Genomic DNA, 137120 nt, shown 5'->3' on the forward strand with positions numbered 1-137120 from the left:
TCTTTCCCTGCACCTTCACAACCCAAGGAGAGATGCGAAAAGATGCTAATTTGTTTGCAAAATTGATTAGGCTCTTACAAGCAATAATTTCAAAAGCTTCATCTGAGTATTTGTGTAGCTAAAGCAGCAATCATGAAAAAGGATAAAGCTTAGAACTGAGCTCACTTTTTATTTATTATAAACCCAACAGGATGCAGTGTGAAAGGGGGAGATGATTAAAAAAAATCATGGGATAGTCACATTCAAATTCAACAAAAATATAGGCTTAAAGACTTTAATCACTTTAAATGAAAACATGAAATTGTTTATTTCCATATTGGAAAATAGAGTACATTTCTTAACTGGATTATATTCATTCATTTCATTCAAAATAGATTAATGAAGTAGAGACATTTGACAGATAATGTAGAATGTTAAATAAAACTAGTGGAAATTACAGAAATTTCCCATGTTAACGCTCATTAAATCCCTACAACAAACACCAACTTCCCCTTTCTTCCCTCCAACAAATTTTTTAATTGCCTAGAAGGAGCTTTTCTAACACTGCTGTTGATAATAATGTAATTGCTAATTTTATTATGGGCAAGGTGGGCTTTACTAATTATTAGATAATTAGGTTCTTTCTCCTTATAATTTTGTTCTGTACTTTTTATGAGAATTAATGTTTTGTCTTCTGAGTTGTGCTTTTCTGAATCACCACTACCTGTTGGATACTAGAAGAAAAAAAAGTGGCATATTTATGTATCACTTTGGTTACAAGATGAAGAAGGAGAGTAGATTTAGTGCTACCCTGTATTATCCTGCTGGAGACTCCCCCAGAGTAAAGTAAGTAACTCAAAGTATCCCCCCGAAGAGATGTTAGAAAACCAGATTATTTTAATGCAGTATGTGTAAGAGGAATAGAAAAATGAGATATCAATGCTACATTCCTTGAAAAGAAAGGCAATACTTACTGTTGCTCAAACTAATCGTTCTACTTAGAGGGATTTTTCTCTCTTTTGTCATCTAGGTAACTCCTATTTATTCTTAAAAATCTCAGCTGAAAGCCCAGAATAAACCCTCACATATATGGTCAATTGATTTTTGAGGAGTGCTAAGATCCTTGAAAGAGGAAAGGACAATCTGTTCAACAAATGGCACTGGGAAAACTGGCCAAAGACTGAAGTTGGACCCTTACCTTACATTATATATGAAAATTAAAGTGAATCAAAGAACTAAACTTAAGAGCTAAAACTATAAAACTCTTAGAAGAAAACATTGGGGAAAATCTTTGTGACTTTGGATTTGGCAACGATTTCATAGACATGACACCAAAAGCCAGGCACACACACACAAAGATAAACTGGACTTCATCAAAATTAAGAACTTTTGTATATCAAGGGATAATATCAAGAAACCAAAATGATAATGTAAAGAATGGAAGAAAATATTTGTAAATTAAATATCTGGTATGCATTTAATATCCAGAATATATAAAGGACTCCTAAAACTCAACAACAAAAAAACCCAATAGCCCAATTCAAAAATGGGCAAAGGACTTGAATAGACATTTATCCAAGGAAGATATACCAATGTCCAATAAGCACATGAAAAGGTACTCAACATCATTCATCATTAGGGAAATGCAAATCAAAATCACGAGATACCACTTAATATTTACTATGATGGCTATAATTTTAAAAATGGAAAATATGTGTTGGTGAGGATGTGGAGAAATTGGACTTCTTGTGTACTGCTGGTGGGAATGTAAAATGAAGCAGCAGCTATGGAAAACAGTTTGGCGGTTTTCTAAAAAGTTACTCGTAGAACTACCACACGACCCAGCAATTTCACTCCTATGTATATACACAAAAGGATTGAAATCAGGAACTAGAACAGATGTTCATAGCAGCATTATTCACAATAGCCAAAAGGTAGGAACAATCCAAGTGAACAGATGAACAGATAAACAAAAGGTAGTATATACATATGATGAAATATTATTCAACCAGAAAAGGAAATGACACTGTGACATATGCTACCCGGATGGACCTTGAAAATATTATGCTTAGGGAAATAAGCCAGATATAGAAGGACAAATATTATACAATTCCAGTTTTATGAGGTATCTAGAAGTGGCAAATCCACAGAGACAGAAAATAGAATAGAGGCTGGCAGGGGGCTGGGAGGGAGGGAGGAAGAATTATTGCTTAATAGGTACAGAGTTTTGTTGGGGAAGATGAAAAATTTTGGATATAGATAGTGCTGATGGTTACACAGCATGGTGAATGTATTTAATGCCACTGAATTGTGGTTAAAATGATAAATGTGAAGTTATGTATATTTTATAACAATAAAAGAATCTCAGCTCACAGATGGCTGTTTCAGGGAAAACTTCTGAAATCCTATTATACTCACAGAAGACTATGCTTTTTCTTTCATCACTTTTATCCTACTTTGTAAATATGTATTTATTTGTGTAGTTTTTGAGGAATGTCTTTCTCTTCTCCAGGACCGTGTGATGCATAATGATTTCCATGTCAGGTTTGCTAACTTATCTCCCAGCAGTGTCTAGCCCATTGAACTAATTTGGTATAAGAGTTTTTATTGAATTAATTTTTCCAGTATTAAGGAAGGAAACTAAAATACAGTCTTGAGTACCACATGCATCGCAATTATCTAAACCTTTCCTAGCCATGACATTTATAGAGCTGACTAATTTTAATAGGTCATTTAAAAATATAATTTAGCAAATGTGGCATGACTATGCCACACACAAATGCAGAGAGAGAAAGAAGTCTAATTATTCTATTGTTACATCACATAATTATCCATGATCAAATTATAGATTGTAGAAGGGATAATTATTCCTAATGGTCTCCAAGAGCTATCATTTTCTTTAATCGGAATTTGGTAGGGATTAAGTGATTCGGAAGGGACAGGGCAACACATTCTGATTTTAGGTGATTCACCTAAAGACTGATAATCGTGGTAAGTAAACAAAGTTTCCTCTGAGAATCTACATGTCTTGTAACAGGCTTCAAATAAATTAACAGAGTGGGAAATATGATGAACTTATATGCCTAATAATTCGCAATAAATTTTCTTGCAATTATTAATAGTTCAAGGGATGAACAACAAAAAAGTGAGGTTTGCTCCTGTTTTTACTTTTCTTTTCTCATTTGACTAGAAAGTTTAAGATTTTAGAATAGCTTCTTTGGTGAATGATTTAGATTCTGAATACCTGGCAGAATATTGACAAAATTTATTCTGTAAGCATATTTAAAAACCAATTCTCCTAGTCAAATGCTTTTTCTTTTTTTAGTAGTAATGATAATGGTGGTGAGGCTGGTAGATTCAGTGCTACTTACAATGGGAAATTTCTCTAGTTCACGTTATCTATATTCAAGTTATTTTACTATGTGCCTATTCCTTCCTAATCTGCTTTGTTATTAATAAGTGTATTCTCCAGTTGTGTCGCTTAGTCTATTTTTCCAAATAGAAACAAGTTCATGTCTTTGTAAATAAATGATTAAGACTGTTTTTGTTGGGACTCTGATAAGTTTGTGTATGCTTCTGATGTGTGTCTTTCTCTGTGATCTAGGGTTTTTCCATCTGTTAAATGCCATTGAATAGTTTCCAAAAAAGGCTGCTAAGAAACTGGTTGGCAGAGAACAACATTCAAGCAGTAGAAGTTAGTATAACATGACAGAGAATGTTTGGGGTTTTTTTCCTCTTAGCAGCTGGTTTGGAAATTCTCCTTGGGGAAAGCTATTTTGTTGTGCCATGTTTGGAGGAAAAGTATTGGTAAGCTCTTTGGGGCAAGAGCAATTGCAACACGCGTGCTCAAATACAGCAGGTTGCTCCCAAGCTGCCCCCTATATCCAGGGCTTAAATCAGGTGGGCTGTCACTGCTGTCACTTTTTTTTTTTTTTTTTGGCTATTATCTGCACATGTAAATTTGAGTATAGAGACATGGGCAGGGCTGAATTGCTTTACATAATAAAGGGGTGAGTGTTTAGGGGTTTGTATTTAATTATTTTTTACAGAGCAATTAGATGGAAATTTCAGGATACGAAAGGAAAAAAAAAAAGAGCTGTCAAAGGAAATCACGCTTTCTTCTCAATAAAATGTACTGGTCAAAGGTGCAGCTGTCAGCAACACTACTTCCTGTCTCTGGCTTCATCAGTGAGGATGGGGTGGGTAATGCCAACAGAGGTGTTGGTGGTAGCCTCACAGCTGGATCTCTGCAGCCTCCTATTCTACCAAAAGGAGGGTATATCATGGTCATAAATGTTACCCTACCTCGGGCAGGACCCTTATGTTTGTTTCCCAGGAGTCTTATGGGAAAATCCATTAAGGATTTAAAAAAAAAATTTTTTGGACACACCATGGGCACGTGGGATCTTAGTTCCCTGACCAGGGATTGAACCAGCAACCCCTGCATTGGAAACACGGAGTCTTAACCACTGGACCGCCAGGGAAGTCCCAACGATTATTTTTATCTTATTTAAAATGTTAAAGGATAACTTTCTTTCTAATCTACTAATGAAGCAAAATTGTAAGCAAACCAGATCCCTGAAGAAACTATTGGCGGATAAGGGCATGTATCTTTAAGAAAAGGATGCAAAGACCCTGCGTTACCGTTCTTTAGATCATGGTCATAGGCTGTTAGTACCTGTGTTCCTTTTTTTAAAATGTAAAAATCACCATATAGCTTTGCCTGGCGGGCCACTTGAAGATTTTCATGTGCGCTCTGAGATAGAAGGAGGAGGATCTGGGGAAATAAAAAAGACACGGTAATGCTGAAGGGAGAGAATTCAGGGGGGAGGAGTCGGGTGATGAGTTCCGCCTCAACATTTGCAACTAGGTGTAACCTGTGTCACCTCCTGGTCAAGAAGCTTAATAGGCAGATGTACTTCATCTATGATCTCTTTTCTTTTTACTGACTTGATATAAATGAGTAGAAGGATCTTGGCAATCACATTTTTAAAGGCAGATGAGAAAAATAACAACTCCATGGTCTCTGAAATATTCCTTCGGAGGTGATTGCCATCAACCAGGAATACCCATTTAGGACTTTAATGAGCAAGAAATAAACTTCCACCATGGTTGCGCCATTATGAAATTTAGAGTTTGCTTGTTACAGCCATGAATGTTACCCTAACTGATATCCTCTGGTGGTTTATGAAATCAGAGATTGTTCATGCAGATTCAACAGTCCAAGGATCAGAGAAGGCAGCTATCTGACTTTTAGCAGATAGAACAGTGGTTTGAGTGGGACATATTTGAAAACTAACATGTGAGCCACTGTTCCAGAGTTCTTCCCATTTTGTGTATGTCGCAGGGAAGGGAGGAAAAGAGAGCACTGAATAACCCAAAACATGGCTACCTCGGTCCTTGCTTCTATAGCTGGTCATGAAGTCTAAATGAACAGTCACTGCACCCTTCTTATACGCACCCCACCCTGCACCAAATTCCATTTTCCCTTTACCCTCCACCAGTATCTTAGCAAGACAGAGTTCTCTTTTGGTTGGATGAATCACACCTTCATTCCCAGAGGATCTGAGCCTGTGGGGTCCTGGCTTCGCTGGGATGCTGCCGTTTTCATTATCTAGGGACACTGGACAGAAGAACACTATACGGCATCCCAGGGGATGCTCTGGGTTCTAGACATCGTCCTGCTCGACACCGTTATGCAACCGCTCCCAGACTTCCCTTTGGTCATAGGGATCATTCACTCAAGTTAACATAGGGACAACTTTATGAATATACGTCAAAAACATGTACCCATTATTGCTAAACTTTTCCCCACATGCTTCTCATCTTTTTTATGTGTTTGGTTTTTTTGGGGGGGGGGGCCTACTTTTTTGCACCTTTTCTCCTGAAATTTTCATTTAAGTAATAGTTTTTTACTTCCAGTGACTCTCTCGTTGATTTTTTCATTTTATCCTTTTGTTAATCAGTGAATACAATATATCCTCAAACTTTTCTGAAAAGAAAAAAGAGACTTAGAATTCAGTTAAGGTCCCTGTCTTTGCCCTTGATGGAAGAAATTTTCACATATTAAGGTATGCGGAAGTCATTCTGGCTTATACATAATTTGGCTTGAACATCATGCTAACTAAAACAGCCTGTCTTATGGCCTGTCCAACATACATTGTACATCTGCTTTAACCATTAAAAGAAAGAGTGTCGCTCATCCAGTTATACAAAGCATTAAGTTTCAATTCACTGCAGTCACCCACAACAGTGTGCCTTGAGGGGACTTCAGGCTGGGAAAAACAGAATGAAGCATTCTATGCTTTGGATTTACAGGCTCTGGCTCCTACAAAGTTAAGATGCATATCTAAGGAAGAATCTCAGTGACCTCAGATTCTTGCATCTTCCCATACAAAGAAAAACACTAACATCATTAACTTGAGATCTTTGTGATCATCAGTAATCTTTCACAGAGATGTATGCTTGACTTACGGGTATTTCCCAGCCGAAAGAATTCATGTATATACTGGCTCTTCTCCTACCTCTTTGGAACCGTCCCCTCAAAGCTACTGAGAGGCTGTTTCCCAGACTATAGTCCTCAGTTTAGACTGAATAAAACTCTCTTCTATTCTTATTATAGATTGTTTATTGATTATTTGTGTCAACAGCCTGAACTCTCTCTGTTTCCTCTGGAGTCAATATTCCGTTTTATTTGGTCTTTTCCTTTATGTTACTACATAAGGAAGAGTAATTAATAATACCTGTTATAACAATCCCCCAATTCTTCGTGCTTTAACCCTGCAGAAGTTGTGGGTTCTTTGTTTGTTTTGTTTAGTTTTCTCTTCACCTAAAGGCCAGTGTGTATCCTTCTGGTCAGGTGGCTCACCTGTACAGCTATTCTATGAGGGGTCACCCTGACATCCAGGACATGGCTAACCAAAGCTTCTCACTGCTGTCACAACAGGTGAGGTGGAAGATCACATGTGGGAGGTTTGGTGTTTGGGGCCAAGCCTGGAAATGGCATATGTTTCTACTCACACTCCAATATTCAGAACTAGTTGTCTGGCTGCATCTAGATGCAAGGGGTCTGGGAAATGCAATTTTCCTGGACTCCCAAGAGGTTAATAAACTGGTTTGATAAATCTGTAGCATTGTCTTTGCCACAGCTGTTTTTCTTGAAAAACCAAATGTCTACTGATACTCAGTCGTCCAATCATGTTCATGAAATAAACATAAATTACCTGTAACTGACTACATTTCCTCTGATAGTGCGGCCTCTCCCCTGCATGAGGAGACTGCACACCCTCTGTGCGGGTGTGGTGTGTGGACTGCCAGGCTTTGAGGTAAGCAAGCTGGCAACCTCTTCTAGAAGCCATTGCCCCTCTTAGGTTGACAGTTTAATTCCTCTGAAAGGTATTTTTCCAGCTTCACGTTATAGACATTTTCCTTAAACACATTCATACGTGCGGAGGTCAGAAAGGAGGCTCTGACTCAGCAGCCGTTGAACATATAGTTCTTAAACCAATCTTCTTGCATTAAGTTCTTTCTCACGCTCTGACTACATCCCTGTGGACTTGAGGAACTCTGTCCACAGCTGCAGTGGCCCTGCCTCAGCTGATGCTTTCTCCTTTACCCGTTCTGAGCTGTGTCTCTCCTCACTCTCATTTATATATCAATTTGGCCGTAACCATCTTTCACCTTTCAGAAACTCATAAAATCTTGCTTTGCTAGTATTTTCCTTCCAGTGTTCAGCAATCATATTAATTTCTTCACTTTTATGCTCTTTACCAAAACTTATATTTCAATAGTTTGTTGCCTTTTTTTTTTGGACCGAAGGGAGATAAATGATTTTCTTCAAACTATCATCTTGAACTAAAAGCTCTATGTTTTTCACTTAGCAATAAATGATTTTTCCATGCTTATATAACTATTTTCTGTATCATTAAATAGTCTCCTAAAACAAGTTATGATATGTGAAAAATATTCCATTTTATAGAATACTTCTATACAGGGTTATAGTATACAGGGATACTTCCTGTGAATTGTATCCCTCCCCTTTGAAGTCCCAAATAACTTTCTCTGGTTGAATATTTAACTTATTTCAGTATTATTTTTGACAATTATAAACGACCCTGCAATTGACATTCTTGTACCTGGGATGTTAAATGTCTGATGATTTTCTTAGATCAAATTCCTTGACGTGGACTCACTGACCCAAAGATCTTTTGCTTTTTGATGGCTTTATGTATGTACACCAAATTGCTCCACTGAAATACCATACTGTCTCATAAGCCCATCAGCAGTAGGTATTATCACTGAAAAAAATATTTGCCAATTTATTTTTACCGCTAGCACTTACTAACTGGGTACCTTCATATCCTCAACTGTAAGATATGGTCTAGGTATTAGAGTCTTGTAAAGATTAAACATATACTTCATACATGCCTATCATAATCTAAATATGCAGTAAATTTTGTTTAAAAAATAATGAATTATTAAGAAAATAAAAGAATCAGCTGTCTGCCTCTCAAAATCATTATGAGGATTAAATGAGATAATATATGGAAAAATACACAGAAGTCACTGAGGGGGAGTGGATAATGTGACCCCCAAATATGCCACTTTGCCATGTGGATTGTTTTGAGCTGATGACAATCAAGGCCTAACAGACCCAGGAAGAGGTGTTTTGGTTTGTTTGTTTGACACCCCCCTTTGATGCCTAAAAGAATTTAGATAGAGGGCCTCTACCAGGAAGAGAGCTAATACCAGAGATAACTTTTTATATCAGAAAGACTTAGCTGCAGGGCATGGCAGACATCTGCTCTTCCCATCTTCCTGTGAATTGTATCCCTCCCCTTTGAAGTCCCAAAACCCCTACCCACTTCACCTTTGCTCAGGATGGTATATAAACCTCAGTTGCCTTACTGTCTTAGAGCCTCTTATCTTTGGGGTTCCTGTATGTATGAAATTTATTTTTCTTTCTCCTGTTAATCTGTCTAATGCCAGTTTAATTGCTGGACCAGCCAAAGAACCGAGAATAGAAGAAGGGAAAAGATTTCCTCCCCTACACGGTATACATGGAGTATTTATATGTTAAGTATTATTGTTCTCTCTCCTTCTAATCCAGGCCTCTTGAATGCAAGAGTAATCTAAATCCCCAGGCCCTAGCTAGGACACAGGGAAAACAAGCACACCACGTGGACAGCCTTGGGCGGGTGGTCTGATTGACCCATCACTGAAGATGATCAAGGAGACCAACAGAGGATTGGCCTTGGGGAATTTATTTCCCCTGGCCCAAGCATTCAGATTTCCTTTTAATTACAGACTTATTGGAACATCCGTGTGTGAGCAATTTATCCACAAGACTGTCATCATCTGCTCCCTGTACACCACCCCTGTGGCTAAGTGATTTTCTGCTCAGCCCCATTTCCACTGAGTCTTTATATGAATACAACCCAGGTACAGAGAGGACACATTTCTGGTTCACTCAAGAGCTCTGGGGGTTTTGATAACAACTTGGCAGGAAGGAAGGGACAGAGCTTTGAAAAAAATAAAGAAGAAAGACCTAGCTTAATAAACATTGTGGGTATTTAAAGGGATAACCGTGAATATGGAAAGGTGACTATTACAATTATTAGAAAGTTAGGTCCAGAAATTATAGGACAAAGAGAACCTGGGTTGAACAAGTGAAACGATTGTCCAGAGGTGCCTCTGCCTTGACTTTTTCTATAGATTTAGGATCTTTGGGATGAAATGCTGGTTACACAGAATATTTTATATTAGGAGCCTTGTTTTCTTCTTCCTCTTTTCTTCTCCCTCTGTTCTTCCTGTCCTGGAGTACACCCTCATCTGTTAAAAGCAGCCATTGTTTTACATCAACATTCAGCTCTATAATACATTTGATTATGAATAATTGTCACTAGACCCACTCAAGCAGTCCTTGTGTCCTGCTTTGTGTCCTACATCTGTGCCCTGAAATCAACTCTGAGCACGGGCCATGTGTTGTCTTATGAAGTCAGTGAGCGAGGCAAGTGTCTAAAACAAGGATGTCCTGTCTGAGTTTATATCAATCAGGTTATGCATTCTTCTGCTGGTAAGAGATGTTAAATAATCATGGCTTTAAAAAAAACCCAGTTTTTTAAAATTTGCATAAAAGGAGCCCAGAGTGAGGCAGTCTAGAGCTGGTAAAAAGGCTTTGAGGTGATTTGGGGCAAGATAGAATTTTCTCTTTCACATAAAAGCATGACTGTAAGTAGTTCAGGGCAGTTGTAGAAGCTGTATGGTGATCTAGGACCCAGAATGACTTTCTGCTTTGTACTTCCTAGAGTACTAATAGCCCAAGATTGAGTGAAAGACATCCCACTGAGGTACCAAGAAGCAGAATAGAGGAAGGGGGAAAGAATGGACATATTGACTTCCTTTCAGGACTTTTAGTGAAAGCTGCACACAACACTGGACCTTACGTAACATGGCCAGAGCTAAGTCACTTGACTACGCCTCGCTATGAGCAAATCTGGAAAAAAAATTTTGTATTCCAAATTTTTATGTACTCAACTAAACTTAATTGTGGTTTATGAGAGTAGAAGAAGTAGAGAACAGATATTAGGGGACAATTAGCAGTTTTTTCCATAATAGAATATTTTACTTTGTAGAGAACATGGAAAAATAAAGGAGATAATAAGGTCAACTACTTTAAGGAAAACAGAATTTTAACTCCAGGGAAATCAATAAAAGTTATATGAGAGAGTAATTGTAATTATACCTGTATGACTTTGCAGTAAACAATTATTTATGAAGTCATAATAATATAAACACCACTTTAATTTTCAACTTTCAGAGTCAACTTATAGACACAGCACAACATACTTGATCATGCTCCAAAGTGAAATATAAGTGATATCAACTTCGACAATGTAGAAGTAAAATTATAGATGATAAATTTAGTGCATGGAAGGAGGTCAGAGAAACAAAGGAGGGCTTCCCTGGTGGTGCAGTGGTTGAGAATCTGCCTGCCAATGCAGGGGACATGGGTTCGAGCCCTGGTCTGGGAAGATCCCACATGCCGCAGAGCAACTAGGCCCGTGAGCCACAATTACTGAGCCTGCACGTCTGGAGCCTGTGCTCCGCAACAGGAGAGGCCGTGATAGTGAGAGGCCCGCGCACCGCGATGAAGAGTGGCCCCCACTTGCCACAGTTAGAGAAAGCCCTTGCACAGAAACGAAGACCCAACACAGCCATAAATAAATAAATAAATAAAATAAAAATAAATAAAAATTAAAAAAAAAAGAAACAAAGGAAAGATTTAGGACACCAATATCATCATATTATAAAGTTAGCAATGCATTTTTAAAGGATAAAAGAATAAAGGTGAAAGGATGTGTGAATATTGTTTAGAGGTACAAAAGTAATTAATAGAGACTTTATATAAATAGTGATATAATTATGTAGGAGTATTGGGCTTAATTAGGAGAGGGAGTAAGTGACCTAAGTACTCATCTATTAAGACTCTACCTCATAGCCAAGGGGGAGGGGGTTGGGGAGGGATGGAGTGGGAGATTGGGGTTAGCAGACGTAAACTTTTATGTATAGAATGGATAAGCAACAAGGTCCTACTGTGTATCACAGAGAACTATATTCAATATCCTATGATAAACCATAATGGAAAAGAATATTAAAGAAAGAATATATATATATATATATATATATATATATATATATATATATATATATATACATATATATGTATAACGGAATTACTTTGCTGTACAGAAGAAATTAACACAACGTTGTAAATCAACAATACTTCAATAACAAAAAATTGATAAAAAAGACTCTACCAAAACACACTGATTAGCTTCCTCTTCCCAGTGGAGGGTATCCCATGTTTAATATGACTGCAGGGTTTTAGGGGAGTTTCTGTGGACTTGGGGGATAGCTAGGAGGATGTCGCTGTGACATGAGTAGATAATATCAAGGTGCACGCTGGCGGAATAGATGAATGCACACAGAAATGAATTTGTGGTCGTTAATGCAGGAGGATTCCTATTGCTCAAGTAGATTAACCCACTCAGGTTAACCCACTGTGATATAATAAACCACTTGAGCCACCTGTACTCACCAAGTGACCATCCAGTGATCATTTGCCTTCTTTTATTTTATTTTTATTTTTAACATCTTTATTGGAGTATAATTGCTTTACAGTGGTGTGTTAGTTTCTGCTTTATAACAAAGTGAATCAGCTATACATATACATATATCCCCATATCTCTTCTCTCTTGCCTCTCCCTCCCATCCTCCCTATCCCACCCCTCTGGGTGGACACAAAGCACCGAGCTGATCTCCCTGTGCTATGCGGCTGCTTCTCACTAGCTATCTACTTTACATTTGGTAGTGTATATATGTCAGTGCTACTCTCTCACTTCGTCCCAGCCCACCCCTCCCCTTCCCCCTGTCCTCAAGTCCATTCTCTACGTCTGCGTCTTTATTCCTGTCCTGCCCCTAGGTTCTTCAGAGCCATTTTTTCTTTTCTTTTTTTTAGATTCCATATATATGTGTTAGCATACGGTATTTGTTTTCCTCCTTCTGATTTACTTCACTCTGTATGACGGACTCTAGGTCCATCCACCTCACTACAGATAACTCAATTTCGTTCCTTTTTATGGCTGAGTAATATTCCATTGTATATAGGTGCCACATCTTCTTTATCCATTCATCTGTGGATGGACACTTAGGTTGCTTCCATGTCCTGGCTATTGTCAATAGAGCTGCAATGAACATTGTGGTACATGACTCTTTTTGAATTATGGTTTTCACAGGGTATATGCCCAGTAGTGGGATTGCTGGGTTGTATGGTAGTTCTATTTTTAGTTTTTTAAGGAACCTCCATACTGTTCTCCATACTGGCTGTATCAATTTACATTCCCACCAACAGTGCAAGAGGGTTCCAGTTTCTCCATCACCTCTCCAGCATTTATTGTTTGTAGATTTTTTGATGATGGCCATTCTGACCGGTGTGAGGTGATACCTCATTGTAGTTTTCATTTGCATTTCTCTAATGATTAGTGATGTTGAGCATCCTTTCATGTGTTTGTTGGCAATCTGTATATCTTCTTTGGAGAAATGTCTATTTAGGTCTTCTGCCCATTTTTGGATTGGGTTGTTTGTTTTTTTGATATTGCGCTGCATGAGCTGCTTGTAACTTTTGGAGATTAATCTTTTGTCAGTTGCTTCATTTGCAAATGTTTTCTCCCATTCTGAGGGTTGTCTTTTCGTCATTTGCCTTCTTATATGCCTTCTCCCAAAGAAAAGGGTGTGTGGGCTTAATAGTATCTCCTCAGAATCTGTGACAATTACATTTTTCATTACTGAATTTTAAATATATAAATTGGCATTCCAATTTATAGAGCAACCTTTTCTTCGAACCAAACAGACTGAGAAGATGATCCACCTTTTCTACGATGGTACAAGTGTATGAGCCTGGGAAGCTGAGGACTGCAGCTTGGGCCGTGATGGCTTGACTAAGGTGTGTGGCACCACAGAGAAAACTTTCGGTGGTCAGCACAGCAAATTACCTGAAGATGTCCCTACCTCATTACTTGCCTTCCTCCATCTACATAATGTTTTTTTAAGGGGGTTAAACCTTAGTCTCATAAAATTGCGGAAATCTGGGCTTCGTTGAAGTTGTCTTCTGCCATTGACCAACTGGTCCCTCTGCCTGTGCTTCTTGAACATTTTGTGATTCCCCTCATGCTTCTTTGTATCCAATGCTTCTTTCCAAAGAGGAGTGTTGTTTTTTCATCACTCTAACCCGCTCCTGTTCCAACTATCCCTCATATTAGGTTCTCAAGTCCTATTTTCTTATTCCGTGAGCACGTAGGTTCAAATCCTGGCTCTAACACTACCAAGCTATGAGTGTCAAGTGAGGAAAATTATTTAGCAACTTTAGAACTCATTATTTTCATTCATAAGTGTAATGGGTTGACTTTAAGGAATTATGAGGGCCTCTCATTGTGGGAATTAATGAATCTATGGACCCATGGGTGGACTGAAAATATTCACCGAGACCGACAGTTCCCAGTGTGATCAACAAAAGAGATGATTTCATTTTTACATAAATATAATTCGAGTTCGAAAATGATAGTAATTATTTATTTAGTCTAGAGACAATAGTTAATGCTGTGTAATAATTTCCTCTGTTAAGAGCCAAGTGCCCTCCCTCTTCTAAGCCCTGTTGACCAGGGCCACTCCTTTAATGAGAGTCTCATAATCACTCATCCTTCCCAGACCTCCTTCACCTATTTGCCTGTGTTTGCTGCCCTGCCTTTAGTTGGAAACTGCTCCCAAGGCCTTGGTCTCCGCCCTCTGCTGATGTGGTCAATATCACTTATGCCAGCTCCATCCTTCTTTCTTCCCTTCCTTCCTCCCTTCCTTCCTCGCTTCCTCCCTCCCTCTCTCTCCCTCCCTTCCTCCTTCCTCCCCCTCCTCCTTTTTGCTTATTCCCCATCCTTTTCTATCTTTGTTTGGCACATTCAGGCTGCATTTTATCTAGTCATATGCGTCTCAGAGGTTACTGACTTATTTATCTATATTTAGCATATCTTACGAATGCTGCCAATGTCTCACAAGATACTTGCCTCTACACTTAGTTTCTTTACCCTCTTTATTTGTTTTCTTGTCTCTATAACAGATTCTAACATTATCCTAATGTTAGATATGTAACATATATAAATGTTAGATATATGCCATATGCAAGTAATATGCCATATGCACATTATAAATATTTTTAATTCCTTCCTCTTTGGTTTTTCATTACATTGAAAAATTTGCAGTCTAGACCAGTTGTACAGTACCAGCTTATTTCTTTAATCTTTATCTTTTTATCCTTTACTTTCCTTGGACTTGGGACATTGTTAGGAAGAAATACAGTTCACCTGACCTCGACAAACCTCAATACCACAATCAGGGCTTCTTCTTCTTAATGTTGTTTTTTTTTTTTTCTTTCATAATTATAGCTTCATTAAACCTAGAGATAGTGGTCACACCTAGGGCTTTTACGAAACATGCAGAAGCCAACTCTCTCTCTTGGGTGTGCGTGTGTGTGTTTTCCATATGGTGACACAGCCTTCTACTGTAGAGTTTGCCTCAGCTATTTCACCAAGGACCTGAGGGATGGTTTGGAGGAGAACTGGAGGAGGGAGACCCTATCACTAATATCTTACTGATTGCTTTATTTATCCATTAGCAGGACCACACCTCACCTTAACTTCTTACTTTTCAAAATCCTTAGGGAAGGATGGAGCTTTACTTCTCCAAAGACCACACCTTAGCAATGCAGGAATGCCTAGGTTACTCTAAATGTTCACTTTGCTTCCATCAAGCATTGGGTCATATCAAATGTCATATTTATGTCTTTATGGGTAGAGAGGTATTACAATTAAATATACTTCCAATACAGACAGATATTTTAATGAGTAAGGCTTCACAGACATACTCAGATACTATGCCCATTGTTTTTAACCACTGTGATCAAATGAAGTAATGACATTTTTAGGAGACTTCTAGCTTAAGAAGAAAAAAAAAAAGTGGAGGAAGGTTCTTTATCAAAGTGCATACCCCTAGGCCCTTTCTGAGCCCTGAGTAGATCTGCTACTGACTTCTGGCTGCATCTTATGCTTCATTAAATCAGCTGGTAGTCCTCAGACAATGTTCCTAGAAATTTTGTTTTTTCTCCTTGGTGTAACCTTCACTGTATGTTTTTTCCTAAATTCTACATAAGCACATAGTGGATATCTTCTATCTAGATTTTTGTGTGTGTATATATATGCGTATATGTGTGTTTGCTTGTCTTGTTTTATTATAACCAGCTCTTCAAGCAATTTGTTTCTCTTGCTATGTTCTTAGAATCTTGTTTTATTTCTACAATCATAGACTCTACAATCATTCAAAGAGTAGGCGTGTATTTACTTAATAACATTTTTTTAATGAACTGCCTTTGCAGAGATATAAGGTCATCTAATCTAATCTTTCATCCACTGGCTGTTGATTCCATGTTCTGGAGGAAGTTCTGAGGATATCTGCTGACCACCCAGCCTAGGGGGCGCCTGTTATCTACAACAATGTCTGGAACATAGTATACACTCAATAATGTTTGTAACAATTATCATTATTATTATTTTTGTACTTTGATTAAACTTACCTTGGAAATCTTTTCTTTCTCATATTCCCTGATCCCGTCACAACTTTTCCGGTGAGCATATTTGGCTTTGCTTAGAGGCCCTTGTTTCGCAGAATCACCTGGGAATCCTGAAATTCTCAGTTTCTGTGAAATCCCCATTGTCTTTCAAATATCTGAAATGTGTATGTTAACAGAAAACCCAATTCTGTGGTTCTTTTGTCTCAACACTCTTGTGAAGAGGAAAACTAAAAAACAAAGTTCATCTCTTGCCTCCCATGCTAGCGTTTTCTTGTTTCTCTCTCCATGGGGGAAGCAAAATCAATCACTCGCATTGCCATGGCTCCTCACCACCACGACGAGCTTCGGGAGACAGCCTGCCTGGCTGGGTCTCTTGTCTCAACTACTTGCTAATCTTGTGACCGTGGGCAGAATCATCTAACGCACCTGTGCCTGGGCTTATCTGCAGAGAGGGGGCTGATAGCTGCAGCACAGGGTCTTTGTCAGGATCAAGCTGTTAAACATTTCAACACTATGAACAGCACCCAAGGAAGAGTAAGCACTGATAGATATTAGGGAGAAATGCATACCTCTGCACAGCAGCGACGTGAATCTGCTGCCCTCACTCTACGCTGAGGAGTAATGTAGTGCCGACAACGAAACACAGGAGCTTTGCAGTCGGTCAGCACTAGGTTGATCCCAGGTGTCGTCGGTGTGGTGTGAGCTGGGGCACGTGACTTAGTCTCTCCAAGCCTCAGTGCCCTCATTTGTTAACTGGGACAAATCCCAACCACCTGTCAGGATGGTGGAGCTTTACCTTAAGGGTGATAAGATGTGAAAACAACTTGATTGCACCTGGACACAGCAAATCTCAAAATACGTTATCTGTTAGAAAAAAGAAATTGCCCATTCCTTGTATCTCTTTAGTCCACTAATTTTTAAAACTTGTTTGGGGAACTTCTTTATCATTTATTTTCAACTGGCACATGAATTTTGCTGTTATTTTTATAAGACACTTTTTAAAGTGACTCTTTACTTTCCTGAAACTTTTCCAAACTGCTTGTCTCAACTTCCCTCAGTGAAAGATAACACAGTTATAATCTAGTACATACCTTTTAACACAGCAAGATTTTAAAGGGAGATCTCAATGAAGTTTTCTCACATCCTCGCTGCTCTTTGTAATGTCATCAAAAATAAACATACCTGACCGGTCAAATAATTGTTGCTATTGATATGACTCATTACAAGTATTGCATTTGGAATCTTAGGGTGTGTGTCTGAAAGAAAGTGTGTGTGTGTGGTCATTGGCCTCTCCCCTCTTGAACTTGATTTTCCCGCTTTGAGACACCTTGCTCCGGGAGTGACAGCAACTAGACACCCTGGTCCTCATTATGACTTTCCCTGAACGGCTCTGCTTTTCGCCCCCTTCCCCAACTGTCTCCACATCCCAGTGAACCACACCCAGACCTCAGGGCACCACCCTTTCTCCTTGGCTGCCTTGACTTTGTTCTTATTAGCCATCCCGTTGGTAGCACCCAATCTCGTCCGCAACGTGTTCATATTATGCAGTTGGTGTCTGCTCTGTTGCACATACTGTTTTTTTCCCTTAACGTTTTCCTAGATTCACAGCTTTGCCCTATCGCGTCCTCCTCTTTCAACACTGTTCCTCGTACTTTTCTCTCCCATTGAGAGTTCCCCCAAACCAGCATTATAAAAGGTAGGGGGTGGGTGGGACTGACCTTACTTTGGGCCATTTCTACCACCCTTCCTCTGCTCCTCATTATTTTAAGTCTTTCCCTTTTATGTCCAGAGCCCTCCTGAAATCTATAGCTTAGCAACCTCTGCTGACCCATTTGCACATCCAAAGATGATTCAGTAACTGATTCATGTTCTGGCATTCATTAATGAGCACAGTCTATCTACTGAGTGACCCCTCCAAGAGCTTAGATCTCACACCACTTGGGCCAAACACTGAGTGCTTTCATCTTACCAGACAGTTCTTTCTCAACATGTTTTCTGTCAGCATTTCCAATGTTCTACGTATTCCTCTCCCTCTCCTGGATCATTCACTCACGCCACTCCTTCTCTGACTTTCACATATTTATCCCTCACTGGGCATCCAGACTTCCTGTCAATCTGAACTACTCAGGCACCTTTTTTGATGTTGCTCTCAATGGGTTATTTACTATGAACTGAAGAAAAAAAAAAAGATGGCGTTTGAGCCTAATGACTGTAATTCACTTAGTTACCTGCTCAAAAGTTTAGTGAGAGTTGGGCTCATTCAGTTGTACTCAATACACATCACACAAATACATCTACCTCAAAAATACAACACTGACGATCAAACAAAGGCTTTCTTGACACTTCCCTCTCCTGCTTTATTTCCCACAAATAACCATTATTATCAATCCAGAGTGCATTTTTCCAGCCCTTTTCTCTCTATACAATTTGAATCCCTTATCAAAATAAGCTACACGCGAATGTCTAGTAGGTACCCAGTTACAGCTGGTTGGATGAATGAACATGTAGATGTATGTGTGTGTGTGTATACAAATAATCTGCTTTGCACATGGGATCGTGAATGTGTTTTGCTATAAGTCATATTGCTTTATACATATTATTTGGCAGCTTTCTTTTTTTACTTAACAGCATATCTTGGGAATATTTCCTCCGTACCGCATATTGCTCTATTTTATTCAACAATACTGCTGCATAGCATAGTATGTTACAGATATTTATTTGTCCATTACTATACTGATGGGTATATTTCCTATATTTTGCCATTTATAAACAATGCTATCACATAAATCCTGACAGAATTTTCTGCCTACATGTACATATATTTTTATGGAATTGTTTCTTTGAAGTGAATTGTTGAGTAACATGTTATGTGCATTTTTAATAAACGTTGCCAAATGGCCTTCCACAAAGACTGAGCTTACATTCCAGCTGTGTGGGAGAGTCTGTATTTCCCCACATGCTCACCAGCGTCGGATATTATTGATTCTTTTAATTTTGCCAATCTGATGGGTGAAATGGTGTTTTATTTAAAAAAATTCATGTTTCACTGAACTTTAGTTAGATTAAGCATTTTTCATTATGTTTATTGGCCTTCTTCACTGCAAATCTATCCTTTAGACATTTCTAATTCTTTTTCTCTCTCACCAAGAGATCCCCCTCTCTTGGTGCCCTAGAATTAATTTCCTCAGGCTTCCCTTGTTTCTCAATTAACTTCTCTCTTTAGCATCTTCAATTTTCCTGTCTTCACAGATTTACTCCTCTTGGCTTTCAAACATAATCAAATACAATTATATTGGGATAAAAGACTTTATTCAACTGTATCGTTCCCTTGAACTCCTGCCTTGTTCTCTCCACCCCTGTGCTCGACAGATGAACGCTTCACATCTGCTCCTCTAATCAATGATACCAGTGAGTTCACTCAGTCCTAATTTGGTTGACTTTGTTATGTCCTTTTAAATCCCATTGCCATCTCTCTCTTTTTTTTTTTAATTTATCTTATTTGGTTGTGCCAGGTCTTAGTTGCGGCAGGCGGGTTACTTTTGTTGTAGCTCACAGGCTCCTTCGTTGTGGCAGGCAGGCTCCTTCGTTGTGGCAGGCAGGCTCCTTAGTTGTGGCAGGCGGGCTCCTTAGTTGCAGCATGTGGGTTCCTTAGTTGTGGCAAGTGGGCTCCTTTAGTTGAGGCTCATGGGCTTCTTAGTTGCGGCATGTGAACTCTTAGTTGAAGCATGCATGTGGGATCTAGTTCCCTGACCAGGGATCGAACCCGGGCCCCCTGCATTGGAAGCGTGGAGTCTTATCTGCTGCGCCATCAGGAAAGTCCCCGCCATCTCTTTTAGGTCAGCATCTTCTCTTAGCTGCCAAGACACCTTCCCATTTTTCTTCTTACCTCTAGGATTACCTTCTTTCTTTCTCAAGCATTTTTTCCTTCTTTGCCAAAAAGCATGAATTTTTAGCCTTTCCTGTTTTTGGACCTTTGTGCTTTGCCTTCACCTGTTGCTTTGGAGAGCTTACCCAGTCCCAAAATTTTAACTGTTATCTCCATGTAAATAACTCTCAAATCACTATCACTAATCCTGATGTCTCATTAAAAACCCATTCTTTCACTTGTGCTTTTCCCCTTGAGTTGGACCACTGTAACTTCAAGATCAGAGCACTAAATTACACTTATTATTCCCCTCTCTCCCAAACCAATCGTTGTGATTTTACCAATTTTTATAGGTAACAAGAGAAAGAAAATATTATTTTCTAAGTAGCAGAATTCTCCCTCAGTAGAGATTTATTTTGTCTACTAGATACTTTGATGAGTCCCTTCCGGTGAAGGGGGCTAGGTGAAAGGGTAACATCTGAAAGGATCAAGCTTACATAAAAAGTGGTGGTCATGAAATTAATTTCCAAATGGGGCTGATCTGCTATTACACTTTTGTTTGCTGAATATTCTCTTCAAGAGCTGAATTGTTTGGGACAATCCAGGATGGAACAACTCAGGATGGGAGTGGCTGTGGAAAGAAAGAGAAAGGAAAAGGCAGCTAGCATCCAGAATGGAAATTTGGCGAAAGAACAGACGTGTTTAGGAAGGATTTTATGAAGCTTTCCGCTTGGCATAGAATGACAGATTGACAGTATTTTTCCTTCAGCACCCTAAAGATGTCTCTCTGCTGTCTTCTCACTTGTACTATTTTCATCAAGAAATCTTTTGTCTTCCTTACTTTGTTCCACTGTATAAAATATGTCTTTATTGTCTGGCTGCTTTTAAGATCTTCTCTTTAACAATAGTTTTGAGCAATTTGATTGTGGTATTCTTTGGTGTGTGTGTGTGTGTGTGTGTGCGTTTGTGTGTGTTTCTTGTCCTTGGTTTTGTCAGACTTCTTGGATTTGTGGATTTAGAATTTTATCAAATTTGGACATTTTTCAGTCATGACTTCTTCTAATTTTTTTCTTTCTTCTCATCTCTTTCCTCTTCTTCTGGGATCCCAATTACAAGTATATTAGGCCACTTGAAGTTGTCCTATAACTCTGGATGGTCTATTTACTTTTCAAAAACTCTATTTCATCTCAGCTTGTTTTTAATGCTTTACCTTCAAGTTCATTAATATTTTCTTCTGCATTGTCTAATCTGCCATCAATCTCAGACAATGTATTTTTTTTCATCTCAGACTATATTATAGTTTTCCTCTCTAGAAGTTTGATTTGAGGCTTTAAAAAATATCTTCTATGTCTCTACTTAACACGTTCAATCTTTCCTCTAGCGTCTTGGACATATGGAACTCAGTTATAATAACCATTTTTACATCTTTATCTTCTAATTCTAGTATCTGTGTCAGTTCTGGGTTAGTTTTGATTAATTCATTTTTCTTCTCATTATGAATTATATTTTTCTGCTTCTTTGCATGCCTGGTAATTTTTTATTGCATGCTGCACATTGAATTTTACTTTTGTGTTGGAATTTTTATATTCCTATACATATTCTTGAGCTCTGTTTTAGAACTCTGTTTTAGAAGTTACTTGGACGTGATCTGATTTTTTTTATTGTCTGGCTTTAAATATTTGTTTGGTGGGTCCAGAGCAGCATGTAGTCTAGGGTTAATTATTTTCCACTCCTAAGTCAAAACACTTATAAGTTCTCTACCCCATGCCGCATGAATTTTAAGTTTTTTTAGTCTGGCTGGTGAGTATATACAATATTCCTGGCCCTAAGTGAAATTCAGGTCCTGATTTTTTTAATCCTTTTGGGTAGTTATTTTCCCAGTTTCAGATAGTTTCCTCACATCTATGCGCTGATCAGTGCTCTGCTAAATACTAGAGGTGGACCCTCTGAAGAGGGTCTAATTTTTTTTAAATTGGATGTCAGATATTTGTATTTTATGTTGCTACATTCTGGGATATTTGTACCTCTTTAAAAAATTCTGAACTTTGTTTTGTGACACAGTTAAATTCTATGGAAACAATTTGATATTTTCAAGTCTTGCTTTGAAGCTTTGTAAGTTGTGTCTAGAATAGCCTTTAGTCTAAAGTTAACTTGCCTCCACTACTGAGGCAATACTCTTCTGAGAATTCTACTCAATGCTCTCAACTCTTGCTGGTGGAAACATCATCTATTTCAAGCCCTATGTGAGCTCTGGGATGGTTCTGCCTGATCATTTCCAGTGACATTTCCCTACCTGAAAGTAGTTTCCTTATATGCATGTACTTATCAGAACAGCTGAGGAATCACTAAGAGCCTCTGCAGATTCTAGGGCTCTTTTTCTTTGCAGCTTTCCTCTCACTGTCCTGGAATTTTAGCCACTTTGACCTCTTTAAACTCTGAACTTGAGTCTTCTCAACTCAGAGAGACAGATAGGTTCTATTTTTCACCACTGCTACCTGAAATATTTCTCAAGATAGTAAGCTGGGGCCATCATAGGGTCACCTCATTTGTTTCACTTCTCTCAGGGATCTTTGTCTTGTGCCACCTGTTGTCCAATTTCTAAAAACTATTATTTCATATATTTTGTATATTTAATTGTTTTGGGTTGGAGGATAAATCCAATCCCTGTTACTTTATCATAAATTCCCTCCATACATTGATATTTAAGCTTTAGGGAATTTTACTGTAACCGATCTTCTTGCATTATTTCCCACTCCCCCCGAACTAATCTTTCTCTGTTCTTCACTTATGTCCTGTACTTTTAGCCTCTGTACCTTTGCTCAATACATTCCTCCTTTCCTGTTTTTTGCTCTCTCATCTTTCTCAGCCTAAAACTCTATGCCAAACTCAGAATCTGCCTCTTACATGAAAGTTACACTGATCATCGTAACTAGAAGTAATCTCTTTCTTGACCAAAGTTTTTTTTTTCTTTTCTTTTTTAAAATTTATTTATTTATTTATTTATTTTTGGCTGCGTTACATCTTTGTTGCTGCACGTGGGCTTTCTCTAGCTGCGGCGAGCGGGGTCTACTCTTCATTGTGGTGCACGGGCTCTAGAGCAAAGGCTCAGTAGTTGTGGTGCACAGGCCTAGTTGCTTTGCAGCATGTGGGATCTTCCTGGACCAGGGCTCAAACCTGTGTCCCCTGCATTGGCAGGTGGATTCTTAACCACTGCATCACCAGGGAAGTCCATTGACCAAAGTTTTGGGGATTATCCTGCTTGGGTTTTGCCAACCTTCTTGGTCTGTAGGTTGATATTATTTTTCAAATCTGAACATTTTGGCTATTATTTTGAAAACTTTTTTTTTCTGCCACCTCATCTCTTCTCTGTGTCAAAGATTCCAGTTATGTTAGGCTGCTTGATACTGTTCAAGAGGTTGCTAAGACTTTTTTCTTTTTGCTTTTGTTCAGCCTTCTGCTACTCCCTTCTTTTTCTTTTTTTTTTTTTTTTTTTTTTGACAGTTTCTGTTGTCCTGGTTTTTTTTTTTTTTTTTTTTTTTTTCACACACACACTGTATTTTATTTTTACAAGAGATAAATCGACTGACACCAAGCATTGTACATGGAAGACCACAACAAAAGCAACAATGATTGCAATTACCAAACGTGAAACACACTCATACTATGTCATAGTATTGACATTCAGTCCAGTAATCCTCCACTGTAACAGCTCCTTTACTTTGCAGTGAAAATTGATTTGTATATTCTTTGCCTCTGAGTCCTTGTGGAATTTTTTTTTTTTTTTTTTTTTTTTAATTCAGACAGAAAGTCACAAAAATTATACTCATCCTCATCAGTTCACTCAGTCCCATGTAATTAATTTTTTTTTTCGTCTTGATCTTTTGTTAGCACTTTTATGAGTTCATCAGTTTTTCATTAGAGTTCTGAAAATGCTTATTCATTCAGTTCAGCAGTACAGTCCGTTACCAGAAACCTGTACTTGTCAGAGTCTTTTCCATGTATTTCTTGAAGATGAAACCCTTTTATAGGAACATATTTGCAAAATCATCAGAGTACACCCAGAACTGTCTGTAAATGACAAAAGACTTAAAAATGTTATAATAATGTTATAAGTAATAATCCTAGTTATTACTTTAAAATGTATATCTCAGAAATAACTAATTTTCTTGTCAACTGCATTATTATGAACTGTCATCAAATCTTTAACCGTGGTCATTTTTTAAGTCTTTTGTCCTGGTTTTATGTGTACTTTTCTCCTACAGTATCTGATCTAATGTTAAGCTTATGCAGGAACTGTTTCATTTCGTATATTTTATTAGTCTGTTCTAAAAGTTCTATTTAATTCTTTTTAAAGTCTCTGTTTCTCTCCTCATGTTGTGTTTTCCTTTAAATCTTTGAACATATTTATGATAGCTATTTTAAAGTCTTACTTACATAACTTATCATTGCATGACTTTTCTGGGTCAGTTTCTGTTGACTGATACTACCACTGAGTGCGGTCACACTTTCCAGCTTCTTAGTATACCCAGTACTTTTTAACTGAATACTCAACATTATGAATGTTTTATTTTTAATTGTCTGGATCTTGTTTTCTTCTTTCAAACAGTGTGGAGCTTTATTCTAGCAAGCCGTTAATTTACTTGCAGATCAGCTTGTCTGCTTGTTCCTTTCAAGGGTTTTTCTAAGCTTTGTTAAGTTTAAGGTAGAGTAGAGCCTTATTCCAGGGCTAGTTGAATCCTACTCTATGGGCTCTCTGGGGTCTCAACTGAATGCACTGGGAATTCAACAACATCTATTCTGGGGCTTCCCTGGTGGCACAGTGGTTAAGAATCTACCTACCAATGCAAGGGACACAGGTTTGAGCCCTGGCCCGGGAAGATCCCACATGCCGCGGAGCAAGAAAGCCCGTGCGCAACATCTACTGAGCCTGCACTCTAGAGCCCACGAGCCACAACTACTGAAGCCTGCGCACCTAGAGCCCGTGCTCCGCAACAAGAGAAATCCATGACAATGAGAAGCCCGCGCACCACAAAGAAGAGTAGCTCCCACTCGCCACTACTAGAGGAAGCCTGAGCACAGCAACGAAGACCCAACACAGCCAAAAATAAATAAATTAATTAATAAATAAAAAGAAAAAAAACACATCTATTCTGGTTGGACACAGCTTGAACATCTCTCAGCCTTGTGCAAGCTCTAGCAATTCCTCACCCTGTATTTCACCAGTAGTTAATTCCCCAGGAGTTATTCTTCACCTGGCCTCATGGAGTTTCACCCTAGTCACACACAGCTTAGTATTCAGCCAAAGACTCAAGGAACCCCTTATGTAGATTTCTGGGGCTCTTTTCCTCTTCTCTGAGCTGTCTCCTCAGCTCAGTAAGATTTCAAGATTTGCCGTGCTCTGTCTGGGTTCCTTCTCCTGGCAAAGCAGCCCAAAAAGTACCACGCAGAAAACTGGAATGACTACAGAGCTCACTTCATTTGTTTCTCTGTCTTATACATCACAGTCTTGTACTAGCTATTGTCTAATATCAGAAAACAATTGTTTCATGTATATTATCCAGTTTTCTAGTTGTTTATAGTTGGAGGGTATAATGGGTTGAATTGTGTCCTCCTCAGAAAAGATATGTTGAAGTCCTAACCCCCAGTACTTCAGAATGTGAACTTATTTGGGAGTAGATTCATTGCAGATGTGATTAGTTAAGATGAAGTCATACTGGCATACTGTGGGCTACCTGAGTACTAAGTACTGTAGTGTCTTTATAAGAAGACAGACATGTGAAGACAGACACACAGGGAGAACACCATGTGATGATGAAGGCAGAGACTGGAGTGATGCAGCTACAAACCAAGGAATGCCAAAGATTGCCAGCAAATCACCAGAAGCTAGGAACAGGCAAGAAAGGATTCCCCTCCAGGTTTCAGAGGGAGCATGGCCCTACTGTCACCTTAGTTTTGGACTTCTGGACTCCAAAAACTGTGAGACAATAAATTTCTGTTTTTTCAAGCCACCTGGTTTGTGGTACTTTGTTACAGCAGCTCAAGGAAACTAATACAGAGGACTAGGTGGACACCTGTTTCTCCATCAGAACTGGAAGCAGAAGTTTCCAGACTCTTTTAGCATTTCCTATCTGGATGACTTTCCACCCCTTACTTTCCTCAACAGATAATAGTTACTGGAAGACAAGTATCACAGCTTATTTATTTCTGTGTTTTCCACAGCACCTATTTAACCTTGAATTTAATATGCATTGGGTATGAAATTTATGGCTTCAAACATGGGTGGGTAAAATAATTTTATTTTCTATAATGAAAATAACTTTATATCTAAGTCCCCTTTCCTTTGGGTACATGTGGTTGACTCAGGATTTTCTCAGACAGTTCATGGTTTTCCTGTTACCCCTTTCCTCCTGATGGTATCTGAGTTCTGGGGAGCTTACCAAGTATCAAGGCATCATCGGAGGGTACTTCAGTCCTTGTTTATCTTTTCTTCAGAGTTCTCATTCATACTGGTTTTCAGCATCTGGCCCCACTGATAACTGCTGCCTTTTTAGTGTGTATCTGTTCTTCAGTCCCTGTTGATCCATGCAGGGTGCTCTATATGTTCCATGTCTCAACAGGGAGGCCTCTTCGGGCTTGATTTCTTCTCTCAGTTCATCTGTTTTCACATGAATGAGAAAGTGGCTACTCCTGATTATCCTGAGTTCCCTGGGGATTCTTGGAGACTACCTTGGGTCCCTCTGTCAAGAAACATTTTAGAGCCATGTACTGGTTTCCGTTGCTGCTGTAATGAATTGCTACAAACATAGTGGCTTGAGACAGCACACATGTATTATCTTACAGTTCTATATAGTTCAGAAGCTTGATACAGGTTTCACTGAGCTAAAATCAAGGTGTCAGCTGGGCTGTATACCTTTCTGGAGGTTCTTGGAGAGAATCCCTTTCCTTGCCTTATGCAGCTTCTAGAGGCCATCTGTATTCCTTGGCTCATGGCCCCCTTTATTTTCAAAGCCAGAAACATAGCCTCTCTCTCTCTCTCTTTTTTTTTTTTTAATATTTATTTATTTAGGCTGTGCCAGGTCTTAGTTGTAGCATGCGTGCGGGATCTAGTTCCCCAACCAGGAATCAAACCTGGGCCCCCTGCATTGGGAGTGCTGAGTCTTACCCATTGGACCACCAGGGAAGTCCCTAGCCTCTCTCTGACTCCGCTTGCATTGCCACATCTTTTTCTCTCACTCTTTTCTACGTTCCTCTTCCACGTTTAAGGATGCCTGTGATTACATTGGGCACACCTGGATAATCCAAGACAATTCCCCTATTTTAAGCTCAGTTGATTAGAAACCTTAATTCCAACTTCAACCTGAATTCCACTTCACTATGTAACCCAACATATTCACAGGTTCTGGGGAATAGGATGTCGACATCTTTGGGAGGCATTATCCTCTTACCACAAGCCATTTCTACTTATTGATCTCTGGTGTGGCAAATAGGTGCCCAGGGTATTGTTCTCCCCACCCTGGAAATTAGCACAATTCTCTGCCCTCTGAACTTCTGAGCTTCTGATTCTGCCCTCCCCACCTCTCTTCCATCTCTTTCCCTGATCAAGATGTAGCCAGACAGGGGCAGGATATGCAGAGGACAGAGATTGGGGAGATTTAGGAACATCTCCTTGGGTGACTCTCCTCTCTTCCCCTCAGCCCACATAATTTTTAACTCTTCTGCAGAGGAACAAATGGACTCTCAAAGTATCTTCCAAATCTGTTGTTTAGGGATGGATTTCAGTTTTTAAATTAAAAAGAGAAGAGTTAAATGTATTGCCATTCTCTTCACGTACAGAGCTTTATCCTGTCAGTAGTGAATCATTAAGAATTCAGTGTGGGGAGAGAAACCCAACATGGTAACCAAAGGATTTGAAGGAGGCTTGCCAGAGAGAAGAACACCCACCTAAGAAAGTGTCCAGGAAGGGCAAGGAGAGAGCTGCCATAGTTCAACCTGGGCTTCAGCTCAGCTTCTCTGGCTGACACCTCCTCACAGCGGCCAGAGATATGGCTCCTCCCTCTTGGAGATCTGCTGCCACAGAGTAGAGGGACCATATCCGCATCCACATTTCGATATATGAATGACTTGAATAACTTGAATGAATAAGCAATATTGCAGATGGGAGTGGAGAACGAGGAGATATTTTTCTATGGCATCAGCCATATGGAAGGAGCTCCAAGCTAGTGAGTTGTGACAATGATTAGGGAGTCAGGAGCCAGCTGGCTACTCTCCTCTGAATGTCTGTTCACTCTCCAATCTGCTGTGCCATCTCGAGGGAAGAAGATCACATTGCTTTCTATGCTTGGCGGTGACACTGAGCCAAGGCAGCCCATGAGTTACATCAGCTCTTGTGGGCTCTGCAGGACCCACACAGCTTTTGCTGGAGTGAGAGCCTGCCAGCCGAATGAGGGCATGACGTGTTCCCATCAAAAGTAAGGACAAGTCCCTCCTCCCGGTATCTGCTGCCACTCTCTGTCTACCCTCCTTCCACCCACATCCCCACTCAGGACTAACTCAATAAAAATTCCAGGAGCAAAGATGAAGGGCAGAAAGGGAAAGAAAAGGAGAAAAGAGGCTGTGTGTGTGCATGTGGGCACATACCCATCTTGGGTTCAACCCCTCCAATCTGACAAGCATAGAGGCATATTGGGTCCTATTAACAGGTTTGTAAAAACTGAGATTGAACAATTGTAGTTGGCTATAGCTATTTTTCATCATATGTTCTAAGTGTTCATGGAACCCACACTATACTTACCACTTGATTTATCATCATTTAAGTCAATAACATAAAAGGACTCATTAAATTTGGAAAGGATCAAAAACCAAAACCCTCTCCCACAAATACAGTGCATTCAAATGCAAACCAAAAACATGTGCTGCAGCCGAAACTCTATTAGAAGCAAGAACCCCAACAGGAACTTTGAACTGTGTTACTGCAGCAACAGCAACAATAACAAATCTCTTACATCACTAGCCCCTGATGAAATGGGAAAGCATCACAAATGCCTGATTTGCTTCAGGCTTGTTCTCCCTGTTAGGCCACTTCTACGGCTCCTTTTCCCAGGGACTCACCCTAAAATACTCCACCACATCCAGCCCAAAATGAGTAATTGTTTTGAAAAATGAATCCATCAGAGGACAGGCCTGGCAAAGGCAAAGAGAAGTGGAGGTTCCAAGGGACCCAATGGCTGTCCTCCAGGCATCTTGGGGTCCTATGTCTCATTTCAATAGGATGAGGTTATACCAGCTGCCTAGCAGATTCTCATCCTTAGCTACTATGAATTGATGGCTTGGCAATGCTTTTTGTGTCTCTGTCATCCTCCAGCCCCACCCTCCATCCCATCCCATGGTACATCTCCCACTCTTGACCACAAGCACTGGGGGTACCCCAAAACAGCCAACACTTGTAAGAGTGCATGAAGTGCACCAGGCAAAATGCATCTTCAACCATTTGTAGGTACAGTAAGTCCCTTACATATGAACGAGTTTCGTTCCAAGAGCACATTCATAAGTCCAGTAACGTTAGCCCAGGTGCCCAACTAACACAATCGGCTATATATACAGTACTGTAATAGGTTTATAATACTTTTCACCCAAATAATACATAAAAACAAACACAAAAAATAAAGAAAAGATTTAAAATCTTACAGTACAGTACCTTGAAAAGTACAGTAGTACAGTACAACAGCTGGCACACAGGGGCTGGCATTGAGTGAACAGGAAAGAAGAGTTACTGACTGGAGGAGGGAGAGGAGGTGGGAGATGGTAGAGCTGAAGGATCGTCAGCAAAGGAGACGGAGGGCAAGCTGCAATTTCACTCACTTCTGACGTTGATGGAACGCATGTTCGAATCTTTGAAAGTTCACAATTTGAAGGTTCGTATGTAGGGGACTTATTGTATTACAATCCTTCTCTTCATTTTACAGATGAGAATGTTGAGGATGACAGTTCACTGAGGGTTCCTAAGAAGCAGAGCTGTGATTAGAACCCATATCTATTTGATTCCAAGGCCTCAATTTTCCTATACCCCATGTTGCACTTAGAGGATAAATTAGATCCAGTGAGGCCGTTAGAGGCTCATGGAGAACAGAGGCCAACTTTGATCAGTTTAGTAGTTGATTCTGCCTGTCTAGGTCTCAAATCCTGTCTGCCGGGGATGAAGAGGATGCAGACCCCTTGACTGGCTGTCAGAGCAGCTTCTTTCCCTCAGAGCTGAGCTTTTTTGCTTTGAATACACTGAAGACCTAAATCTCTGGACCTTGATCTGCTTTTATCTCCTTTTCAGCTACCCAGATGACATGTCCTATAGCTGGTTTCCAGCTTCAGACAGACTAAAATCCCTTTTCATCATCCTGCCAGATCAGTTTCTCTGATGGTTACAGAGATGGTCAACTGCGGGAGCCAGAGAGTCACCTCTTGTTTACAGGTAAATAATGAGTCATGAAATATATTTACATACCAGGACTTCAGAGGGATTTCAATAAAGATAACTAGTGCAGGGTAAAGCTGGTTCCCAGGGAGGATGGGATGATTCATCACACACTTAAGAAAAGACAAGCCTCATTTCCTCCCCAGTTTGAGGAGATACATGCTCTACTTTGTGATCTCCGTGTGGGAGGAGCCTGGCCATCTCTGGACCCAGAGGAGAAGGTGTCGGCCACACTAGCTGAACTGAAGGCGGGCTGGAGCTATGCCCTGCTGTCTCCTTGCCCTTCTCCTGGGCACTTTCTTAGGTGGGTCCTCCTCTCAAAACCTCACCACAACTCTCTGAATCTGGAGTCTCAGCTATTGGTTTACTCTCTTTGGTGCATTCCTTCAATGGTCTGGAATGAATATGGGAGTTTAATCTTAGTGGCGGGTGTGCTGCGTCTTGGTTTCCTCAATCCCCAGGAAGGAGTTTGGTCTCCCGTTGCCCATTGACCCTCTGCACCCTTGGCCTTCCCAGTCTACTCCCCTCGATGGCTCCCATATGCCTGAGTCATGGAAGAGTTTGAGCCAGCCCTCTCTCAGGATGGAAGGTGAGCTGGGCTGGGGTTCTTCCCTCTAAATGGCCTTTTATGCTTCCCGCAGGTGTCAGAGCTCAGACCATCCGTCAATGGCCACTTATCAGGGTGCAGCCTGCAGGCAGCCCGCTCTCCCTGGAGTGTACTGTGAAGGGGGCATCAAGCCCCAACCTGTACTGGTACCGGCAGGTGGCAGGAGGGACCCTCCAGCTGCTCTTCTACTCCGTTGGTGTTGGCCAGATAGACCCTGAGGAGCCCCAGAACTTCGAAGCCTCCAGGCCCCAGGACGACCTGTTCATCCTGAGTTCTAAGAAGCTCCTGCTCAGTGACTCTGGCTTCTACCTCTGCGCCTGGAGTCTCACACTGAGCTGGGTAGGGCAGACATCTGTGCAGAAACCCCAGCCTCTCCCAAGTCCTCACCACCTGCTCCAGGAGCCCTCATTCAGGGGCTGGGCAGAGGACGTTTGTCACCGGCTTTCTGACTGTCAGCCGACGTGAGGGCAACTGAATCAAGCCAGACACTCCAAAAGACCTTCCCTACATTCTTAGGGAGAACAAAAGAATTTATGTGTGTAGAACCTGTGAACCGCGTATGCAGAGTCAAGTTCCCGATGGGTGGATGTCTAGTCCTAGGCTATCATACTCCAGCCCTCGAAGTGTGCTATACCTTGCCCAACACCCTATTCTCTCACGTTCCCGTGGGTCTACACTGGGGACTGAGGTCGTGCAGATGCTGATGAGAGGGGCAGGATGCACCCGCAGTGATATGTGATGTGATGGAGGACTGGTGAGCAAATATGAGGATGCCAACTAGGGTTATTTAATTAGTTAATTTTCATCACCTGGAAAGTCTCCTGTCCTTGCTCTTTCTGAAGAGACTAGACGTCTTTTGGAGGCTTGGATGAGGCTTTGAGCCAGGGAAGGAGCAAGGTGTTAATTCATAGAGGCTACAAGTGTGGCTTTGTTAGTATCAGAAATGTGCACTTAGGAATGTTGATTATTGTTTCGGGTTCTAGATTTTTTTTAGTCCTGTTCTACTGTGTCTCATCCCTCGCCTTATGGCAAAGAAGGGAGCAGAGAAGCAGATGGTGATGAAAGAGATACAAGAGACAGGATATGTAATGGCAAAACCCTAAAAAAGAGAAATTACTTGGATGGAAATGAAGGAGAGTCAAAACTTATGAGGATGGCTGGAAAGAGATACCATGGTTACCTTGGCAACTGAGCACCTTCCTCATCCCTCAGCCCCTCATCCCTCCCTCCTCCTCCTCATTCCTAAAAAGATTTTCTTGTCTAATGTCCCTTCTGTTCCACGAGGGGGCACAAGAAGTCTTAAAATACTCTGTTCCTGGCATCATTTCATTTAGGACAATTCAGACATTTGTTTACTTTCAGAATCATTTAATCTGCAGCACAAAATCTGAGACAGAGACACAAAGCGATCAAGACAGTATTGAATAATGCCCAAGGGTCCTTGTTGCACTTTAAGGTCTACCATGTATTAAGCAGCTATACGTGCTGGACACTCTGAGCCATCACAGGGATTAAAAGGAAAAGTGAAATACACTCAAGACGGTGCTGGGCATGGTCACAACATGGTTTAATCAAGGCACTTGGAGTTTGAGATTCACAGATACACACTACTACATATAAAAAGGATAAACAACAAGGTCCTACTGTATAGCTCAGGGAACTATATTCAATATTCTGTAAATATGAAAAAGGATATGTATATATGTATAACTAATCACTTTGCTGTATACCAGAAATTAACACAACACTGTAAATCAACTATACTTCAATAAAAAGAATAAAAAATAGAAATTGCAGAAAAAAATCAAGGCACTTGGTTTGTTTTTTTATTTTTCCGTGTGTGAAGATTTAAATTTGCTAAGTCGATCAGCAATGCTAAAACCATGGAAATAAAGATGCATTTACAACTCAACTTTTGTTCACATTTAGTAGTAAACAGCATCTTAAGCTAATGTTTGGATGTTAGCTGGTTATTGAATATAAGTGGAAACAGATCTCTCCCTGAAACAGGTTATTTTTAATTAATAGATTTTAATATTTAGAACAGTTTTAGATTAGGATAAAAATTGAGCAGATAATAAAGTTCTCATATATGTCCCTTTCCTCCCCAGCCTACCCTATTATTAACATCTTACATGGGTGTGGTATGTTTATTATTGAACAAATATTAATATATTATTATTAACAAAAGTCCATGGTTTACATGAAAATTTACTCATTGCATTGTACATTTCTGTGGTATTTGACAAATGTATCATGTCTTGTATTAACCATTACAGTGTCATGCAGAATAGTTTCACTGCCTTACAAATGCCCTGGGCTTCACCTACTAATTTCTCTCCTCTTTCCCTGCAAACCCTGGTAACCACTGATCTTTTACTGTCTCTATATTTTTAAGGCACTTGGTTTTTGAGTTTAAATTTACTAGCTCTAATGACCTTGGGCTAATTATCCAATCTCTCTAGAACTCATTTTCCTCACCTGTGAAACCTTTCTTATTGGATCATTAAATGTGTTAAATTAGATGGTATTTATGTTATAAAGCCCTATTACAGGGTCTAATTTTCAACAGATATTATTTTCCTCTCCAAGTTTACAAGATATTTGGATTACAACTTATCCAAAAGAAAGACTTGTTTTTTAAAAATAATTAAATTTAAACTCTGTAGTAATTATTTAAAAATGCTAAGTGTACTTCGATGGCAAACCCATGAAACTTGTACCCTACCTTCTGCTTGTTCAGATATTAATCTTTTCTGTTGGGGATTTATGCAGTCCCAGAATCCTTCTTTTTTTTAAAAAAAAAAACCCTTTTTAAAATTTTTTTTTAAATTTTTTTAATGCTATTCTTGTCTGCTTACATTCTTTTTATGTATGTATGTATGTATGTATGTATGGCTGTGTTGGGTCTTCGTTTCTGTGCAAGGGCTTTCTCTAGTTGTGGCAAGCGGGGGCCACTCTTCATCGCGGTGCGCGGGCCTCTCACTATCACGGTCTCTCGGTGACGAGCACAGGCTCCAGACGCGCAGGCTCAGTAATTGTGGCTCATGGGCCCAGTTGCTCCGCGGCATGTGGGATCCTCCCAGACCAGGGCTCGAACCCGCGTCCCCTGCATTGGCAGGCAGACTCCCAACCACTGCGCCACCAGGGAAGCCCTCCAGAATCCTTCTTAACAGAGGTGTTTTCCAGGGACTCACGACTATTCAAGAGAAGTTGGTAGGAGAGTTAAAACAGAGTTTTCATTCCTGTAAGAAATTCAGAAAAGTTCTAGAAAACTTCAGCAGGAGATAGAATTTTAACGATGTTGAGTTTGGGGGAGGCTAGTATTTAGATAAGAAAAATGACATTCCCAGCAGGAGAGTCAGTTTGAATAGAAATGTGGAGATCTCCATCAATATTGAAAGTTCCAGAAAAGCAGTGAGGAAACAGTCCTGATCATTGCACAAGGCAATAGAGACAGGAGGGCGTTAATAGGTAAGGGGAGGCTAGTTAAGGCGAGGCTTGAAAGCCATCTAAATTCATCAAAACAAGTTACTATCCGCCAGGATATCTACCCTATTCATGAATAAGAATCCTATTCCCCTAACTGCTTCCATAGCGTCTGGGAATCCGAAATCTACAATCATCGTCATCTCAGGAGACAAAGGAAACCAGCTCAGGATGGCAGATACTGCTCAGAAATGTTATCTCTTGCCAGGAATCCATCAATCTCACTCACCCCTTTGGAGAGACGAGGCTGTCTCTTTTCCAGGAGACCTTCTAACACCCTGTTCTTGGCTCTGACTTTGTAGGTGTGCCCGGACAATTCTTCCCATACATGTCATTCCCTGGCCACCGTCACGTGGAAGATCTGGGGCTTCACATCTGGATCTTAGCTACTCATGGGATTTATAGGGAGAGACCCTGGGGCCTCTAGGCAGCTTGAGGAAGATGGGGAATGCCCAGGTTGGGAAGCTGGCAATATTAAAGTTGGGTGACTTCATAGTTGTGTCCAGGATTATACACTTTGAGCTGAGGATACTATGGCCCTTTGAGCTGCTGCAAAGCAGATTTGCCCTGTTACCTATCCTGTCGTTTCCTGTTCCCTCCTTTGAGGTGTTTATTCTGGCTGTGTGCTTTTCTATTCTCTCTGCACTGTGTTCTCCCTCCTCCTCTTGCCCAGATGAGATAGACCTTGCCCATCACACAGACTTCACAGGCCTTAGTGGTTGGGATGATACTTAGAGAAACCCAGTCACTACAGCACACAGACACCAGCTCAGACATCCAGCGACTGTCCGTTTCTCAGTCTACTGATGATCTAGGGCTCCCTTTCCTGTGACTCATTAGTACCCACTCATTAGATGAGTGGAAGGAAGTGGGAGGCTATGTATGTGTCGAGGTTGGGGGGAGGGTGCTTAGAGGCAGATGGGGGGAGGGAGTTGCCTGAATGACGTGGGGCCAGAAGGGACCCCAATGGGGTCACAGCAGTTATTGCAGCTGTTCTGCATTCTTCACCGTCCCCAAGGTACTCCCTGCAGCCTCTGAGCTTGGGCGTAACCTCCAGCAGGTGAGGGAGTTGTGTTGGGGGGTGGGTGGTCTGCACGTTTAGCTGAGGTGCCTGGATCCAGAGACCTTTGCCTCTCCCTCTGTAGTTCTATTTCCACTGCCAGGGCGCTCACTGGAGGCCCAGGTAGAAAGGACAGCATGGGAAGAAGTTGGGACAGGATGTGGTGAGCCTGGCGTTCACGGAGCTCAGAAGGTGGGGGGCAGGAGGGACTTTCACAGGCGCCCCAGAGGCAGGACCTGGTAAATGTCAAACCACATCCTGTTGTGAGTCCCCGAGATGGTGCAGGGGCAGGTGCGTTGCTGTTGCTACTGGTGCTGATGTGACTCAGAGATAAACAGCTTGACAGCCAGCACTGGGCTCGGGCACCCCATCTCTCCCCCAGCTGTCTTCTGAAACACCCCAACCCGCTGCTCTTTACTTCCTGGCCTTTGATTCAAGGCCATTCTCCTTTCAACACTATTTTCCCCTCCTCATTCAAGGCCCTGGCCCTCTTTCCAGGTGCCAGGGCTCCAGGTGCCTCTTGTGAACTGTGGGATTCCGGGGTCAACACTGACCCCCTTACACTACAGACAGCCTCTGAGACTGTGTCACGGGTGGGAATGGTTTGTGTCTGGGAAGAGCTTAGGTTCCCCGAGCTACCTTCCGCGTGGTGATCTGGGGCCTGCAGACTTTGAATCACTGAATCTGGAGAGCAGAGCCTGACGATTCCTTAGAGATCACTTTACCCAGTCTCCTCACTTCGCAGAGGAGGAGATAGCAGCCCAGAGATGAAAAATTGTTCCGAGCTATGCAGCTGTGGACAGCGGAGGACCAGAAGCCAATGCCCTGTGTTTTAGCAGCTCGTGGATCTCAGGTGAAGCTTAGGGGAACGTGGGCTGTATGTTGAGTGGTGATCTTGCTATGAATTTTATGAACCACTTATATAAAGATAAATAAGGCACAATGATCAGATCCGAGATGGCCTGAGGATGGGGAGGTAACTATGATGAACCACAGAGTTAGAATTCTGCAGAAACTAGAGAGCTGGAGAGATGAGCTGAAGAAACATGATAATATTAAAGAAGTACGCCCTGCCACCCTGCCACCACCCCCCAAAGAGAGGAAACCAACTGTCTGAACACAGGAAGGGGACTATGTGCTCACAAGCAGTGCATGTGGAGAAGACCCAGGGTTTGAGTCAAAAGTGAGCTCTGTGAGTCAATAGGATGATGTGGGTCCAGACACTGAAGAGTTGCCCTCATGGGACCAAAGCAGAAGGCATCGAGAACAGGAAGCCAAGCTCTCTCTTCCCCTCTGTAGGTCAGAATAGCACACTTTTAGAAAAGTAGGAGGATTAAAAACAAACGTAGAGGCTTCCCTGGTGGTGCAGTGGTTAAGAATCCTCCTGCTAATGCAGGGGACACGGGTTTGAGCCCTGGTCCAGGAAGATCCCACATGCCGCGGAGCAGCTAAGCTCGTGCGCCACAGCTACTGAGCCTGCACCCTAGAGCCCGCGAGCCACAAGTACTGAGCCCACGAGCCACAAGTACTGAGCCCACGCGCCTAGAGCCCATGCTCTGCAACAAGAGAAGCCACTGCAATGAGAAGCCCGCACACCGCAACGAAGAGTAGCCCCCACTCGCCGTAACTAGAGAAAGGCCTCGCGGAGCAATGAAGACCCAACGTGGCCAAAAATAAATAAATTTATTAAAAACAAAAACCAAAAAACAAATGTAAACGTTTCAGAAGAGAGTGGCTGGGCTTTGGAGAGTAGGAGTGCTCAAAACTGTGCCATATGAGGCAAAAATTGAGAGAACTGTAAATGTTTAGCTTGAAAAATAAATCTTTAGACTGGTAATAATTATCATAATAGTAGCTAATATTATTGACACTGTGATCACAGCTTTATATGTTGTGTAGACTAAATAAGACAAAACCACCTTACGAAGTCGGGGTTGTAATTGAGCCCATTTTGCAGGCAGGAAAGCCGAGTCTCAGAGGTGGTCACTTACCGAAGATCACACAGCTGATAAGGGCAGATCTAAGGCTTGAAACTATGTCTCTCTGGCTTTAAAGTCCATATTCTCTGTTGGCATAATGTTCTCATCTATCTACTGCATACTTTTTCCATTTTGCAAACTCAAGCTTTTAAAGATTCTGCTTGTTCTGTCTCTCATAGCTTTGTGGACTCAAGTAGAGGTGGGCATGCTAGCTGTCTTAAGAGGGACTCTCACAGGCATATAATTATGACCAGTGCTCAGCACTACAGCGAGAGTTATGAAACCTAAAGAGGACAGATTTCTTCACAGCACTGTTCAGTGACGAAGTGGCCTACCCAGACAGGTTGAGAGTTCTCTGTCCCAGGACAAATCAAGGATAACTGGGGGGATTCAAGACTCTGACATTTATGCTTCTTTACCACCCAGAGTGTCTATGGTCCAAGATCCAGTCAAGGTCAAGACCCATGGTGGGAGTGAGGGTAAAAGGGCTGAGCTGTAACCACTGGAGTGGCCTAGAACGTGGGCAGGTGGGGTCACGCCCAGGACCACCATCAGGTCACTATTATAAAACCCACTTCCTTATGTCAGCGAATCTGGTCAGGATGCGGCAGGGGATGGAACCACGGGAAGCCCTGGCGTGCAGTCTTTCTGTCTAGACCACCGTCACACTCACAGAGGAGAGCTGAGCTAAGTTAGACAAAACTTCTGTGAAAATAGTCACAGTTGTTGGCTCACTTTCAGCTCTATTTGCTGACGTACAGATCCATCCACTCATCCATTTCCCCAAGAAGCCCTCCGAGGAGTCCAAGTGCAACAATAGATGGAGATGGAGGAGAAAAGACATGGAGATGGAGGAGAAAAGACATGCAGCTGGGACCTTGGGGGTGGGGTGGGGTGGTGAGCAGAGACTACGTCATTTGTTGCAGGGTGGCGATTCAGGACACAACCAAGTACTGTCACAATAAATCCCCAGGAGAGCCAGAGAGTGTGGTGTGCTAAGAACCCAGGGATTTCAGATCCACAAGCAGCAAAAGAGGAGCAAGTACTCAGGATGGGAGGGGAGGATATCCAACCTTAGACTGAGGCAGGAAATGCTTTATTTTGGGGGCCAGGAGGGGGTGTATGACGTCTCACATTATGGGGTCTCAAGGCCCAGAGATCACCTTTCTGGAAACTATGGGAGTCTGCCACAAGTAATGAGAATGAACTGTAGTTACAATTGTTGCCCAGGCTTGGTAGCCTTCTATACTGTGAGTCTTCTTATATAGCTACAGGGCAATTTCCATGGACATGGAAAAAGGGAACTTGGTGATGAAAGTTTAAGAAGAGGTCAAGGGGGCTTCCCTGGTGGTGCAGTGGTTAAGAATCCGCCTGCCAATGCAGGGGACACGAGTTCGAACCCTGGTCCGGGAAGATCCCACATGCCGCGGAGCAACTAAGCCCGTGTGCCACAACTACTGAGCCTGAGCTCTAGAGCCTGCAAGCCACAACTACTGAGCCCACGTGCCACAACTACTGAAGCCTGCGTGCCTAGAGCCCGTGCTCTGCAACAAGAGAAGCCATGACAATGAGAAGCCAGCACACCGCAATGAAGAGTAGCCCCCGCTCACCGCAACTAGAGAAAGCTGGCACACAGCAACAAAGACCCAACACAGCCAAAAATAAATGAATAAATGAATAAATAAATGAAAATACTGAATTAAAAAAAAAAAAAGAGGTCAGGGGGATTGCAGATGACAGATTCATCCATAGGTTAGTGCAATGCTAAGAACTGACCTGGGGTCTTTAGCCATTTCTTGATTTACATCAGCATCTCCTAATCCCTAAATGTAATACACCGAGGCATGAGTGTGTTTTCCTTGTACACATATAGCTTCCAGAGAGGTCGCAAGTACCAATCTTCCCTTCCCACACCCATCGCTAAGCAGGTCAACCTCAGGAGGCTCTTCCTGTACAGGACCGTTGTGGCTGTGTGTCACACACACTGTGAGGGGCTGAAGCCAGGCTCCCCTTCTCTGGGTCACTAGGGAGGAAGCAAAACAGGGAAATGGCTCAGGGCAGGAAACGCGAGTATTAGTATCTGTCAAGATCCGTTGTTCTTATCCCGACCTCTCTTGTTCTAAAATCCTTTTTTTCTTTTTTCTCTTCCTTACTCGTCCCTAGTCATTTACTTAAGAGAGAAAAAGTCTTTGTCTCTTGGATGGTCTCAATGTCCTCTACCTGCCCCATCCCTGGCATCCTTACTACCCAACCTTACGTAGCCTGTCCTGTCCCTCCACCCCCGGGGCGGTAGGAAAGGCTGCAGGTCTTTACTAGATCCTGGTGCTGATAGGAACATTCTTCTTCCGGCCAAGTGACAGTGACTCAAACAGCCCTTCCCCACAGGAGTCCCATTCTCCCCACCAGGATGTCACCCAACATGACCAGCTGGATGCTTCCTTTCCCCTCCTAATTTCTGAGTAAATCTCTAAAGATCACAGGGTTGAGGTTCCTCTCCTGGAGAGCTACCCATGGGGGGATCGAGCTGTGCCCCTTGGAATGGTGAGAACTTGGGGGACCACAGGCATTCTTCTAGAGATGCTTGGCTTCTGAGTCTCTTCAATCAGTAAGCACACTTTGCTCCTGTACTACATTCTGCCCACAGATCTCCTTAATGGGATGAAGTTTGGATTAGCCTAGAGACTGGGATAGGTCGACAGGCACAGGTCAATGAGGAATTGCTTTAGTGTTTCCCATTCCAGGAGTGACTCTGGTCTCAGAAACTCCCTCTGAGCCCCTTTAATTGGAGCGACTATGTGTCCTGGTTTGCCAGGACAACCCTGGCTTACCCTTCCTCTGCCAGCATCTTATCTTTCACCCTCAATAGTATCCTCATTCGCATAATAAACGATATGATTGCCCTTTATCTAATCCATCTTTGCTCAGTTTCACCTGAGGAAGAATGGACGGGTTGGCTAGAATTGGTCCAGAAGGATCTATTTAGATTCTAGAGAAAAAGGCAGAGGCAGAAGAAATTAACTTCCCAGTGCCTGTGAATTGAATGTTGGGGGCAGTGCTCTCTGAGAGAGACAAGGAAAGGGCTGTAAAGATTTGGGAAGAGGGGCCTCCCTGGGTCAAGGTAGGGTGGAGACCAAATGGAGTTTCTTCATCTCTATTATGTTTCCAGGAGTGAGAAGGTGACATACACAAAGTCATCCATCCTCCAGGGGACATTCGTTCCTTCGTTCCTCACCTTGACAAACCCCAGGTGCCACCAGCAACTCCCCCCCACATCCTCCCACCTGCTAATGCCTCTGCTTTTAGCACCCCAAAGATGGCAGCCACCAAGCCCACAGACCCTCCTCTCCCCGCCTCCACCCCGACCCTCCTCACAGCTCTGCTTGCACAAACCCTTGGCTCCAACACTCCCTGCTTGGTTCGTTCCTTCTGGTCCATGCCTTATTCCCTCTGAGGCATTTGCTTGTCTCTTTAGCTGCTTATCTCCCTGTCCCACCCTTGTGAGGAACCACCACACATGTCTAAAGAATGGGAGGGGTTGCTTTTGTGGGTGCTGGTCTAGAGTCTAAACTCAGTCTCCTTTGTTTGGGGATTCTTTAGTCATTACCAAAACAAATACACAACAACAGCAACAAGTAAAAAAAACTCTGCAGTTTGAGAAATCTTGAGATACTCATGACTGATGGGAAATTATGGGCATGTGATAAGTTTCCCAGGCCATCCCTCCCCTGGGCCATGTCCTTTCCTGGCCTGTGTGAGCTGGGTCCAGAGAACCCTTCATCTCCCACTCCTGATACGCAGTGTAGTGGGATGAATAATGTCACCCCAAATTCACGCCCACCTAGAGCCTCAGACTGTGACCTAATTTGGAAATAAGATCTTTGCAGATATAATTTGTTAAGAATCTTGGGATGATTTCCTTCTGAATTTAGAGTGTGCCCTAAATCCAATGACTTGGGTCTTGGCAAGAGAAAGGAGAAGGAAGCTTACACACAGAGATACGGGGAAGAAGGAGACATGAAGACAGAAATAGAAGGTTGGGGTGATGCCGCCATGAGCCAAGGAGGCCAGGAGCCATCAGAAATGGGAAGAAGCAAGGAAGGATTCTTCCTTAGAACTTTGGAAGTGACCGTGGCCCTGCCAACACCTTGATTTTGACTTTTGCCCCCCAGAACTGTGAGAGAATACATTTCTATTGCTTTAAACCATCAGGTCTTTGTTACAGCGCCACTGGGAAACAAATACACTCAGGAATCGAGGTGTCCTCAGTCTGTTGCTATAGGTCCCGGCCCAGACTTTGGGAGCAGCTGCTCTAAGGTCACCCAGCGATTTTGTGACCAATCACAACTTCTTGGTCACAACTTGGGAAAAACTTCCTGAATTGCCACCTTCAGAAGAATGTGCCACAGTTTCACAGCTTACCAGTCATTTGATCTATGAACTATGGTTTCTTCACCTATGAAGTTGGGAGAAAAACACCTGCTTCTGGGATCATTGTGGGGATTGGCTGGGACAACACGTGTGCCAGTGCCCAGCCCGAATCCTGGAACAAAGCAGGCTATAAGGACTCCACTTTTCCCACCCTCTCCCAGCTTTCAGAACTGCTTTCTCACCCCCAACGTTCTGCCTCAACTAACTTACCCAGAGCCTCTCTCACTGGTCCGTCTTCTGTCCCCTGATGGCATTCCTCTCCTCTCTGGGTGCAGTGTTCTACCACAGTGATTGTAACCTGCAGTAGCATTTACCTCAGTAAGAGAACCATCTCCACCCAAGTGGGTACACTCAACACACTACATTTGGGGTGAGCCTGGTCTCCATCCCATCAAGTTGGAAGAGACACTCAGGTGCAGCCCCCAGCTCCCAGTGGACCCTGCTCCCCTTCTCCATTCCTCCCCAGGGCCTGACCCTATGTGCCTCACCTCCGTGAAATCTCCAGGTTTCACACTGCAGTGTTTTCAACTCTATGGCTTCTTTAGGATTCTAACTTAGGCAAAGTAGAACTAAATCTTATGCCCAAATTCTGAAACCACACAAGACGCAAGTGTTAAGAACCAACACAGATACACTCGAAATGCGTAAGAAGTGAAACTTGAATCTGGAATTGAGAAATGATCAGACATTCTAACCTACAGGTCGCCCTGTCCTCCGTCCAGCTCTGAGCTGGGGGTTACGGTTCACCTCCATTCATCCTTATGCCATCAATATGCAGGTTTTCCAGAGTCCAGCTCCTTGCCCTTCAAACTAACCCTACCCACTGGGGCCCAGAATACCCAGGTGTGGACCATGGGGTCCATCCTCCATCAGGATGAACAGGAGGAATCAGCATTGGTCAGAGAGGAGGGTCCATCACTCTGTATGCCTGAGGGGTGGTGATTTCCCTAAATCAGAGGTAGAACAGGGAAGGGCAGAACTCCATAGACACTCCTGGGACACAGTCAAGCCCACCATGACACTTTTATTGCTTTAGTCAGTTTCAGATTCAGTGGTGAGGAGCTCAATCTGCAGGGAAGCTGAGAGAAGGGACAGATATCCGTGTAGGAAGGAGATAAAAGGTGTAGAGAGAGAAATTCTTGAGGAACACAGACTGGAAACATGTTAAGGAGCATCCAAGGTGAGGATAATGCACTTTTGGAGCTGGTCTCAGGAATCCTTTTTCTTAACCTGAGGAGAAGAGGACATTGTCAGGGTGCCAGAGGCCACCGAACAGTAGGAGTGGGTCAGAGGAAGCTGAGTCTAGGGCCTGATTTTGGGTAGAACTAGTTGATTCTCCCCATCCTCTAAAGCTACATTCTGCGATGATCTCAGACTTTCTCCCCAGTATGGCTGCCCCACTATAACTCCATTGAGGTGTCAGGACATGACTCTGAGACCCCCTCAGTTACCCTACATGATATTCCACCCTCTCCCTTCAATCACCTGTCCCACCCTGCCCTCCTCCTTACCATGGCCATCAGCACCAGGGCGCTGACCAGCACAGCATAGAGGGTGGCCTTCCCCAGCAGGATCTCATAGAGGATGGTGGCAGACAGGACCCCTTGCTGATAGGACACTGTTGGCAGGAAGGGAGAGCAGGTAGGTACCTGTGAGCAGGGATCTCTGGTCTCCTTGCCCACGCACCACCCCCCCTTCCATGCCCCACCAGGGTCCATGGGTTTTGCATTCTCTGGTTCCAGAGCAAAGACCATGGGAGATGGAGACAAAGGAGCAGAGGGCCACTTACCCGAGGTGAAGCCACAGTCTGAAAGAAAAAAGGGGGAGGGAAATGGATGAGAGAGTCCATCTTCAAAAGCAGATTCAAAACTAAGCCAGCCTTCCTCAGTCCAATAGCTGGCAAGGTGCTAACTCTTGCCAACAACCATGTGAGCTTGGAAGTGGATCCTTCCCCACTTGAGCCTTCAGATAAGACTCCGGCTTTGGCTGACACCTGATTGCAGCCTCTTGAGGAAGACGAGCCAGCTAAGTTATGCCCAAATTCCTGACCCATCAAAACTATACAATAACAAATGTGTGGTATTTTGAGCTGCTTTCAAAAAAATCAAGAAAAATAAAAAACTAAGCCAGACTCCCAGGCTCAGGGCAGCCTCTGGTCAGAGTCCTAGCACCACCTTCCTTCTGTTTTGGCGATGTGGCCACAGCATCCTTGAAGGTCACGGAACATGGCAGCACTGAAGGGGATGAGGACCCACTGCTCAGACCCTGAGCTGTGCAGGCGGGTAGGGAGGGGGACCTTTCAGCACAGCTGAGTTGGGCTGACGATCTGGGATCTGGGGGAGGAATTAGCCCGAGGTGCCCTGTCCTCCCTCACGGTGGGCTTCCCACACCCTCCCCTTTATTCTGCATCTAGTCTCTCTGCTCTCCCCCCTGGATCTCCCCCTTTGTCTGCTCTGCCTCCCTCCTTGCTGAACCCTGCCGGAGCGGCTCACCTGCTCGGCCCCAGACCTCGGCACTGATGTTCTGGGTGACGGGTTTGGGCCCGTCCTGCTTCCACTCGTCCTCGTCCGAGACCCCGTGGAACCAGACTTGGCAGCGGAAGAGGTTGCGAGGGTTGTACCAGAAGGGGGCGGAGACCCTCAGCCGGCTGCTCAGACAGTAGCTGGAGTCACTGCGGCTGGGGTCCTCCTTGTGGGGCTGAGGGTCCGTGCTGACCCCTGTCTTGACCTGCTTCCCGTTCACCCACCAGCTCAGCTCCACGTGGTCGGGGTAGAAGCCCGTGGCCAGGCACACGAGCGTGGCCTTCTGGGTCCGGGAGATCTCAGCTTCTGACGGTTCGAACACAGCCACCTTGGGTGGGGTCACCTTGCTCAGGTCGTCTGGAAGGGAGAGGGGTTGGGAGCAGGGGTGGCCGGAGAGCTGGCTGGGTGTGGTAGGGCTGCGCCTGTGCGTGTGAGTCGGGGGCACAGGGAAGGGGGCCACGGGGTCATCGTAAAAGGAAATTACGTAGTAGTAGGTCCTGGTTGTTTGTTTGGGGGTCACCACCCGCTCCTCTGTGATTGTTCTCCCTCGGCCTGCCTGGCCTTTGTATTGACCCTACGACAGGCCTGTCCCCTGTGTCCCCAGTCCCTAAGGTGGCCTTACAAATGGCACTGCCCAACATTCTGAGTAATGTCTCTTCTTTCACCTTATTTGATTTCTTATCTGTCAAGAAAAGCTTACCTGTCTTTTTCTCCCCACAATATGTAGTAGTTATTTAAATAGAGCACTGGATTGGAAGCAGAATAACGGAATTCAAAGCTTGGAACTGACTTTGCCATCAACATGGCTTTAGACAGTCTCTCAATGTCTCTGCATCATTTTTCCTGCTTGTGACGGGAGAATCCCAACACCAACTGTCCGGAGCGGGGGTGGAGATGAAATGATATAAGGATTCAGAAAGCCCCTGCCCCCAGCTGGGTTACTTGTATGTGAGTCTGAGCGGCCGAGGAGTAAAGGGGATTTGGGGCTAAGGGGGTCATTTTGGGGTTGGGGGTTTTTCTTCAGATGACAATATACAGATGGCATATTTGGGGGCACTCGTGTGAGGGCAGCCTTTTGTATTAGGGTGTGCTCGTGAGAACGGGAGGTTTTCTTTCTTTCTGCTGCCTCAGAAGGTCATCCTAGCCATTCCTCTGCCTCCAGGTACCCCTGAGTTTCCTCAGCTCAGATGGATAGCCATCTCCCTGTGATTCAAATGCAGGCATCTTCAACCTTCTTTGCCCCTTTGATTCCACGTATTCTACTTTTCCCTACCAGCAAGCTTCCTAAATAGGCATCTGACACCATCAGAGCAACTTCGGCTCCCGGCTGTCTCGCTACAACTAAGCCTCTGGTCTGTGGCGTCCCCCAGGGCTCCAGGTGAAGGCATTCCAGTTAATGCCCCTGCGGCCTTTTCATCTGGCTGCCTCATTGCTTCTGGGCCCTCCTACATTCATGTTATTCTGCTCTTTGCTTTTTATCGATTGTTTTGTTTGTTTCTGAGCAATTCTGTTACAAGCAAGACACCTCATTCTAAAGAGATGTAGTTTAGGCTGGAAGATGGAGAAAATGTTCTTCTAACTGACTCTTCACATTTCCCTGGATGTGATCTGACTTCAGGGCTGGCTTCCTGGGTGTGTGACCTGTGCACACAGATTCACTTTTCCGAGGTAATGGATCATTAAAGGGCCAGGGCTTGGGACCCAGATTTACCTGGATCTGAGGTCTCCTGCTTTTCTCCACCCCCGCTGATCACAGGAACCCAGCTTCCCTCCGGGAAAACACACTTCAGCTGAGCCTCATTGGCTCCATCTTAACGAGCCTAAGTACAAACAGCGCTTGCTGTTGTCAAATCATCCAGGTAAATATACCCGTATTGAGGGGTTCCTCCCCTCTGGAGCCTCAATGCTCCCAACAGCAGGTGACCTTTAAGGTCCTTTTCCAGCACTAAGAGCCTAAGATCCTTCTGGGAATGTTCCTCACCTCACAAGCAAAATATCTGCATTTTAATGCATGTCCTGCACCATCTGGCTGTTTAACCTAGAAGACATGGTGTGAGAAGGGAGATTTGGGGCTAGGGGATGAGAGGGGTACATTTGGTGAGTAAATCCACCCAGCGGCCCAGGTTCCCATCCAGCCCCCATGTGCTGTACACACAGCCTGGCCCTCAGGGGTCTGGGGCTTAGGAAGAGAGGAAGAGTTTTAAACCTAATTTTAAATCCAAACTTCTAAACAGTAAATCAACAAACCCCGCTGATTTCGATTCTCTCCCTCACTGTCTCGCGTTTCTCTTTCACCTCTCTGTTCCACACTCTTGTCTGTCATCCTTTTCCTCCTCTGTTCGGTGGAAGCCTCCATCTTCACCTCCCAGGAGCCGGCTCTGCAGGGGGCCACACCCCGTGCTCATCCCTGCCTATTCCTGCCCCTCCGGCCCATTTTCCCCTTTGCATCAGCTACACACCCTCCTGCCCTCCCCCCAGCCCAGACTGTCCTCCTCGGTCTTTTTCTCCAATCAAGCAGCTCTCAGAGTCCTAATAAATCCTCTCTCTCTCCAATGCTCACCCTGTCCCTAAATAGCTCAGAAACAAAGAGACCGAAGCCCCCCCTTTCCCTCTGTCCAAATTCCCGTCCCGGGAGTATCCCTACCCAATACCCTCCCCACCCAATATTCCCCACCTCCCTTGCAGAGTTGACCCCCAGCTGGACAACTGGCCACGCGCCCCAGTTCCAGCCCACACCACCCATCTCTGGGGACCCCCCCAGGCGCCGGGCTGGAAGGAGGGGAGACATCCAAATCTTACCTATGACCGTGAGCCTGGTGCCTGGGCCAAAATACTGCGTATAGGAGCACAGTGAGGGGCCCCGCACTCAAACCCCCGAAGCCCCAAGGCCGCTCCCTCTCCCGGGCCCCAGCGCCCTGCTTCAGGGCTGCGAGCGCACCAGGTGCCCGCGTCCGCCCCGCGCCCGCCGCCTTCCATCCTCCCCGCCGCCGCTGCCGGGCCCGCGGGCACTCACCCACCACGGTCAGCCGGCTGCCGGCCCCGAAGGGCAGGGCGGCGCCTGTAAAGCACAGCCCCGGGGCTCCCCACCCAAACCGAGGCGCGCCGCCCGCGCTCACCTAGCACCAGGAGCCGCGTGCCCGGCCCGAAGTACTGGGGCTGAGTCACGGCCCCCCAGCGCCGCGCAAAAACCCGCCGCGTCCCCGGCGGCAGCGTCCCCGCTCACCTAGCACCGACAGCCGGGTGCCCGCGCCGAAAAACAGAGGGTCGTTGCTCACAGCCCTGAGGCCCAGGACAAAAACCGGCGCTGCCCGCTCCTGACGTCCCGGACTCTGCCCAGGTCCCCACCGACCCCGAGCACAGCCCTAAATGAAGATGGGCAGCTGCCCACCTCTCTCCAGCCCGTCCTAGGGAGCGTTCAGGGACCCCAGCTGCCCTCCTTACCCAGCACAGTCAGCTTGGAACCATTGCCAAAATACAGCTTCCCGGCGTTCACATAGCCCTGGGGACTCGGGCACAAACTTAGCCTTCCCTGAGAGCAGCCCAGGAGGGTCCACCGTCCACGCCCCCAAAGCCAGGGTTCAGGCGGTCATCCAGGCTGGGCAGCCCATCCTCCCTCCCACCTGGAGCAACCTTCTTACCCAGCACAGTGAGCCGGGTCCCTGGCCCGAAGTACTGCTCATTGTAGGAGCACAGTGGGAAGGGGCTACCAAGAATTCCTCCCTCTTGCCCTCCTCCCCTGGCACAGACTGGGCCCACCCTCCTTCTCCCTGGCTTCTCTCTTCCCACCTCTCTCCAGAACTAGCTGGACACAGAAATCTGGGCCCTGCCTGAGGTCATCCCCAATTTGCAGAGAGTCAGCTTGGCTTGGGGACTTACAGTAGTTGTGAAATTGGAAGGGGTATTTGTGATGGAGATTTTGCTGGATTGGGAAGTGTTCTAGGCTAGACCCTGCCTCTTACTACTTCTGTGACCTGCAACCTCGCTGGCCTTTGTTTCTGCAACTGAAAAATGGGGTAATATCTTCCCCACAGCGTTGTTGTGAGTGCTTAACAAATTACACACCAGCAAGTACTTTGTCAAAGGGCAAGTTTTGTGAAAAGCACTGAATCATGATTCCACTTTAATGGCTTGATTCTTCACTTTCCTGGAAGCTGAGTGTGGAGCAGGGAGAGGCAGAGGTGATCACTGAGTCCAGATCCCTGCGAGATCACATCAGGGACCCGCTCAGGAGCTCTCTCCCAGCTACTCTCCCCATGCAGGAGCCCCCCCGCCCCGGGCAGGTGGAGCTATTTTCTGAGGCAGGGCTTTTTGTAAAAGCCCTTCCTCTAACTGAATCATCGTGCCCCCCCCGAAGTCCCCACAATGTTACACTATGATACAAAAATGTCCTCTCCTATTGTCCCCCTCCCTTAACGACTGTGCAGAGGCAGGAAGTGCAGGTGGCAGAGGTTGGTCTGATTGAGTGGGGTGGGAAAAAAACTCAGAGTAATCGAAAGTGGGGAGGGGCTTGGGGAATGTCAGGGTGCTAGCGGAGGGGGAAGGGGACAGAGAGGCCCCTCCTGGAACCTACGCCACCCTGAGAAGATCTCCTATGTCATCAGGGCTCCCCTCTGGGACGCACTGTACCCACCTGCAAAGACTGGCATTTATAGTGAGGCGGGTGGGAGGAGCATCCCTAGAGCAGGTGATGGCAACTTAGGGCAGGAGGACACAGCCTGGAAAGCTCTGCGATTCCCCATTGCTTCCTGCCTGAATAGGGTCCAAGCTCCGTCCCTTTCATTAGTCCACAGACACTTAATACACATCTACCATATGCCAGGCCTCATGCTGGTTGCAAGGATAGAGTCCACTCTCAAAGCGGGAAGCCCCAACCTGCCTTTTCAGCCTTATGACTTCCATCTTGCACCTCGCAGCCCGCTGAGCAGAATTAACCAGAAGTACCTGACCCTGTAGTTTCATATCCTGTTCATACATCTGACTATCATGACCTCTCTCCTACATGGCTAATTGAGACCAATTCTTCCTTTGAAGAATTGCCACCTTCTCAGACTCTCCCCTGATGGTCCCAGTCACCTAGTGCTAGCCTCTGCCTGCATTTTAGGAGACAGCTCACGTTGCTGTTGAAAGCATCACCTAGTATGTTAACCGTTTCTATTCATGAATTATCCCCCTTATGAACAGGGAAGCTTCTCGGGGACTCTGACCTGGGTATCTTTGTTTTCTTGACGGTTACGAGCAAATGTTGCAATGATATGTGCTTAACGACGAGGCTCCTCTGCTCATGCATACAGGTAGACATATGTGTTTATGCATGTGTGTTGGTATGTGTGCAGACACCCATGTTAGAATGCACGCAGTGTTGCAGTAGTGGGAGGAGGCTGTGTGCTGCAGGCCTGTGAGGGGGACAATAGATGGCTGTTTCAGGCAGGCCTTAGGGTGATATCTGCTCCTGAATTGGGTCACTTTGGGCAAACTCATTGATTCATTCATTTCTTTAAAGAGGATTTATTGGGTTAGTACACTGAACCAAGGTACTATGCCACATCGCAAGGATAATGTAATACAACACAACCTGGTCCTCAAGGAGCTGACCTTCTAGTGGGGGTGTCAGACAAGGAAAGAGGTAGTTTCCATCAACTGTGGTCAGTGGCAGGAAGGAGATGCACACAGGGTACTGTGATAGCAAACTACAGGGGGAATTTCATCCTGTTGCATGGAGTAAGGGGCAAAGATCCTCCAGAGAAGGCTACTTGCTGGGGAAGATGTCATCGCTGAATCTGCAAGGATGAGTGGGAGCTCACATATGTGTCATTCCAGGTAGAGGAGTGCAAGATGGCCTGAGAGCCAGTGACTCGGGGGTTCAGGGTGACAGGAGTGAAGGTGAGTATGGATAAAGTGGTGGAGGACAATGGTGGGTCTTTTATGCCATCCTGAGGACTTTGGGTTACATCACCATGGTGACAATGAGAGAGTAAAGAGCTTTGGGAGGATTTCTAGAAATACCAACAGGGCTGATCCTTGGTTTTAGGGAAACTTATTTTCTATCCTCCCAGGACTGATCAGGGACATATTCACACACATTTAATTCACTAGAGTGAAATTTATAACCAGCTTTGTAACTTAAACTGGAAGATACATCTGACAATGAGAATAGATAGTAATAGTAATTTCTCTTCTTCTCACCTGGAATCACTCCTTGGTGACGAAGGAAGCTGAGGAGTGCCCTCAGGGAGACAGTGGAGAGGAGCGTGGGTGATGTATATGACACCCAGCTTTGTGGGCCATGGGGACATGACCACTCAGCAAGTGGACACAGCTCTTCCTCAGAGCACCTTTGTCCAGGTAGGACAGAAATTTCCTATAGGCAGCATCACAACTTTTTCTAGGTTGTTCCAGAGTAAGCCTCTCTCTTCACCAATCACACCCTTTCACATGTACTTAAGTCTTCCTGACAATGAGGAGTAGTACCAGCCACAGGCTGGGTCCCTTGACCCTCCTACCTGAGGGGACTGCACTTTCTTGAATACCTCTTGTTTCTACCCTGGCTGGAGTCACATGGGACTTCAGAGATGGACGGAAGAGCTATCTAGGCACTCACAAGGCAGACTCAAGCCAGATCAGGCCATTTTTATTGGTTGAATCAGTTCAGGCCCGCCAGGGTCCCCCTTGGGCTAGGGAGATTTTGGTCATGAGTGTGTGGGGCGCATGCACACAGGGGTAGATACTGGGATGTGTGGAGAGATGAGAGCACCTCTTCTGAAGCACTGGGTAGGAATGGAAAAAGCAGAATTCACATCAGGGCAAGAACAGGCTGGAAGCTCTTGGCTCCACCTCTAAGCTGGCTTCAGGAATCCTTTCTCTTGACCTGAGGAAGAGAAAGTTCGGGGGTCACCAGGGGCCAGGAGTGCTGAGGACTAAGAGAAAGTAGGGTGTCTCACTGACAAGACAAAGAGCAGGGTTCCCCCAACATCCATCCATTGGGTTTTCAGGTGACCCCAGTTTCTCCTTCACAGCATGGCGCTTGCATTGTGATCCCAGAGGTATCAGGTGTCTTCTGAGGCTTGTGGGTGACTCCCCCTCTTCCCCTCTGCCCACTCTGGTCCTGGCAGGATCTCTGTGTTCCTGGGTGTGAGTTGCTGTGTTTCAAGTGTCACCTCGAACCTGCTGGCCCCACCCTGCCCTCCTCCTTACCATGGCCATCAGCACCAGGGCGCTGACCAGCACAGCATAGACGGTGGCCTTCCCCAGCAGGATCTCATAGAGGATGGTGGCAGACAGGACCCCTTGCTGATAGGACACTGTTGGCAGGAAGGGAGAGCAGGTAGGTACCTGTGAGCAGGGATCTCTGGTCTCCTTGCCCACGCACCAGCCCCCCTTCCATGCCCCACCAGGGTCCATGGGTTTTGCATTCTCTGGTTCCAGAGCAAAGACCATGGGAGATGGAGACAAAGGAGCAGAGGGCCACTTACCCGAGGTGAAGCCACAGTCTGAAAGAAAAAAGGGGGAGGGAAATGGATGAGAGAGTCCATCTTCAAAAGCAGATTCAAAACTAAGCCAGCCTTCCTCAGTCCAATAGCTGGCAAGGTGCTAACTCTTGCCAACAACCATGTGAGCTTGGAAGTGGATCCTTCCCCACTTGAGCCTTCAGATAAGACTCCGGCTTTGGCTGACACCTGATTGCAGCCTCTTGAGGAAGACGAGCCAGCTAAGTTATGCCCAAATTCCTGACCCATCAAAACTATACAATAACAAATGTGTGGTATTTTGAGCTGCTTTCAAAAAAATCAAGAAAAATAAAAAACTAAGCCAGACTCCCAGGCTCAGGGCAGCCTCTGGTCAGAGTCCTAGCACCACCTTCCTTCTGTTTTGGCGATGTGGCCACAGCATCCTTGAAGGTCACGGAACATGGCAGCACTGAAGGGGATGAGGACCCACTGCTCAGACCCTGAGCTGTGCAGGCGGGTAGGGAGGGGGACCTTTCAGCACAGCTGAGTTGGGCTGACGATCTGGGATCTGGGGGAGGAATTAGCCCGAGGTGCCCTGTCCTCCCTCACGGTGGGCTTCCCACACCCTCCCCTTTATTCTGCATCTAGTCTCTCTGCTCTCCCCCCTGGATCTCCCCCTTTGTCTGCTCTGCCTCCCTCCTTGCTGAACCCTGCCGGAGCGGCTCACCTGCTCGGCCCCAGACCTCGGCACTGATGTTCTGGGTGACGGGTTTGGGCCCGTCCTGCTTCCACTCGTCCTCGTCCGAGACCCCGTGGAACCAGACTTGGCAGCGGAAGAGGTTGCGAGGGTTGTACCAGAAGGGGGCGGAGACCCTCAGCCGGCTGCTCAGACAGTAGCTGGAGTCACTGCGGCTGGGGTCCTCCTTGTGGGGCTGAGGGTCCGTGCTGACCCCTGTCTTGACCTGCTTCCCGTTCACCCACCAGCTCAGCTCCACGTGGTCGGGGTAGAAGCCCGTGGCCAGGCACACGAGCGTGGCCTTCTGGGTCCGGGAGATCTCAGCTTCTGACGGTTCGAACACAGCCACCTTGGGTGGGGTCACCTTGCTCAGGTCGTCTGGAAGGGAGAGGGGTTGGGAGCAGGGGTGGCCGGAGAGCTGGCTGGGTGTGGTAGGGCTGCGCCTGTGCGTGTGAGTCGGGGGCACAGGGAAGGGGGCCACGGGGTCATCGTAAAAGGAAATTACGTAGTAGTAGGTCCTGGTTGTTTGTTTGGGGGTCACCACCCGCTCCTCTGTGATTGTTCTCCCTCGGCCTGCCTGGCCTTTGTATTGACCCTACGACAGGCCTGTCCCCTGTGTCCCCAGTCCCTAAGGTGGCCTTACAAATGGCACTGCCCAACATTCTGAGTAATGTCTCTTCTTTCACCTTATTTGATTTCTTATCTGTCAAGAAAAGCTTACCTGTCTTTTTCTCCCCACAATATGTAGTAGTTATTTAAATAGAGCACTGGATTGGAAGCAGAATAACGGAATTCAAAGCTTGGAACTGACTTTGCCATCAACATGGCTTTAGACAGTCTCTCAATGTCTCTGCATCATTTTTCCTGCTTGTGACGGGAGAATCCCAACACCAACTGTCCGGAGCGGGGGTGGAGATGAAATGATATAAGGATTCAGAAAGCCCCTGCCCCCAGCTGGGTTACTTGTATGTGAGTCTGAGCGGCCGAGGAGTAAAGGGGATTTGGGGCTAAGGGGGTCATTTTGGGGTTGGGGGTTTTTCTTCAGATGACAATATACAGATGGCATATTTGGGGGCACTCGTGTGAGGGCAGCCTTTTGTATTAGGGTGTGCTCGTGAGAACGGGAGGTTTTCTTTCTTTCTGCTGCCTCAGAAGGTCATCCTAGCCATTCCTCTGCCTCCAGGTACCCCTGAGTTTCCTCAGCTCAGATGGATAGCCATCTCCCTGTGATTCAAATGCAGGCATCTTCAACCTTCTTTGCCCCTTTGATTCCACGTATTCTACTTTTCCCTACCAGCAAGCTTCCTAAATAGGCATCTGACACCATCAGAGCAACTTCGGCTCCCGGCTGTCTCGCTACAACTAAGCCTCTGGTCTGTGGCGTCCCCCAGGGCTCCAGGTGAAGGCATTCCAGTTAATGCCCCTGCGGCCTTTTCATCTGGCTGCCTCATTGCTTCTGGGCCCTCCTACATTCATGTTATTCTGCTCTTTGCTTTTTATCGATTGTTTTGTTTGTTTCTGAGCAATTCTGTTACAAGCAAGACACCTCATTCTAAAGAGATGTAGTTTAGGCTGGAAGATGGAGAAAATGTTCTTCTAACTGACTCTTCACATTTCCCTGGATGTGATCTGACTTCAGGGCTGGCTTCCTGGGTGTGTGACCTGTGCACACAGATTCACTTTTCCGAGGTAATGGATCATTAAAGGGCCAGGGCTTGGGACCCAGATTTACCTGGATCTGAGGTCTCCTGCTTTTCTCCACCCCCGCTGATCACAGGAACCCAGCTTCCCTCCGGGAAAACACACTTCAGCTGAGCCTCATTGGCTCCATCTTAACGAGCCTAAGTACAAACAGCGCTTGCTGTTGTCAAATCATCCAGGTAAATATACCCGTATTGAGGGGTTCCTCCCCTCTGGAGCCTCAATGCTCCCAACAGCAGGTGACCTTTAAGGTCCTTTTCCAGCACTAAGAGCCTAAGATCCTTCTGGGAATGTTCCTCACCTCACAAGCAAAATATCTGCATTTTAATGCATGTCCTGCACCATCTGGCTGTTTAACCTAGAAGACATGGTGTGAGAAGGGAGATTTGGGGCTAGGGGATGAGAGGGGTACATTTGGTGAGTAAATCCACCCAGCGGCCCAGGTTCCCATCCAGCCCCCATGTGCTGTACACACAGCCTGGCCCTCAGGGGTCTGGGGCTTAGGAAGAGAGGAAGAGTTTTAAACCTAATTTTAAATCCAAACTTCTAAACAGTAAATCAACAAACCCCGCTGATTTCGATTCTCTCCCTCACTGTCTCGCGTTTCTCTTTCACCTCTCTGTTCCACACTCTTGTCTGTCATCCTTTTCCTCCTCTGTTCGGTGGAAGCCTCCATCTTCACCTCCCAGGAGCCGGCTCTGCAGGGGGCCACACCCCGTGCTCATCCCTGCCTATTCCTGCCCCTCCGGCCCATTTTCCCCTTTGCATCAGCTACACACCCTCCTGCCCTCCCCCCAGCCCAGACTGTCCTCCTCGGTCTTTTTCTCCAATCAAGCAGCTCTCAGAGTCCTAATAAATCCTCTCTCTCTCCAATGCTCACCCTGTCCCTAAATAGCTCAGAAACAAAGAGACCGAAGCCCCCCCTTTCCCTCTGTCCAAATTCCCGTCCCGGGAGTATCCCTACCCAATACCCTCCCCACCCAATATTCCCCACCTCCCTTGCAGAGTTGACCCCCAGCTGGACAACTGGCCACGCGCCCCAGTTCCAGCCCACACCACCCATCTCTGGGGACCCCCCCAGGCGCCGGGCTGGAAGGAGGGGAGACATCCAAATCTTACCTATGACCGTGAGCCTGGTGCCTGGGCCAAAATACTGCGTATAGGAGCACAGTGAGGGGCCCCGCACTCAAACCCCCGAAGCCCCAAGGCCGCTCCCTCTCCCGGGCCCCAGCGCCCTGCTTCAGGGCTGCGAGCGCACCAGGTGCCCGCGTCCGCCCCGCGCCCGCCGCCTTCCATCCTCCCCGCCGCCGCTGCCGGGCCCGCGGGCACTCACCCACCACGGTCAGCCGGCTGCCGGCCCCGAAGGGCAGGGCGGCGCCTGTAAAGCACAGCCCCGGGGCTCCCCACCCAAACCGAGGCGCGCCGCCCGCGCTCACCTAGCACCAGGAGCCGCGTGCCCGGCCCGAAGTACTGGGGCTGAGTCACGGCCCCCCAGCGCCGCGCAAAAACCCGCCGCGTCCCCGGCGGCAGCGTCCCCGCTCACCTAGCACCGACAGCCGGGTGCCCGCGCCGAAAAACAGAGGGTCGTTGCTCACAGCCCTGAGGCCCAGGACAAAAACCGGCGCTGCCCGCTCCTGACGTCCCGGACTCTGCCCAGGTCCCCACCGACCCCGAGCACAGCCCTAAATGAAGATGGGCAGCTGCCCACCTCTCTCCAGCCCGTCCTAGGGAGCGTTCAGGGACCCCAGCTGCCCTCCTTACCCAGCACAGTCAGCTTGGAACCATTGCCAAAATACAGCTTCCCGGCGTTCACATAGCCCTGGGGACTCGGGCACAAACTTAGCCTTCCCTGAGAGCAGCCCAGGAGGGTCCACCGTCCACGCCCCCAAAGCCAGGGTTCAGGCGGTCATCCAGGCTGGGCAGCCCATCCTCCCTCCCACCTGGAGCAACCTTCTTACCCAGCACAGTGAGCCGGGTCCCTGGCCCGAAGTACTGCTCATTGTAGGAGCACAGTGGGAAGGGGCTACCAAGAATTCCTCCCTCTTGCCCTCCTCCCCTGGCACAGACTGGGCCCACCCTCCTTCTCCCTGGCTTCTCTCTTCCCACCTCTCTCCAGAACTAGCTGGACACAGAAATCTGGGCCCTGCCTGAGGTCATCCCCAATTTGCAGAGAGTCAGCTTGGCTTGGGGACTTACAGTAGTTGTGAAATTGGAAGGGGTATTTGTGATGGAGATTTTGCTGGATTGGGAAGTGTTCTAGGCTAGACCCTGCCTCTTACTACTTCTGTGACCTGCAACCTCGCTGGCCTTTGTTTCTGCAACTGAAAAATGGGGTAATATCTTCCCCACAGCGTTGTTGTGAGTGCTTAACAAATTACACACCAGCAAGTACTTTGTCAAAGGGCAAGTTTTGTGAAAAGCACTGAATCATGATTCCACTTTAATGGCTTGATTCTTCACTTTCCTGGAAGCTGAGTGTGGAGCAGGGAGAGGCAGAGGTGATCACTGAGTCCAGATCCCTGCGAGATCACATCAGGGACCCGCTCAGGAGCTCTCTCCCAGCTACTCTCCCCATGCAGGAGCCCCCCCGCCCCGGGCAGGTGGAGCTATTTTCTGAGGCAGGGCTTTTTGTAAAAGCCCTTCCTCTAACTGAATCATCGTGCCCCCCCCGAAGTCCCCACAATGTTACACTATGATACAAAAATGTCCTCTCCTATTGTCCCCCTCCCTTAACGACTGTGCAGAGGCAGGAAGTGCAGGTGGCAGAGGTTGGTCTGATTGAGTGGGGTGGGAAAAAAACTCAGAGTAATCGAAAGTGGGGAGGGGCTTGGGGAATGTCAGGGTGCTAGCGGAGGGGGAAGGGGACAGAGAGGCCCCTCCTGGAACCTACGCCACCCTGAGAAGATCTCCTATGTCATCAGGGCTCCCCTCTGGGACGCACTGTACCCACCTGCAAAGACTGGCATTTATAGTGAGGCGGGTGGGAGGAGCATCCCTAGAGCAGGTGATGGCAACTTAGGGCAGGAGGACACAGCCTGGAAAGCTCTGCGATTCCCCATTGCTTCCTGCCTGAATAGGGTCCAAGCTCCGTCCCTTTCATTAGTCCACAGACACTTAATACACATCTACCATATGCCAGGCCTCATGCTGGTTGCAAGGATAGAGTCCACTCTCAAAGCGGGAAGCCCCAACCTGCCTTTTCAGCCTTATGACTTCCATCTTGCACCTCGCAGCCCGCTGAGCAGAATTAACCAGAAGTACCTGACCCTGTAGTTTCATATCCTGTTCATACATCTGACTATCATGACCTCTCTCCTACATGGCTAATTGAGACCAATTCTTCCTTTGAAGAATTGCCACCTTCTCAGACTCTCCCCTGATGGTCCCAGTCACCTAGTGCTAGCCTCTGCCTGCATTTTAGGAGACAGCTCACGTTGCTGTTGAAAGCATCACCTAGTATGTTAACCGTTTCTATTCATGAATTATCCCCCTTATGAACAGGGAAGCTTCTCGGGGACTCTGACCTGGGTATCTTTGTTTTCTTGACGGTTACGAGCAAATGTTGCAATGATATGTGCTTAACGACGAGGCTCCTCTGCTCATGCATACAGGTAGACATATGTGTTTATGCATGTGTGTTGGTATGTGTGCAGACACCCATGTTAGAATGCACGCAGTGTTGCAGTAGTGGGAGGAGGCTGTGTGCTGCAGGCCTGTGAGGGGGACAATAGATGGCTGTTTCAGGCAGGCCTTAGGGTGATATCTGCTCCTGAATTGGGTCACTTTGGGCAAACTCATTGATTCATTCATTTCTTTAAAGAGGATTTATTGGGTTAGTACACTGAACCAAGGTACTATGCCACATCGCAAGGATAATGTAATACAACACAACCTGGTCCTCAAGGAGCTGACCTTCTAGTGGGGGTGTCAGACAAGGAAAGAGGTAGTTTCCATCAACTGTGGTCAGTGGCAGGAAGGAGATGCACACAGGGTACTGTGATAGCAAACTACAGGGGGAATTTCATCCTGTTGCATGGAGTAAGGGGCAAAGATCCTCCAGAGAAGGCTACTTGCTGGGGAAGATGTCATCGCTGAATCTGCAAGGATGAGTGGGAGCTCACATATGTGTCATTCCAGGTAGAGGAGTGCAAGATGGCCTGAGAGCCAGTGACTCGGGGGTTCAGGGTGACAGGAGTGAAGGTGAGTATGGATAAAGTGGTGGAGGACAATGGTGGGTCTTTTATGCCATCCTGAGGACTTTGGGTTACATCACCATGGTGACAATGAGAGAGTAAAGAGCTTTGGGAGGATTTCTAGAAATACCAACAGGGCTGATCCTTGGTTTTAGGGAAACTTATTTTCTATCCTCCCAGGACTGATCAGGGACATATTCACACACATTTAATTCACTAGAGTGAAATTTATAACCAGCTTTGTAACTTAAACTGGAAGATACATCTGACAATGAGAATAGATAGTAATAGTAATTTCTCTTCTTCTCACCTGGAATCACTCCTTGGTGACGAAGGAAGCTGAGGAGTGCCCTCAGGGAGACAGTGGAGAGGAGCGTGGGTGATGTATATGACACCCAGCTTTGTGGGCCATGGGGACATGACCACTCAGCAAGTGGACACAGCTCTTCCTCAGAGCACCTTTGTCCAGGTAGGACAGAAATTTCCTATAGGCAGCATCACAACTTTTTCTAGGTTGTTCCAGAGTAAGCCTCTCTCTTCACCAATCACACCCTTTCACATGTACTTAAGTCTTCCTGACAATGAGGAGTAGTACCAGCCACAGGCTGGGTCCCTTGACCCTCCTACCTGAGGGGACTGCACTTTCTTGAATACCTCTTGTTTCTACCCTGGCTGGAGTCACATGGGACTTCAGAGATGGACGGAAGAGCTATCTAGGCACTCACAAGGCAGACTCAAGCCAGATCAGGCCATTTTTATTGGTTGAATCAGTTCAGGCCCGCCAGGGTCCCCCTTGGGCTAGGGAGATTTTGGTCATGAGTGTGTGGGGCGCATGCACACAGGGGTAGATACTGGGATGTGTGGAGAGATGAGAGCACCTCTTCTGAAGCACTGGGTAGGAATGGAAAAAGCAGAATTCACATCAGGGCAAGAACAGGCTGGAAGCTCTTGGCTCCACCTCTAAGCTGGCTTCAGGAATCCTTTCTCTTGACCTGAGGAAGAGAAAGTTCGGGGGTCACCAGGGGCCAGGAGTGCTGAGGACTAAGAGAAAGTAGGGTGTCTCACTGACAAGACAAAGAGCAGGGTTCCCCCAACATCCATCCATTGGGTTTTCAGGTGACCCCAGTTTCTCCTTCACAGCATGGCGCTTGCATTGTGATCCCAGAGGTATCAGGTGTCTTCTGAGGCTTGTGGGTGACTCCCCCTCTTCCCCTCTGCCCACTCTGGTCCTGGCAGGATCTCTGTGTTCCTGGGTGTGAGTTGCTGTGTTTCAAGTGTCACCTCGAACCTGCTGGCCCCACCCTGCCCTCCTCCTTACCATGGCCATCAGCACCAGGGCGCTGACCAGCACAGCATAGACGGTGGCCTTCCCCAGCAGGATCTCATAGAGGATGGTGGCAGACAGGACCCCTTGCTGATAGGACACTGTTGGCAGGAAGGGAGAGCAGGTAGGTACCTGTGAGCAGGGATCTCTGGTCTCCTTGCCCACGCACCAGCCCCCCTTCCATGCCCCACCAGGGTCCATGGGTTTTGCATTCTCTGGTTCCAGAGCAAAGACCATGGGAGATGGAGACAAAGGAGCAGAGGGCCACTTACCCGAGGTGAAGCCACAGTCTGAAAGAAAAAAGGGGGAGGGAAATGGATGAGAGAGTCCATCTTCAAAAGCAGATTCAAAACTAAGCCAGCCTTCCTCAGTCCAATAGCTGGCAAGGTGCTAACTCTTGCCAACAACCATGTGAGCTTGGAAGTGGATCCTTCCCCACTTGAGCCTTCAGATAAGACTCCGGCTTTGGCTGACACCTGATTGCAGCCTCTTGAGGAAGACGAGCCAGCTAAGTTATGCCCAAATTCCTGACCCATCAAAACTATACAATAACAAATGTGTGGTATTTTGAGCTGCTTTCAAAAAAATCAAGAAAAATAAAAAACTAAGCCAGACTCCCAGGCTCAGGGCAGCCTCTGGTCAGAGTCCTAGCACCACCTTCCTTCTGTTTTGGCGATGTGGCCACAGCATCCTTGAAGGTCACGGAACATGGCAGCACTGAAGGGGATGAGGACCCACTGCTCAGACCCTGAGCTGTGCAGGCGGGTAGGGAGGGGGACCTTTCAGCACAGCTGAGTTGGGCTGACGATCTGGGATCTGGGGGAGGAATTAGCCCGAGGTGCCCTGTCCTCCCTCACGGTGGGCTTCCCACACCCTCCCCTTTATTCTGCATCTAGTCTCTCTGCTCTCCCCCCTGGATCTCCCCCTTTGTCTGCTCTGCCTCCCTCCTTGCTGAACCCTGCCGGAGCGGCTCACCTGCTCGGCCCCAGACCTCGGCACTGATGTTCTGGGTGACGGGTTTGGGCCCGTCCTGCTTCCACTCGTCCTCGTCCGAGACCCCGTGGAACCAGACTTGGCAGCGGAAGAGGTTGCGAGGGTTGTACCAGAAGGGGGCGGAGACCCTCAGCCGGCTGCTCAGACAGTAGCTGGAGTCACTGCGGCTGGGGTCCTCCTTGTGGGGCTGAGGGTCCGTGCTGACCCCTGTCTTGACCTGCTTCCCGTTCACCCACCAGCTCAGCTCCACGTGGTCGGGGTAGAAGCCCGTGGCCAGGCACACGAGCGTGGCCTTCTGGGTCCGGGAGATCTCAGCTTCTGACGGTTCGAACACAGCCACCTTGGGTGGGGTCACCTTGCTCAGGTCGTCTGGAAGGGAGAGGGGTTGGGAGCAGGGGTGGCCGGAGAGCTGGCTGGGTGTGGTAGGGCTGCGCCTGTGCGTGTGAGTCGGGGGCACAGGGAAGGGGGCCACGGGGTCATCGTAAAAGGAAATTACGTAGTAGTAGGTCCTGGTTGTTTGTTTGGGGGTCACCACCCGCTCCTCTGTGATTGTTCTCCCTCGGCCTGCCTGGCCTTTGTATTGACCCTACGACAGGCCTGTCCCCTGTGTCCCCAGTCCCTAAGGTGGCCTTACAAATGGCACTGCCCAACATTCTGAGTAATGTCTCTTCTTTCACCTTATTTGATTTCTTATCTGTCAAGAAAAGCTTACCTGTCTTTTTCTCCCCACAATATGTAGTAGTTATTTAAATAGAGCACTGGATTGGAAGCAGAATAACGGAATTCAAAGCTTGGAACTGACTTTGCCATCAACATGGCTTTAGACAGTCTCTCAATGTCTCTGCATCATTTTTCCTGCTTGTGACGGGAGAATCCCAACACCAACTGTCCGGAGCGGGGGTGGAGATGAAATGATATAAGGATTCAGAAAGCCCCTGCCCCCAGCTGGGTTACTTGTATGTGAGTCTGAGCGGCCGAGGAGTAAAGGGGATTTGGGGCTAAGGGGGTCATTTTGGGGTTGGGGGTTTTTCTTCAGATGACAATATACAGATGGCATATTTGGGGGCACTCGTGTGAGGGCAGCCTTTTGTATTAGGGTGTGCTCGTGAGAACGGGAGGTTTTCTTTCTTTCTGCTGCCTCAGAAGGTCATCCTAGCCATTCCTCTGCCTCCAGGTACCCCTGAGTTTCCTCAGCTCAGATGGATAGCCATCTCCCTGTGATTCAAATGCAGGCATCTTCAACCTTCTTTGCCCCTTTGATTCCACGTATTCTACTTTTCCCTACCAGCAAGCTTCCTAAATAGGCATCTGACACCATCAGAGCAACTTCGGCTCCCGGCTGTCTCGCTACAACTAAGCCTCTGGTCTGTGGCGTCCCCCAGGGCTCCAGGTGAAGGCATTCCAGTTAATGCCCCTGCGGCCTTTTCATCTGGCTGCCTCATTGCTTCTGGGCCCTCCTACATTCATGTTATTCTGCTCTTTGCTTTTTATCGATTGTTTTGTTTGTTTCTGAGCAATTCTGTTACAAGCAAGACACCTCATTCTAAAGAGATGTAGTTTAGGCTGGAAGATGGAGAAAATGTTCTTCTAACTGACTCTTCACATTTCCCTGGATGTGATCTGACTTCAGGGCTGGCTTCCTGGGTGTGTGACCTGTGCACACAGATTCACTTTTCCGAGGTAATGGATCATTAAAGGGCCAGGGCTTGGGACCCAGATTTACCTGGATCTGAGGTCTCCTGCTTTTCTCCACCCCCGCTGATCACAGGAACCCAGCTTCCCTCCGGGAAAACACACTTCAGCTGAGCCTCATTGGCTCCATCTTAACGAGCCTAAGTACAAACAGCGCTTGCTGTTGTCAAATCATCCAGGTAAATATACCCGTATTGAGGGGTTCCTCCCCTCTGGAGCCTCAATGCTCCCAACAGCAGGTGACCTTTAAGGTCCTTTTCCAGCACTAAGAGCCTAAGATCCTTCTGGGAATGTTCCTCACCTCACAAGCAAAATATCTGCATTTTAATGCATGTCCTGCACCATCTGGCTGTTTAACCTAGAAGACATGGTGTGAGAAGGGAGATTTGGGGCTAGGGGATGAGAGGGGTACATTTGGTGAGTAAATCCACCCAGCGGCCCAGGTTCCCATCCAGCCCCCATGTGCTGTACACACAGCCTGGCCCTCAGGGGTCTGGGGCTTAGGAAGAGAGGAAGAGTTTTAAACCTAATTTTAAATCCAAACTTCTAAACAGTAAATCAACAAACCCCGCTGATTTCGATTCTCTCCCTCACTGTCTCGCGTTTCTCTTTCACCTCTCTGTTCCACACTCTTGTCTGTCATCCTTTTCCTCCTCTGTTCGGTGGAAGCCTCCATCTTCACCTCCCAGGAGCCGGCTCTGCAGGGGGCCACACCCCGTGCTCATCCCTGCCTATTCCTGCCCCTCCGGCCCATTTTCCCCTTTGCATCAGCTACACACCCTCCTGCCCTCCCCCCAGCCCAGACTGTCCTCCTCGGTCTTTTTCTCCAATCAAGCAGCTCTCAGAGTCCTAATAAATCCTCTCTCTCTCCAATGCTCACCCTGTCCCTAAATAGCTCAGAAACAAAGAGACCGAAGCCCCCCCTTTCCCTCTGTCCAAATTCCCGTCCCGGGAGTATCCCTACCCAATACCCTCCCCACCCAATATTCCCCACCTCCCTTGCAGAGTTGACCCCCAGCTGGACAACTGGCCACGCGCCCCAGTTCCAGCCCACACCACCCATCTCTGGGGACCCCCCCAGGCGCCGGGCTGGAAGGAGGGGAGACATCCAAATCTTACCTATGACCGTGAGCCTGGTGCCTGGGCCAAAATACTGCGTATAGGAGCACAGTGAGGGGCCCCGCACTCAAACCCCCGAAGCCCCAAGGCCGCTCCCTCTCCCGGGCCCCAGCGCCCTGCTTCAGGGCTGCGAGCGCACCAGGTGCCCGCGTCCGCCCCGCGCCCGCCGCCTTCCATCCTCCCCGCCGCCGCTGCCGGGCCCGCGGGCACTCACCCACCACGGTCAGCCGGCTGCCGGCCCCGAAGGGCAGGGCGGCGCCTGTAAAGCACAGCCCCGGGGCTCCCCACCCAAACCGAGGCGCGCCGCCCGCGCTCACCTAGCACCAGGAGCCGCGTGCCCGGCCCGAAGTACTGGGGCTGAGTCACGGCCCCCCAGCGCCGCGCAAAAACCCGCCGCGTCCCCGGCGGCAGCGTCCCCGCTCACCTAGCACCGACAGCCGGGTGCCCGCGCCGAAAAACAGAGGGTCGTTGCTCACAGCCCTGAGGCCCAGGACAAAAACCGGCGCTGCCCGCTCCTGACGTCCCGGACTCTGCCCAGGTCCCCACCGACCCCGAGCACAGCCCTAAATGAAGATGGGCAGCTGCCCACCTCTCTCCAGCCCGTCCTAGGGAGCGTTCAGGGACCCCAGCTGCCCTCCTTACCCAGCACAGTCAGCTTGGAACCATTGCCAAAATACAGCTTCCCGGCGTTCACATAGCCCTGGGGACTCGGGCACAAACTTAGCCTTCCCTGAGAGCAGCCCAGGAGGGTCCACCGTCCACGCCCCCAAAGCCAGGGTTCAGGCGGTCATCCAGGCTGGGCAGCCCATCCTCCCTCCCACCTGTAGCAACCTTCTTACCCAGCACAGTGAGCCGGGTCCCTGGCCCGAAGTACTGCTCATTGTAGGAGCACAGTGGGAAGGGGCTACCAAGAATTCCTCCCTCTTGCCCTCCTCCCCTGGCACAGACTGGGCCCACCCTCCTTCTCCCTGGCTTCTCTCTTCCCACCTCTCTCCAGAACTAGCTGGACACAGAAATCTGGGCCCTGCCTGAGGTCATCCCCAATTTGCAGAGAGTCAGCTTGGCTTGGGGACTTACAGTAGTTGTGAAATTGGAAGGGGTATTTGTGATGGAGATTTTGCTGGATTGGGAAGTGTTCTAGGCTAGACCCTGCCTCTTACTACTTCTGTGACCTGCAACCTCGCTGGCCTTTGTTTCTGCAACTGAAAAATGGGGTAATATCTTCCCCACAGCGTTGTTGTGAGTGCTTAACAAATTACACACCAGCAAGTACTTTGTCAAAGGGCAAGTTTTGTGAAAAGCACTGAATCATGATTCCACTTTAATGGCTTGATTCTTCACTTTCCTGGAAGCTGAGTGTGGAGCAGGGAGAGGCAGAGGTGATCACTGAGTCCAGATCCCTGCGAGATCACATCAGGGACCCGCTCAGGAGCTCTCTCCCAGCTACTCTCCCCATGCAGGAGCCCCCCCGCCCCGGGCAGGTGGAGCTATTTTCTGAGGCAGGGCTTTTTGTAAAAGCCCTTCCTCTAACTGAATCATCGTGCCCCCCCCGAAGTCCCCACAATGTTACACTATGATACAAAAATGTCCTCTCCTATTGTCCCCCTCCCTTAACGACTGTGCAGAGGCAGGAAGTGCAGGTGGCAGAGGTTGGTCTGATTGAGTGGGGTGGGAAAAAAACTCAGAGTAATCGAAAGTGGGGAGGGGCTTGGGGAATGTCAGGGTGCTAGCGGAGGGGGAAGGGGACAGAGAGGCCCCTCCTGGAACCTACGCCACCCTGAGAAGATCTCCTATGTCATCAGGGCTCCCCTCTGGGACGCACTGTACCCACCTGCAAAGACTGGCATTTATAGTGAGGCGGGTGGGAGGAGCATCCCTAGAGCAGGTGATGGCAACTTAGGGCAGGAGGACACAGCCTGGAAAGCTCTGCGATTCCCCATTGCTTCCTGCCTGAATAGGGTCCAAGCTCCGTCCCTTTCATTAGTCCACAGACACTTAATACACATCTACCATATGCCAGGCCTCATGCTGGTTGCAAGGATAGAGTCCACTCTCAAAGCGGGAAGCCCCAACCTGCCTTTTCAGCCTTATGACTTCCATCTTGCACCTCGCAGCCCGCTGAGCAGAATTAACCAGAAGTACCTGACCCTGTAGTTTCATATCCTGTTCATACATCTGACTATCATGACCTCTCTCCTACATGGCTAATTGAGACCAATTCTTCCTTTGAAGAATTGCCACCTTCTCAGACTCTCCCCTGATGGTCCCAGTCACCTAGTGCTAGCCTCTGCCTGCATTTTAGGAGACAGCTCACGTTGCTGTTGAAAGCATCACCTAGTATGTTAACCGTTTCTATTCATGAATTATCCCCCTTATGAACAGGGAAGCTTCTCGGGGACTCTGACCTGGGTATCTTTGTTTTCTTGACGGTTACGAGCAAATGTTGCAATGATATGTGCTTAACGACGAGGCTCCTCTGCTCATGCATACAGGTAGACATATGTGTTTATGCATGTGTGTTGGTATGTGTGCAGACACCCATGTTAGAATGCACGCAGTGTTGCAGTAGTGGGAGGAGGCTGTGTGCTGCAGGCCTGTGAGGGGGACAATAGATGGCTGTTTCAGGCAGGCCTTAGGGTGATATCTGCTCCTGAATTGGGTCACTTTGGGCAAACTCATTGATTCATTCATTTCTTTAAAGAGGATTTATTGGGTTAGTACACTGAACCAAGGTACTATGCCACATCGCAAGGATAATGTAATACAACACAACCTGGTCCTCAAGGAGCTGACCTTCTAGTGGGGGTGTCAGACAAGGAAAGAGGTAGTTTCCATCAACTGTGGTCAGTGGCAGGAAGGAGATGCACACAGGGTACTGTGATAGCAAACTACAGGGGGAATTTCATCCTGTTGCATGGAGTAAGGGGCAAAGATCCTCCAGAGAAGGCTACTTGCTGGGGAAGATGTCATCGCTGAATCTGCAAGGATGAGTGGGAGCTCACATATGTGTCATTCCAGGTAGAGGAGTGCAAGATGGCCTGAGAGCCAGTGACTCGGGGGTTCAGGGTGACAGGAGTGAAGGTGAGTATGGATAAAGTGGTGGAGGACAATGGTGGGTCTTTTATGCCATCCTGAGGACTTTGGGTTACATCACCATGGTGACAATGAGAGAGTAAAGAGCTTTGGGAGGATTTCTAGAAATACCAACAGGGCTGATCCTTGGTTTTAGGGAAACTTATTTTCTATCCTCCCAGGACTGATCAGGGACATATTCACACACATTTAATTCACTAGAGTGAAATTTATAACCAGCTTTGTAACTTAAACTGGAAGATACATCTGACAATGAGAATAGATAGTAATAGTAATTTCTCTTCTTCTCACCTGGAATCACTCCTTGGTGACGAAGGAAGCTGAGGAGTGCCCTCAGGGAGACAGTGGAGAGGAGCGTGGGTGATGTATATGACACCCAGCTTTGTGGGCCATGGGGACATGACCACTCAGCAAGTGGACACAGCTCTTCCTCAGAGCACCTTTGTCCAGGTAGGACAGAAATTTCCTATAGGCAGCATCACAACTTTTTCTAGGTTGTTCCAGAGTAAGCCTCTCTCTTCACCAATCACACCCTTTCACATGTACTTAAGTCTTCCTGACAATGAGGAGTAGTACCAGCCACAGGCTGGGTCCCTTGACCCTCCTACCTGAGGGGACTGCACTTTCTTGAATACCTCTTGTTTCTACCCTGGCTGGAGTCACATGGGACTTCAGAGATGGACGGAAGAGCTATCTAGGCACTCACAAGGCAGACTCAAGCCAGATCAGGCCATTTTTATTGGTTGAATCAGTTCAGGCCCGCCAGGGTCCCCCTTGGGCTAGGGAGATTTTGGTCATGAGTGTGTGGGGCGCATGCACACAGGGGTAGATACTGGGATGTGTGGAGAGATGAGAGCACCTCTTCTGAAGCACTGGGTAGGAATGGAAAAAGCAGAATTCACATCAGGGCAAGAACAGGCTGGAAGCTCTTGGCTCCACCTCTAAGCTGGCTTCAGGAATCCTTTCTCTTGACCTGAGGAAGAGAAAGTTCGGGGGTCACCAGGGGCCAGGAGTGCTGAGGACTAAGAGAAAGTAGGGTGTCTCACTGACAAGACAAAGAGCAGGGTTCCCCCAACATCCATCCATTGGGTTTTCAGGTGACCCCAGTTTCTCCTTCACAGCATGGCGCTTGCATTGTGATCCCAGAGGTATCAGGTGTCTTCTGAGGCTTGTGGGTGACTCCCCCTCTTCCCCTCTGCCCACTCTGGTCCTGGCAGGATCTCTGTGTTCCTGGGTGTGAGTTGCTGTGTTTCAAGTGTCACCTCGAACCTGCTGGCCCCACCCTGCCCTCCTCCTTACCATGGCCATCAGCACCAGGGCGCTGACCAGCACAGCATAGACGGTGGCCTTCCCCAGCAGGATCTCATAGAGGATGGTGGCAGACAGGACCCCTTGCTGATAGGACACTGTTGGCAGGAAGGGAGAGCAGGTAGGTACCTGTGAGCAGGGATCTCTGGTCTCCTTGCCCACGCACCAGCCCCCCTTCCATGCCCCACCAGGGTCCATGGGTTTTGCATTCTCTGGTTCCAGAGCAAAGACCATGGGAGATGGAGACAAAGGAGCAGAGGGCCACTTACCCGAGGTGAAGCCACAGTCTGAAAGAAAAAAGGGGGAGGGAAATGGATGAGAGAGTCCATCTTCAAAAGCAGATTCAAAACTAAGCCAGCCTTCCTCAGTCCAATAGCTGGCAAGGTGCTAACTCTTGCCAACAACCATGTGAGCTTGGAAGTGGATCCTTCCCCACTTGAGCCTTCAGATAAGACTCCGGCTTTGGCTGACACCTGATTGCAGCCTCTTGAGGAAGACGAGCCAGCTAAGTTATGCCCAAATTCCTGACCCATCAAAACTATACAATAACAAATGTGTGGTATTTTGAGCTGCTTTCAAAAAAATCAAGAAAAATAAAAAACTAAGCCAGACTCCCAGGCTCAGGGCAGCCTCTGGTCAGAGTCCTAGCACCACCTTCCTTCTGTTTTGGCGATGTGGCCACAGCATCCTTGAAGGTCACGGAACATGGCAGCACTGAAGGGGATGAGGACCCACTGCTCAGACCCTGAGCTGTGCAGGCGGGTAGGGAGGGGGACCTTTCAGCACAGCTGAGTTGGGCTGACGATCTGGGATCTGGGGGAGGAATTAGCCCGAGGTGCCCTGTCCTCCCTCACGGTGGGCTTCCCACACCCTCCCCTTTATTCTGCATCTAGTCTCTCTGCTCTCCCCCCTGGATCTCCCCCTTTGTCTGCTCTGCCTCCCTCCTTGCTGAACCCTGCCGGAGCGGCTCACCTGCTCGGCCCCAGACCTCGGCACTGATGTTCTGGGTGACGGGTTTGGGCCCGTCCTGCTTCCACTCGTCCTCGTCCGAGACCCCGTGGAACCAGACTTGGCAGCGGAAGAGGTTGCGAGGGTTGTACCAGAAGGGGGCGGAGACCCTCAGCCGGCTGCTCAGACAGTAGCTGGAGTCACTGCGGCTGGGGTCCTCCTTGTGGGGCTGAGGGTCCGTGCTGACCCCTGTCTTGACCTGCTTCCCGTTCACCCACCAGCTCAGCTCCACGTGGTCGGGGTAGAAGCCCGTGGCCAGGCACACGAGCGTGGCCTTCTGGGTCCGGGAGATCTCAGCTTCTGACGGTTCGAACACAGCCACCTTGGGTGGGGTCACCTTGCTCAGGTCGTCTGGAAGGGAGAGGGGTTGGGAGCAGGGGTGGCCGGAGAGCTGGCTGGGTGTGGTAGGGCTGCGCCTGTGCGTGTGAGTCGGGGGCACAGGGAAGGGGGCCACGGGGTCATCGTAAAAGGAAATTACGTAGTAGTAGGTCCTGGTTGTTTGTTTGGGGGTCACCACCCGCTCCTCTGTGATTGTTCTCCCTCGGCCTGCCTGGCCTTTGTATTGACCCTACGACAGGCCTGTCTCCTGTGTCCCCAGCCCCTGAGGTGGCCTTACAGTTTCCTCACCTCAGACAGAGAGCCATCTCCCTGTGATTCAAATGCAGGCATCTTCAACCTTCTTTGCCCCTTTGATTCCACGTATTCTACTTTTCCCTACCAGCAAGCTTCCTAAATAGGCATCTGACACCATCAGAGCAACTTCGGCTCCCGGCTGTCTCGCTACAACTAAGCCTCTGGTCTGTGGCGTCCCCCAGGGCTCCAGGTGAAGGCATTCCAGTTAATGCCCCTGCGGCCTTTTCATCTGGCTGCCTCATTGCTTCTGGGCCCTCCTACATTCATGTTATTCTGCTCTTTGCTTTTTATCGATTGTTTTGTTTGTTTCTGAGCAATTCTGTTACAAGCAAGACACCTCATTCTAAAGAGATGTAGTTTAGGCTGGAAGATGGAGAAAATGTTCTTCTGACTCTTCGCATTTCCCTGGATGTGACCTGACTTCAGGGCTGGCTTCCTGGGTGTGTGACCTGTGCAGTCACACGGGACCCCACACTTAGAAGGGCCCCTTGTTGATTTAATGTGCTGGTGTCACCATTTTGAAATTCTAAGTAAATTTTAATAAAAGCCCTGGGTGTTCCCTTTGCGGTGGTTCTGCTTCCCATCAGGTCTGCTGCCCCGCCCTGCTTTTCTCACCTTGCTGATAACTCCTCTGTCCCTAGGTCTTTACTGGCCGACCAGGTCTGAAATGGAAATCTCCTAACTTCTCTCTGCGGTCCTGGCTCCTTCAGGCTTTCTGCCCCCAGCCTGGTTATTCACTCTCGCCTCAAAGACCCTGCCCCTGGGTTTCAACCAGCCCTCCAAGGGCACTATGGAATGTACTCCTCTGACCTCCTCACCCAGCAAACTCTCAGCCCCTATTGGAAAAAGTAAAGATGCCTTTGGAGCCACGTGTGATGCGCCCCATGATGCTGACGGGATGGACCGAACGATCAGAAGCCAGACCTTCCTCACACCCTGAAGCACTGACTGCATGGCTGCACGATGAGGGCAAAGCCGGTTCTCCCTCCATGTTCGCGAGTCCCTGTGGGGTGTGGGTCGGCTTGCCCACGTGGGTGTACTGTGTGTGTCCTGGTGAGCTTCTGTTGCGTGTGCTTGGATGTGGGCTGAACTAGCCTCAGGCAGAACTCTGAAGTTTATCGGTCCTGTTCCCAGCCCTCCTCCCCATTAGCCACATGCCAAACCTGCCCCTCCTTTGGCACTGGGCTCCCCTCCCTTGCCAGTGGCCACCTAGCAGAAGGGTAGGGAGGGGACCACTGCATTACAAGAGGTTTCCTGGATACTCTCCATGTAGCTACTCTTGTAAGTCTCACAGCAGATTTAGCAGTAGGTATTGTTGATGACATTGTATAGAAGAGGGAAGGTTCCCACAGATTCACTTGGCCAAGGTCACCAGATTATTAAAGGGCCAGGGCTTGGGACTCAGATTTACCTGGTTCTGAGGTCTCCTGCTTTTCTCCACCCCCGCTGATCACAGGAACCCAGCTTCCCCTCCGGGAAAACACACTTCAGCTGATCCCCACTGGCTCCATCTTAATGAGCCTAACTACAAACAGCGCTTGCTGTTGTCAAATCATCCAGGTAAATATACCCGTATTGAGGGGTTCCTCCCCTCTGGAGCCTCAATGCTCCCAACAGCAGGTGACCTTTAAGGTCCTTTTCCAGCACTAAGAGCCTAAGATCCTTCTGGGAATGTTCCTCACCTCACAAGCAAAATATCTGCATTTTAATGCATGTCCTGCACCATCTGGCTGTTTAACCTAGAAGACATGGTGTGAGGAGGGAGATTTGGGGACAGGGGATGAGGGGGGTACCTTTGGTGAGTAAATCCACCCAGCGGCCCAGGTTCCCATCCAGCCCCCATGTGCTGTACACACAGCCTGGCCCTCAGGGGTCTGGGGCTTAGGAAGAGAGGAAGAGTTTTAAACCTAATTTTAAATCCAAACTTCTAAACAGTAAATCAACAAACCCCGCTGATTTCGATTCTCTCCCTCACTGCCTCGTGTTTATCTTTTTCACCTCTCTGTTCCACACTCTTGTCTGTCATCCTTTTCCTCCTCTGTTCGGTGGAAGCCTCCATCTGCACCTCCCAGGAGCCGGCTCTGCAGGGGGCCACACCCCGTGCTCATCCCTGCCTATTCCTGCCCCTCCGGCCCATTTTCCCCTTTGCATCAGCTACACACCCTCCCGCCCTTCCCTCAGCCCAGGCTGTCCTCCTCGGTCTTTTTCTCCAATCAAGCAGCTCTCAGAGTCCTAATAAATCCTCTCTCCAATGCTCACCCTGTCCCTAAATATCTCAGAAACAAAGAGACCAAAGCCCCCCCCCCCCCTGCCCTCTGCCTCTGTTCCAGGACCAGGAGTACCCAGTGCCAGGCCCTTCATCCCTTGCAGAGCTGACCCCACAGATGGCCACCTGGCAACACAGCCCAGCTCCAGCCCTCCCCACCCATCTCCGGGGACACGATGGGCTGCGAATGGAAGGCAGGGAGGCAGCCAGATCTCACCTGTGACCGTGAGCCTGGTGCCTGGGCCGAAATACCGCTCACTGGAGCACGGAGTCCCGGTCCCGCACGCAAACCCCTCAGCGCCCAGCCACTCGGCCTCCGGGTCCCAGCGCCCGGCTCCGACCCTCCATCCCGCCCCGCCGCCGCTGCCGGGCCCGCGGGCACTCACCCACCACGGTCAGCCGGCCCTGAAGGGCAGGGCGGCGCCTGTAAAGCACAGCCCCGGGGCTCCCCACCCAAGCCGAGGCGCGCCGCCCGCGCTCACCTAGCACCAGGAGCCGCGTGCCCGGCCCGAAGTACTGGGTCTCTGAGTCACGGCCCCCCAGCGCCGCGCAAAAACCCGCCGCGCATCCCGCCGCGTCCCCGGCGGCAGCGTCCCCGCTCACCTAGCACCGACAGCCGGGTGCCCGCGCCGAAAAACAGAGGGTCGTTGCTCACAGCCCTGAGGCCCAGGACAAAAACCGGCGCTGCCCTCTCCTGACGTCCCGGACTCTGCCCAGGTCCCCACCGACCCCGAGCACAGCCCTAAATGGAGATGGGCAGCTGCCCACCTCTCTCCAGCCCGTCCTAGGGAGCGCTCAGGCACCCCAGCTGCCCTCCTTACCCAGCACAGTCAGATGGGAGCCATCCCCAGAATACAGCTCTCTGGCATTCACACAGCCCTGGGACCCCGGAGCAAACTTTGCCTTCTCACAGAGCAGCCCAGGAGGGTCCAGCGCCCACGCCCCCAAAGCCAGGGTTCAGGCGGTCATCCAGGCTGGGCAGCCCATCCTCCCTCCCGCCCTGGAGCAACCTTCTTACCCAGCACAGTGAGCCGGGTCCCTGGCCGGAAGTACTGCTCACTGTAGGAGCACAGTAGGAAGGGGCTACCTAGAATTCCTCCCTCTTGCCCTCCTCCCCTGGCACAGACTGGGCCCACCCTTCTCCTCCCTGGCTTCTCTCTTCCCACCTCTCTCCAGAACTAGCTGGACACAGAAATCTGGGCCCTGCCTGAGGTCATCCCCGATTTGCAGAGAATCAGCTTGGCTTGGGGACTTACAGGAGTTGTGAAATTGGAAGGGGTATTTGTGATGGAGATTTAGCTGGATTGGGAAGTGTTCCAGGCTAGACCCTGCCTCTTATTACTTCTGTGACCTGCAACCTCCCTGGCCTTTGTTTCTGCAACTGAAAAATGGGGTAATATCTTCCCCACAGCGTTGTTGTGAGTGCTTAACAAATTACACACCTGCAAGTGCTTTGTCAAAGGGCAAGTTTTGTGAAAAGTTTTATGATTATCCCACTTTAACGTTTTGATTCTTCATGTTCCTGGGAAGCTTAGTGTGGAGCAGGGAGAGGCAGAGGGGGTTCGTTTGGGCGTCACCATCCCAATTCTCTGCTGTTAGTCTCCCTCATCTTTGCCCCTTCTTTCTCCCCCCAATGGGCACTCACTACTGACTGCCTCCCACAAGTCCCTAAGGTGGCATTATATCCTGATTTTCTTGGCTGTGTTTGAAAAGCACCTGTACTTGGGGCCCTGTAGGATTATCCATCGAATGAGTGTATCTGTCTATTTTCTTCCTAGTTCAAATCCCTCTTTGGTGCATGACTATCTAACTTTTCAGACTTAGAAGCAATTACAGTAGAGTTGAAATAAGCCTGGATTTTGAGGCAGAGGATTCCTACCAGCAGCATGATCCTGAGAACTCAACTGACTTTTTCCAATGATCATTTTCCTGTTTTTGCAGGGTGTATGTGCTTATCTGTTTGAGTGACAGCACATATTAATTAGAATTAGCCATTCTTCCCCAGAAGAGATACTTTTCCCGTTGCATCTGACATATTCTTTTCTCTATACTCTACCCAACTCACGTTTTGTTTTGATTTTACATGTAACCGACTTTGTGGAGCCCCCGTGCCTCTGGCTATTATCCTATCTGATGTTCCACACTGACTGCTACACCAGGGCGCCCGGGGTGTCTGGTAGCTTGCCGAGGATGGCTGGAATCCCAGGAAAGGAACTGTTCATGGGTTGAACCCTTTCTTATTTCCAGTGCCCAGCAAACCTCTCTACCCGCTTTTGAATCCTAGCTCTAGCCGCGCTTTATATTCATAAAAGCAGCAAAAGCTTAGAAACGAACAAATCCCAAAGTCCGAGGGCCAGTTCATCAGAGGGTTCATATTATAAAGTCCCAGGCCCTTTGACATGCCTGACAGAAGGGAGAGAATTTCTGGAATTGTTGGAAGGCAGGCCCTCAGGTGAAGACATGGAGGGATGGGAAAAAAACACGTCTACCTTTCAAGCACCCTCCTTGTTGCCAGAATGTACTGTGCCCTCTGTTTGGCTCTGTTCTGGGAATGAGTTTGTGGAGCAGAAGTATGGCAAACCCAGATGTCTCCACTTTATCCGAGTTTGGGAAATGTTTCTAATGGGAAAATTGAGCCACAGGTTTGGAAAAAGGCAAACTCTGTGACACAGTGAGGATAAACAAGAAGAATGAAAAGGATGGCTACAAGAGGGTAAATCCTTTACAAAGGATTTTCACATGATTTCGTCCCTTACAGTTTCAGGACCCCAAGAGACTACCACTGTCATCTCTGTTTTATACATCTCAGAGGGCCTGAGACAGTTTAGGTCACTTTGCAAATTGCATGAGCCCTTCCTTCCCCAGAACCCAGGCATTTTGAATCCCAGTGATTTGTACTTTCCAATTTCCATGACACTCCCTGGCACGTGCTCCCATCTGCAGGACAAAGGCTGCTCCAGCCAACCAATCTGGTAGAACCTCTGTGGCCCACTGCTCTGGCCGTGTCTATAACTCCAGCCCAGGCCCATCGCACCCTTGCCCTGTTTCTCCCACCTGCCTGCTTTCTCCAGAGGGTGGTAATGGTGTGTTAGTGTTTCACGATGGGCCTCTGACTCGCTGATCTCAGCACAGATCCTGAGGTTTGAGAGCACGGGGCCTCAACCTACTTCTTTCTGCCTTGGCTGTTGCTAAGATGCTGTAAGTTTCCAGTTGTAACAGCTTATTCAGACCTACCTCCTCTGACCCCCACCAAGCGCAATGTTGCCCAGGGCCACCCCTGCAAGCTCACATGATGCCGTGACACGGACCTCGGCCCTTAGGGCTCAGGAGCCCCCCTCAAGCCACCTCAGTCTCACCAAGCTGCTCCCCTATGGCCTCCTGAGTCCTTAAACCACCTCAGGAAGACACACATGGATCTTGGAGACAGAGAAGGAGGACAAGGAAGGCGAGGACAGCGCTCTGAGCTGGAGGGAGGTGTTGGGGTGGATTTTAACATAGAAGACGGAGCTATTCACCAAAACGGGGTCAACAGTGCAGGATCAGAGTTAGAAGGAGGGGGAGAAATGGAGAAGATCAGATAAGAAAGGGAAAGTAAAGCAGCACACCCGCTGAAACAGGAGAGAGGAGAGGAATCTTGGAGAACAATAAGAAGAAGAACGAGAAAACACAAAGCCGGGAGACGAAGCACAGAAGCACAGCTCCTTTGAGCCCTCGGCCGAAGAGCCGCATCAAACACAGCGGAGCAAGCTGGAGATGCTCCGGAAGGAAAGGGCAGTTCTGACCCCCTCCTTACACCCCTCTCCCTGCCTGATACCTGTCACGGTGAGCCTGGTGCCGATCCCAAAGTGGAGGGGCGAATTATAGGAACACAGCTGCAGGAGGCTGTAGGAAAAACCCCCAGAGGTCTCCAGCCAGGGCGCTAGTCTTAGCTCCTTGAGAGCAGAGATGGCCACCTTTCCCTGCCTGGATTCACGGCTCTGGACCAAAGGGATCCCACTGGGAGAAAGGCCTAAGCACACTCTGGGGAAAGAGGGGAAAGAGGAGGAGGCTTAGGAGGGGCCAATCCACGCACAGGAGAAGGAGGGATGGACCACCGACAGAAGAGTAAGGAAGCAGTTTATGGGCTGAAGACTTAGAGGACAGACAGAGGAATCAACCAAGCCTCATCTAAAGCGGTGGCAGACCCAGCTCCCTGGAAGCCCCACAGGGACCAGAGTCTACTCAATCCCCTCCCACCGGGGCTGGACAGAGAGATAGACACTCCGGGTCCAAGGGACAATGGCCCCGTATCCCGGCTCCGGCGCCTTACCCAGGACAGAGAGTCGAGTCCCACCTCCAAAGTGCTGCACCCGGTCGCTCCACAGTATAACACGGGCGTGGCAAACCCCAGAGCGGCCGGTATGGGGCCCTTCTTTCCAGAAACGAGCTTCCCCCCAGAACTTCTGGGGGTGCTAGCACCTTCTCCGCTCACCCACACTCTCCGCCTTTTCTCTGCTGCGTTCTCAGTCCCTGCTTTCTCTAAGGGGAACTTCTAGAACTCCAGCCTTACAACACATCACCCCCAGGGAAGACCTTTACTTACCCAGCCCAGAAAGCTTTGTCCCGCTGCTAAAATACAGGCTTTCATTAGTCACACAACACTTAAGCCTGGCAGGGAAACTGTGCCTACGCCTCTCATTCCTTCCCCACCCCCCGCCGGTCCCCCTGCAGCTCTCCTGTCCCCTTCCTTGGCGGAATTTTAACTCCCAGAGGTGGAGTGGGTGACAACTGTCCAACCCGAAAAGCTGTGGTCAGAGGACCAGTTTGGTCCCCTGTGAGACTTCTCACCCCCCTCTCCTGTGTCCATCTCCTTTCTGCGCGAGGGAGAGAAACGGCAGGACTGAAAGATCCAAGGCCAGACGCTCTCCCATCTACCGTGGCCATGAGGGGCACCCTCCAAGGAGATGGAAGATGGACAAGGAGACCCCTTTCTAGCTGAGACTACTTGCCTCTCAGTAGGGAAACCCAGGCTTGGCACAGCGAGCCTATGACATTACTGGAGATGGAGGCTGTCCATCTCATCAAGATAAGAATTCATCAAGATGGGAATTCAGATTTTTCTGATAAAAACATGCTTTAACCTAGGCACCCATATCGGAGGCTCCATCTGGACCCTGCCCTTCCCTGTAGGTTCCCAGCCCTCCAGCCCCGACTGGCTTACCTATGACAGTGAGCCGGCTTCCCTCCCCAAAATAGTAGGTGTCTCCAGAGCACAGCCTCCCAGATTCACTTCAAAACCTCTCCTTGTCTGCTGGGATTCTGGGAGAGGTTAGGGTGTTCATGGCTCCCTTCCCTCCCAGAGCCACCAGCCCCCTTCAAACACTCTGCATACCGTTCCAGAACTTTCCAGGGCCCCAGGACCCAGGAGCTGGGTCATCCCTTCCCTCCCACATTCCCCGAGAGAGTCCTCCCTCATGGTACCCACCTGGAGACCCTGGCCTTACCTACAACAGTCAGCTTGGTCCCTGGGCCGAAGGTATAGTCATAGCACATCAGAATACAGCTGCCTTACAATGCACGCTTGGGACCCGCCTTCCCCTACGAGGGGCCAGGAAAGGCCTGGACTGTGTCTTACCTACAACCGTGAGCCTGGTGCCTTCTCCGAAGAAGACTTCAGTGTTTGCACAGTGACGCGGAGCACGGAGGAAAACAAATGCGAGGTGTGCAGAGAGGAGGGGGTTTTGCTTGGTGCCTGGTGGACTCTGGGACTAGGAATCCCCTCTTGTGCTTTACAGATATTGCACAGAAGAATGTTTTCGACTTTTGACTCTTGGGGCCACGGAACACGGGCAGAGTCCATCCAGAGGGCCCTGTGCCCTGTTTTTTGAATCTTCCTGAGGGTCCATCAGAAGGATGTGGGCCTGGAGAGGAGGGCAGGGTCCCAGAGACCCATGACTGTCCCTGGAGGGCTGGGATAGTGCTGGCTTCTTCCTTCATAGAACGGTCACCTCCCATGTACCTTCCCATTGACCTTGTCCTTGGGTGGGGGGAGGGGGAGGGGTGGGATAAAGGGGTCTCTCTGAGGCCTTCACCCATGAGGCCACAGAGGCATCTTCTTATGTCTGGCCTTTCTGCCTGGAAGCTTCAGCTCTGATCCAGGCCTGTCCTTCTCCACGGCCTGGGCTTGACAGGTTGACGGCGGGAAGGTGGAGACATTCTGACCCAAACCACCCTTGGGCCTGTGACCTGGGAGAAGAATGGAAGGACGGTGGGAATTGGGACAGGCAGAAAGGTTTTTGTAAAGGATTCCCGTAGGTTTGAATCACCGTGGCCCCCCTGTCCTCACAACGTTACAGCTTTATACAAAAACATCTCCTCCCATGCGTCCGCCCCTCCAAGCTGGAGTCTGGGAGAAACCACCAGAGCAGCTGCCCCTGTGAGGGCACTGGAGGGCGAGGCGGTGACATCACCGCCCCAGGTGCAAGTGGCGGGGAGGATGGACCAGGCCAGGGGGCTCCTCCTCATGCTCATGCCCTTCTTAGCTCCTCAGAGCTGTGTGTCTGTGCATCAGGGGCTGCTTTCCCTGGTATCCGCCCCTCTGCAAGCTGGCGTCATAGTAGCAGCCCCTTTCTATCTCGGGACTGCCCCGATGCTGGGCACCCAGAGGTCACACCTTTCAGCACTCAGTACCCAGACTCTGCCCCGTTGGCCCAATTCTGAACCTCCAGGGTGGTCTGAAGGAGAATTGGCCACTAGCTACACAGAGGTAGGGCTTTCCCAGGGGTAGATAAAGTGATAGCTGAGAGCTGTATTTCTAACCAGTGTGAGGTGAGGGGGGACCACGTGTGTCATCAGCTGCTGCACTTCTCACTGTGGACTTTAGACATTCGAGTTCAGTGGAGGGCGTTGGGGGAACCAGATGTGGAGAACTGAATGAATACGGCCTCAGGAACGTTCAAATACAATCACACGGCCAAGCGATCATGGTCAAGGTCTTCTCCCTCTTTTCCCTGAAGGGCAGAAACATTTTACGTTTTTGGTAGATATTTTATTCTCCCTGAGCAAGATGACCTTGAAATTGAACCTCCAGCTGAGTGGTCTGCATCTCATTTCACTAGATGGCGCTTCCTTTCGTTGCCTTTTAAACTATGACAACATCTAGAAGAAAAAAAGACACTCGACCACATAATGATAACACACTTACAGGGGGAAATAGACGCAGAATCAAAAGATCAATGACAGTATGGGAAAAGCATTAGTGATTCTCATCATGAGGGCTGATCTCCCCATGATGATGAACCCCTAGAAATCAATTAGAAAATAATCCAGAGCCCAATAAAAATGGCAAAGAACAGAGGTTCAGAAAAAAAGATCCAAATGGTGCTTAACCATAGGAAAAAGAAATCTTGCAATGATAAATACAAAGTAAAACTGCATTGAAATATCACTTTTCACCAATATGATTGACAAATTGAATTATGGAAGACCATTCTATTGGCTAGTTTCTGGTGAAATATGCACTTTTACACATTGATTGCTGGTGGGTGCGAAATAATACAACTCTTAATGGGAGCAATTTGGAAATATCTATAAAAATTACAAATGTGCTTACCTTTTCACCTAGAAATCCCACCTTTGAGAGTTTACCCTGTAATTATTCTTGCATACAAAAAAAAAAAGTGCATAAAGTATTTGCATTATTTGGAATAGCAAAAAGATTGGGAAAAACTCAAGTGCCCATTAGTAAGGGGTTGGATAAATAAATTGTGATACATTCACACAGAATATTATTCAATGCTAAAAAAGAATGAAAATGTTTCATACTGCTATGGAAAGTTTTCTAAGATATAATGTTAACTGGATAAAAACAAGCTGTAGAATAAGGTTCCTGTATGCTACTTTTGTCTAACAAAATAAGAATAATACTTATTGGGCTTCCCTGGTGGCGCAGTGGTTGAGAGTCTGCCTGCCCATGTAGGGGACACGGGTTCTGAGCCCTGGTCTGAGAGGATCCCACATGCCGCGGAGCGGCTGGGCCCGTGAGCCACAGCTACTGAGCCTGCGCGTCTGGAGCCTGTGCTCTGCAACGAGAGAGGCCGCGATAGTGAGAGGCCCGCGCACCGCGATGAAGAGTGGCCCCCGCTTGCCGCAACTAGAGAGGGCCCACTCACGGAAACGGAGACCCAACACAGCCAAAAATAAATAAATAAATAAATAAAGTGTAAAATTTATATATTAAAAAAAAGAATAATACTTACTGTTAAAATAAGAATTATACTTCTGTTTGTTTGATGCTGCATGAAGAAACACTGGAAAGATACAAAAGCGATGGATAAAATGATTACCTGTTAAGAATGAGTGGATAGCTGATTCTCTTTGTTATAAAGCAGAAACTAACACACCATTGTAAGCAATTATACTCCAATGAAGACGTTAAAAAAAAAAAAAAGAGTGAGTGGAGGAGACAGAGTATAAGGAAAATTAACATTTCTGTGTCAACTTTATTGTGTTGATTTTTGAGCCATAGATAGCTATTTTATTTTAAATAGATAACATAGCTATTATCTATTTTATTTTAAAGTAAAACAATAAAATTTTAAAAGAAAAACAGCAGCAAAATACTGCTTTAAGTGATATTTTAAAATCTGCCACTAGAAAAAAAAGATACTTGTTTTATTTACAAACTCGTTTTTTCCAAAGAAGACCAGTTTATACAAGAAGCTGTTGTACTGTCTTGAATTTGCTCAGTGAGTCTGCAATCACCTAGGAGGCTCGTGAAAAATACATATTTCTGAGTAGTCCCCAGGATACTTTGAGCTCAAAATCTCTAGGTTTATTAATTTGCATTTAAATAAACAATTAAGCACAAAATGACCCTGGGTATTTCCACTTCTGCACCAGTCCTGGGACCCACGGCTTGTCCTTGAGGAGAAGGGCAGCTGTCAGCTGGAAGCACAGCAAAGTGCTGTCTGATGGTGCGAGAGCTGGCCGCAACTGGCACGGCTCTTAGAATTTAGGGAAAAAGGAAGAAGAGGAGACAGTCTGTTTATTTAACTCAGGAATAGTGACAGATCTCACAGTAGCCCAATAAAAGGTCATCAATTGCTTTTATCAATCGGAAGGTGGCAAGGCCTCTTCCTTGTTCCCTTTCCACATTGAGGAACTTTCATCAATGTACTGATTTACTCTGATCTAGTTCCATATAGTATTTTCCTTATTAACCCTTTTTGCCTGTCACTAATTTACTCCCTAAGAGTTTCCTTTTGACCATCTAGCTGGGGACTCTCATCCCGACTTGGACTTACAAAGAATACCACCCTGTCTTGGTTTCACAACTACTTTTGATGGGATTTGTCACAGATCTTTGCCACCGTGTCACTCACTGTTAGTAGCCCAAGTGCCCACGAAGCTTTTTTTTTGGGGGGTGGGGGACGGGGTGAAAGGAGTTCAGACCAGTCAGGCAGGTGCTGAGTGAGGTCATTCATCGTCTTGGGCAGCAGGGGGAAGCCTTTCCTTATTTTTTGTTAGACCTAAGCGGCTGCACTCTCAGCGCGGCCACCTGAGGGGGCGAGAAGAATGTGTAGAGTGATCAGGGGACCCGAGGGGAAGCTGGTTAGTTACCTGTGTGCCTTTCTCAAGGCGTGTGTTGGGATGTAGGGAGGAGATACGCAAATAACACCTATGTGTAATTTCTGAAAACTTTCAAGTCCGTTAATTGACCCATTTGAACCCAAACTTTGTCTCCTCATTTCCCCAGATGAAACTGAAATCTGAAGAGGCTAAAGGGCGCGGGATGAGGAGACAGGGCTGGAACCAGCACCCAGGCTTCCTCGCTTCAGTTCCGGGGGCTCTGCTGGGCACTGTACCTGAGCCGCTGGGGCCCCGCTCCTCAGGCAAGCTCATCTCCTGTAGCCAGACTGCGGGGCTCCCACCCACGCCCTCTACTTACAGCTGTGGACCTTGGGCAAGCTACTGAACCTTTTTAAACTCCAGTCTCCTTATCTGTAAAGTGGGAATGAAGATGATGATAAATAAAATAACATCTCCCTTATGGAGCTCTTGTGAGACCGAAATAATACACGTAAAGTTTTATCACGGTGCCTGCATATAGTTAGTAAAGACGTTCGTGACTGTCGTTTTCACAGAGAGTACTGGTCTAGGGCTCTCTCTACCACACTGGTTCCCAAGCTCTGGCATCCCTCAGGATGCTTTGGAAGTCTTGTTAAAAGCAAGCTGCTGGGCTCCATCTTAGAATTTCTGACTCAGTAGGTCAGGGGTGGGGACCTAACAAGTTGCATTTCTCCTAAATTCCCAGGTGATTCTGGTGCTGTTGGTCCAGGAACCACACTCTGAGAATCATTCTTCTGGAAGGCTCTTCCTTTCTTCAGTACGTTTGCCTCCACTCCTAGCTCATCGTTCATTCATTCAATCACGGGGTGCCTACCATAATCCAGATGTCGTTTAATCAGTAGATATACCAGGATGAGTACGGCAAGATTTCTTCCGTGAGAAGCTCATGGTTGAAGGCCAAGGTAGATACATCCATATACACTCAGCAGCACGAGCAGAACTGTGACAGAAGAAAGCATGGAAGAGAAGGAGGACTCCTTACTCAGACCAGCGGGTCCACGGGGCCAGAGCAGGGATGTGGAGAAGAGGATGGGGAGCAGGAAGAGTCAAAGGCTTTTCTGAAGAGGGTGAAGGGGTGGGTGGGAAGCGCGTCAAACCAGATGGACCAGTCGTGTCCAGAGCTAGAGGTCAGAGGTTCATGCTTGTTGGAGGAAACCCCCAGAACTTCTGAGCGTTGGAGCACAGCAGGGGAGGGGAGGGGTGAGGAGACCGAGGCTGGAAACATAGGCAGGGGCAGAGCAGGAAGAACCCTACATCTCCACGATGAGGAACTTGGCTTCTACTTTGAAAATGTGAGAGATCAGGAAAGGTATTAACCAGGAATCAAATAACGGGCCGGACCTCTCTGAGCGCAGGGTTAGAAGACGGGCAGGAGACCAGCACCCCTCAGGAAGTGCTGTGAGGCAGGGGATGAGCTGGAGAGATGTTGAACAGCAGAGCTGATGGATCATAGTTGCAGCTGGAGCGCCCACGAGATGGGGTAGGGGAAGCAGGGGCTGGGCTTTGGGACCAGGCAAATAGGGACTCAAAACTCCAGATCTGCCATTTGCTGGATGAAGGATGTGGGTAAACTAATAACCTTCTCTGAACCTCTGTTTCCTTGTCTGTACTGCTAGAATAATAACCACCCCAGAGGGGAGAGGGAACTAAATCTGAAAGTGCCTATAAAGTACTCAGTATGGCGTATTCATGTCAGTACCATCACATGGGAAGAACAGAAGGCAGATTTCTCAGGAGCGTGAGGGATGGAGACCCAGGGAGCTCTTGTCTTCCTCAGACACATGAGATGGTCGTTGGGAAATAGGGGCCAATGGGGTCTCCCGCTGCCAGGAGAGAACACAAGCTGCGGCTCGGAGGGGACTCAGAAGAGGCCAAGGTGATTGGCACAGGTGCTTCCCTAGGTGTGGGTACCAGTGAGAGGAAGTATGGGATCTTACAGACCATGCCTACGTGTGCACACATCAGCACTGCACTCAAGACCCAGAGAAGTACCAAGGCCATTGCAGCCTTTCTGAAATGAATTTTCCTCTAGAAAACCTCCCCCTGATTATTATTTTCTGGATTCCTTCTCTTTACATGCTGCTATACCAGTGTGCCATGGAAGACATTTTGGGAAATGGGGCACTCTGCTCATCTGTAAGGGGTAGAGCCCTGTCTGACCTCAGATGGGAGGAGATGTTTCCCAGAGTGAAGGGGCCGGAGGGAGCAGGTACAGACCTGGGCAGTTAGAGCAGAGTCACTTTATTAGCATAATGATGGCAGAGGGGCGGGGGCTTTAGCTGTTGGCAGCGATGGTCTGCTGAATCCAGTTCACATAGTTGCAGACCTTGGTGTAGACCCCAGGCTTGCCCTTCTGGGCACAGCCAGAGCCCCAGGAAACAATGCCCTGGAGCTCTCCGTTGCAGGTCACAGGGCCGCCAGAGTCACCCTGGGGAGGAAGCGGTGGGACAAGGTTTATAAAGAGAGAAGAAAGGGGACCCAGAGCCACACACAGTCTGAACCTTACAAGACCCCGTTCCTGTCGGCTCTGTGGCTCCACATCTCTCCACAGTCTGAAGAGATGCCACACACACTAGCCTCCCTGGTTTCTCCACGGGACCACCGCCCAGGGACCACGTCTACCAGCCCCACAGCCCTGGGCGTTCAAATCCCGTTCCCAGGGGGGCCTGTGTGTCTGGGCAGCGGTCTCAGAGCGGTAGGGTCAAGTCACCTGGCAGGAATCATTGCCTCCCTCGAGGAAGCCGGCGCAGACCATGTTGTCAGTGATCTGTCCAGGGTACGAGGCTTCACACTCGGCCTGACTCAGCAGTGGGGTGTCCAGGCACTGCAGCAGCTCGGGGTAGTTGACTTTGAGGAGCAGGAAGAGATCAAGGAAAGGAAAATGTGGGTCAGGCCAGGACGGGATGGCAATCCAGTGCTGAACCCTGAGGGTGGCCAGGAGAGGCCTCCAAGGAATGATGGGTTTCAACTCCCAGAAAGCTCACTGCAGACCCCTCCCTAGAGGTGCTAATAGCAAGGGCTACATCTGTCCTGGCTTTTGATTCTCGGGCTCAACTCCTTGACACTTCGCGTCTCTCTGGTACCCAGCAGAGAGCCCTTCGTGTAGTAGGCACTTGATGTGAATTTGCAGACTGGAAGCAAAGGGGTCCCAGCTCAGGGGATGCTCAGTTCTGGGCAATGTGGGTAGGTTGGAGGGTGAAGTCGTGAGGGTCCCACTCACCTCCAGAGCTCAGGGTGTTGCCCCAGCCGGAGACGAGGCACTGGGTGCCGGCGGGTGCGCAGGCGCTGGGCAGAGCTAAGGTGGACACCCGGGCATCAACGACCGCAGGCGAGGAGAGTCTGATCAACAAGATGTCATTGTTCAGAGTCCGGCTGTTGTAGTTGGGGTGGCGGATGATCTTGGCCGCGTCGATGAACTGCTCACGGCCCTCCAGGACGTCGATGTTGTGTTCTCCCAGCCTCACCTGGATGCGGCTATTGCGGACGAAGCACACAGTAAAGGCCTTTTGTCCACATCCCTGCGTCCCCCAGGGTTTTCCCTGCTCGCAGGTGGTGGTGTGGGAATGTCACAGGGCAGTAGAGGGGCAGTGGGTCAGGGATGCCGTGAAGGGGTACCCCTGGGGATGCTCCCCCATTTGCTTTTCCAGCCGCCCTTCCCATGTCTCTCATGCACTCAGTGCCGTGGGTGCAACCGAGCCACTTCGAGTTCCCCGGGGAACCTTCATCCTCTGCAACCTTGCGAACTGCACGCAGTGACTTCTACTCCCTCCGTTCTCGCTCTGCTAAGTGCCGTCTTCCCGTATGATCTAACCCAGCGCTTCTCAAAGTGCAGCATCAGCCTCAGCTGGGAACTCATTCTCAGTTCCCACCCCAGACCTGCTGCATCAGAAACCCTGGAGGTGGGACCCAGCAATCTGTGTTTTAACAGGCCCTCCGGGTGATTCTTATGCGCACTCAGGTTTGCAAACCCTTGGTCTTGGCAGTGATTCTCAGCTCTGCCCAGAGAGGAGAACTGCCAGAGGCAGTTAAAAACTCCCCAGTACTCAGACTCTCTTCCTAAAAATTCTGAGTCAAATAGGAACTAGGCATTTGTTTTTATGGTTTTTGTTTTTGTTTTAACATATCTCAGGTGGTTTTAACGTGTAGCCAACTGGCAAAGGTTACTTGTGTGAGGTCCTCGCCTGCTTTTCTCGCTGGCCATTCCTACCGCAAAATGGTCCGTCCCTGCTTTTATGACCCGCAGCCCTTGCTGTTTGATCTATTGATTTGGGGTGTCAGCGGCTTCCTATCAGGTGCCCCTCTTTACCTGCAGCTCCTGTGAGTCAGCTGCCATTGTCAACTTCTTCTCTTCCCCATCATCGTTCCCGACTTCAGCAACCCCCCACACAGACCCCAGCTCTTCCAGAGGGCCCTGGGCGGCGGGCTTTGCAGTCAGGGGCCCAGCACTTACGACTTGTAGCAGTGAGCCGCGGACACCACCCATTGGTCACTGATGAGAGAGCCCCCGCAGAAGTGGTAGCCAGAGTTCAGGGACACCTGGTAGGGGACGGAATTCTCCGCGCAGGTGTAGCCCCCTATGATCTTGTCATCATCGTCCATGGGAAAAGCAACTTGGGACAGGAAGGGAGAAGCCAGTTCAACAGGAGGGGTGGGGGTGGAGCCCAGAGCCCCGCGGCTGGACCTTGCTGATTGGGATTCCTGAAGGAGCACAGCGATGAGAGCGGGGCCGGTAGGGAGCATCGCCGGCTTGTCTCACAGGAGGCAGTCCTCCCGAGTTGCTCTGTGTGCCTGCAGGGCACAGAGCTAGGCACCCTGCAGGGGCTCGGGCCCAGACCTCCACTGGGGCCAGGGCAAGGACAAGAAACGCCCCTCACAGTGCATTCCGTGCGATAGGGTCTGAATGGGGTCCTCTCACCCACCGAATGCTTCTTTCTCTCTCTTACTCATCACCAGTCTACTCCCCACTGCAACTTCAGCCCCAGCTTGTCATGATGGGATGGCCTAAGTAGGAAGATCTGACTGCGAAGCCCTGGCTGTACCCAGCTCCTCCCCTAGCTCACATCTGCGCAGCGAGGCTGGGGACCCACTGCGCGGGACAAAGGTAGTTACGGTTATCGGCCAATAGAACAGTGATTTGCAGCTGTGGCTTTACATCCGGGCATCTGCAAACTACCTGGGAAGCTTAAAAAGTCAATGCATGGGCCACACCCCAGGCCAATTAATAGGACTGGAATGAGTCATCTTTCCACCTCCCCAGGTGCATCCGAGGTTAGGAACAGCTACCGTGGAGCTATCCTAGAGCCTCAAGTCCTGGCTCATTTCACAAACCATCCCCACCTGGTCTCCCTTTCTTGCCTCTCCCAACAAAGCCCCAAAATTGATGGATGAGGGAGATGGGAGTGGAGTCTGGCAGAAGGTGAGAGAATGAGGCTTAAAGAGAGCCCCAGAGTGGGAAGGAGGGGTGCTGGACAGGGAAGGCAGGATCTCAGCACACAGGGAGAACAGGAAAGGTAGCAGGAATGGTGGAGCGTGTATCTCTCCCAGGACAGGGGCAAATGGGGCCCAAAGTAACGCATGGGACTCACCGGCAGCTCCCACAAAGGCAAGAATCAGCAGTGGATTCATGGTGGAGAAGTGTAGTTGAGTGGCTGATGGAGAGCCTTTATACCTCCCGAGGAGAGGGAGGGGGTGTGTAGGTGAGGGTGGAGGGTCACCACCCCCAACCCCGTACAAACACACCTGCAGCTTTCCTTTTCCTGGAGTCTTGCATCAGTTCTACTATGTTTGGCCACTCTGTGGATTCATGGCTTGTGGGTGATAAGGAAACAGCTTCTGAGGACAGGGAGGAAGACAAGCTGATTCCGAGGAGGACTCTGGGATGAGGGAAACAGGGAAAGCTGAGACCCCACATATCACAGCTGGGCCTCCTTAAGCTGAGGAGATGAGGCTTAGGAGGAGGGAGAGTGACCTGGGCCCCTGAGAATCCTCTGACCTCGTGGAGCTTTACTCAACTTACTTGAAGGAAGGGCTGATATTTGTAGCAAACTTGGCTGCTCAGTATCCTGGTCCCACGAGAGGAAAGAAGTCTTGACTAAGTCATACTTGTAAACGTGAAGACCCTTCTCAAGTCTAAACCACTGGGTAGGAAGGTCAGATCCAAAGCCTTGGGGAACCAGGATCCCAACATCAAGAGGTGATGAGATGGGAGAGGCAGAGTTTCTTGTGAGTCTGGGCTTTCGAGCTGGCTTCCTTCCTACCAAGGCTTGTGGAAAGGGGGACATTTGGAAGGAGGAGGGTCCAAGGGGTAAGTAGGTATTTACCTGATACATTGGGGGGGGGCATGGAAGACCACTACCACATTGCTCCTCTTCCTCACTATCAAGACACTGGTCTTTCTCATCGCCCGTGCTGCCATGGGTTCTCTTTAAGCAGCCTCCTGGTCACCATGGGAATCTGCCCTGACGGTGATGAAGATTGCCACCACCTGCTAGGAGCTTGCTAGCCTGAGCTAGAATTATATGCTCCAGATCAGATATTAGAAAAAGTTTGAACAATGGTAAATTTGGGTCCTGATCAGGGAAACAGCAGTAGGTGGAGAAATTGGCACATGATAAAGGTTGAGTATTGGGTGATTGAAAACAACATTGAAGGTGGGGGAATTCTGGAATTTTCTATTTTTGATGCAGTGGGACTATTTTGCTGGGCTCAGTGCAGAGTGAATCTTGCCAGAAATGATCTCAATTTGCAACCTGCCATAGCCATCAAGACACAGCTCTGTAATTTACTGAGTCACAACCTGGCCAGAGGGGTAGAGATGTAACTGGTGTCTGTGCTTGAGTCTAATGACATGAACCAGGTCGAGGAGACTTCCCATGATGAGGCTTTTCCTTCTCAGCTCTTCTGAGCTCAGGGTTCCTGAGAGGCAGGAGTGGGCAGAGTTCACATATGAATTCTCAGAAAGGTAAGTATGAGTGAATGTTCTGGAAATGGTGAACAAAGTCAGAAAAGCTCAGAAGTCTGGTGGTGAGCCAGGAAGTAGGCTGGAGGGATAGAGTAAATGGAAACAGAATTAATTGGGGGAGATGCAGGTGGGGCTTGTGGGTGGAGAGGGACCCACAGGCTGGCTTCTGATTCAGTGCCTGGCACGGCTGGAAGCCAGCTTCTCCAGGACAGGACACCCAGATCTCTGAGCTCTCCCCATCCTAACAGCACACCCTCTAATACCTGATGGGCTCATATCTAGGCAGGAATACTGCTATATTTGTACAATGCCTGACAGCTTTTAAATGAAAGAGCTTTCACACACACAAGTAGCAGTGGTATGCTGATTTTCATTTGTGTTGAGTTTCAAGTTTCAGTTTTCACAAATGTTTTAATCTTGAGGTGTGCAGAACAAGATTATTTCCATTTACAGAGGATGAGACTGAGAATCAGAAAGGTTTTGTCTTGTCCGAGAATACAGATCTAAAACTGGCAGAGCTGGCCTCAAGGCCACTGGAAGACGGGGAAAGCACTGTGAAGCATGGGAATCGCTGCAGATGGCAGCTAAGGGGTCAAGTCAAGGGACAAACTACCTCCGGATCCCTCCTGATGCTTGCCTCCCTGGCAGAAAGAGAAGCTTGAATTAATCTTCCACCTGGCACCTGGCCTCACAGCCCTATCTTGCCATGGCCTTGGGCCCCTCTGGGCCACGTCGAAGGCACAGGTAGCTCACTCAGGTTGTGGAGCCTCCATAATAGAGGCTTTTTCATAAATATCATGAAATATGCTATTTTGTTTTGTCCCCTTGTTGTGGGGTCTTCATAGGAAGCCTTGCCTTAGAGGATAAGGAGAGACTCTTGCTGTAGATACCAGTATGCCCTGGACAGGTACGGGGAGGTGATCTTTGGTAGAAGATAGGAAATTATCCTGGGAAAAGGGAGAAAGTTTTTGAATTGGTGAGCTTTGTGGCTCTGACTCTGTCTGAAAGGGAACCCCCAACTGCTTGGGCTTTTCTGTGTCTAAAGCCTTAAGATTAGCCTTCTCCTGATGTTTTGCGCTCCCCCTTAGAATCAACTATCACAACCACAATACAGTATGAGGTGAGTTTTGGTCAAAGTATCAGGAGTCACCTTACAGGCAGAGAAGATAGATATAGGTGGAAACCATTACCTCATGCTCTAGGCTCAGATGTGTAGGTTGGATTCCGGTGCACATTTGCCCAAATTCAATTTGAATAAGTCTCTGCTGCACTTGGCACTCTCCATTCTGAATTTTGGATTCCTTTGTCTATTTCTCTAAGACGTTCTCCTAGGACTTCCTTGGTGGTGCAGTGTTTAAGAATCCGCCTGCCAATGCAGGGGACATGGGTCTGAGCCCTGGTCCGGGAAGATCCTACATGCCTCAGGGCAACTAAGCTCATGCCCCACAACTACTGAGCCTGCGCTCTAGAGCCCGTGAGCCACAACTACTGAAGCCCACGTGCCTAGAGCCCGTTCTCCACAACAAGAGAAGCCACCGCAATGAGAAGCCCGCCCACCGCAACGAAGAGTAGCCCCCACTTGCCGCAACTAGAGAAAGCCTGCGCACAGGAACGAAGACCCAACGCAGCCAAAAATAAATAAATTAATTAAAAAAAAAAGACATTCTCTTGGTTGATTTTTAGCTCTTGGCACATCAAGCCACTGGCTTTTCATTATGGTAATGGTGGATCATTTCTGTGCACTTTACTACACCAAATGTGTGTGAGTCTTTCATGGACCTTTGTCACTTTATTATCACAACCACCTATGGGGTTGCCATTTTATAGATGACAAGATGAGCTTTATAGAGGTGAAGTAACTTTCTCAAGGTCACACAGCCAGTAAGCTGTAGAGATGGGATTTAAGCATGGCAGCCCAACTCCAGAGCCTGTAAATTCTACCACAGAACGTTTGGCTTCCCTTCCCCTTATTTGACCCTCACACAGCCTCATGAGTTGGGCAACAGGTACCATTTTCTCCTTTTTACCAATGAAAAATCTAAAGCTAAGAGGTTAAGTGACTTCTCCAGGGTCACCCAGCTAAGGAATCCATAAATGACACCAGAACCTTTCCCTATGGAAGCTAAGTTCATTCCCATCATGTTGCTACATAGTGGAGTCTTTCAGATCTCCTATTGGTCTGAAAAGTAGATTTTTGTCAGATTCCAAATCATTAGTTTCTTTTTAAAAAATACTTCCCTCCCCCAGCCCCCCAGCTCAGGTATTTCTCCTCAGCTCTTAGTCAACTCCTCCTTGGCCCCCAGGGTCCTTTACCACCTCCAACCAGATTGGCAAATTCTCTGCTGTCTTTCCTCCAAACTCCCAACTCCTTCCTGCCTCCATTATTTTTTCTAAACTACATATTTTGCCCATTGTGCAATTTCTCTGTATCCACTAAGAACTATTTTCTTGAATGTCGCAGCCTGGGAATCACTGAATCTGGATAGTGAAGGGGTGGTCTGTGTGATCCAAAAACACTGAAGGGTGAGACAGAGGCTAGAGGCACAGACTGGTCATTGGCTCGTTGGCCAAATGGAGTAGTCTGTTCCTCCTCCCCACCCCCCTCCTGCTCCCCACCTTGAAGCAAGGAAGATGGGTACATCTACTTGCATATTTTATCTAGTCTTCAGGCTGATATAGAGGGGCGAATCGGGGAGTCTCTAGCAATTGAAGCTTTTTATCTAAAGACAGATTGGTTCCTATACTATAATGGTCTTTTTGTTCACATTTCAGTCATTCCTTGTCTCATCCCTGGGCTTATTAATGCTGCTTAAGTGACTCCAGAGTCTACTGAAGAGTACTCAGAGGAGAGCCAGTAAGGAGTTTGGGAGGAATACCCACGTGGCTGTGATTGTAGCAGCCATGACTTGTACCATGATACTCAAGAGTTGAATAAATGACAGGTGTATTTACTTTTCTAAATCATATTAGATCCAGATTGAGCCCCACAAGTCAAGTTCAGTGGTAAGCCCAGTCAACTGAGCTCCCTCCACTCATTTAGCTTTTAAAAACTCTAGACTCTGTTGTCCATTTGGAAGGCAGCCAACTGGTCAGCCCACTTCCTATAGGCCGACCTATCCAGGAGGATCTTCAAAAGGCTCCCAAGTCTCAGAACTGAGTGTTCAGTCCACACAGGAACCAACACAGCTCCAAACTGAGGACCGTCCAAGTTCAGGGCCACTGTGTTTGAGCAGATTCTGGGCTTGCCTCTCTAGAACCCATCATATCTGTTCCTTTTCCCAGCCTGGGGGTGGGGCAGAGCATAGGGAGCTGGCACACGTTTTTGGGCCACCATTCTACCTAAGCAGAAAGGTGAAAGCCTCTGTTCCCTCCCTGTTAGAACAATCTAGTTCTTTTTTTTTTAACAAACTCTTTCTCTTTACCAAGGGCCGTTAATATCTGCATCATTTTTTTAAAATTCTATTTATTTATTATTTTTTTTTGGCTGTGTTGGGTCTTCGTTTCTGTGCGAGGGCTTTCTCTAGTTGCGGCAAGCGGGGGCCACTCTTCATCACGGTGCACGGGCCTCTCACTATCGCGGCCTCTGTTTTTGTGGAGCACAGGCTCCAGACTCGCAGGCTCAGTAGTTGTGGCTCACGGGTCTAGTTGCTCCACGGCATGTGGGATCTTCCCAGACCAGGGCTCGAACCCGTGTCCCCTGCATTAGCAGGCAGATTCTCAACCACTGCGCCACCAGGGAAGCCCCTAGTTCTTTTTTAATGGCCTTACATTGCCTGAATTCAAATGCTTTTTGCAGAGATTTTTCTCCAGGGAAGTCCACATGGCTTGGCAAATTTTTCTCTTTTCTGCTGAATCATATTTATTTGCTCAGTGTATTAGTTTGCTAGGGCTGCCATAACAAAATACCACAGAAATCTATTTTCTCACAGTTCTGGGAGCTAGAAGTCCACGATCAAGGTGTTCATAAAAAAACTTTCACATATTGAGGTATGGAGAAGTCATTCTGGCTTATACATGAGTTAATTTGAATTTTATGCTAACTAAAACAGCCTGTTTGTGGCCTATCAGCCATACACTGTACATCTGCTTTAATTATTAAAGAAAAGGGCACATTGACTGGAGGTAAAAATGTCTATGTTAAAAAATAAAATGCCTCTTTTCCTGGGACACCAGTGCTGATATTCCTTCGATGATAAGACTCCTTCTCAGGGACCAAGGACATACTGACTCACTGTACGTGTTGATCTGTTTTTTTTTTAAACCTTGAAGGAATGTACCCCTGACTTGCTTAATGTTCTTTGTTCTGACAAGATATAAAACTGGGTTGAAAACCATGCTTCTCTGGAGCAGTTCCTCAGAGCTATCTGAGAGGCTGTCTCCTGGGCTATAGTCCTCAGTTTGGCTCATATAAAACTTGTTTCAGGGCTTCCCTGGTGGCGCAGTGGTTGAGAATCTGCCCGCCAATGCAGGGCACACGGGTTCGAGCCCTGGTCTGGGAGGATCCCACATGCCGCGGAGCAACTAGGCCCGTGAGCCACAATTACTGAGCCTGCGCGTCTGGAGCCTGTGCTCCGCAACAAGAGAGGCCGCGATAGTGAGAAGCCCGCGCACCGCGATGAAGGGTGGCCCCCACTTGCCGCAACTAGAGAAAGCCCTCGCACAGAAACGAAGACCCAACACAGCCAAAAATAAATTAATTAATTTTTAAAAAAAAGTATTCAAAAAAAAATTTCATGTATCACAGTGAGAAATAAATTTAACTAGTAACTAAATTGTGTGTTTTGTCTCTACCAGGCACAGTGTGATGCGGTTTACATGGATGACTTCATCTCATTCTTATAATAATCCTCACGCCTTTCTTTTTTGGCATCATTATTATCCTTATTTTATATATGAAAATATTATATATATGTGTATGAAATTGTGTAACTTGTCAAGGTCACACCTGGTGATAAAGCAGTGGAGTCAAGTTTTAAGCTCAGGTCTGCCTGGGAACAGAAATCAAGCCCCTAACCACAGTGTTTTACTGCTCCTTAGGAGAAAAGTTTGCCATTATATAGGAAGATGCTCAAGCCCCAAGGCTTATTTGTAGGTGAATTTGCCCATTCCCTAGGGAGCAGGGAACAGGAGGGTAAACTAGCACTTTTGATCCATCTGGTCAAGTGGGTGCACACGTGGATCCCTGTGAGCTAGAGAATCAGCATGTGTAGAAACCGGGTAAGACCCACTGGAAACTGTACAGCACTAGGGGCGTGATGGGAATCGCTTCTTCATAAAGCCAGGGTACAGGAAAAGCTACACACTTAGTGAAAGGGCAAACTAAAAAAAATAACCCCACAGGCAATTGACCAGGACTATTATTCTTCTTGGTCTTGGCTTTGGGTGGAGGATTAAAAACAGCTTCCTCTGAATATTCATGGTCACTGAGTAGTCAGCCCTTTGGGGTTTGGCATAGACACTGTATGGCCAAGAAGATGGACACTGAGAATTATAAAGGAAAACATCAGGTCTTTTGCATCCCAATTGTGTGACAGAGGCAAAAATAAATATTTCCTGGAAAGCCCACCTTTACTCCAGGATTTAGGGAATTCCCAAAGATAAATTTTATAATATCAAATTACACAATGCACAAGGAAATAAGCCACCCTGAGTGAGAAGCAGCAGAAACCACAAGAAAACCAGGTGCATAAAGTCATCAGATGTTGGCACGAACAGATAAAAATTCCAAGTATAAGTCTGATATCCTTAAAGAAATAAAATAACTGAAAAATACATGACGAGCAAGATTCTTCAAAAATGACTGCTCATATTTGTAGAAAGACCCAAGTAGATTTCCTAGAAATGAAAATATATTTTAAATTAAAAAGTCAATTGAAAAAAAAAAGTCAGTTGAAAGGTGAAATGGCTTAACGGAGTTGAGGTGTGAATTAGTAACTAGGACAGAGAGTCTAAAGGAATTACCCTTAACACAGCACAGAGAAGCAAAAAGAGGGAAAATGTGAATGAATGGCTAGAATCTAGATGATACTGGGAAAGTTGAACACAGGCTAGATCTATTCTTCAGGACTGCAGTTCTGGCCCTTGCGAAGACTTTCCTTTACCACTACCTTTCAGAACCATACTTATGTTAAACTGTAATGATCATTCCAGAATAAAATGCAACCCTACCCAGAAAACAGCCCCATAGTTTTTCAGCTGAAAATAGGGAATTCCCACAAAACCTTGAGTACGGATTGAGGGTAAAGTGGGTGTGGAATGGGAGTGTGGACCATGAAACTGGGACTTGCTCTTGAAATCAAATTGTGCCTCCTTCCAGCTATGCTTGAATCTTGTCTTAATTATACATTTTCCACCGAATAACAGAATACTCTGTGTGTGTTCAACTTTACAGTTTTGCAAATCAACTAACACCCAGTTCTGAATGCCGTAAGGCGTTTAGTAAAGAGCCAGGAGCAGCTTTTCAAAGGAAGAATAGTTGTTGCCAGGTAGAAGACAGTATGGCTTTACACCAAAACTCTTTGCATCTGCCTCGTGATTCTCTTACTGGGGAATGCCACGAGCTCTACAGAGCAGCCCTATCTGCCATGGGCACTTCAAGAATAACTGAGCTACTTGGTCTATGGCCCAGGTGGCTGGGAAGCTTACATCATCGCCTCATTCTGCTACAGAACTCTGTCTTGCACTGGCCCAGCCTTACAGATTACACAGTAAATGGACCAGAGTAGCACACCCAACTGTAGTATATGTTAACTCCGAAATCCAGAAAGTCCCATGAAGCATTGCACCTCTTTCTCCACGGCAGATGATGTAAGATGCAGCAGCTTGCCCCTCACTCTGGAGGACATTCCAACATATCTCACACCTCTGGACTACTCAGAAGCTCACCAAATTGGCAGGTCCCTGAATTTTTGCAGATTTACATTGGTCTGGCATGCATATGTCATACCAAGGCATCTAGAGTGCTTTATAATTTCCATTCACCAAGAACAATCAGCATAATGCCATCAGTGTAATGGACCAGTATGATATCAAGATGACTAAGGGCCTTCTAAACTATATCGATAGACAACAGGCTAAGTAGAGCCTTGAGATAAAATACTTAAAGGGTATTTCTGACTGTGCCACTTGAAGGCAAATTGTATCTGATTGTCTTTACTGAATATTTCTAAACATTCCTCTGGAAGACATTTTCTCCTCAACCTCCAGTAGCAACTCTTCCTGTCTGTGGATGGGGCCCTCCAGCGGATCCTAGCAATTCTCTCCCCATCTCAGCCTACCCATTCACACCCATCCCCACCCACCAGTGCACAGGCAGCTGCATCTGCCCTAGAGCTGCGGTTTCCCCCCTCCAGCCTGCTTCCCAGGGTTCTCAGGCTCACCTGGATGGAGCCGGGTAGGAGGGAGCAGGGGTTCTTGCTGAGACCTTTGATCTGTGCCCAGCACTGTGTCTCCAGCGCTGCAGAAATAAGATCTGCTGTCTTCGGGGCTCACGTTGCTCACAGTCAGAGTTGAGACGTCAGGTGTGGGCGGCGAATGGGAAACTTGTCCTTGGTAAGCCCACTCTCATAAGTGGCCTCAGAGCCCTGATTCACAGTTGCCATCAGCAGCAAGCTCTGTCCTGGAAACTGACGGTACCAGTACATGAAGGTGAGCTGGCTATCGACCTAACACTGGATCATCACGGAGGTCCCGCATTCACAGATGTCCCTGCTTGGCTTTTGAGATAGGAGAGCACCGAACACAGAGCCTAGTTCCAGAGAGACAGAAAAACCCATGAGGGCCGACAAGCTTGTCCCCAGGCAGGAAGGTCTTTTACTATTTGCTCCAATACCACCTTGGCCCCCAAAGAACCCTGTAGCACTGCCTGCACTTTGGTTTTGTTCTGCCAACTGTTATTGTGTCAGGATCCTCTAATCCAACATCTCCCCCACCCTCTGACTGGTGGCCTTGGACACCCTACTCCTCTCCCCAACATCCACATTTACCCCAAACTTCGCCCCAGTATAAGGCCATGCCTAATCCCAGGAGAAGTAGCAGAAGAGTCAACATCTTTAGGTGATGGCCTCGCCTCTTCCCAGAGGAAAGGCACTAAGACATCAAATTCAAGTTCATCTTTGGTCACCACTGTGTAGCTCATCCCTACTGGCTCTCTCTTCCCTTCCTGTCGTAGGCAGTTGTGTTTCTGCAGAATATGGAGACTTGTCTGCCCCCTAGTGGAGCTGTGTGGCCCTTCACTTAGGCTGGATCTTCATTCACAAGTCTCTCGGCCTGCAATTGCAGTCTATCCACCACGTATCCACCACCTCCCCATCCATCATTACTGAGCATCATGTATGTGCTACTCCTTGGGTGTAAAGTAAGACTAGGTATGCAATATTGACCTTAGATAACTAAAGGTAAAATTTTAGAATATTAGGGAAACATAATTCAGAATTTCGACTGTCGGCTTAGTCTTTATTTTGGTTGTCCCAAATTGAACTCATTTTTCCTTCCCTGATACCTACTCCAGTAAACTGGCTCCTACTCCTGAATACATTCCTCTTAATAAGTGGTACATGTATATACAGTGGAATATTAGTCATAAAAAGGAAAGAAATTGTGCCATTCGCAGAGACATGGATGGACCTAGAGACTGTCATACAGAGTGAAGTAAGTCAGAAAGAGAAAAACAAATATCGTATAATATCGCTTATATGTGGAATCTAGAAAAATGATACAGATGAACTTATTTGCAAAGCAGAAATAGAGACACAGATGTAGAGAAGAAACATATGGACACCAAGGGGGGGAGGCGGGGTGGGATGAATTGGGAGATTGGGACTGACATACACACCCTACTATCTATAAAATAGATAACTAATGAGAACCTACTGTATAGCACAGAGAACTCTACTCAACGTTCTGTGGTGAACTAAATGGGAAGGAAGTCCAAAAAAGAGGGGATATATTTATACATATAACTGATTTGCTTTGCTGCACAGCAGAAACTAACATAACATTGTAAAGCAACTATACTCCAATAAAAATTAGTTAAAAAATAAAAATAAAAGATAAATGGTAACCCCACTCGTCTGTTGTCTAGGCTCAGAAATTCATCTTTTTTTTTTAATTTTAAATTTATTTTTGGCTGCATTGGGTCTTCGTTGCAGGGCACGCAGACTTTCTCTAGTTGTCGCGAGCGGGGGCTACTTTTTGTTGCGGTGTGTGGTCTTATTGCGGTGGCTTCTCTTGTTGTGGAGCACGGGCTCTAGACACACGGGCTTCAGTAGTTGTGGCACACGGGCTCAGTAGTTGTGGCACATGGGCTTAGTTGCTCCACGGCATGTGGGATCTTCCCGGACCAGGGCTCGAACCCAAGTCCCCTGCATTGCCAGGCGGATTCTTAACCACTGCACCACCAGGGAAGTCCCGCCTGTGTCTTCTTCCTCTTATGCTCTAGCTGAGTATCCTTACAAGGTCTGTGTAATAATCTTAGCCGTGAGCACAACCATATGCTGAGTCCTGTGTGTCCTCTTGTGAGTCTCTGAAAGTGAATCTCCAAAGTGGGGATTTTTTTTTTTCCTGATTAGGAATACTTTACTGTTTCTCTCTCTCAACATATATTTCCTTCACAGCAAGTTTAGTTTTTCATACAATGTTATTTAATAACAGTAATTATTATAAGGAGTGTATTGGTTTCAGACTTTGGACCTAGACTGCCTGGGTTTCAAACCTGGTTCTTCGACTTATTCGTAGCTGCAGGCAAATTCTGGGCCTCAGCATCCTTATATGTAAAATGGGACTAATAAAAGTACCAGCCTCCCAGGGTTATGGTAAGAAAGCAACAAGTTGATACATAGAAATTGGTTATAACCATGCATGTCTCAGTAAATGTAGCCATTAAAAGCACTGACTGTTATCCCTACTACTATCATCTACTGAAAACTAATTTTGTCTCAGACACTACATTAAAATTCTTCACTGATAAAGGATTTCTTTTACTCAGCAGCCTTATGTCTTTGTCTTTTTAGATTGACCTTCCAAAATATTTCTGCAGGAATTGTTTTCAATGAAATCTAATCTATAAAACTAAAACTACACTTAATATGCCTTCTTTAGCCTCCATGGATATTAAACTTTCGTTCATTAGCAAATATCCTACATCATCTCTATTGATTTTTTTTCTAAGCTGCATGATACTTTTTTTTTTTTAATTTTATTTATTTATTTATGGCTGTGTTGGGTCTTCGTTTCTGTGCATAGGGCTTTCTCTAGTTGCGGTAAGTGGGGGTCACTCTTCATCGCGGTGCGCGGGCCTCCCACCATCGCGGCCTCTCTTGTCGTGGAGCACAGGCTCCAGACACGCAGGCTCAGCAATTGTGGCTCACGGGCCCAGTTGCTCCGCGGCATGTGGGATCTTCCCAGACCAGGGCTCGAACCCATGTCCCCTGCATTGGCAGGCAGATTCTCAACCACTGCGCCACCAGGGAAGCCCCTGCATGATACTTTTGTAACAGGCATTTTACACAAATGCATCAGGCTCTGCTAACCTGCTAGGAAGGAAAAGCTACAAACTCCAGGGAAATTCTGACACTAGCCATCAATTTCTTTCCCCTGAATTCCTGATGAAATCTCTTAACCAGAAGTGGTCAGAAGAAGTAAGTCTGGCTTTGTGTTCTGATTCAAGTGCTATCTTCCTGTTATGCTGCTCTTTGCTTTTGAAATGATTGGTTTTAGCATTTAGGAGATTTTATCAGACTGCTAATAGCTCCCAGCTATCCCGAGGACATCTGTGCCTCCAGGTTGGCATCTTGCATGGCAGAGTCTTGTAACAGAGAAGAACAAACCTGACTCCACATTGGATCTATTCCTTTACCACTCATCTTTGTGCTCTGTTGCCTGTGCTTAGTCACGCTGACTCTGCACCTTTGTAAAGAATGTTGCCTATAACCTGAAATATACATGATAGCCCATTCTCAAGGCTCTGCCTCCCAGGCTTGACCTTTAAAAGTATAACAGTGTTCATTCACATAGAGATACAAAGTTGCAGAACAGAGAATAACATTTATCTTGTTGGAGGTTTACGGGAACACTGACCACGCGGACTTGGACAACAGCAAGAGGAAAGGATTATCGCATTCCCGCTGGGGCCGGGCCAGCGCCGAGAAGTCTGCAGCAACGAGCAATACCCGCTCCCCGTTTAGTATAAAAGAAGCCTGAGGGTTTCCCTGGTGGTGCAGTGGTTGAGGGTCTGCCTGCCAGTGCGGGGGACGCGGGTTCGGGCCCTGATCTGGGGGGATCCCGCGTGCCGCGGAGCGGCTGCGCCCGTGAGCCACAACTGCTGAGCCTGCGTGTCTGGAGCCTGTGGTCCGCAGGAGGGGCCGCGATAGTGAGAGGCCCGCGCACCTCGATGAAGAGTGGCCCCCGCTCACCGCAACTAGAGAAAGCCGTCACACAGAAACGAAGACCCAACACAGCCAAAAATAAATAAATAAATAAATTAATTAATTAAAAAAAAAGAAGCCTGAGTTTTAACTTGGGTAAGATGGTTCTTCCCATCTTCTTGGTCCGCTGGCTTTCCAAATAAAGTCGCTATTCTTTGCCCCAACACTTTTTCTCTTGATTTATTGGCCTGTTGTGTGGTGAGCAGTGTGGGCTTGGACTCGGTGACAATAGGAGAAATGTGTATATAATTTTGTTAGTATTAAGGAATTAGAAATAATTTTGTTAGGTAAGGTAATATTATGCTAAGATAAGAAAATGTCATTATTTTAGAGCTTACTAAACTCTGCAGTAAAATATTACGATGTCTGGAAATTGCACCAAAATACATCAACTAAAAATGCCGGGAATAGAAGAAGGAAGGGTAGCAAAATGTTAATTACTGAATCTGGGTAATAGGACTCATTATTCTCTCTGCTTTTGTGATAGAAATTTTCCTAATAAAAAACTTGAAAATATTATACCAAGAGAAACATGGGAAGTACAAATTATTTTTATGCAATGCTTTACCACAACATTAAAATAAGTACCATAGGGGCTTCCCTGGTGGCGCAGTGGTTGAGAATCTGTCTGCTAATGCAGGGGACACGGGTTCGAGCCCTGGTCTGGGAGGATCCCACATGCCGCGGAGCAACTAGGCCCGTGAGCCACAATTACTGAGCCTGCGCGTCTGGAGCCTGTGTCCGCAATAAGAAAGGCTGCAATAGTGAGAGGCCCGCGCACCGCGATGAAGAGTGGCCCCCACTTGCCACAACTAGAGAAAGCCCTCGCACAGAAACGAAGACCCAACACAGCCATAAATAAGTAAATAAATAAATAAAAATTTAAAATAAGTACCATCTTCTATGAAGTAATTGACTTATATTCTTCAAAATGTCAAGATTACAAAAGACAGGACAGACTGAGGAGCATTCCAGATTAAAGACTAAAGGGACATAAAAACTAAGTACAAGACGTAATTTTGGATTGGACCATGGACCAGAATCTTTCCCCCTTTTTGCTATAAAGGACATTATTTGGACAATTGCCAAATATAAATAAAGTAAAACATACTGATGTAAAAAAATAATAAATCCCAATTACAAGTTGTTCTGCTTTTATTATCACCATGCGCCAGAAATTCTAAACAACTTTGGTGATAAATGACCCCTTACCTGCTTTGTCCTTCTGTGACTGGCTTATTTCACTTAGTATGTCAGACCCCGAGCAGCAGAAAGAAGAATCTTTACAGGGGCTGCGGGGAGCAGGGAATGGGGAGTTGCTGTTCTACAGGTATACATTTTCAGTTGTGCAAGATAATTAAGTTCTAGAAATCTGCTGTACAACATTGTGCCTGTAGTCAGCAATACCAAATTGTACACATAAAAATTTGTTAAAAGAGATCTCATGTTAAGTGTCATCACCAAAAAAAACCAACCCCAATAATAGTAACAACAAAAAACAACTCACCGGGTGATTTTGGTGCATGTTCAGAACACTCATCAAAACAAAAGGGTCAGATGCGGACGCCACTATGAGGATTGTATGTCCCAAAGTTTTATTTGTAGTTACTCCTCTTCCCTCATCTATTAAAATTTTCTAATGGCATATAAACTGTTGAAAAATTGCCTGTGTACAACACAAATCAATTATAATCATACAATGGCTTCTACATTTTTTTGCAATTATATAAAATCATAAAATCATAAAGATTCAGATTAAATTCCTTACATTTGACACTACTATAAAGATCTAATGTCTAATCCAACAGCCAAAACCTTGCTATAAACAAGAATATTGACCCAGTTACTGAACACGGAAACCCTTTGAACATGTTTTACTGCATTATTTACTTATACAAAGGGTTTCAACTCAATACATCATTCTTATTTCTATTAGAATGTGTTTTCCTTTTTATTTTTTTACAAGACGGTGAAATCTGTAAATATGCAGTGTAATCAACATGTTTAAATGAAAGGCATTAGGCTAAGGTTAAAATTCTTCCCTGGCGCATAGAGGTAAAACAAGAATTTTCCTTCATTAAAAAAGAAAAACAACTCCTTCCAAAAAAAATCTTTCATTGGTCTAAGCGATAAACGATTTCCATGTTTATATATGTATATTTTGTATAAACACACACATATGTATATGTGTGTGTGTGCGCACGCATATAATTTCTCTCCTAACGAGCACTGTTTCTCCACAGAAGTTGATTTGGAGAATTCCTAGTTACTCAGCTTCCCCAGTCACACCCTGGCTGTTTCAAGAGTTAAGTTCCTTGAAGTTTGGGATCATTCATGCTCCTTTCAGGCACAGTTTCTGCCCGAGCCCCTCAGTACTATATATTTCTCTATTTAAACATTAAATTAAAATATGCCTAATGTTTGTCAAGGTGAAGAAACAAACTTGTCACTTCTGTCATACTCTATGAGCAATTTAAGATTATTTATGTTTAAAATTTTAAACAGTGAGACAATATTTACTGTGAAGTGTAAGATTTTTGTTTGATAAATACAAGTCTGGGTTCATACATGAGCTATTTCACTGAATCTGAGTAAGATTTTTAACATTGAAATGCATGAATACATTCTTATTTTGTAATTGTTGATTTTTTTAAATCTAAAGAATATGCTGATTTTTAGTGATTATTACATGACTGTTAATGAAAATAACATTGTCGTATAGGGGAGGGGGGAGGGTGGTGCTAAAATATTATTTGCTCTGGCAGACAAATAGACTAGATAACGCCATGGCAGGAGGGAAAGGATTCTGGGCCTTTCTCTTACTTGTTATGAAGGAGAGAAATTCCAAACTGAAAGATACTCAGGAAAAGATTACCTTCACAGCGTCCCTTTGTCACAAGCTCTTTCCTGTCTTCACAGCAGCAGTTTGGTGGCAGAGGGTCACCATGCCTGCTCTAAGCCCAGTGACCCCAGCAGCTCATGTGAAGGGCCTCTCCCCAGGAGAACTCCCCTCCTACCCCTGGCCACCACGCCTCCTCTCTGGGGCTGGAGGTGACTGTGGATTCGAAGACTAGAAAATTCTGTGCCTGAACCTGGGATGGTGAGGCTTTTACTGAAATCGGTAAGTCTAGAGAAGAAATGGGCAGCATCTATGCTTAATAATAACATCATCCAAGTGAAAAGCTTATCTCTTAGAGACTTTAACTCGTCAGCCTTGTTATCTAAGCTGCTTATAAAAAGCGCTCTTGGCTGGAAAGAGAGATAAGGAGGACATATTCTGATTAGAATTCTGGAAGGCATCATAGAGTCCTTGCATTGATATTTATTGAACTCTGGCTATATGCCAGGCACTGGGAGTACAGCTATGGACCACAGAGACACAGAGGTCCACGCCTCACAGAGCTTCCATTCAATTCATCAACCCTTATATCACACACAATGGGGAGATTTACATCAAGCAAGAACTTACTTCACTAAGACTATTGCAAAACTACAATGCGTAAAAGGCGTGTTGTGTTCAGGAAATGACCAGAGACCTCCTGGGGAACCTGGGAAGCGGTCATGAGATCCAGAGAAGAGCATGAGTTTGCAGGTTGACCTAGTGGAGGAAACGTGATGGGCGATTGGAGGTTATCTCGGTAGACAGGTGATGAAATGCAGTTATCAAATAACTCCGTATAAGGTGTTGAGTCCTGAAGAAGTGAAATCCAAGGGCCAAGACCTGAAGTTGGAAAGGCAGTTTATTTGGAAATGGAGTAGAACAGGACACTCAGATGCTGTTTTGGAAGAGGGTGGGGGGAGGGGAACAGGGAAATGCAATGGGCTGGACAGCCCGGGGGGCCCTGGGGAGAGTCCTTGAAGACCAAGTGTGTCAGCTAGAAAGATGCGCTCTGCAGCAGGTGGTGTGAGGGGAGCTGGACTGATGTCAGGTGACTTCTGTAAAGGGCCTGGGTGGAGGGAGCCTATTGAAACAGCAGAAGAGAAGAAAGGAAAAGAGGATGGTGACAGCTCACCCACAGGTGCTGTCCTTTGTGTGACTTGGGGATGGACTCCTACTGCCTGGGGCCCTGGAGCTCTAGATGTCTCCCCGGTGGGGGTGGAGAATGGCTTCTGCGAGCTTCTGCAGGCGGTAGCTTCCCCTGGTAGGGGCAGGGCCCAGGAAGGCCGAGCCACCTTCCTGCTGTGACAACCTTTCTCTGCAGAGAGGAAGTGGCTGTGCAGGGTTGTGGGTTAACCGCTGGCAGAAGTGTCTGAGAAGGGCTGGACGTCTTCAGGTTGGGAGAAATGCTCAGCCTTATTTTAAAAGACACGTATCTCTTAGAGACTCCCATTGTTGGTACTCCTTGCACCAAGTGAGCAAGAGATTAGTTGTAGCCCCATTCCTGGCTCTTGTCTGGATCATTACATATAGGTCACAGTACATATTTTGGTCACACCACCGTCACCTTCTTTCCTGACCCTGAAACCTGATAAGCTGGGATTTTCCTGGCATCAGCACCCATGGACATTGTGGATAAAGAAAGATGGTACCTGGAGAGAGAGCTCAGGAGAGAGCTGATGTACGACCACCAGAGACAGGCTTAATGTAAGGGTCTGGCAAACCAAGCTCAAGGACATTCTACCTGTGCCCGTGAACCACCTATTCCAAGGAGACAAAGAGCTACACTGCAGAGAAGGCCCAGTGCTCACGGAAGGTGAGTCCGTGGTGGGGTGTCTGTGTTAGCTCTGGCGTTAGTGAAAAAAGACCTGGGTACTAGGGAGTCAGTCTGTGATATCTTGTCTGCCAGTCGCCCCTTCCGAAGACCAGAAGGCACGCCCGTTTTATCCATCACACCGAATGGGATTTTCAGGTACAACTGGTCAACTCGGAAGGAAAAGCAGCTGGTGGCCTCTGTCTGTGCAGGTTTATAGTGATGTATTCTTATCTTTTGTCTTTTCTTAAATTTCTTAAATCTCTACACACATTATTATTTCAGCATCACAAATTTTCATTAATGTATGGTGGTTGAATTTTCTGATTATTTCCATAGTCTGGATCCTTAGGATGATTCTTCATCATCCCTACTGTCTTCCTAAACTCCTCCTCAAAATTGCTTTTACCAATTTACCCAAATCTGCACGTTTACTTTCATCCCACTGACTCTCCTGTTACAAAGATTTCCATCTTCAATGATTTCCCCTTAGTGAGGGGCTTGCCAAAGTTCCCCTCGCCCTGAGCCCACACTGGGGGTACCTGTCCCTCTGCAGTTCGATAATTAGGTCAATTGTTATTGGGGACTGCGATGTAGAAGAAGGGAAATGATTGTAAAGTCCACACCCCTTTTCTCTTTCTTTCTTCAGATCCACACCACCATTCTGGCCATCCATTTCGCTGTGCACGATTTGTGCTCTCTTTTTACCATCCTTTTATTTAGTCCAAACACTGAGATGCCTTTGTTCTCCTAGCTTAACCCAGGTCTATAATACGCTTTCTGTTTAATACTTTCATCTTTTATTCTTATAAATTTCCTTTCACTTTTTCTACATGTTTCTAAGAACATATCTCATGTCTATTTCTTGCACTTGAGGAACGTGTTGGTAATCCCAGACAAAGAAACTGGGAGAAAACTGTGGCTTCTCCATCTGAGAGTAGAGAGACCTGGATTCTGGATGTCTAGGGAAAACCTAACATTTCATATGTGTGTGTGTGTCCATGTAACTGTGTATCATTCTATGTATGTGTATATTCCTCTTTTTAATTTTTGCATGTAATTTGGGTATATTTAGTTTTAATCATTTTGGTTTTTTCTCAAATATGAAGTACATCAAAACTCAGTTATATGCAGGAACCAGTTTTTAAGGATTGCTGCGAAACTGTGCTCCCTGACTATTCTTCAAAACTCCTTGGTTAGTCACATGAAAAACTGGATGAATTGGTTTTCATCAAGACTGGCAGGGGGATTAAATTTGTAGAATGTGGTGAATTGAGTGTGAAGTACCAATGGAGATTTCAAGTGACATTACCATGTAGAAAGTTGCATAAATTGAGCTGAAGCTCAGATTAGATATCTGACTAGAAAACTGAATTTGATGTTATTAGAATAGAGAGTTTCATTAAAGTGATGAACTTGAATGATGTTGCTCAGGGAAAGCGTATAAAGTAATAAGAAGAGGGAAAATGATGGAATACTGGAGAAAACCATTTTTAATGGAAGAATATAGAAATGGTTGTCTACCAAGGACATTGACAATGAGTGAACCAAAAATTAAGATTGAAACAAATCATGAATAGTGTTCTTAGTCTGTTTGGCTGCTATAGCAGAATACTACAGATTGGGTAGCTTATAAACAACAGGAACTATTTCCCACAGTTCTGGAGGTTGGAAGTCTGAGATCAGGGTGCCTGCATTATTGTTGGGGGCTCTTTTCTGGTTGTGGACTTTTTGTTGTAACCTCACTTGGTGGAAGGGGCTACGGAGCTCACTGGGGTCTCTTTTATAAGGGCACTAATTCCCTTAATGAGAGCTCCACCCTTATAACCTAATCATCTCCCAAAGGCCCAACCTCCTAATATCATCACATCTGCAATTAGAATTTCAACATAAATTTGTTGGCAGGAGGGCATAAATATCCAGGCCATAGCATGTTTTAACTCTAAAAATTCACCAAATTTTGTAGATATTTCTTTAGCATGTGTGAAATTGATGAGGTAGAAGTTAGGCACTGGAAAAACATTCCATAAAGAAGACCGAGACTGGATTCCTCTTATAGAGAACAACTTAAAACCAGAACTCTACTGGTCCTAGGAAACAAAGAGCAGAGTAACCTGGTGCCTAGGGCAGGTCTAAGTCAAGAATAAGGGTATCCCAGCTCTAAGCTCTGAAATAACGGAGGGAACTAGGTTTGTGGATTCTTCATAAGTATGAAGGAGTCTGTCGACATCATTGTCTCAGAGGTTCTCATGGGATGGGAGTCACCTGTGATGACTTCCAGGAACTAAGAATAAGTTATTGGATGTAGACTCTATTTCACAGGGAACAGTCTTGGTCTTATAACCTCCACTGACATATTTGATTTAATTAGTATAATTCTATTTATATTGAGAATATGATAAAAGGTATGATGGAAACCCAGCTTGGACCTAAGGAGCAGCAAATTTTGTAGTTCAGAAATGTCTGGGTAAGTATTTCAAAAAGGAGAGGATGGTCCCCTGGAAGTCTCTGTGTATGACAGCATGCGATGATCGCAGGAGAGAGCTCACCTTGAAGTAAGGGTGGGGATGGGGGCGTGGCAGGGTAGACTGACCCAGTAATACAACCGTAGTTCTTGGAAAGATGAGCAGATTCTAAGCTCAGCTGGGTTTTTATTGCCAGAATTTGTGTCTCGGATGAAGTCCTCCGCATCCCCTTGTTCCAGGTTATAATTACTATTTTAGTGGTTGGTAAGGAATGTATGTAATTGAATGAACCTTTACACTAAAATCTCAGTAAGACATTGGGGATCAAGACACAGACCTGCAGTCTTGCCCCTCCAACACCGGCAAGGAAAAGGTTGAGCCAAAGTCTTCCTCTTGTACTTCATCGATAGAGGTGCCACTCCGCAGGGAACTATGCCTGGGAGTGATGATGGAACTCACTGGGAACAATAATAGGGTCTGCTGCATTGCATTGCTTGGCAGTTGGAATGGTACAGAGCAGAAGCATCTGCCATGGCTGGCAGGTATTTTAGGGACCAACAGAAAAAGAAAAGAATCCCATGGATACAGTGGTACCTGAGAGAGGCAACATCCTTGTCAGGATGACATATAGCACAGAGTAAACAGGGGCTGGAGTAGAGGAAGAATAAAACTCTACTAGAGTACATGATTTATCTTGTTTACATACCCATGTGAAAACCCCTGGCATCCCCCCAGAGTATGTGTGGGAGAGGACTTTGCAGGGGGCTTAGATCCTAGACTAGTAGGAGCGGTACTGGGAAGATCATCTAAGAGAAGACTGATTCCTTCATTCATTTAACACGACTCTCTTCAAGCACTCTGGTAAATATGGAGATTAAAAAAAGTAACCAGTATAGGCACGGTCCCTGCTCTCATTAACTTCAACATTTATTCACATAAATTTTAATAGCAAACAATCAAGTGTCCCTGAGGACAGAAGCTCAGGCTGCCTTAAGAGCACATAGCAGAAGAACTAACCCAGTCAGGGGTTCGAGGAAATCTTCCTGGAGGAAATGACTTCTGAATTGGTATGCGGGGAAATCATCAGTTAGGGACCCAGGTAGAGAGGGAGAGGAAGAGTGCTCTAGGGAGAGTAAACATCATTGGTGAAGACCCAGGAGTGCATCAGCGTAGGATGTATTTGGGGGCCTGAGGGAGGTGGTCTCTGTCTGCTAGAATGGAAAGCAGTTGTGGTAACTGAAGGAAAGAGGACATTCCCGTTAGGGAGGTAGACAGGTGCAAAGACTGCATCTTGGAGGGTGTTGAGAGGCTTGTGAAGTACCACAAACTCGAGACTTTAGCTAAGTTAATGAGAAACCCTGATGGGTTTTAAGCTCCGGAGTGGTTTGTGGGTGGGGGCAGGTAGCAAATTGGAAGGTGGTTAAGGAATCCAGGTGAGAGACAACATTTTCTGGATCACTGTGTTGTCCGTGAGGTTAGAACAATTAGTAAAATTTGCAAGGAATTTAATACTGAGAAGTCTGCAGGGGATGGATGGATTGGGTGTGGAAGGAGAGAATCTGAGAAATGGTGAGGACGACTCCTACGTCTTTGGCTTGGGCATTTGGGTGGATGGCAGACCATTTGCAGAGATGAGAAAAATGGGAGATATCAGATTTAGTAAACAAGTCAGATGTGCTACTCCTCCAGGTGACAAAACCTCCAGGAATAGGACCTGGAAGGTGGGATGAAATTTTGTTGAGTGATTGGATTGAAAATGAAATCTTCAGTTTGGGCAACGATGACGCTCAGTAAGGAGAAAGGATTGCAGTGCGTGTAAAATTCCTTTTCTAGGAAAGGAATTCTTTACCCATGGTGCTAGACTTAACACACGTAGCTTGTCCTGCCTGCACTGTGAAAAGCTCATTGTTACCGGAAGTAAGAGGAGGACACATTGCAGAGGGGCTGCCTTGCTCAGAGCCCACAGAGTTGGAGAGCCAGGGAAGGACTCCTGTGGGCACTGATGGCGGGGGAAGTTTGTCCTCTCGGTTGGGTGGGGCCTCCGGAGGGTGGAGCCTCCCTGCTCTCGTGGTTGCCCTTTTTGTGCAGAGAGCGGCTGACTGTGCCGTGCTGTGGATAAACTGCTGGCACAGAGGTACAAAGAGGTCTGGTTGGTGCTGGCCGATGCCAGGGTCAGGGGGAAATCTGGCTTCTTTTTTCGAGAGACAATGTAGCCATCAGGGACATCTCCCTTTTCAACAAACTCAACATTCCTTGAAAAGTAGATCAGCTTTAGACCCAGCCCTGGGTCTTGTCGATACCAGTACATAGCGTCGTGGTTCATATTCTGAGAACAAGTCAATGTCACCCTCTTTCTCGTCTCTGTGATCTGGTGTCTTGGGCTCTGGGTCACATCGGCTTCCAGGGGGTCTGTAGGGGAAGGAGACAGAACTAGAGACAGCTGAGGAGTCACCTTGCGCTGCAGCTTCTAGGAAAGGGCTTGGGCTAAGACCTGAAAGCTATGGCCAAGGCATGCCCATGAGTTCTAGGACTCACCTGCTCCCAGGAGACAAAGCAGGACACAGCCCAGGAGCCGGGGACACATGGCAGCATCACTCTGCCAGCCCTGGGGGCCCTAGCTGGTTTCTGTGATGTCTCTCTCTCTGCAGCTACTCGATCCTCATTTTCAGGGGAGAAGCCACTCCCATTTCCTTAGAGGGCTGAAGGGGTAACACAGGTGATCAGTTGTGGCCAATGGGGGCTGGCAAGGCTTGTGATCACCGTCATTTTCCTTGTCCTCCTTTGAGGCTGCTGGTTTCTATGCATTTGACAATGTCCTCTTATTAGCACACTCTTGTCAAAGTTGAAAAATAGTTCTGTATTTTGGATCTTTATGATGAAAATTGGTATAACATATTTGATTATCACTTAGAAATGTGAGAACATGAAACTCATGCTATCATGAAAACAACACTTTTTTTACTTTAGAAGTCCTCATTTCTACTCTGTAGAAAAAAAAAATCCAAGTATATTCATATCTTTGTCTATCCACAGATATATTTTTTAGCCACTACCTTTTAAAAGAGTCTCATGTGTAAAAACTTAGCCAAATCCACATCATGGGTTATTTTATTAGTCTGTATCCAGTTCATGACCCTAGACTCAGGGCTCTTCTCCTTAGCAGATTAAATTTAGTAACGGGTGTGAGTAGCTGCTTTCCTCAAGGCTGGTGTTAGATGTATCCTTCTTCCTTCTCTTCTCTCTCCGCTTAAAGGGGCTGTGAAAGGCAGAGGAGAGATCTGCCTTCTTCAATAACCTCTTATTTTTATCAGCCAACTCAGTTTCTTTGCCGATTGTGGGGTGTGCTTTGCTGTCTTGTGGTCTCCAGATGGGGCTCCACACGGAAGGGTTCTGTCGCTGGATATTTCACTGTAGCCGGGCTGTCTTTTCTGCTCTGGATCTAAGTCACAGGGAGCTCTGCCTATAGCTGGGGTGTCGCAGCATCTTCTTACTCCTCCAGCCACTCACATATTGCTTCTTTTCGGGGTCATGATGTCTTCCCTGCATTGAGGTGACTTTCCAGGGGTTGCTGAGAGTATTTCCCCCCTTGAACTTTTCTTGAGCTTTGTTGGAACCAAAGTATTCTTGGGGGTGTGGGGAGGAGGAGAGGGAAGGACGCTGCCCCATCCTCCTAATTGCTCCAGTCACAGCTAGAGCTTCGCAAAGCCCTTCTGTATTTTGCCGGATCATTATCATCTCCAGGCAAGAAGTGGGTCCTCATCCCAGTTCCTGGGCTGCCCTCAAACCTCAGAGATGGCTTTCTGCCCCCAACCCCTTTCATGATGGAGGTTCAGGTCCAACACTCCCTATTCCATACAAATAAGGGAGATGCAGTTTGCTATCATGACATGAACTCTGCTCTAGGGAGGAGTGTTCTTTCTTTTTATATTTCTGTGCCATTCCCTTTTGGAAAAGACTGTGGGAAGCAAACTTGGCTCTACTTCAGTCCTAGGCAAGTCCTCCATAGCCTAGCTACGGGTACAAGTGTTCCAGAAAAAAATAAAGCAGGTTTAATTCTCAAGAACCTGCCTCAAGTAAATAACTTCGTATTATTCAGTTAACCTGTCATCCCAAATCGCATCTTTCGAAATCTTTCACAGTTTACCCCCATCCACAAAGCTAAACTCACTATTTATACTCCTGTCCATTGGATTTTCCAAGGTTCCATGGTACTTCCAATGTCATCGAGGTGGACAATTACAACTCAAAGATTTATAGTTTATCCCAAGTACTTTCCATATTAGATTAACCAAAGATTTAGGAGGCAGCTGCTTCTATATTCCTAACGCCCCATGAGCTAATTCACTCTCCTCAGACCCATGCTTCTCCCCGCATCCCCATCCTGTTGGCTGTGAGGCTGCTCTGGTCTCTTCTTTCTTTCTCAGCATCAACCAAGACACTAAAGTGATGTTGTTGACCTGAGTCCCTGATATCCTTGTACCAGGAGCCACTTCCTGTACCTCCCCCACCCTTCCTTCCTGGAACCTTCCCTCTCATCTCTCCTTCCCAAGGCCACCACACGCAAGAGTCTGGGGAACTTCACTTCCCCAATGTGGACCAGGCTCCTGTGTCCCTAACAAAAGCACTGGGAAGAAAACAGAATCCTCTAGATGTCCAGGAGCTCTGAAATGTCTCCTCCATCTTTTGCACTTTAATGTAATGCCTTTCACTCTACACTGTCCATCCCTTTATGTCTTCCCCTGTGCCTGATTGCTCCCAGCCTCTCCTCTGAGGCATTACTCAGTGAGTCTGCTGCATCTCTTATCATCCTTCCTGGTGACAGTCTCTTGACAATAATAATTATGCCTGCCTCTACCCAATTAAGGAAACATTTCTTTAAAATCCCTGCAAGTAGAATACACTGGTCCCTTTAAATATATAACAATATTTTCTCTATGGGTGATCCTGAGCAAGGATAACAGACTACAGAATTTCACCACCCTTCAAATCCTATTTTACTTCTGCTCAGGCGATTTTTGGTTCTGAGGAAGTCATTTTACCCTGTATATTTTTCTATACTATATGACTAACTTTTCAAAAACCTTGAGAGAAATAGCTGTATATTGAGTTTTCTTTTAATTGGTGATACAGTATTCAATTTTATCAAACCTCTTATCAGTGTCTGAAATGCATTTATATTAAGGAATATGTTAGTGCCCTCTAGTGGAATAATACTGCAATAGTCAGAGTAATGGCTCTTTAAAGATGTTCAAGTCCTAATCCCTACATTCTGTAAATGTTTAGATAGCAAAAGGGAGTTAAGGTTCTGCATGCATTTAAGGTTGCTTATCAGGTGGCCTTGAGCAGTAACTTAGATTATCCAGGTGGGCTCAATCAAATCACATGGGTCCTTAATAGCAGAGAACATTTCCCAGCTGTGTTTACAGGGAGACGAGTATGGAAGAGTCAGAGAGGCCGAATGCTGCTGACTCTGAAGCTAGAGGAAGGGAGCCTTAATGTAAGGAGAGCCTTCAGAAAGGAACAGAGACTCGCCAATGTACTGATTTTAGCCAGGTGAGACCTGCATTGGACTTCTGACCTCCAGAGTTATAAGGTAATAAATTTGTGTTGCTTTAAGCCATTAAGTGTGTGGTAACTTGTTATAGAAGCAACAGAAAACAATCACCAACACTAAAAACTTGTGGCACAATGTGGTAAAAAAAACATTTAAGATGGGAAAAGCAAGGAAACCATAAACAAAACAAAAAGACAACTTATGGACTGGGAGAAAATATTTGCAAGTTATGCAACTGACAAGGGATTAGTTTCCAAAATATACAAACAGCACATACAACTCGGCATCAAAAAAAAAAACAACTCAGTCAAAAAATGGGCAGAAGACCTAAATAGACATTTCTCCAAAGAAGATATACAGATTGCCAACAAACACATGAAAGGATGCTCAACATCACTAATCATTAGAGAAATGCAAATCAAAACTACAATGAGATATCACCTCACACCAGTCAGAATGACCATCATCAAAACTCTACAAATTGGGCTTCCCTGGTGGCGCAGTGGTTAAGAATCTGCCTGCCAATGCAGGGGACACGGGTTCGAGCCCTGGTCTGGGAGGATCCCACATGCCCCAGAGCAACTGGGCCCGTGAGCCACAACTACTGAGCCTGCGCGTCTGGAGCCTATGCTCCACAACAAGAGAGGCCGCGATAGTGAGAGGCCCGCGCACCGCGATGAAGAATGGCCCCCACTCGCCGCAACTAGAGAAAGCCCTCGCACAGTAACGAAGACCCAACACAGCCAAAAATAAATAAATAAAAAATTTAAAAAAAAAACCAAAACTCTACAAATAATAAACGCTGGAGAGGGTGTTGAGAAAAGGGAACCCTCTTGCACTGCTGGTGGGAATGTAAATTGGTACAGCCACTATGGAGAAAAGTATGATGGTTCCTTAAAAAACTAAAAATAGAGCTACCATATGATCCAGCAATCCCACTCCTAGATGTATATCCAGAGAAAACCATAATTCGAAAAGATACATGCACCCCAATGTTCACTGTAGAACTATTTACAATAGCCAAGACATGGAAGCAACCTAAATGTCCATTGACAGAGGAATGGATAAAGAAGATGTGGTACATATATACAGGGAATATTACTCAGCTATAAAAAGAATGAAATAATGCCATTTGCAGCAACATGAGTGGACCTAGAGATTATCATACTAAGTGAAATAAGTAGACAGAGAAAGACAAATATCATATGATATCACTTACCTGTGGAATCCAAAAAAGTGATACAAATGAACTTATTTACAAAACAGAAACAGACTCACAGACATAGAGAACAAACTTCTGGTTACCAAAGGGGAAAGGGAGGGGGAGGGATAAATTAAGAGTTTGGGATTAACAGATACATACTACTATATATAAAATAAACTACCAGGTCCTACTGTATAGCACAGGGAACTATTGTCAATATCTTGTAATAAACTAGAATGGAAGGGAATCTGAAAATATATATAACTGAATCACTTTTTTGTACACCTGAAATTAACACAACATTGTAAATCAACTATACTTCAATTAAAAAACAAAGATGGGAAAAGCAGAGGAAAGGATAATACCCAGCAGGCAGGGCTCTGGGCGGTCTTGTGTGGGTGAGGGGAGCTCACGAGGGCAAGGTCACTGCACACCTTGGCTCTGCTATTTTTGTGCAGGAGATGTGGCCGCGTTGATAAACTGCTGGCGCACAGAGACTCGGATGTCCGTGGAAGATTCAAGGATCAAGGGGAGATCATTCTTTTCTTCTTTCCTTTCTCTCTCTCCCCCAGTCTCCATCTCCCTGTCTTTCTTTCCCTCTGGGTGCCTGAGTGTGTTTGTGTGGTCGCCTTACAGGGGAATGAAGCTGGAAAGTGGATGAACTTCTCCGATATTCTCAGTAACAAGGAAAAATTCCAACCTCCTGCTATTTGCAGGGTGACTCCCTGTGTTACAACCCCCTTGCCTTCCTCGGCAGCAGCACCCTGGTGGCTCTGCGCTCCTTAGCAGAGGCCATGCACACTGTGCCGGCCACTGACTGTCAGACCAAAGGAAGGAATTCTTCCCAGGAGAACAGTCCCCCCACTGGGGCTAGCACTGACTGTGGGGCTCCCAGCTGGAACATTCTGACCCTAACCCTGTGGAGATGAGGTATTTGCAGAAATGGGGTGTGTCAAGAGCAGAAACTGGTAGCATCTGCCTTTAAAAATGCATCATCTGATTCAAACTCCCATCCTTGGCCCTTTGCCTCTTAGGCTACTTGCAGAGTGGCTTTCTTCATCAGCCGCCTTCTTGCAGCTGCTTGGAAGTAGGGCTCTGTATTAGTTTTCTATTCCTGCTATAACACCTTATCCAAACTTAGGGGCTTCAAACAACACAGATTAACTATCTTACCATAGGTTAGAAGTTTGACACGGGTCTCATTAGGTTGAAATCAAAGCGTGCAGGGCTGTGTGCCTTTCTGGGAGCTTTAGGGGAGAACTTCTTTGTTTTTTTTTAACTCCTAGAGACCACTCACGTCCTTTGGCCCCCTTCCTCCATCTTCAGAGCCAGCAACAATAGACGAAATCCTCACATCACGCTGACGGCCGCCGCTTTTGAGGATGCATGAGTTTAATTGGGTCCACCTGGATAATCCAGGTGACTCTTCCTATCTTGAGGTCAACTGATTAGCAGATTTAGTTGCATCTACAAACCTAATTCTCTTTTTTTTTTTTTTTTTTTTTTAGAAGGAAGCTTCTCTTTTTTTTTTTTTAAAGCTGCGTTTTATAGCTACTTTATTTATTTATTTATTTATTTATTTATTTATTTATTTATTTTTGGCTGTGTTGGGTCTTCGGTTCGTGCGAGGGCTTTCTCCAGTTGCGGCAAGCGGGGGCCACTCTTCATCGCGGTGCGCGGGCCTTTCACTATCGCGGCCCCTCCCGTTGCGGGGCACAGGCTCCAGACGCGCAGGCTCAGCAGTTGTGGCTCACGGGCCCAGCCACTCCGTGGCATGTGGGATCTTCCCAGACCAGGGCTCGAACCCGTGTCCCCTGCATTAGCAGGCAGATTCTCAACCACTGCGCCACCAGGGAAGCCCCTAATTCTCTTTTGTCATGCAACGTATTCACAGGTTCCAAGGACTAGGGCATGGACGTTGGTTGGGGGGGTGTCATTATTCTGCCTATCAGGGACCCTTAGCCAGATAAAGGAAGGTAAGGCCAGAAACCGGTTAAACTGAAGAAATATAATTTTTTCAGGAGAGGAGAGGAAGAAAGTGCAGGATCAAATCATTGTAGACATTGCTGAATTATCTATCCATTCTTTAATGGACATGTAATGAATAATGATTATGTGTCAGATGCTGTTTTAGACTACGGGTATACAGACATGAACATAAAAGACATATTGATTACGTTTGATCATTCATTGAACTTGTATGTCATGCCCCGAGGAAGCTACTGGGGAAGGAATGAAGGAAAGACAAGTCTTTTTACCATAAAGATTTTATAGCTCAATATACAATGGAATATTACTCAGCCATAAAAAGAAACGAAATTGAGTTATTTGTAGTGAGGTGAATGGACCTAGAGTCTGTCATACAGAGTGAAGTAAGTCAGAAAGAGAAAAACAAATACCATATGCTAACACATATATATGGAATCTAAAAAGAAAAAAGAAAAATGGTTCTGAAGAACCTAGGGGCAGGACAGGAATAAAGACGCAGACGTAGAGAATGGACTTGAGGACACGGAGAGGAGGAAGGGTAGGCTGGGATGAAGTGAGAGAGTGGCATGGACATATATACACTACCAAATGTAAAATAGATAGCTAGTGGGAAGCAGCCGCATAGCACAGGGAGATCAGTTCAGTGCTTTGTATCCACCTAGAGGGGTGGGATAGGGAGGGTGGGAGGGAGATGCAAGAGGGAAGGGATATGGGGATATATGTATATATATAGCTGATTCACTTTGTTATACAGCAGAAACTAACACACCATTGTAAAGCAATTATACTCCAATAAAGATGTTAATTTAAAAAGATTTTATAGCTCAATGGGAAAATAACCATATCAATAAACATTGTAACTTGGTGCTTGCAAAAAGGTAGGATCGCATAAGGCATGGTGAGCATACAGAAGAAGGAGCCCACAATCTTCTTGGGAAAACAGAATACATTTCACATAATGCTATTGTTTTAGGTAATATTTGGAAGATCAAAATGAGTTTGTCAGATGTGCCACACAAGGAAATTAGTATGTGCTGCATGTTTGGAGATTACCTGAGCAACACTGAACTCTAGTAAAGTGGGTGAGAACGCGAGTGGCAGAAGGTATAGCTGGATTTTCTAGTAGAGTTGTGATCATAGAAAACCTTGTATATGTAGGAAGTTTTCTTTACCACTCCACGTTTCCTTGCTGGGTGGTTTACTTATGTCTCTTCCCCAAACCCACAACCATACCCAGAGCTCTCCTGGCCCATATCAAGTTAGAAAACTAGAAAAAGATATAGTGGATTGAAAAAAAAAAACAGAACTTGTCAGCATGGTACATTCAGGTGTTATGCTTTAAGATCTGGTAAATATATGGAGACAAAGGGGTGATTATCTTGTGTGTCAATCAGAGGCTGGATCTGGTCAGGTCATTTGGTTTTTCTCTTTGCTTCCTCCTATGAAAAGACGTGAAGATTCTAAAGCACTGACCCATTCCTGTTACTTACAGCACATGTCTTCCCAATGCCCAAATGTGATGGGCTTACAATGGAAAGAGATCGGTGACTCAAGAGGAAAAATTAAGATCTCTTTATCATTATCCTAGACTCTAGTGAGAACTTGACATTCTAATACAAAGATATCTTCCCGGTAAAGGATTGAAATTTCTGCCATTTCAAAATATTGAAGAGATAGTCATACATTTTTTCCATGCTAATAAGTTTAGATTTTATGTATGGTAGACCAAAGAGAGCCGTTGAAGGATGCTCTGGAAGGGAGTGACAGGGGTCAGATTTTTGCAATTAGGAAGATTACACTTGAGTACAAGGCTGACACGCATTAGACCATTAGACGGAGTGAGGCTGGAGCCAGAGAGATTAATAAGGAGGCTATTCCATTTATCTGGGGAGCTGTTAAAAAAGAGCATAAACATGGCATGGTTGCCTTGAAAAGGGATGAGAAGAAAATTTTTGTTGCAGTTAGAAATAAAAGTACTTGAATACAGATTGAATGTCCAGGGTAAAGGAGGAAGAGAAATTTAGTATAATTCTGTTTTCAATCTTGTGCATGTAAATAACTCATACTTTCTTCTTCACCAAATCAGGAAACCAGAAGAGTAGCTTGAGAGGCAAAGATGACATGTTGTGTTTAACCTGCAGGGTGAAGTGTTCAGTTCGTGTCCTGAATGGATTTAAGTTCAAATTAGGCATCAGGGTGGAGAGTACAGATCTAGGATTCATTAATTACTAGGTGGGATTCTTGTGCCCCTGTCCCCATCTTGGAATAATGGATAGCAACTACCTTACAGAGATGAAAACAAGCAGGACCCTCTGGGGCCTTCCCAGGATAGACCCCCTAACCCCTGCCCATGTCCTCTGCCTGCCTCTTGTTTATAGAAAAACTTGGCCTCCTAGGCCTTCTCTGAGTTCCAAAGAATATATTTGACCAGAGAAGTAAGAATATGCAGAAGCAAAGGGTAAGAGTCAAACAAGACAAAATAATAATATTGATAGTTGAGCCATTAAACAATGTCAAGGACTTTTAGTTCCTCCCAAAGGGCTATAGATAATATTCTGAGCCATGTCCTTTGAGCTGCTTTATAGAGACTGAAACTCCCTTCAGGTGGAAGAAATTATCTGTTTGCTGCCCACAGGCATGTAGACCCCGGACTGGTTGGAACCAGAAGGTTGATGGTGTTGACTACCAATTACCTCACCACCAACCAATCAGAAGGATGTCCATTAGCTGATGTGATGTCTACAACCCCACTCCCTCACCCTGTCTTTAAAAACCTTTCCCTGAAAGCCATCGGGAGTTCAGGCCTTTAAGCACTAGCTGCCTGGCCTCCTTGCTTGGCACCTGCAATAAATGCTGCACTTTCCTTCAACACAACCCGGTGTCAGTATATTGACTTTAACTGTGTGAGGACAAGTGGACCCAAGTTTGGTTTGGTAACAGAGAGGGAAAGAGAAGAGACTAATACCATTTTAAGAATTCTTCTCTCTCTTTAAGAAAGTACCTTTTTTCTCCTCCTCTTATTTTTTTTATCACTTTCTCCATCTACGGCAGCAGGTGGCAAGCCAATTCTGCTTCACTCATTAATATTTGCTACCCTGACATGATCCCAGTTGTCTCATTGTGGAAGGGTAGGTCAATTCACAAGAAAAACAATTTGCTTCCCAAGATTAGAACAGTGCCCAGATTATCCCAAATTTCTTCTCCAGGAAATTTTCACAAATTTGCTGATAACAACAATATCACATTATATATCATCATATAAACTGGACCTTAATATGTGTTGTTTTTCTGAGGCCCCACCTTGAAGTTGTTGGTTTTCTGACTCATTTGAATTTCAAAAGATTGTGCTTTCTCCTCCAATAATTAATCAACTGGTAATAAACTATTTCCATGTTAGGTTACTCAAAATTCATAAGGACAAGGCTAATTATATACTGCTTTCCCTCTGCAACTAATTTTATTCTCTTTGGAAAAGTTCTCTCAAACCTCACTGCATCCTTTGACTGCCGTTCTGTCTCATTTTTTTAAATCTCTTTTCTCAACTCAGGGACTAAAACAATTTTGTTCCTTATCCGAAGAATTTTTGATGTCCTTCCAGTAGAAGCCAGATCTATTCTACCTCCTCACCTTTCCCTTCTAGACCTTCCCATTCCTCCCTTTACCAAAGGCCACTCCATTCTACTTTTATATTGTGTCCCTGATAAAACAGTAGGAAGAGTACTATATCTACTGCATGGCCAAGACTTTGAAACATCTCTCGAGTAGTTGTGAATTCTAACTTAATGCAATTAACTATTTGCCCTGTGAATTTCTTGTCCTGATTTTCTTGGCATTTGTTCCCCCATGATACTTGCCTGATCCCCTCCCCTTTGAGTGTAGGTGGAACCTGTGAATATGATGAAATATCACTCCTATTACTGTTACATTATTTGGCAAAAGGGATATTATCCAGGTGGGTCTATCCTAGCCTAATCACACAAGCCTTTTAAAAGCTGTTTTCTCCAGCTGGTAGCAGAAGGGAAGGCCAGAGAGCTTTTTGAAGCATAAGAAATATTTGATGTGCATTTCTGTTTTTGAAGATGGAGGAGACCTGAGAGAGACTGCCAGGAGCTGAGGGCAATCCCCAGGAACAGCCAGTGAGGAAATTGGGTCTCTAGTCCTACAACCACAAGGAACTGAATTCTGCCAATGATAGGGATGAGCTGGGAGGAGGAGCTGGGCTCCAGTAGAGAATGCCACCAGATGACACCTTGATTTCAGGTGCATGGGACCTTGAGCAGAGAACCCAGTCCTCCCGCCTCCGCCCCTGTCTTCCTGCACTTCTGACATACAGAATTGTAAAATAATAAATTGGCATTGGTTTGACCTGCCTAATTTGCAGTGATTTGTTACAACACAGCGATAGAAAACTAATAAGTTTTGTTATCCAACATCCTCCTTTGGGGAGCTACACAGTGAACTTAAAAGTTCTGCTCCTGGGCTTCCCTGGTGGTGCAGTGGTTGAGAATCTGCCTGCCAATGCAGGGGACATGGGTTCGAGCCCTGGTCTGGGAAGATCCCACATGCCACGGAACAACTGGGCCCGTGAGCCACAATTACTGAGCCTGCGCGTCTGGAGCCTGTGCTCTGCAACAAGAGAGGCCGCGATAATGAGAGGCCCGCGCACCGCGATGAAGAGTGGCCCCCGCTTGCCGCAACAAGAGAAAGCCCTCGCACAGAAACGAAGACCCAACACAGCCATAAATAAATAAATAAATAAAATTAAAAAAAAAAAAACAAAAACCAGCAAAGTTTCACTTCAATGTGATTCTTTAAAAAAAAAAGTTCTGCTCCTTAATAATCCCTGGAGACAAACACATTTCTTCTTTTTCACTTCCCACCCCTCCCTCTTACACATACACATTGTCTTTCCTCCCTCTGGGTGATCTTAAATCCACACGTCTGAAAACTCTTCACTACCCTCTGCATCCTCTTTTATTCATGCTCAGGCCATCCCATGTCTGAGGAAGTCCCAATCCCCTACCTATTTTCCTGTACAGCATGATCAGTCATTGAGAGATTCTTTGAAGAATCTTCGAAGATCTTCGCAAATCTGAGGGCTTTTTTTTTTTTTTTTTTTTCTTACTGAATTGAACAGAATTCAATTTCGACAAAATTTTCTTACGTCTGAATCTGAAAATTGAAGTTTGTCCTAGAAAATATTCACATTGGGTTAATAGCGTCTAGTTGAGTGGAATATCAAGCAGAAGCAAAGATTTTGATTACAATAGGAAGGGTGTTGGAGGGACAAGAATGGGAACAGGGAAGTAAAGAATAGTAAAGTTAGGGCAGGGCTTCAGTGCAGGCTTTTGAAAAAATCTTTTAGTTGGGGTCAGGAATCTTGAGGACAGCATCCCCTCACTCCTTGGTTTGCCCCTCTTTTTGTGCAGAGAAGAAGCAGCCTTGCAGCACTGTGGATTCACTGCTGGCACAGAGGTACACAGATGTCTGGTTGGTGCTGGCAGACTCCAGGGTCAGGGGGAAATATTCCAACTCATTTCGAGAGACACGATACCCCTCAGGGACATCTCCTTTCTCAGTGATGCGGGTACTAGTTGAGTAATAGATCAGCCGCAGTCCAAATCCTGGGTCTTGGCGATACCAGTACATTGAATTATGACTCATATTCTGCGAACACCGTAGAGTTAATTCCTTTCCTGTCTTCGAGACCCTGTGTCTTGGGAACTGTGTGACTACAGCATCCTTGAGGTCTGTGAGAGATAAAGCAGGGATCACATAAAGACAGGCTTGGGAGGCTACCATCCTGAGGAAACACTTTGTAGTTGGAGCCTGGGAAGCCAGTGACAGGGGTTCCTTACCTGTGCCCAGGACTCACCTACTCTGAGGAGAAAAAGGACAAAACAGCAGAGAAGCCTGTTGCCCATGGCAGCGTCAGATGAAGAATGCTGTCCGCTCCTGGGATGAATTTAATCTCTGAAACCAACAGGTTTCATCTACTTCCTGGCCAGAGACCACACCCTCCTACCCCACTGCTTCAGAAAGGAATGAAAAGCCTCTTAGACTTGACGGAATGTGATAGTTTCATTTATCCGGGTCACATAATTGTTTATGCTGTTCTCTTGAAGAATTAGCATGGCAGTTGTTTCCCTTTATGAATTTTCTAATTTTTCTTATACAATATATCCTTTTCGACATGGTGGGTTTGCATCTTTTGAATTTTTACTAGGCTATTATGGTAAATTGAACAGTCTTCCGTGGGCCCCTGAGTGTTTTCTCTGAACACTTTTAGAACTCTTCCATTTTGCCCTTATGCCCAACCTCGAATTCCACTCTAGAAGCACTCTAATCTCTTTAGCCAGCCTAATGTTATTCATTTACATGAATGCTGTACAATCTCTATATGCTTTCCATATAGTCCTATGTCCTCTCTTTTCCTTTAGGCTAGTTCTTAAGGGAGTGAAAAAGTGTGGTGAAGGGAATGGAGCAACCAAATGTATACAAATTTAGGAAAATCTAGTAGGTGTTTAGAGAGGATTTTCATGTGGTGTAGTAACTCATCTTACCAGAGGTTCCACCAGTTAGAACTGGGTGTGGGACAAATGCTGATGCAAGGACTTCCAGCAGCCATCTCCCTCTTGAGTGATCTAGTAACTGCTCTGAAAAAGGAGCACTTTGGGAAAAGAAGCATTTTAGGGAAATTGTGGGATGTTAGTCACCACAGACGAACTGAAGCTCAAATGTCATTGATGTGGCTTTCTGCTGTTTAACATTATTTCTAGGAAGTTTTTTTTTTTTTTTTAAATTCTAGGTCTCCTGAGGATGTGGCAGTGAATTGCTGTGGATAAACTGCTAGCACAGAAGTGTGAAGATGTCTCCAGGGCCAGGAAGGAACCCTCCTTCTTCTGGGAGACACTGCACTCATCGGGGAAACTTTTCCAGTGCTGCCAGCAGCAAGTGAGCAGTGGATCAGCTGTAGCCCCAATGCTGGGTCTTGGTCATACCAGAACATTCTGAAAGACATTCCAAAAAGGCTTCCCCCCCCACCCCCCGTTCTTCTCTAGATATCTAGGTTCTGGATTATGCTAACATCCAGGTGACCTGTGGGAGAAGGATGCAGAAGTTACAAGCAGTGTCCATCAGGAGGCCCAACATTTGGGCCATGAACAAAAACAAAAACAAAAACAAAAAACCCTGTGCTGGAGCCTAGAAATCCCAGAATCTGATTTTTCCTTGCGCTCCAAGGTCTCATCCATTTCCAAAAGACAAAAAGGCCATTCCCCACAGAAGCCCGACACTCACTGCGGGATGGGAGAAGGAATAGGTCTTTTTCCAACTGTAGACAGCCTGTTGGCTGTTTGCCTGTGATGTCACTGTCTCTGCCCACACCCAGAGCTCCACATCTACAGAGATGGAATCTTCTCTTCCCTTCACAGAGAACCACCAGACGTTGGACTTTCCTGATCAATTCAGATTAGGAAAAACAATTGCTCTGAGATGGAATCTTCTCTTCCCTTCACAGAGAACCACCAGACGTTGGACTTTCCTGATCAATTCAGATTAGGAAAAACAATTGCTCTGAGATGGAATCTTCTCTTCCCTTCACAGAGAACCACCAGACGTTGGACTTTCCTGATCAATTCAGATTAGGAAAAACAATTGCTCTGAGATGGAATCTTCTCTTCCCTTCACAGAGAACCACCAGACGTTGGACTTTCCTGATCAATTCAGATTAGGAAAAACAATTGCTCTGAGATGGAATCTTCTCTTCCCTTCACAGAGAACCACCAGACGTTGGACTTTCCTGATCAATTCAGATTAGGAAAAACAATTGCTCTGAGATGGAATCTTCTCTTCCCTTCACAGAGAACCACCAGACGTTGGACTTTCCTGATCAATTCAGATTAGGAAAAACAATTGCTCTGAGATGGAATCTTTTCTTCCCTTCACAGAGAACCACCAGACGTTGGACTTTCCTGATCAATTCAGATTAGGAAAAACAATTGCTCTGAGATGGAATCTTCTCTTCCCTTCACAGAGAACCACCAGACGTTGGACTTTCCTGATCAATTCAGATTAGGAAAAACAATTGCTCTGAGATGGAATCTTCTCTTCCCTTCACAGAGAACCACCAGACGTTGGACTTTCCTGATCAATTCAGATTAGGAAAAACAATTGCTCTGAGATGGAATCTTTTCTTCCCTTCACAGAGAACCACCAGACGTTGGACTTTCCTGATCAATTCAGATTAGGAAAAACAATTGCTCTTTGAGGTTAATACATGGTATTCCTTTGCGTTCTTTCTGACTCAGACTTAATTTTTCATCCATGACATTTCATGGAAGGCTCTAGAGGGAGACTGCCTGGATTTGAATAGTGGTTCTGTCACTTACTCTCTTGAGCAAGTAAATGAACTGTTTGGGCCTCAATTTTACTATCTGTAATTTGTGCTAATAAAAGTATGTACCTTATAGTGTTGCTGTGGGGATTAAATAACTTTACATGTTAAGTGGTTATAACAATGCCTAGTGAAGTCACTTGAGGTTGGGGTATGGGATGGGAAAAATGAGCGGGCTACTCTCTGCTGGTTATAAAGAGAACCCATTCCAAATTGAAAGTCCCTCAGGGGGTTACTTCCTGTGCCCCTTTGTCACACCTTCTTTCTTTCCTCTCAATAATAGCATGAAGTTGATTCCTGTCATTATGATGGCCCACTCAGTGTCAGGGAGGGGACTCTCCCTGGAGAATAGCTCCTTGTGGAACCCAGGGATCACTCTGGAGTCCCCTGATGGAAGATTCTATCCCTGAACCTGTGGAGGTGTGACATTTACAGAAGTGGGCCAATTCTGGAGTTATCTGCACTTAAAACTGGAATCACCAGAATAACAATATTGTCTTTATTTCCATGCCTCTTTTTCAGCCTTTTCCACAGAGGTCTCTTCATCATCCTCCCATTTTAAGCTGCTTTGCAACAAGGCCTTTGTTTATCTGGGAAGGAGGATGAGACCTGAGACATGAGAGACTTGAGCAAATAAATAATTTGGGTGGGTGAGTAGACGATAGTGGGGCACAAATTCAGGGTCAATTCCATAAAGCATATTTGAATCTTTCATTTATTTATTGAAAAAATATTTATTGAACACTTACTATTTGCCAGACATACCACTAGATGTTAGGATATAAGCATGAACCAAAAAAAGGTCTCTGCTCCCATGGAACTTATACTTTTGTATCCAATATATCTTGCACAGCCCAAGATCCTGGGGCTACAATGTAAAAGGATATGAAGTCCAGTCTCTCAAAGGCCATACTTGCCTATGAGGACTCAGACATGACCAAAATGACAAGCCACCTGGCAATTACAAAAGCTGGGGTTTCTTTAAATTGGCGTAGGAGCATAAAGGAAGGGAACACCTTATCTTTCTTGGAAGAAAGGGAAGACTTCACAGAAGTGGTGTGGTTTTAAGTAAGATTTGTAGGAAAAGAAATAATTCTCAGGTAGGCAGAGGGACAACAGATGAAGACTTCTTGTGTCGGGACAGTGGTTAATGGAAGCATAGAAGTCAGCCCCACAGGCGAGAAGAGTAGATCATGGAAGGCAGAGGAAGAGCATGTGCAAAGGCACAGGTAAGAAAGTGCCAGTTCAGTAATGCTGGGAAAACAGCAGGGATGAGGGGATTGAAGATGAGCTAGGTTTCCAGAGTCCAGATCCTGAAATACCTTTAAGCCAGGTTAAGAAATCTAAATTTTACCTTGAATGTGAAGGAGAAGCACGGAGAAATTTTGTGTGTGTGTAGAATGATCAGATCTGAGTATTATGCATATCACTCTAGTGGCTATGAGGAAGAAAAGCTGAAAGAGGCCAAGAGACAGTGAAGAAGGAAAAGAAGGATTCTTAATCCTCCAGCGATCCTGTAAAAACACCTGACGATAGGAGATAGGTCTCCCCGATCTCAGTAAACTGAAATGCAGGAACTTCATCAATCTTTGTTATTGTTGTTGTTGAAATTTAGAGCAACATATTCCCAGTTAAGGGAGTTCTTGTTAACCGCTGATGAGAGTCTTAAGAGGTACCATTTCTTGTATGGTCAGACATAAAGTAATTTTACAGATCCTTGGCAAACAGTTTCTTCAGTCAGGTAACTGTTATTTACGTCCCAGTTCTGGGGACAACAGGTGATTAAGGCACATCTAATTCCTTCTCTCAAGTGACTTGTAATCTAAAAGGGTACCCCTTTTTTTTTGTTTTTTTTTTTTAATTTATTTATTTTGGCTGTGTTCGGTCTTTGTTGCTGCGCGTGGGCTTTCTCTAGTTGCGGCGAGTGGGGGCTACTCTTCGTTGCTGTGCACGGGCTCTAGGAGCACGCAGGCTCCGTAGTTGTGGCTCGCGGGCTCTAGAGCGCAGGCTCAGTAGTTGGGACGCACGGGCTTAGTTGCTCCGTGGCATGTGGGATCTTCCCGGACCAGGGCTCGAACCCCTGTCCCCTGCATTGGCAGAAGGATTCTTAACCACTGCGCCACCAGGGAAGTCCCGGGTACCCAGTTTAACTGCTGTAATAAGGAAAGAAGGGAGAAATAGGCCGAGTGTAACTGAACATATAATCTTGAACCTCCAACCTATGCTTTGAAATCTCAAAATTTGCTGAAAGGGAAAATTTAAGATTTTTAGTCCCGGACCATTATTCTTTCAACAAGATCCAAAAGTTGGAAGAGAACTGGGACAAAGAAGACTGGCAGCTGGAGGAGGTAAGTAAAACAGTATGTGTGTGATTGTGCATGTTGGGGGGCGGGGGGAGCATCGTTATTTAATTATCATACTATATAAGATAAAATAAAGGTACAGATATAACTGTTAAGACTTGGAAGATAACTAGTATCAAAATAGGAATATGCAGTAAAACTTACAATTACTAGGGAGGACAAAAGGGATTAAAAAAAATAATAATTCTAGCAAAAGAAATAGGAACTGGGGTATAGTCTCAAGCTGAGGAGGTTGGGGGATGCCTCTGCTATATGACAATAAGATTCAAACTCAAGCTCCCTATATCATCGATAGTGTGGTATGTTATTCATCTCTTCTACTGGAAGTACAGTAAATATTAGGACTGGATGTTTCCACAGCGAAAGTTATGTTTCCTTGAAAGAGTCCAAATAGGAAAAATGATTTACCATTCACATATTTTAGATGAGGATACTTCATATCTTTCCTCAGTGCCGGATCCTAGAACACTGCCTGGAAACCTGAAGTGATGTATGGTTTACAAGGTCTATAAAGGCTGACAAGAAGCTTGCTCTTGGGTCTTTCTTCATTGTGATGGGTGTTAGGTTGTTTCCACCCGCCCTCCAAACTGGCCCTTCGAAGCAAGGGGAAAAGAGTTCTAGGAACTCATACTCCTGCTCCCCCCTCAACATTTCTTTATTTCTGGCACATTCTAGGTCTTTGGCCTCTCTGATGTCCCTGTAGACTCCTCTCTTAGCATTTTTTGGAATTAAGCACCATTTCATGGTTTTAAATTACTCTTGCTTGCCCTGGTAGTATCAGGGCTGAATACGTCCCCTCAAACCTTAGTTCTTCTCTTTAAGCATCCTTCTTCCTGCGCTGGGTAGGGGGATCTCAGCAGTGACTGGATGTAAAATCTATATCTCACAGCACAAGTGATTAAAGAAAGAGGGAAGAATGACAGGGGTAGAAGTTGTGTTGGGAGTAGATATGAGAGAGGTTCAGGTCCTACTCAAATGAAGGGGTGCTTGAAGGCAGAGATAAACCATCTACTCCTTGTTTCCCAGTTCAAGAATAACTCATGCATGGCTCACCTTTCTGATATAGCTAGGGAAGTCTCTAGAGCAGCTGCTGAGAATTTCTAAATGTCAACATTTGAGGATACAGGAATCATCAGAGAGAATTGTTACACATCTCTATACATTTTTTGTCCAGTAAAAGCAGCCTCTCTCATTTTCCAGTCTTCCTATATAATTCTGCTTAAAAGGACTTATAGGTCAAGGGGTGTAGAGGACTTAAATACACATGCACCGGAACTCAGAAAACATGGTACTTGGAAGAAAATCCTGAAGAGCTACTTGAGACATATTTGAGTCTATTTTCCTTTCTTCTCTTCCTCCCTCCCTCCCGTCCTCCCTTTCTTCTATCTTTTCTTCACTAAGTCAAACATTGTACTCAGTCTAGGGATATATAATTGGAGGGACATCACTCTCAAATTAAAGAATATGGAATCTTGCGAAGAATGAGTAAGAAAGAATTATGAAAGAATACACGAACTATAGTAGTTTTGGAATGAATAGGAGCTGAGTCTTCTCTGTCTGTAGGCGTCAGAAGAGCCTGTATGGACAAGCTAACCTCTGAACTCAGAATGAAAGGATGTTCAAGAGTGAGGCAGGCAGTCAAGTAGTGGTCACCCATTTCAGGTAGAGGAGAGAGCGCTGGCAAAGGTACAGCTGTGCCATTTGGCTTGGTCCATTCAGGGAAATACAAAACATTCAGTAGAGCTAGATTCTAAAGTGCTAGAGTGGCTTTGGAAGACCTGGATATATTTCTAGACAGAGACTTGTTTGTGAAGGGCTTTGTGTGCCAGACTCAATCAGGCTGGTAGGAATGTCCAGGACAGAAGAAAGCAGATGCAGTAAGAGGCTGGTGGAGCAGTGAGAAAGGTGTTGCATTTCTTCTAGGTAACAGGTAATGAGGGCCTGCATGAAACAGAAGCAACGAGGAAGGAAAGGAGCAGCTGAATCAGATAAACTTGTGTATCAGAGACTGTGTCTCTCCCTTTAGGCATGAAGGACGTTTCCCCCCATTGCTAGGAGTGCCGCTGGCTGACAGCCCCCCTTGTGAATTGTCTTGTCTAAAGAGGCACCTTTTCCTCCGAGGGCATGCCCTTTCTCAGGGCCACCGTGTCCAACGACACGGCTGCAGTAAAGTGGGCATAAGACCTGGCCCCTTCACCTCAACTTCGGATGATTGTAAGGGCCACCCCAGCTTCCCAGCACCCTGTGGACTCAGCTTAGGCCTTTGTTGAGGCTGCAAGACAGACCCACTTCCCCTCTGCCTCTTCTGACTTCCTTCTTTTCCCTTCTATCCATGTGGATCATAAGGGCACTTTCTAATAACCTTTCTGTACACTAATGTCCCCTGCAAAGACCATTTACCAGAAAAGCAAATCTATGACAATGTGCAATATAGAAGTAATAGATTTATAAATGGATTTAATGTGAGGACTAATGGAAAAGAGGAACTTACAACCATCATTCAGGTCACTGAGATGGAAACACAGTATATGGGCCAGAATGGACGCAGGTAGGGGTGGCGAGGCAATAAATTCGGCAATAAATCACTTGAATTTGAATTGTGGAGCATCCAGCTGGAAGTGACCAGTAGAAGCCTGAATTTACCAGTTAGAACTAATGAAAGAAATTGTCATAATCCTGGGTGAGAAGGTTAAGGAAGAATATTTATACTGCGAAAAAAAAGAAGGCAGAAGAAAAGTCTAGGGAAATCTCCTAAAAATGTCTAGTAGACAAGTAAATGGAACAGTTATGAGCTCATGAGGGAAGAATTATTGTTACAGATGAGACTGCTGATAAAGTGTGCATAGAAAACCTGGCAACAAAACTCCATAGAAAATGGATTTTTTAAAGGGATAGCAGATGAGATAGAACTCATAAAGGAGACAGGAAAAAAAGAAGTATGACTTTTTTCCAATTAGAACAGGTAGAAAATAAAAGAAATTGGGTTCTCTGTATCTGAACTGTCACCAGGTCCTGTGGATTCTTCTGTGGAAATAATCGAGGTTTATGAGTTAAGAAGACAAAGCACATAAGGAAGGCTTCAACCTGATTCTCAGGCAGACTTTTACACCACGCTTGCAGCCCTTGATTAAGTATTTTTGTGTCTAGAGTACACTGGCTCCTAGGAGGGTCCTCCCTGCAGGGCAGTCGGGGTTATTTCCCAATGCCTTGAGAGAAAAGGGAATCTCCAAGCTCCTAGCTTTGGTTCTATGCTGGACAGCAGGCAAATGTTTTGGAATTCAGTACATCCAGAAAATGAAGCAAGTCTATCTGTTCCTGCAGGTTAAGATTGATCTCGGTAGAGATCCAGGTGTCGGGCCATAGATGAAAGATAACTTTTATAGATCACAGTCTCTGGTACTTGAATTTCACCTTCTGAGTCAGATTTAATGGTGATTAAATTTGCTTAGAATGAAGTTTTAGAAAACAAGGTAGTTTGTTTTTGGTATAAAGGCAACCAACTACAGAGCTAAACAGTAGGACTTGGAAGGACTGGGATGGGACGGGGCTGGCAGGAAAAAGGTGACATCAGCAGGAACAGAATGGTCGGGGATGTTGCAAAGTGGGTGGAGACAGAGGCCAAAGGACCATTAAAAGCCACACTGTGGATGCGCGAATAAGAAATGCTTTTATTGCAAATCATGATGGTGTTCCCAAATGCTCAGGTTCATTCTCCTGGGAGGACAGTATTGGGCTAGCCCCACTAGAATAGATAAAGAGCGTCAGTAGGCAGGGGAGGTAGGTTCAGTCTAGCTTGTGGTTTCGGAGTCATCCCATGGCCTGGGGACACTGACCCAGGGTGGCCCTAAGTTCAGACTGAGGCTCACACAGCATAGAACGACCTCTAAGGATCCCACATCCCACATCTAGGAAGACTCTGTGCCCTTATGAGCAAAGGTACCCGTCTTTCTGTGTAGAGAGCAGGTGGCCAGGAAGCACTGTGCAGATACTGCTGGCACAGAAGTAAAGGGCTGTCTGGTTGGGGGTGGCGGGCTCTAGGAAGAGGGGGAACTTCGCCTGCTCCTTACGAGAGACATTGTACCCATCGGAGACATCTCCTTTGTTAATATCATTGACACCGTGGGAGTAGTAGATCAGCCGGAGCCCCAGTCCTGGGTCTTGTCGATACCAGTACATAGACTCATGACCCTTAGTCTGAGAACATTCCAGTACAGTGTTCTTTCCTGTGTTTGCGATCCTATTCCTTGGAGTCTGGGTAATATCAGCATCCATCGAGCCTGTGAGGAAACAAGACAAAAACTGGAGACAGAACCTAGGAAGGGTCCTTGCCACAGTCTTCAGGGAGAAACTTTGGCCACGACCCGGGAAATTTAAGGCAGGGATTCCCCATGTTTCCTAAACTCACCTGTTCCCAGGAGACAAAAGACCACACAGCAGAGGAGCATGGAGCCCATGGTGACGAGAGGCAGGAAGAAGATAGTCTTAGCTTTGAGTGTTGGGGGAACAGGACACGGAAATAGGAAATTGCAGGGATTCAGTCAGTGATGTCCTCGTCCCTCCCAACTTAGTGGGTTTTGGAGAAAGATGCAGCCACACCCCTTCCCACCACATCCCCCAAGGGTCTAACCTTCTTCACTCCCTTACTCCTGAGGCGGGTGGTGCTTTAGCTTAGTGTACATCCATCAGCAGATGCTGAAACCCTTACTCCCTCCTCTTCTCTTCATGCTGCTTCTCTGCCACCTATCAGAGAGCAGTCTCTCTCCCTCTTCTCAGACCTTATCTATTTAAGTCATTCAAGGAAGTATCATCCTCCCAATTGGCTAGGCCACAGAGAAAACTGAGAATCCTCTCAAATAAAAGGAATCTAGTCTCATTGGAAGGTTGTGACACTGTCACATTTCTATTTTTTCTGCACTTATTTATTTATTTTTCTAACTCAGGTCTAGATAAGCTATGCAATTTGAACATATGCACTGCAAAGTTTGAGATTTTTTTTAAAAGAAGGGCAACACTATAACTTTGTTCCAAATTGACACTGTTCTTTAATGGCTGCTGCCTTTTTGGTCAATGTTTTCAGGATGCAGATCTTTACTGAAAGTATTGGCTCATTGCAGGAAGATATTCATTTAATGTGTGTATGGATTTCAAAGAAATACTAACACCTTCACTCATATCTTGAATTAACTGTAAGTGGTTCCTTAAAGACAGGTAATTTTAGCATAACATAAATTGTTCCTGATTTTAGGAGGAAAGTGTTCAGTATTTCAAGGCAACAAATTACAAATAATAACACAGTTAAACAACAGTGGCATGAAACCCTTTGTGATGTAATAAGGAAACTGTTGTTTGCCACTTGTGCTTGTCCTGGCTCCACCCCATCTGTGGATACACCATGCCATCCCACACCACTCAATCCTGCTGCACCTCACATTGGGAAAGCCTTTTTAAAAATATTTTTCCTTTTGATTATGAAAATTTCTAACATACTCCAAGTAGACGTAATCGTATAATGAGCTTCCACGTCCCCACATTACCTGGCTTCAGTAATTACCAACTCATGGCCTCTCTCGTTTGTCCCCACTTGGCTTCTCTCTCTCCTGTGTTATTTTGCAGAGTTCCTGATTTATTTAGGAGCACCCAAGCGCATTTTCAGCCAGTGCATCATTCCATATGATACAATCCAGTGTTCTCTGCCTTCTCTCTCTTTCTGGTAGAGGTCTCCATTAATCATACCAATAGAACGGTGAATTTATTCCAGTAAATCGCTTATCCTGGGGTTCAATGAACACAAACAGGGTAATTAAAAAAAAGACTATCATCTTGGGTTTGTCCTTAATGGTAAAATATAATTGCACTCATTTGCAATTCTTAAATGTACTGTTTTGCTGCCCCCTGCTGTAGGCAGTGATTTGAGCACAAGAGAGGTTTGAGAGCTGAATATAACCTATCATTGGGGGGGCAGGTCACAACAGTCGAGAGAAGAGAGGACTCAGGTCCAGTGGAGTCCTACAGGAGCAGTTTGGAGATGCATGGCAAGGAGAGAAGAAGCAGAAATCATCTGGGAGCAGAATCTATGCCTGAGGAGGAGTGAGAGACTATTATCAGAGGAATGAATGGAAGAGACACCTATTGGATGGGAATGGAATGGAAAAAGACACTTATGTGTGGGCAACCAAGAGGGTCCTTGATGGCATGGACCAATATTCCCCCTACTCTGGGTAGCTCGTATGGTTCTCAAGTCTTTCTTATAACCCACTTTTCCTCTGACTTATCTTCAGACCTCTCAGAGCACAGACCTCTCATTCTCACCCACACGCCGAGCTCTTTGCCAGCTGTGTGCTGTGTATTCATGGATGTGATCCTCTGGACGCTGAAAACACTCTTATTGGGGAATTACTGATCTGTATAACAAACATCCTCTGGCACAAAGGATGCCAAAGGAGAAACGACTTTTTACTACTGGTTACTGCTTTCTGTGTCATAAGAAATTTTTGCCTACCTTCAACTCACAATGGTGTTTTCCGCTAGAAGATTTGTAGTTTAGCCTTTACACTTAGGCCTTTCATCCACCTCAAACTGATTTTTGTTTATGATATGAGGTATCAGTAAAGTTCATTTCCTTCCATGTGCTCATCCATTTGTTTCAACTTTATTTGTTGAGAAAATTGCTACCTTAATGCACTGAAATTTTCAATCCATAAACAGATATCTTTCCATTTTCAATATTTTCTTTAGTTTCCCTTTGTGACATTTTGTAGTTTTTCATTGAACATCATTTGCTAAATTTGTTTGTTATTGGTACTATCGTATATGGAATTGTTTCCTGAAGGTTATTTTTCTGTTGTTTGCAACTCGTATAAAGACACTTGATTTTTTAATATTGACCTTGTATCTTGTGATCTTTCTAAATTCACTAATTATTTCTAGTTGTGGTTCATTGATTCCTATATAAATAATCATGTAATCTGATAATTTCACCTCTTTTTTTACAATATTTAGGACTTTTATTTCATTTTTGCTTGGCCCTATGATACTGGTTAAGACCTCCGGTATAATGCTGAAGAAAAGTAGTGAGAGAAACATCATGCCTTGTTCCCTATTATAGGAGGAAAGTGTCCAATATTCACCATTAAATAGGATGTGAGTTGTAAATTTTTCGCTGATAATCTCTACCAGATTGAAAAAGCTCTCTTCTATTACCAGTTTGCTGTGAGTGTTCATTTTGAAAGAGTACTGGATTTTGTCAAATGTTTTCTCAGCATCTATTGAGATGGTCAAATGATTAGTCTTCATTATTTTGCTAATATGATGACCTACATTGATGTTTGAATGCTAACCCATTGTTTCTCTTGCAATAAATCCACTGGGTCATGATGCATTACCACTATATATGTATACACACGTGCATACATACATATACACATATTCATTTGGATTGGGTTTGTTAATATATTGGGAAGAATTTTTTTCATCTGTGGTCATAAAGGATATTGTTCTGTAATATCTTTGTCAGACTTTGGCATTAGGGTTTTGCTGGCTTTATATAATGAGTTATGAAGTGCTTCTTCCTCTTTTGTCTTCTAAAAAAAATTAGGTAAAGTTGACCTTGTTTTTTTCCTTAAATGTTTGATAGAATTCACCAGTAAAGGAATCTGGATTTGTAGTTCCTTTGAGGGAATGTTTTTGATAAAGAATTCAATTTCCTACATATCAGGTTCTTCATATTTCTAATTTCATGTTGAGTCAGTTTGGTAAATTGTGCTTTTCAAACAATCTCACTTAATCTAAGTTGTAGAATTTTTTGGCGTATACTTATTTATGATATTCTATCACTTTAATGTCTGTTGTGTCCATATTTTCTTTTTTCATCATTGATATGGTAATTTGTGTTTTTTTCCTTTTTGTCTTGATTGTTATGGGCTAAACACTTTTATCAGTTGATCAAATTATGATCATATTTTCCTCTAAATTCTTGAACATATTTTTATAATGGCTCCTTAAAATCCTTGTCTGAAGTTTCCAACATCTGTGTTATTTAGAGTTGGTTTCTATTGCCAGGTTTTTTCTATGTACAACTCATATTTTCCCATTTATTCCCACGTCTAATACTTTTTTTACTGCATGATTCAAATTGCAGATGCTACATTTTTGAGAGTCTAGATTTTCTTTTGCCTTTATTTAACAAGTGCTGCAATAATTTTCTCTAAAAGGCAGTTAATTTATTGGCAGATCAGGTAGATCCCTTTGAGGCTTGTTGAGCTTTGCTGGGGCAGTTCTAGAGTGGCTGTCACTCTAGGACTTGGGAAGCCCTTCTCCCGAGGTGTGACCCCCACCAGGGGTGCCACGTGTTTTCCCAGGGTGTCAGCGAGGTCTCTCCACTCTGGCTGGTCAGGATCCGTGTCTCCCACGACTGTGTGATGCCAGAATCTCCATTTTTCTCACAGCTCCCCAGCAACTGCTCTCTGCCAGGACTTGGGGGAGGGGCGCGTTCTCTGTTATGCACCTGCTGTTACCATTTGACCGAAGAATAAAGGGGACTCCATGCAATGTTGGGAGCTCTGTTTCTGCCCAGCTCCCTTCTCTACAGCAGCTGACCCTGCAGTATCAGCAGCTTCCACAGCCCCGAGCTCTGGTCTCTCTCCCCGCCTCAGCCAGACCACTATGCTCTGCCTGGTCTCCATGAGCTTGTGCCTCAGTCCAGAAACTGTACTAAGGCAGAGACTTGTATGTTTCCTCTTCTAAGGGATGACCGCCCTCTACTGCCTGCTGTCTAATGTCTGAAAACTGTCGCTTTAAAACTGTTGTCAGGTTTTATAGTGGCTTAAGGATGTAGGACAAGTAAGTAACAACTATCCATTTTGACCCAAAGCCAAATTCCCAAGTTATCCTTATTATAATTATAGAATTACTATAATGCTTACTGCTTTTTTAAGGTTCTTGATCTCTATTGTCAAACTGACACCATTACAAGGAGTTTATAAGTGTAACCCTCTGGCTGGGCTCCTGATCAAACTGGATAACATAAGTCTTTTTTTTTTTTTTTAATTATTTATTTATTTATTTTTGGCTGTGCTGGGTCTTCGTTTCTTTGCGAGGGCTTTCTCCAGTTGCGGCAAGCGGCGGCCACTCTTCATCGCGGTGCGCGGGCCTCTCACTGTCGCGGCCTCTCTTGTTGCGGAGCACAGGCTCCAGACGCGCAGGCTCAGTAGTTGTGGCTCACGGGCCTAGTTGCTCCGTGGCATGTGGGATCCTCCCAGACCAGGGCTCGAACCCGTGTCCCCTGCATTGGCAGGCAGATTCTCAACCACTGCGCCACCAGGGAAGCCCTCTTTCATATTTTAATACTTACGTGCAGGTGCATAACTAAACAAAATGGTGTTTACTGTTGCATGCTTTTAAACTTTACATAAACGAGACATTGCTGTACATGTGTTCCCCAATGTAATTTTTCACTCAGATTTGTGAAGTTCAATCATGTTGATGTTTAGTTTTAGTTCATTCATTTTTATTACTGTATAATTTCTTCATAGCCATATACCATCATTTATTTATCTATTTTTCTTTTGATGTACATTTAGGTATTTTTTAGCTGTTTTTTTCTTTTTTTGTTTGTTTTGGCTGTTTCAGGTAACGTTACACTGAATATTCTAATACATGTGTCCTAGTTTTCACATACGAAAGATTTTTCTCAGAGGGTGTAACTGCTAGGTAATGAGTACACACATCTTAAACTTTAATAGAGAATGCCAAATTGTTTTCCAAATTAGATCCACCAACTTACACTCTGTCTAGTGATTCAAGAGAGCTCTTGTTGATATGTTGTCTTTCCTTGTTATAGTCTTTTTTGCTGTAGTCATTCTTGTGTGCATATATTTCATTGGAGTCTTAATTTACATGTCCCTGATACTAATGAAATTTACCAATGTTTGCATGTTTAATGACCAAATAAATTTCTGCTTTTGTGAGATGCTTCTCTATGTTTTTTATCCATTTTCTATTGTTATCTTTTTTGTATTAATTTGTAGAAAAATTTACAGTAACTTGTAGGTGTCCTTTATGAATTCTATTCACCAGCCTTTCTTGGATATATAAATATAAATATGGCTATGGATATAAATATAGACATATAAATTATTCTCACTATGCAGCTATTTGTTCACTCTTGCATGGTTAACTCTGATGAATTAAGTATCTTAAATTTGATATAGTCATTTCAATCAATTTGTTCATTAATGATTAAGGAGATTACAAATGATTTCCCTGCCTTGAGACCATGAAGATATGCTCCTATCCTAAAAGCTCTGTGATTTTACTACACTTATGCTCTTAATACAGCTGGAATTGATTTTGGCTATTGTGAAATAACTGTCCGGTTTCATTTTCCTTC

The 137120-nt window shown here is 46.0% G+C and overlaps 1 protein-coding gene, 1 pseudogene and 4 gene segments (V, D, J or C); 1 reads left to right on the forward strand and 5 right to left on the reverse strand.

The window, feature by feature from the left end:
- Positions 1–30744: 30744 nt before the first annotated feature.
- On the forward strand, positions 30745–31555 carry LOC132372223 (T cell receptor beta variable 30-like). The segment is given in 2 exon segments: positions 30745–30787; positions 31125–31555. Coding segments are annotated over 2 exon segments (474 nt in total).
- An 11532-nt stretch (positions 31556–43087) lies between these two features.
- Positions 43088–48248, reverse strand: LOC132372224 (T cell receptor beta constant 1-like). The segment is given in 6 exon segments: positions 43088–43276; positions 43558–43664; positions 43836–43853; positions 44539–44925; positions 47685–47791; positions 48207–48248. Coding segments are annotated over 6 exon segments (682 nt in total).
- A 2947-nt stretch (positions 48249–51195) lies between these two features.
- LOC132372225 (T cell receptor beta constant 1-like) lies at positions 51196–56450 on the reverse strand. The segment is given in 6 exon segments: positions 51196–51433; positions 51760–51866; positions 52038–52055; positions 52741–53127; positions 55887–55993; positions 56409–56450. Coding segments are annotated over 6 exon segments (682 nt in total).
- Positions 56451–59397: 2947 nt separating this feature from the next.
- On the reverse strand, positions 59398–109812 carry LOC132371726 (T cell receptor beta constant 1-like). The segment is given in 8 exon segments: positions 59398–59635; positions 59962–60068; positions 60240–60257; positions 60943–61329; positions 63986–64030; positions 103609–103620; positions 109350–109637; positions 109764–109812. Coding segments are annotated over 8 exon segments (927 nt in total).
- Positions 67600–96698, reverse strand: LOC132371725 (T cell receptor beta constant 1-like; annotated as a pseudogene).
- Positions 83964–87313, reverse strand: LOC132371728 (anionic trypsin). Its single transcript, XM_059933192.1, has 5 exons — positions 87274–87313; positions 86139–86298; positions 84909–85162; positions 84399–84535; positions 83964–84116 (listed from the first exon to the last, which is right to left on the reverse strand). Exons 1-5 carry the CDS (start codon positions 87311–87313, stop codon positions 83964–83966), a joined length of 744 nt encoding a protein of 247 aa, XP_059789175.1.
- Positions 109813–137120: the final 27308 nt, after the last annotated feature.

The sequence above is a fragment of the Balaenoptera ricei genome, chromosome 9 (genome assembly GCF_028023285.1).
Source record: "Balaenoptera ricei isolate mBalRic1 chromosome 9, mBalRic1.hap2, whole genome shotgun sequence".
NCBI lineage: Eukaryota > Metazoa > Chordata > Mammalia > Artiodactyla > Balaenopteridae > Balaenoptera > Balaenoptera ricei.

What these genes read in the sequence shown, in the direction of transcription:
- LOC132371728 (XM_059933192.1), bottom strand. Translation starts at nt 87,313, where the DNA reads ATGAATCCACTGCTGATTCTTGCCTTTGTGGGAGCTGCCG. An exon ending in GCGGCTCACTGCTACAAGTC is followed by an intron (nt 85,163 to 86,138) that starts GTAAGTGCTGGG and finishes CGTCCGCAATAG; the next exon opens with CCGCATCCAGGTGAGGCTGG. An exon ending in CAACACCCTGAGCTCTGGAG is followed by an intron (nt 84,536 to 84,908) that starts GTGAGTGGGACC and finishes TGCTCCTCAAAG; the next exon opens with TCAACTACCCCGAGCTGCTG.